General features: G+C 40.7%; 7 protein-coding genes across 15 annotated transcripts; 6 read left to right on the plus strand and 1 right to left on the minus strand.

Moving 5' to 3' along the window:
• The first annotated feature begins 3,434 nt into the window (after positions 1–3,434).
• LOC130191196 (interferon alpha/beta receptor 1-like) lies at positions 3,435–14,456 on the plus strand. Its single transcript, XM_056410847.1, has 8 exons — positions 3,435–3,946; positions 4,399–4,496; positions 4,645–4,765; positions 7,216–7,379; positions 9,544–9,707; positions 10,882–11,038; positions 11,236–11,363; positions 13,494–14,456. Exons 2-8 carry the CDS (start codon positions 4,445–4,447, stop codon positions 14,271–14,273), a joined length of 1,566 nt encoding a protein of 521 aa, XP_056266822.1. The 5' UTR covers positions 3,435–3,946; positions 4,399–4,444; the 3' UTR covers positions 14,274–14,456.
• A 34-nt stretch (positions 14,457–14,490) lies between these two features.
• On the plus strand, positions 14,491–33,105 carry LOC130191197 (interferon alpha/beta receptor 2-like). 5 transcript variants are annotated; one of them, XM_056410848.1, is made up of 8 exons: positions 14,491–14,575; positions 16,671–16,820; positions 20,527–20,656; positions 21,449–21,624; positions 22,401–22,549; positions 23,028–23,226; positions 23,589–23,701; positions 31,602–33,105. In XM_056410848.1, exons 2-8 carry the CDS (start codon positions 16,772–16,774, stop codon positions 32,229–32,231), a joined length of 1,446 nt encoding a protein of 481 aa, XP_056266823.1. In that variant the 5' UTR covers positions 14,491–14,575; positions 16,671–16,771; the 3' UTR covers positions 32,232–33,105. The 5 variants fall into 5 exon arrangements, with proteins under 5 accessions (XP_056266823.1, XP_056266826.1, XP_056266827.1 ...); XM_056410851.1 differs by having other exon boundaries at positions 23,028–23,190; XM_056410852.1 differs by lacking the exon at positions 31,602–33,105 and adding an exon at positions 25,754–29,084.
• Positions 33,106–33,384: 279 nt separating this feature from the next.
• On the plus strand, positions 33,385–44,984 carry LOC130191195 (interferon alpha/beta receptor 2-like). Of its 2 annotated transcripts, none has more exons than XM_056410845.1 (7): positions 33,385–33,466; positions 33,772–33,907; positions 34,855–35,030; positions 35,192–35,343; positions 38,968–39,130; positions 43,216–43,352; positions 44,142–44,984. In XM_056410845.1, the coding sequence occupies exons 1-7, from the start codon at positions 33,418–33,420 to the stop codon at positions 44,289–44,291; spliced, it is 963 nt and encodes a 320-aa protein (XP_056266820.1). In that variant the 5' UTR covers positions 33,385–33,417; the 3' UTR covers positions 44,292–44,984. The 2 variants fall into 2 exon arrangements, with proteins under 2 accessions (XP_056266820.1, XP_056266821.1); XM_056410846.1 differs by having other exon boundaries at positions 43,216–43,337.
• Positions 44,985–47,971: 2,987 nt separating this feature from the next.
• On the minus strand, positions 47,972–64,114 carry ubxn4 (UBX domain protein 4). 2 transcript variants are annotated; one of them, XM_056410844.1, is made up of 13 exons: positions 63,920–64,114; positions 63,163–63,265; positions 61,109–61,137; positions 59,829–59,947; positions 59,351–59,492; positions 57,345–57,462; positions 56,842–56,896; positions 53,898–54,059; positions 52,961–53,076; positions 52,349–52,451; positions 51,650–51,781; positions 51,022–51,236; positions 47,972–48,670 (listed from the first exon to the last, which is right to left on the minus strand). In XM_056410844.1, exons 1-13 carry the CDS (start codon positions 63,999–64,001, stop codon positions 48,532–48,534), a joined length of 1,515 nt encoding a protein of 504 aa, XP_056266819.1. In that variant the 5' UTR covers positions 64,002–64,114; the 3' UTR covers positions 47,972–48,531. The 2 variants fall into 2 exon arrangements, with proteins under 2 accessions (XP_056266819.1, XP_056266818.1); XM_056410843.1 differs by having other exon boundaries at positions 53,898–54,062.
• Positions 64,115–64,737: 623 nt separating this feature from the next.
• LOC130191217 (interleukin-10 receptor subunit beta-like) lies at positions 64,738–79,694 on the plus strand. Its single transcript, XM_056410879.1, is given in 8 exon segments — positions 64,738–65,176; positions 65,594–65,717; positions 67,283–67,461; positions 68,070–68,224; positions 69,693–69,843; positions 76,541–76,686; positions 76,916–77,013; positions 77,015–79,694. Coding segments are annotated over 8 exon segments (1,047 nt in total). The 5' UTR covers positions 64,738–65,118; the 3' UTR covers positions 77,151–79,694.
• A 12,861-nt stretch (positions 79,695–92,555) lies between these two features.
• il10rb (interleukin 10 receptor, beta) lies at positions 92,556–111,351 on the plus strand. Its single transcript, XM_056410855.1, is given in 15 exon segments — positions 92,556–92,879; positions 94,122–94,242; positions 94,931–95,058; positions 95,061–95,123; positions 96,740–96,790; positions 96,793–96,899; positions 97,129–97,160; positions 98,920–99,047; positions 100,293–100,413; positions 101,102–101,295; positions 102,924–103,084; positions 106,226–106,379; positions 107,933–108,081; positions 109,934–110,106; positions 110,233–111,351. Coding segments are annotated over 15 exon segments (2,124 nt in total). The 5' UTR covers positions 92,556–92,560; the 3' UTR covers positions 110,456–111,351.
• Positions 111,352–131,529: 20,178 nt separating this feature from the next.
• On the plus strand, positions 131,530–144,080 carry ifngr2 (interferon gamma receptor 2). 3 transcript variants are annotated; one of them, XM_056410856.1, is made up of 7 exons: positions 131,530–131,744; positions 132,386–132,500; positions 132,770–132,939; positions 134,694–134,839; positions 138,334–138,478; positions 139,361–139,506; positions 140,948–144,080. In XM_056410856.1, the coding sequence occupies exons 1-7, from the start codon at positions 131,699–131,701 to the stop codon at positions 141,200–141,202; spliced, it is 1,023 nt and encodes a 340-aa protein (XP_056266831.1). In that variant the 5' UTR covers positions 131,530–131,698; the 3' UTR covers positions 141,203–144,080. The 3 variants fall into 3 exon arrangements, with proteins under 3 accessions (XP_056266831.1, XP_056266832.1, XP_056266833.1); XM_056410857.1 differs by having other exon boundaries at positions 131,530–131,738; XM_056410858.1 differs by having other exon boundaries at positions 131,531–131,744; positions 140,860–141,052.
• Positions 144,081–144,179: the final 99 nt, after the last annotated feature.

The raw sequence follows: 144,179 nt of genomic DNA on the forward strand, positions 1-144,179 counted from the left end.
GACAGGATTTTGGGTGGCAATACCAGATAAAGGAGTAGGGATCAACAGGAGAACATCGGATAGGCTAGGGGTCTACACAGTGGAGATGGTGGCAGTGCTAGTGGCGTTACGATGGGTGGAAAAGGCAAAACAAGACAAGGTAATAATATGCTCCGATGCAGCTTCAGTCCTAGCAAGCCTCAGATCTTTTCATTCATGCAGTCGTCAAGACATACTCTACGAGGTCCTTCAGTCGGCCACACGCGTAACCAACCAGGGAGGTCAGGTGAAATTCATGTGGGTTCCAGCATGGGGTGAGTGGGAATGAGAGGGCAGACAAGTTGGCAAAGAGGGCTTTAAAGAAAGGAGACATAGAAATGAGAATTAGCATCAGTAAGACGGAGGTCAAGAGTATTATCTAAGAAAACGTCAACCAAATGTGGCAAAATAGGTGGGACAGAGAGAAGAAAGGGAGACATTTGTATCTTATTCACAGGAGTGTTAAGGCAACCAGGGTGGGAAGTTGGAACAGGAGAGAGGAAATAGTGCTGACAAGGCTACGGTTGGCCATACTGCACTCAACATGACACTGAAAATGATAGGGAAACACCAGACAGGGCTGTGTGAAGGATGTGGTGAAGAGGAGTCGGTGGAGCATGTGGTGGTTAATTGTAAGACGCATGAGACTCATAGAGAGGTTATGAGGAAGAAACTGGGGGAATTGGGGGTGTGTGAGTGTACACTGAAGGGAATACTGAGCATGGGGGGGGGAGCACAGATTAGAGTACTGTTCACGTTCTTAAAGGACACAGGGGTTTATTATAGGGTATAGTTGAAATGTAGGGATGAGGGTTACATTTATTTATTTTTTATTTTTTATTTTTTTTATTTTTTTTATTTGATATATATATATATATATATTTCATTTATTTATTTATTTGGGGGGGGGGGGGTTGTTGGTTTTGTTTGTTTTGGGGGTAAGGCGTCAACTGACAGAATAGTACTCCAGAGGGTGGCGGTAATGCACCAATTATATGGATGCCAACCGCCGTTAAAAAAGAAGAAGAAGAAGAAGACTGACGTCGCCCCAGGAAATGATGACATATGTTACATTATGGTAAAACAATTAAGTGGATATGGGCTGAATAAATTGTTAACATTGTATAATAAAGTGTGGGAGGAAGGTAGCATACCAGCAAGGTGGAAGGAGGCTGTGATTGTCCCAATAAGGAAGCCAGGGAAAGATGCCAGTAACCCATCAAATTATAGGCCAATTGCGCTAACGTCGAATATATGCAAGCTTATGGAACGGATGGTAAATGAGAGATCAATGTACTATGTAGAGAAACATCGGATACTAGTAGGGTGCCAGAGTGGATTTAGGAAAGGAAGGGGAACCTTGGATTCAATCCTATGTTTAGAAGATGAGGTAAAAAAGGCACAGGTTAACAAAGAAACTGTGGCAGCAGTGTTTTTTGATGTAGAAAAGGCGTATGATATGCTATGGAGGGAAGGGCTATTGATTAAAATGCATTCCATAGGAATTAGGGGGAAACTGTTTAATTGGTTTAGGGAATTTCTAGATAAAAGAACTATCCAGGTAAAAGTAGGGACTGAAAGGTCAAGAACATTTGAGGTAGAAAATGGGACACCACAAGGGAGTGTGGTCAGTCCTATTTTATTTTCCATTGCAATAAATGACATCTTTGGAAAAGTCTCACCAGATGTGGGAAGGTCACTATTTGCAGATGATGGGGCTCTATGGAAAAAAGGTAGAAACTTGGAACATATTGTTAAAAAACTGCAAGAAGGGATAAAACAAGTTGAAAGATGGGGGAAGAAATGGGGATTCAGATTTTCAGCAGAAAAAACGAAAGTAATGCTCTTTACAAGACGGAGAACCAGGGGAAACTGTCAGCTGAAGCTGTATGGGAGCAATTTAGAAATAGTGGAGACGTTTCGTTTCTTAGGAGTACACTTTGACAGCAGATTAACATGGAAGGACCACATTAAAAACGTTAGCGATAAGTGTAAAAAAGTAATTAATGTATTGAGATGTCTGGTATAGGGTTGGACTGGGGAGCAGAGGTTGCATCTCTACTGCACATGTACAAAGCTCTAATTAAATCCAGATTAGATTATGGTAGTGTAGCATATGGGTCAGCTTCAGAAACCTCACTTAAGCAGCTAGATGTTATCCAGGCCAGGGCCTTGAGAATCTGTATAGGGGCAGTAAGAACATCACCGGTGTGCGCCATCCAAGTAGAGACCGGAGAAATGCCACTGGGTCTTCGCAGAAAGAAACTGCTGGTTAATTATTGGGTAAATTTGAGAGGTCATGAGGGTAGTCATCCAACTAAAAAAGTACTGCAGGCATGTTGGGAAAGGCACAAAGTGCCAAAGACGAGTTTTGGCTGGATAGGAGAAGCAGCAGCAAGAAGCCTAGGAGTCTCTGAGATGGAGCTTATCCCTACTGTCATTTGGCCAATAACTCCTGTGTGGTTGCTGAAGGAACCAGAGGTAGACATGGAGTTGCTGCAGATTAAGGTAAAGCAAAAGAATCCTGATCTAGTGAGTGAGTTCTATGAGTACACAGTTGGAAAATACGTAGAGCATGTGCAGGTTTTCACTGATGGATCTAAAGATCCAGTTGCAGGCAGTACAGGGTCTGCTGTTTCAGTCCCGAGCAAAATTATGAAATATACAAACGCACTTCGGATTTTCTGGCTGTGTATTCAGTTGAATTGTACGCAATTGTCTTGGCATTAGAGTGGATTGAGAAACAAAGACCAGGCAAAGTCCTTGTGTGCAGTGACTCCATGTCGGCACTCGCCAGTCTGAAGTCGGGTCTGTCCAAAACGCGACAAGATCTACTGTTTAAAATATTGACAATGCACTCAAGAGCAGTGGAGCAAGGCATTGAAGTAGTATTTTTATGGGTGCCGGCCCATGTAGGTATCAGAGGGAATGAGAAAGTGGACAAACTAGCCAAACAAGCACTAAAGGAAAACAGAGTACAAGTAGATGTTAAGTTATCTAAAGCAGAGGGAAAGGGCATCATCAAGGAAAATATCAACAGGGTGTGGCAACGTCAATGGGACCAGGAGACGAGGGGGAGACACTTGTACTCAATCCAGAGTAAAGTGAGCGGGGTAAAAGTCAGGGGAGGAAATAGGAGGGAAGAAGTCACAATGGCAAGATTGAGGATTGGGCACAGCTATTTATGCAGCACATTATTTGTGATGGGGAAACACCCAACTGGACTTTGTGAGCGCTGCCAGGCACCAGAAACTGTACAACATGTTGTCACCACATGCAATAAATACAGGTCAGAAAGGAAGGTCATGTTGGAAGAAATGGAGACTAGGGATGAAGGGAAGAGAGCTAGGAAGTATATTGGAGTGGGGGTCTAGTGGTCTGGGAAGAGGGTGTTTCATGCAATTTTTGCGAGCAACAGAACTGATGGGGAAAGTATAGTAGCTGGGAACCGGAAGATGGCAGTAGTGCAACTAAAAGGATGCAAGCTGCCGTAAAACACCACAGAAGAAGAAGAAGAAGACTGACGTCACTAACATGCGCCTGTCGTCGCGTCATACTACGTGGCTTCGTGAAAGTGGAATCGGAGGCTGTCGCGGTTGTCTTTCCCTAACACCTCATAGATTCTCTGGATCGTCGTTCCTTAAACCCGTGACGTTTCCATAGAGGTTAAAATGTTAGGAGGTAATTATTTGGACTATTCCACCGCAGCCTGGACCTCAAACGATGGAGGAACATAATGGCCACGCCCATTCCGGAAACGGGACATCTGTGCCAACTTAAACCTTCGGTGGAGCGTCTAATGCGACATCTCTGCTCGACAGCATCCCTGCTACTGTGTTGCCAGCGGAGGGGAAACACCGAAGACTGAGAATGAGCGTCTCGCTTTTGCTTCTCGGACATTGAAAGGACTCACAAGCGGTGTCGGTTGGTAAGTCACTGAACAGTCGGTATCATGACTAAGGCTTCTTTTTCTGGGTTTTTTTTGCGTTAACTAGCTAGCTGTGAACTAACAGTCAGCGACGAGCTAGTCTCTGTACGATACTTTAAATCAGTTTAATTATCGTGGATTAATACACCTGTCAGTCAGAGCAGGTCAACTCGATTAGAACAAGGACGTGACGTTAGGTCGATAAGGACATTAACACGTTATCATTCATATGAACCTGTTGTATTTGAAACTGTTGTTTTTGACTCCCAAGGTGTGAGCTTTGACATACGGTTCATGTTGTGGCTTAAACCGAGGGTAAAGTCTGTTAAAGTTAATGCAAGATTAGACGATCATTTCAACAGGGGCAGACAGAGAAGTGTATGTATTATTTCAATAAGATAAACGTAGCACAGTATATGTGTGAGTGACTACTGTTGTGTGTATTTCAACAGTCTGATCAGCATCAGCAGACACGACCCGCTGCTGCACCACGATGACATGATGAAGGTGTTGCCTCTTGTGCTTTATGTCACATTACTTCTGGATTCCGGTGAGTAAACCAAGTGACATTTTTACAGCAACATCTCTTGAGAACCTGGCATTGTCCCAGACACGCCCTCCTTAGTGCCCTGCTGACAGGTGTGTCTCTGCACCTTGCTCCTTCATCTGACTCCTCACACGTGGACCTGCTCACACAGAGCTCAACGCCCTGCCTGCTCCGGTCAATGCTAGTGTCCACTCGGTCAACTTCCACCATGTCCTGCACTGGGATCCTGGCCATGGCACCCCAGCAGGAACCCAGTACAAGATCAGCTGGAGGTAATGTCCCCTCTTGTTTCCTACTAAACATGGCCCTGATGCCACTCCTCTCTCTGGGAAGGAGAACGCATCCTATCGGTCTGTATTCTGCACTCAAAGTTGGCGAGGAAGTTGGTCACATTCTAATTGTTCTGCTTTTTCTGTTATTCGGGCCAAGTGTTTGTACAGTTGTTTGTGTATAAAGTGTGGCTTCTTTTTTTATTTAAACCTATCCTATCTTTATTATCAATTTCAGAAATGATTATTAAGGCAAAAATAAAATATATAAATATTCTAATGAAATAACAAATATATATATACACACACACAATGAATAAACATAACAAACAGTTGAAAGATGGGGGAAATGGCAACGTACTATCAAGCTCCCTATACATTGTCAGATTACCTGTGTATGTTCAGTACATAATAGTTCTCCATATTATTGGAAACGCTGTGCCATAATAGCTTTAATTTTTGTAAAATAGTCGGAATCCTTCTTTAATCCATTAACGGGCTACAGCCTGGATTTGTTGCTTTAAAGAGGCAAAAGTGAATTAATTGGATTATTTACTTAAAACGTACAAACGCCTTGTTGAGGTATCATTTAAAGTGAAGTAGGTAGCATGTTGTTGTTGTTATTGTTATAGTATTACACAATTACAAAGAAACTTAAGGTTTTTATATTTCTTTTTTTAAATTTCTAACAAGGGGTTATTTTTTTCCCAATATTGACAATAGCGTCCCAGTATATTCTCCATCTACTAATCTGTTTAATAAATGCTATATTGTGGTCCAACTGAGAAAGGGACATCCAGTTTTGCTGCGCGTGTTACTACGTCTGATCTTTACGTGTCTTCTTTTCAAATCATTCAGTATTGGGTGTGGCATCGAAACACATTGTCCAGTCTTTAAATCCCATCCTACCTTCAACAAGCTAAACCAGCTAAAACAAGTTTTTAGTATTCTTTTGAATCCCTTTCATGTTTGTTTCATATTTGGGAACGTGTACACGTCCACACTAATAACACAACATAAATTATTTGTTTAGGTGACAGCTCCCTGTAGTCTCAATATAGGAGTTGTGATGAAAGGAAAACAATCGGTTGTTTTTTTATTATTGTAACTAGCCCTGATGACAACACCCACCCCTTTATTTTCTCATGTCTTTTATTATTTTAACACAATCCTCCACCGAGTCAGTGCTAGCTCCATCCACAGACTCTAATCAGTCCAGAACATATCAGCCAGATTCCTAACTCCAGTCCAAAACAAAAATAATCCTCACTTGGCTTTCTTTCTGCCACCAGAGCATCTTGTTCTTCCTCATTCCCAAACCTCTCGGCCCCTCAGATCCACCGCAGCCAGCTTTCTCTCCACCCACATGTCAAACATTTGCATTATCAGGTCCAGAGCCTTCTACTGGCACCTTTTTTAAAGAAAATATCCATCGACGGATACCATGTCTTATGCCGTACTCATGGGGCAGCTGCTGTCCTCTTGATGATGTGCCTTCACTGTCGAGACAACAGGAAGTGAAAGGAAAGAGAGCTGGGTACCGACATGCATAACGGTTCTTGTTAAACTGGAGGATGTTGTGGTTAATGGTTAGAACTTTAAACCCCGGGCCTTTGTGGAAACACAGTGGAGAGTTACAGGTTGCCACTTTCTGCATATTCAAAGTGTACCATTTCATTTGGTTGTGTTTTAAATATGTTGGGTCTGTTTAATTCGGCCAAATAAAAAGCGAGTGCTTTTTATTTTTTATCTTGCAGTACACAAGATAATGGATCATGTTTGATGTTAACTTCATACTTATTTGTGTTATGTATGCTGATAGAGCTGTGCAACTGATATTACATAAATGTTGTATATATTTTATATTCATATGGAAAATAGCTTGTATTGATGAAAATATATTTAAAAACTAAATCTGAATAATAAATATATTTGATCAGTGTGAATATGTTCTGATGAAGCGGCCTTATCAGTTTTGAGGAGCCTTTCTGGACAACGGTGATCATGTGTTGTGGCTTCTTTAATGGCTGCTGGGTCACGCTGGCTTTGTTTCCGTCCCCAAGCCGTCTGTGTGGTGAGTGCAGCTGGGACCACACTGATAGTTTTTAGGGAACTGATCATTCAACCGCTCTTATAAAGTTATTGTGCTGAATTGCTGATATTCAACAACTAATGTGGGTGCTATTTTAAACAAGACTCCAACCTATGCTTGGTATTTAGAGGCCTATGCCTTTCTTTTTTCTTTTCTTTTTTTACAGAAATGCATTGTATCAATATGATATGCCAGAGGGTATATCATAAGGGCCAGTATCAGCCAATAATCAAACTTTAACAAGTATGTGATATTGTGATTCCCCTTAAGCAGCTACAGATAAACAAAAATAATTATCCTGCCATAATGAGAGCACTGAAAGCATAAAAAAACTGTTTGCGCTCTGTTTTTCTTTGTGCAGGGTAACCGGGCACAGAAAGAAACATCCATCGTACTCCAATATGACGTCATTGAAGCTGAACATTCCAGACAACACAATGACGTATATCCTGATTGTCCAGGCGTCATACAACAAGACTCTGTCTCAAGAATCCAACAGAGTCCACTTCTACCCTTTGGCACAGAGTACGTCAACATGCTGCTTGTTGCCTTGGACCAATGACATATGACATTATGATTTGTCGCTTATTGATTCTATTAGGGAGGTAGATTAGAGCAATTTTGCCATTTTCCTAAATTGACTTTTATTAGCAGCTTGAGCTAAACTGAAATGATCAGACAAGAAATGGGTTTATCCATGTTTAAAAAAAAGTACTGACAATTTGCAAAAAGGCTTTTAGTCTTGGCTGACCTACCACATGAATCTTGTTGTTCATGATGCATGTGACTTAAACGAAGAGACGAAAAGTATCAAAAGACGAAAACATCCATCCATCATGGTAGAAAATCTTCATATGAGTTTAGATGACGTAATCTTGCTGCACCATCTCCTGCAATGGTGGTAGTGGTTCTAGACTGGATTACTGCAACTCCTTATTACCAGGCTGCTCTAATAAGACTCTTAGGTCAACTCCTTATTATCAGGCTGCTCTAATAAGTCTCTTAGGTCCCTCCAGTTGATCCAGAATGCTGCAGCTCGTGTTCTCACGAAAACTAAGAAAAGAGATCACATCACTCCTGCACTAGCTGCTCTGCACTGGCTCCCTGGAAAATCTAGAATCACTTTTAAAATTCTTCTCTTAACCTACAAAGCCTTGATTAGTGATGCTCCATCATGTCTTAAGGAGCTTGTAGTACCATATTGCCCCCCTAGAGAGCTGCCTCACTAAATGCGGGGCTACCTGTGGTTCCTATAGTCTTAAAGAGTAGGATGGGAGCCAGAGCCTTCAGTTATCAAGCTCCTCTTTTATGAACCAGCTTCACCTTCAGTCCTGGAGGCAGACACAGTCACCTCATGTAGACTGAAGACTTTCCTCTTGATGGTCTTATAGTGAGACCTGAATCAGGTTCACCTGGTCCAGACCTAGAGATGCTGCTATAGGCTGATAGGCTGCTGGGGGACGCTTAGGATACACTGAGCACCTCTCTCCTCTTCTCTCTCTCTACTGATGGATGCATTTTCATCTCTCCTTTGCACATTACTAACTCTGCTTTCTCTCCGGAGTCCTTGTGACTTCAAGTCTCTATTCATTGAATGTGTTTTAACTCTAATCTGTCCTTTTGTACACCTGACATCTATTGCACCTGTCCATCCTGGAGAGGGATCCTCCTCTGTTGCTCTCCTGAAGGGTTTTTACCTTTTTTACCCGTGAAAGGGTTGTTTGGGAGTTTTTCCTGATCCGATGTGAGGTTCTGGGACAGGGATATCTATATATATATATGATATAATATTCCTTTATTTGTCCCACAGTGGGGACATTTCAAAATATGTACAGATTAAATTAGTAATTTATGAGAATGGGCTATACAAAATAAACTGAATTGAAACATATGCTATGAGATGGGTTGTTATGGTAGGTGTAGATCCCCTGTGTTATTTAATGCCCTCAGTTTTTCATAATATGTCTTAATACTTTGGTTTATAAAAAAACTCAAACTAATCATATTTCCATTAACCTCAAGTGTCCTTTGTGTTTCTTTATAATTAGTACATGTTGGCATGCTAATCTAAGATGATGAACATGATAAATATTACGTTGACATCGTCGGCATGTTAGCATGCAGACAATATACAAGAACATCTGAAAAGGAAATGCACGCTCAGAGTTAATAGCAACTCTATAGGTCGGTCGGTCGGTTGGTTGATCGGTCGGTTGGTTGATCGGTCCCCCACCCATTGGAGGCCACAGTTTTTGCACTAGGAGGCTGAAATTTGCCAAGAAGGTCGAGTGTTAAATGTATTTTTGTGTGATAAAGTCGATACAAAAATGAACCTGTAGATAAGCTATTGTAGGTAAATACATTGATTTATTTCCTGTGCTGGAAACTTTCCCGAGGTTATAAAATATACGATGATTTCCTAAATGGGAAATGATGTCATTATCAAAATGCAAGCATAACATGCAAGGACTAAATGAGCAGCTGACTCAAATTTAATACAGATGTGTTCCCGTTTTCTAGAGCGTTGGTGAAAATATTGTCTAAGTGATATTAAAAAACAATGAAAATGAGAGTGCAGCAGAGTGAACCAAAAACATGGCAAACACCTGGGATGTACAAGTTCAGATTTAATTCACACCTTTTTTTTGCCACTAATTTAAAAAAAGAATGCTTTCCTTTTTCTCACCAGCCATAATAGGTCCTCCGAAAGTCTCTTTGGTCGGATGCGGCAACTGCATCCACGTCAACATCTCACTGCCTGAAGCTGACCGCAGCTCGGGAATCAAAGATATCAAGAGCTTCTACCCCGGTTCTCAGTTCAGTGTCTATTGGAAGAAACTTAACGGAGCAGTGGTAAGACAAACAACCAACTACTGTGTATGATGACTCGCACTTACTTTAATTCCTCTAAACATGTAATATAGACACAACCAGTTAACCTCCTCCGGATAGGGAGTCTCGTTGGTTGTGTTAAACCTGAGCAGACAGTCGTAGTAGAATGACAGCAAATTGGATATTATCCACTCCTGGATGAACTTCTAAATTTGATTCACTTCATTATTCTATCCTATTTTGTTTATTGTTTTTTATCGTTTTACTTGTCAGTATATTTGCTGCCCTGAATACTGCACATATGATCTGAACCCTGACCCTCACAAGACTGTTTTCTCAGCTCACCTTTTGACTTCTTAAAGCAGAAAAAAACAGTTTTAATTAAACACTTCCACATTTATTGTCCCAGTAAACCATGTCAGAGCATAAACAAGTGGTGAACGGATTGTATTGTATGGCGCTTTTCTCATTTTCTGACCACTCAAAGCGCTTTAACACTACATGACATCATTCACCCATTCACACCCATTCATGCACTGATGGGAGGAGCTACCACGTAAGGTGCTCTGGTCCAACAGGACTATCTAACATTCATGCACCACAAGAACAGCCTGCAGGTGTCAACATGGGCGAGCGGGAGCCCGGGATGGAACCGCCCATTCTTTGATTGAAGGACTTAGAAAATGTCCTTTCTTTCGCCAAAGTGCACTTATATTAGCTCCTCTCCAGACGGGACCAAGACCCGATAAAGAGTCTGTGGGAGACCAGAACTCTCCATACATAGAGTCCTGGCACAGCTCACCAAAATGGAATGCAGCCATCCCTGATGTTGGCCTATTCATAGCACCTGAGCTCTTACTGCTTGTTTTCTTTTGTTTGCCCTGAAAAGGAACAGTTGTATTCCTAATGTATATCCAAGTCACTTATTCCTCTGGCCTTTCAGGTTTAACTACGATCATTTCGGCTTCCAGAGGACTTCTGCCTCAAACAAAAACAACTAGAACTAAAACTCCAATCTCCTCTTTGGCGTGGCCATGGTGCCACTCTGTACGTTACTGATTACGTAGAATTCTCTGTGCGTTTGGGAAAAGTAAGAACTTTACTTCACCTGGTAGTTGGCTGTACGGAGTGCTGGGGTCACGGAGCAGGATCAAATGGAAATCATTTAACTTATTCCACCATATTTTACCTGCAGGAGTCCGCCATAACACCAAACAAGGCATATACTGTGAGAAACCTACAGATTGGCACGGAGTACTGTGTCCAGGTGCACACAAAGATTAATGTCAACCAAAACGCTCGGCCATCCGCTTGGACTTGCACATTCACCAGCAGTGTGGAACCAAGCAGAGGTGAGCTGAACTGTCATGTCTGTATTTTAAAATGGAGAGGTGCGGTTAAGTACCGCAAGCCAGTGCTGTTCTGGTGATTTTATTTTTGCCAAAATTCTTATCATACATTACAAGTAAGCATGTTTGGGGCTGTTGCTTTCATCATGGTCCAGCGAAGTAAATGGCCAGAGCAAGGCACTAACACTGTGTGTCTGCAGACCCTGTGTTTTTAGGTGCAGTTGCTGCTCTTCTGATGGTTCTTGGTGCCCTGATGACCGCTGTGTTTTGCCTCTGCTACACTGGATTCATTTGTAAAGGGAAGGCAACTCTGCCCAGAGTCCTCAATGTAAGAAACATGAGTATCTGTGTCCGTCTGTCTTCATTTACTTTTCGAACGGATTTACAATTCAAAATGTAAAACTATTCCTTGAAACATTCTAAGATCTGAGATTCTCTCTACGGCTCTCAACATGTTCACAGGAAGCCAGAGGCTCTGAGCTAACATGTTTATCATTTTCGTCATAACCGCTGCATGAGAGCAGTGCAGAGCTGCAGCCGTGAGCTAGCCACTAGGGAAGGATCTTGTGCACTAAAAGCATGTCGACAAAGTAAGGAGAGGCTCGGGTAATGACACCCACAGGGAGTCGGGTCCTCTTAATCCTCTATCAGCCTGTGATGGCCTTCAGCTGATATAAAAACACTAGGGCTGTCAATCGATTTTAAAAAATTAACTAATTAATCGCACATTTTGAAATTGCGATTAATTAATCGCAATTAAAAGTTAAAAGTTCATTCTTTTTAAAGACCAAACTTCACACAGAGCTGTGTTTCAAAGAGGCTCCTACCTATAAAGTGCCAGCGAGGTATTTAATATTGTGGATGATAAATTGTTTCTTCAGTGAAACATCAGATTAGTAAAAAAAAAGAAGTACATTGAGACCCATTGGTCCTGTCATCTTTAACACTGAACAGCAGCAGAACCAGTGGCCTTGATAACTGACTGACATTCAAATATGTCACGTTAACCCTCTGGAGGCTGGGGGCATTTTATACATTTTACAAACAAACAAAAAATTCACATTTTAAAGGCGTTTGCATAATGACACATACCCACGTGTTCTACATCAAACATTCCAGAACAATCTCAGCTCTATTCAATGAGGCTCAGTTGTCCTGGTGACGTGTTCTCTGCTCTCTGACTGACAGGCTGCTATAGAGCCTCACCCGTGAGGTGGGAGTTCCTTTGTGATTTACTAAGTGTTCATTGGTTGTTTTTTTCCCAAAATGTTGACCGACAAACGGATTGACCAATCACGTTGAAGGTTTCGTGTGACGAGTTCTTTCCGTGCCGCGTCACCCGACACGTCGCCCCTTGGTTCCTCTGTGTATCAGAGGGGGAGACGGGAGGAAGGAGGAGCAGGAGGAAACCCGACTGATTCATCCACGAGTTTAAACTGATTTCTGCTTCTTATTTTCGCTGAAAAATAATTGTTTTAAAAACGGAAACAGTGTTAAACCGTACTGCCGCGGTTTGACACTCGGTTTGAGTGTAAAAACTTCAACGAACACCGGAAGTAAACAAAGTTGCGTTAATTGCGTTAAAATATTTTTGTGCGTTAACGCGGCCAAATTAATCGCATAGATTAACGCGTTAACGCTGACAGCCCTAAAAAACACACAAGCTCTCCCTTAAGCTAGTGTTTGGTTTGTCCGGCTTCTGTAGAAGGATAAAGATGTAACATAGCATACTCTGAGGACGAGGACCCTATCTAGATATGAAGGGCTCCTTCTAAACTAACAAAACAACCTTCTTTTTCTTAGTGTCAGAATAAAAACATAACTACGACTATTATAATCCATTTCTGCCAACAGATCCCCCTTATTTTCTATAAGTTGGTTTCCTGTAGCTCATGGCTCCCGTAACCACAAGGTACCGGTTGGATCCCCGCTCTCCCCATAGTTCATGTTGAAGTGTCCTTGAGCAAGGCACTGAACCCCCAGTGGCTCCCCGGTCTTCACTGCAGCCCACTGCTCCTTAATGACTGAGGATGGGTCCATGCAGAGAAGAAGTTACCCACAGGGATCAATAGTGTACATTAATATTATTATTCTCACTCGTCCTTCCTCTTTAACTGTACTCTGAAGTCAGTGTGCTTCAAACAACGTCAGTGTTGGATTGTCAAACATCTGTTGGGCTGTGTCCACGAATTTCTGTAATTTTCGGAAACCAAAGATCGTTCATGCATTGACACCTGGTAGCAGCTTCATGTTGGTGGAGCACTCACTGCTGTTTGGGAGGTATTGTAGCTTCAATTTAGCCTTCAAATTTCACAGTGAACATATGCTGCCATCAGATAACCTCCAGTGCCTTCATTTGATTTAGTTTATGTATTTAACAGGGCTGGTGCATCTTTGAGTTGATCACTGTCGTGACCCCCCACTTCTCCTACCCCCTCTACTTCTTTGTTCCCTCTAGGAGGTTCTGAGCCAAGGCTTCACCCTAACACCAGAGAGGACGATCCCTGACGAGATCTCCATCGTTGCAGAGATGGAGAAACGGAAGAGGCACCACAATCCACCAGTTCCTCAAACTGCCACCAGGGGCACTGACTCGTATGATGAGGAGGAGGAGGAGGAAGAAGAAGAGGAGGAGGAAGGGGAGGAGGAAGGGGAACAAGTCTACATGGACGGAGGCGCAGAGCTTTTCTCGGAGGAAATTTCCTGCCAGGACTCTGTTGATGTGTCCGGGAACAGCAAGGTGTCTGCGTCGGGGGTCTTCGGGAGACGTGGGGGGCTCGAGGCTCAAAATGAGGCCAAAGCTGAAGGAACAGAGGGTTCAGTCCCAGATAAGGTGAAGGAGGATAAGAATGAGGAGGTGGTGGGTAAGAGCTCAGGCAATATCAATCTGTTCTCAGTCACCCTCGCAGCACCGGCTGTATGTGAGGAAGAGGGAGGAGAGCAGAATAGAAGAGAAGCTCTCTCAGACCTTGTGAAACGGTCCGATCTGGAGCCGCTACTGCCCACTAAGTCCAAACGGACTCTGAACGGCACGGACTCGCTCGCGGAGTCCAATGATCGGACAGCTGTGGCATTAATGTCAGCTGCACAAGAATACTTTACTGAGGGTGGCTATGAAGCCAAACATATCACCACTTTGTCTGGCTGTCTCAGTTCCTCTGATGGAGAAATGCAGGAGGAGGAAGAAGAAGAAGAAGAGGAGGAGGAGGAATTTTCTGGATATATGGGACACAGGTGATATGTTTCTGTGACAGATCACACTCATACACATAGAACACATTCTGTGTTCTTTGTGTATGAGTATCATTAATGTATACCTTCCATGCAAGTACATTCCTACTTAATTGAGAACAAAATATTTAAATGTAGCACTGCCTTCAGTTCAGTTTTGTTTTTTTACCAGTAAACAAAATGAGACTGCCATGTGTTTCGTCTTCTGTACATGCTGGCCAGTGAGCAGTGACATGGAGGACTTAAACGATATCTTTCGCTGGCTTCGCGTTCCACACACCTCTTGTTAAAAGTTGCAGATGGGTGGAGGTAATGTTATTGATTTTAAACTGGCCTATGTAACCAGACTTTCATATTTAACATTACTGGAAGACAAGATGATTGGATTTTTAAATAAAACACAAATATTTAGATTTTTTTACTTATTGTTAGGTGAACAAAATGCAAACTGCCTTTTAATTTCATCTTGTTTGAATATACAACCTGTAGATCTAACCTGAGAGTTAATATTAACTAACATTACATTTGCACTTCATGCTACTGCACGTGTTAACGAGTCCTGACATCGACTATCAGAAGAGGTGAGAAGGCACAAAGTCTCCGGGACCAAGTAGACTTAGTAATGTGCAGGAAGAGACGTACAGCACTGTCAGTTGGACTTCTGCTGTAGAATCTTTTGACAATCGGTGTATTTAAGTTATGAGGTTGTGGTCTGGCAGAAGAGGATTCTGTGGGAAGACCTCCAAATGCTCAATGTCAACGCCACATGAAGAACAAGGTGGTGGGTGTGGCCAAAGCTGTGAGTGGGTTTCTGTACTCAGACAGAAGAGAGTCCAACAATGAGATGAATGCAGCACTAAGGCAATCATTATCAACAACCACATGAAGATTAAAATCTCCTACAAAAATAACTCAGTTTTAAGGACTAAACTTGATATAAACTGATATAAACTCTGAATATGGACCTGGTGGCCGGTACAGAATCCCACATAGAATTGGCTGTAGTGGTTTCCAGGTTGGATGAAAGACTAAGAACACGGCTTTCAAATTAGTTGTAGTTTAATTTAGGTTTAGGATTCATTAATAGTCAAAGATGGCTGTTACTCCACCTCCTCTGCCGGTGCCTCGAGGAATGAGTATTAATATGATTTGGAGGAGTCGATTCATTTAGGCTGACATATTATTTATCAGGCCAGGTTTCAGTAAAACAACACAAATCAATGTGGTTATCTGATATTGAATAATGCAGCTTTAGATTCAGTTTATTTTAGGTGACAGAGATCTAATATTTAGGAGTCCACATTCATTTCTCCTGTTGTGTTGCACTGCTGAACTAGTGGCGTTAACCTTTAGAGGCTACGGTTATTTTGTACGACTCCTCTTCTGCTTACTTTTGATTTAATTAATTTAAGTGGCCGTGGCACAGACAGTCTCTACTCTACTTACTTAGCTACTTGTCTGTAAGGAGTAAAAACTAAATAACTGCTTTCAGGATTATAGAAACAAAACAATGACACTACTCGCTTCCCACCTTCTATTTCTACTAGATCACATGATTTCTTCTAATCAACTCCGTCAGATGTTGCATTCAAATCAATCGGACAGATTTAGACTAGCCAGTATATGCAGGCAACGTGAAAAACCCTAAAGTGCGAAAATACAATTGCATTAATGTTCTCTGTTACCCCAAATGAGAGAAACAGGAGAATGTGTTGTGTCTGGAGTAGCTAGTCAGTCTGCCAGAAGCAAACATCGAAACGACAAAAAAAATCCCGATTTATCGGAAGTTCTTTGAAGGCACCAAGAGCTGACATCTGTTACGCCGATCGACCGCACGAGGTTTGTATACAGAGGAGAAATTGATCGATACACATGGTCACAAATCTCAGCACAGGTTCCTGTAATTGTAAACATAACTTTGAATGTCAGGAACAGTTTGTAGCTTTGTTGACCTCTTTTCTTAAAGCCTGGACTCGCTAGTTAGTGGACATGCTAGTCCGTTAGCTAGCGAGCGGTAGATGCGTTCAGGGCGAGACGGAAGACTTCTTTATTGTTGGGCCTTTTGGATAGCGGTATCTGTCTTTCGAACTTGGGCGTTGTTGAGGTATCTAAAAGCCACACATGCAAAGTGAAAGTGTTTTGAAACTCCCTCACTAGTCAGTGGTTACATTGTGAAAGGTAACGGGGATGACAGAAAGAAGTAGCTCAACATCGAGATACAGTGAGAATATCCGTCAGACACGGTGTCAGTGTCAAATACCTCCGGAATGTCCAGTTAAATTCTAAACCCACATTTACCATACTACATTTAACATTGCTTTTGTCTTAACCGAGTTATACGTTATGTTCTCACTTTGTATGACATACATAGGGAGCAGAAATGACTTAATATTTGTTCTGACAGATTGGTGGTTTTAATATGAAAAGCGAAAGCAGCAGCCGAGGCGATGGATTGAGGGTCGGATGGAGGTGAAGCAGAGATGAAGCAGAGATGGTGTGGCTGTCATGACTGCTCTCGTTTGGATGCTTGCATGGTTTTCTCATGTTCTGTCAGGTGAGCATTCAGTTTATTTGGTATAGTCCAGAATCACAAATAAAAAATTTCAGCGGGCTTTACAATCTGTACACATACGTCATCCCTCAGATCAGTAACAACTACCAAGAAATAGAAAGAAAAAAACTTTCAGGGGGAAAAAAAGTAAGAACCCTTCAGGAGAGCAACAGAGGAGGACCCCTTCTCACAGAAGAATAGAGGTCATGTGACCAGATGAACAGAGTTACAGTGAATATGACAGAAATTCATAGTAGTAGGCATGGACCATGATCCAGATATCCATGTAAACAGAAGGAGGAAGAGAGGAGACAGGGCCAAGGAGCATGGCAAAGGAGGCAGGGCCAATGTGGGGAGGCAAGGGTCAGGGCCCAGGACCAGCTCCAGACACAGCCACGACCAATGGACCCTGTGAGGAGAGAAGGCACAAAGGCGGCGGGGAAGAAATTAGAGTTAGTAATGTGCATAGAAGCGACTTCATCTATAAGGGAGAGAAGAGGAGAGAGGTGCTCAGTCCCCCAGCAGCCTATCGGCCTATAGCAGCATCTCTAGGTCTGGACCAGGTGAACTTGGTTCAGGTCTAACTATAAGACCATCAAGAGGAAAGTCTTCAGTCTACATGAGGTGACTGTCAGTGCGTTTACATGATGGTATAATTCAAATCTTGCTTTAGTCGGACTATGCTATCTTTTGGGGGATCTGCTGTTATCCCAATATACATGGCAGTGAGTAATTCGAATCATTGGCCGAAAGCATGTCATATCCGATACGATCAGGGTTTTTCCTGGGTCAAAATGGGTCTTCGGTGCTCCCCAAAAAAAAATATGTGTGCGCTGTGCGCGCACGGTCTGTGTTACCGTTTCACCGTAATTAGCAGACATCTATGTATTTTTTTTTTTCCCCCATAAATTATGGAAGCAATGCTTGAGGAAATCATTTTGCTAAAATAGATAGGCTAATAGATTGACAATTAGAGATGCACCGATCAGGTTTTTTGGTGCCGATCACTGAAATCAGTATCTGCCGATCCGATAATACCGATCACGGTGTTGATTGAAGCATTCTATTTATTGTGTAGCATTATTGCCTAGGACTATGAGGAAATACATATATAAAGCACCTCAAACATGAAAGAAATTACAGATTTCTTTAAACTTTTAGGACTTTTACTTTGAAAAATTTCCAAATTGATACATTAAAATTGTTTGATTGCTATTGTAGGGGATTTCAGATATGTATGGAACACATCTGCATTATTCATTTCCTGGAACTCTTGGGGAGATCTATATACAGGACTTTTCTTAACATACAAAAGTCTGACTTATTTTTATAAACTCTTCCTTGGTACAGTAAACATGTTTTAATGTTAGCATAATTTAAGCTAAATCTCAGAAACGATCTCTAAAGATACAAAATCAGTTCATTGTTTACTTTTATATGTTCGTGTATGATTTGTCGACATCTTATTTTGACAAACGGATGTTGTTTCACGTGGTTCTTTCCGCTAACTTTGCAAAACCGGATGTTGTCACATAAATCCTTCCGCTAACGTTATCAAACCCTCGCGCGCTCCAGATCGAATGCGTTTACCGTCAACATCAGTCTATAGGGGCTCAGACATGTGAGAGTCGGCTGAGTCGACCCAGAGATTCAACTCGGGGGACGGGGACGCCGCTCGGTGGTGAGGATCCCCTCCTGGACCTTTCACTCTGACGGCCCTCGCCGGGCGCATCGTCTCCGTTGCGGTGCGCGGCGATTGAAACGTCTCTGATAGTTTTTCTCGCAGATGTTATGTCATCTGATCGGCCAAGGTTGATACGCCGTTTTGAGAGCGCCGGAAAAAAACGATAATGGGAATATTGGCCGATATGGATCGGCGCCGATCAGATCGGTGCATCCCTATATAGTCCAGGTGTATTCGTGCACGTCGGGCTGTTGAGTGACCAGCAGCTGGCCGCTCTGTCCATTCACCTCACAGCTGCGTATTGACCAGACAAGAAGACACGCTTATTAACTCGATTACTATTGATCAAAACAGAACGAGGGTTCGGCTGTAGCCGACTTGAAACATACTATTGAGAACATATTCGCTGACATGCACGTGATGAACACATTATTATTTTTTTTTTTCCATCGCTGACTTTTTTTGCCTTAGGCGCTCGGGATTTGTCATAGGCGCTCGGGAAAACGGCGTAGGCGCGCGCCCAAATGTTCTCTATGCAGGAAAAACCCTGGATACGATAGGTGGCGCTGTTTTCATTACAACTCGTGGTGATACAGCCATTTCCGCTTGACCTCTTCACCACCACCAACAACAACATTTCGAGAAAGATGGCGAACAGAGAGCGAGGTGAAGCTACATCCCTCTACTATTCTTCCATGGTGTTAATAGGAGTACAGCGAATGCAAATGGCGCTATTGGCTGAGTTGATAACGGAGAGAAGACGCCGTCGCCGAAGGTACACGGAGAATTTAATTTATCGTCTCTTTCGACTTCCGGGTCACGACATGGGAGGGAGGGAGGGAGGGAGGAGGGCGGCGGGATCTCGAGCATGCACAAAGACGCAAATTTCAGTTCCGAATCGAATTCAGAGTTACATGCCGCGAGAGTCGAATTATCAACTGGATCGGACCGAGCTATCCAGGGGTGTTAATCGCACCGAAGTCGGACCGCACATAGTCCGACTAAGGTGTTTACATGAAACGGATAATTCGATTTCAGTCCGACTAAGCCAATAATTCGACTGCATGTAAACGCACTGTGTGTCTGCCTCCAGGACTGAAGGTGAAGCTGGTTCCATAAAAGAGGAGGAGCCTGATACCTGAAGGCTCTGGCTCCTCCTACTTTTTAAGACTAGGAACCACAAATAGCCCCACATTTAGTGAGGCAGCTCTCTAGTGGGGCAATGTGGTAAATTAGTTTCTTAAGATATCATCACCAATTCAGGCTTTACAGTCTAGAATCAAGCTTGCACAATGGCTGCATTTCCTCTGAAAACAAAACATTTAGCTTTTGTCGAGATTATACTTTTGTTTCAGAAATTCATGAATAAAATAATGTAAGCTAAAAAGCTGAATCTGTTGATATTTGAGTGATTTAAAATAGATAAAACACAATAACTTCTTCTCTGCATGGACCCATCCTTAGTCATTAAGGAGCAGTGGGCTGCAGTGAAGACTGGGGAGCCACTGGGGGTTCAGTGCCTTGCTCAAGGACACTTCAACATTATCTATAAGGAGAGAGGGGATCCAACTGATACCTTGTGGTTACGGGATGACGCCTCTCCCCATGAGCTACAGCCGACCCCAAGCCCTATTCTATAACAGAATACTACTTCAGCTTTGCACTCCAATAACACAACAACATGCACTGAACAGCACCAGAGATATCATCATTTTGGATTCCATGGAATCCTCTTTTTCGTCATAAGCCCTATATTACCCATAATACACTGTAGGCGCATATCGGCGTGTCAGATGTTCTGCAGCGCCCTCCAGAGCCACAAAAGGCTTCTACATGGTTTTCAGATGTGCAGCAGGGCTCCTCAGGACCTGCAGACAGACTTTGATTGGGTGGTTCTCCTTTCAATAGTAACCAATCTCAGAATGACAGTGTGGCCTTGAGGCAAACGCTCGAAGAACAAGTGCAACTAAGGTGCATATCAAATTAAAATACGTCTACTTCATGTTCTGTTTGTTTGTATTTCAGCTATGAGTGAACTCCCACAGCCGTTCAATGCTACCCTGAACTCCAGACATTTCATTCACATGCTGAAGTGGGAGCCTGGACCAGGGACCCCCACAGGAGCCTCCTACCATGTCACCGTGACCACGGACACGTGGGTTTCATCTTTGTTTGTATTCATATATTGTGTGTATTCTAACGGTGTTCCAAGGAATCTATAGAATCAGTCAGTTTCCACCTTTTCTATGCAGGCACTTAACATTTGGGTTACAACCGAAAATGTATGTCAGATGCTTGTTTGCATTTGTACGGGGACAAAGATGTTTGGGAAAGTTCTCTTGGGGAAGTGTACTAAGTTGTAGTTTTATGTCTGTTTATACCACCTGAAAGCACCGAAACACATCACAATCAGCAACTCCACGGCAGGCTGTTGGTCTATAACTAGCTAATTACTAGCGTAGCGTTTTCCCTCGCTTTCTTCCTGAAGGACCCCTGAGCTGACCTAAGTGCCTGTATGAGCTTTACTCATCCTAACCAGCATTAACCTTTCACACAATTGCAGATACACACATACCAGGAGAATAAATGAAACAATTAACAATCAATAAAAATAAGAAATACATGAAAATATTGGAGGGTCAATGTCCAGTTCGTGATATTGTGTCCATTATTAATGAGGGCCCCACATCATACAAACAATATGAAAGGGATCCAATATTGGACACATGTTACGGCTCCCAGAGATTCTTCAACATGTGTTTCATAATAAATCATTTAAATATGAGGGCAGTGGTATGCCTTCAAAGGGAAAATGAAAGTGCTGACGGGTTTCTAATGCAGTCTGATAGCATTAACAAAGGCTCCAATCAAACTTCAACTCAGATAAACACATGCCGTGTAGCGCTTTGACCCACGTGTGCTTCTTCCCTTTCTCTCCGTCCTGTAGGGGAACTGCCTGGCTGCCAGTGGTTGGCTGTGAGGATGTCCAGCACCCACTGGTCTGCAACCTCACAGAAGCCTTCTCTGACCCCAAACGGGTCTACTTTACCCAGATTGAAGAACTGCTGGAAGCTCAGCACTCACAGATAGTCATGCTCTCAGGATTTAAACCCATCCAAGACAGTAAGTGGCACAGTGTTGAAACTAGAATATGTAGAATGAAAGGGACAGATAATGGAGATGATGCCTAGAGATATTATATTCTCTTTCTTTTCCATTGTAGCAGAGAATGGCTTCTTGAGTTGTTTCTTTATTTTGATACACGGTTTGCGCTTTCCTAAACAACACCTTGTCCTTTATTACATTCCTGGTTTCATTTTCCCTTGGACGTCTCTCCCTGAATGAAGACAGAGCAACAATCTGATGATTAAACTGTTATTTTTAATCTATTTCAGATGTTTTTGTGTTTGCAATGAATTGTTTGACAACAGAAATTCGACCAAGTTATGCTAAGAACAAAAAAACAGGAAGTAAGCACTGCTTGTTTATTGAACACCGTTTTACTGATTCTGGGAAAGGAACTCTGTAAAGAGATTGTAAACAATGGTCATTCCGATAACACTAACAGACTACAGTATCTAATGCATTACATATATAATGTATTACGAGTTCTATTGCTGATAATGTGACGCAAAACCTGCTTTAGTACTGACGGGTTCTCTGTGAAGTTTTTCACTTCAAGTTCTGAGAGATTTCTATTGAACCCACAATGAGTGCAATGGAGGACTGTTTATGGTACCTGTATTCATGGGCATCCAAGTTGCACTTCAATAAAATGCTGTGTGTTTCTTTTTAAATGTTTAATGTCGTTTTCAGTGACCTATTTATTCATCATGCAATGGCAATTGGAGTTAATTTAACAAAAGTGTTCTTGTTGTCCCTGTGTCTGTGTCCAACAGCTCAACTGGACCTGCCGCTGCTCACTGTGACACCATGTGGAGAAGATTTGTGTGTGGACCTGCAGCCCCCCATGGAGCACCTTGGGGAGATCTACGATTCTCTGAACTACAAACTGAGGATTAAGAGCAGCAATGCAGACACACCACAGGTACTGTACACACAGTGTGAGAAATGTGTCCATACAGGATATGATCTAACACGTTTGAGCAGATACTGAGTTGATACTGGTGCAGATGGGACCCAGAAAGACCAGTTTGAGGAACACATGTATGGCTTTTAAAAGACTGATCCAGTATAAGAAAAAATAAAGTCAATCTTCTAAGTGAAGAGCCCCAAATCGTCTAAATTGCATGCTTTGAAACATAAGGGGAAATCTCTGGCACTATTGTGATATCTGTGGGTGCTTTAACAATGTCCTTTTTAATTTCAACTAATTAGGTATGAAAGCTGGATGCTTTCCGTTATCCACATGTTTACTCATTCTCCGATGAAATGTCTGTGTTCATTGGAAGTGTGACATGAAAAGATCAGTTTATGTTTGCTTGAGAGTTTGTGTAAAGCCCTGTGTTGCATACCTTACCACAGCTTCCTGTGTTTGAATCCTGTGCATGGTCTCTCTTATGCAGTCGTTTCAGAACACCAAGTCTCTGAGAAGACAGGTTCTAAAGAACATGGCCTCTGGCCGACGGTACTGCGTGTCAGTCTGCTTCTCACCTGGCCGGGTGGTCTCGAGGGAGTCCAACTACAGCCAGCCTGTGTGTGCGTCCATCCCGGGCCACGACGCTGCAGGTACAGGTCACTGTGTCCGTGGCCATGTTTCCAAAGGTGTGTGTGTGTGTGTGTGTGTGTGTGTGTGTGTGTGTGTGTGTGTGTGTGTGTGTGTGTGTGTGTGTGTGTGTGTGTGTGTGTGTGTGTGTGTGTGTGTGTGTGTGTGTGTGTGTGTGTGTGTGTGTGTGTGTGTGTGTGTGTGTGTGTGTGTGTGTGTGTGTGTGTGTGTGTGTGTGTGTGTGTGTGTGTGTGTGTGTGTGTGTGTGTGTGTGTGTGTGTGTGTGTGTGTGTGTGTGTGTGTGTGTGTGTGTGTGTGCGTGCGTGCGCCACAGTCCACCTACGGGTATAAATAAAGTAACCTGACCCCTTTCAAGTCCCCGTGGGTTTAATCTGCACCTGTCGCCTTCTCTTCTCTGCAGACTCCTGGATATCAGCCACCTTGTGTTTGTTGGTGATGTGTGGTGTGGTGGCTGGGGCCCTGCTGGTCTATACTGGTTTCATCTATCTGAGGAGGCCCCTGCCATGGGTCCTGGTAAGTAAAGTATGTGTTAAAATCAGTAGTTGTTGCAGCAGCACTAATGGTTGCCGTTCTTGGAAGGTGGCTGACTGCCCCCTTTAACTGGATAAGTACTTTCATGTGTTTATTAATGCTTCATTTAAAATGAGGAAAATAATTGTAATAAATAATCAGGCATGAAAATCCCTCACCTTTGGGCGAAATTTGCCATTTTGAAACCAAAATAGGTGACTTACGTGAATCATGTAGATCCGAAGAGTTTTTGTTTGGGGGGGGGGGGTCAATTGGCCGGCCGGCCGGCGTTTATGAGATTGGAGTGGGACACGGAGAAAATGTGGAGTGGTGCTCTTCGCAATAAAACATCTTTGATGGGACGTGTCGAGTCTCGGCCAATCAGCGTCAAGCTGTCTTCAGCGTTTGGTGGTTACGGTTAGCTTGAATGTTTTGAGTCTTTGGCTTTAAAAATTAAAATAAAAAAAGATGCCAGAAGTGAAATGTTTCAGTTCTTTGTCTCCAATGCAGACAGTCTGTAAAGTTCTGTAACTCTACAGCTGCTCATCCTGATGAACTCTGTATCATCTGGTCAGATACAGACTAACGGCCTCATAGTGTATAATCAATGCTATGATGGCACCATGTAGTTTCATTAATATCTTGCTGTAGGCTAATACTAATATTACTGACATTTAAGTGTTGAAAAAGTTGGTAAAAAGTGAACCATACAGATATTTTATTTATTACTATTATAGATAAATATACCAGTATCGTATTTATGGTATACTGTTTTTTTGGGTTTGTATCAGTAGCATGATATTTATGGCAGGTATGATATAGAAGATCGTGACAACCAGGTCGAGGCAGAACAGACTCGAGGAACAGACTCATGGCTCAGCAGAGCACAAGACTTGAAGACTTGTTCACGCCCAAATAAAAGGAAGTTGGTTCATGAATGACCATATTATATACAATGACTATTTATTACTCTTATTATAGGGCCCGATCACTGACTTGGTGTCAGAATGGAGTACCTATAGATTATCTCATACAACGTCGATGTTCGTGGAAGTCACCAGCCCCCCCCGTGCACCTATCCTCACCTTTTTCACCCCTGACCCGTTTTCATGCCTGAATAATACTCCAAGTGAGCTCAGGTCTGAAAAAGCAGTCGCTTTAAAGAAGTCCTTTTGGGCCTCTGCATTTGTCATTACGTTAAAAAGGATACTGGAGAAACTTGTACTCCTTTATTGATTCAATTCAATTTCTTTTATATTGCCCAAAATCACAAATTTGCCTCAGAGGGCTTTTTCTGATCTAAATGTGAATCATGACCTTAAATGGAAAGTCCTTAAAATGAAACACCACTCGCTTGAAAATAAATAGAAAATAAATAGAAAGTGCAAGGAACCTTCTTTTATCAAAGCTCGGGTTTTCAGCGTCTGTAACTTAACAGCCAAATGATGCGTCACTTTAAATGTTGCCACCTCAAGGAATTGTGAAGCGGCCTTATCTCCTTTCCTTTCATAAAGGGAGGTTCAGTGTTTCCTATGCTAAAGAAGGAAGAGTTGAAGCTCCTCTCCTTTGCATTCAGAGAACTGGAACAGCACTTGTGATGGCGGCCACTAAGCAACAAGGAACAATCGACCTGTTGTACCAATCTGGTTTTAGCCTTCGTCGAGGAGCCTAGTTCCGTGAGATTTTGAGGTAGCTAGTTAGGGCACTTCAAATTCCGCAAAGAAAAGGTCACAGATGTCATGTTGTTAACCTTACATTTAGGTTGAAAGTAAAATCAGCATATTTGCAAGTCACAATTTTTGGAGACTATACTCGACACACAAATAATGCTTGTGGAAAGTGAAATATTTGTAGATTGTGTTATACAAACTATTTAGGTAACTATCAAAGCCTTTTAAAAATGATGAGTTGTTTTACTACAATTGTAGTAATATAAATTAACTCAGCATGACCATATTTGTATTCATATTAGGGCTGTGAAACGATTAAAAATTTTAATCAGGTTAATCACAGGTTTCTGTGGATTAAGTGTGCAAGTGACCTTTTTTCATCCAGATGTGCGCGCACACGCCGGCATCGGAGCTCTGCGGCGCGCGAGACGGAGATCGGAGTAGTGTTAACGCGACACTAGAGACAGAATGACATGCTGCTGGTTAGAGACGACCAACAACAGACGGATTGGAGCTCATTCTGCGCATGCGTTAAAAAAAAAAAAATTTAATCCTGTAATTTAATCATAACGCGTTATTTTTCACAGCACTAATTAATATGCTTTTATTTATGGTTTGACCTTTTCTGCGTAAAGTAACAGGAAAGAACTGCAAACAAAAACATTCTTGAGCCAAAGACTTTCTGCACTTTGCTCCACTGGTGTGGTGTAAGGAGAAAAGACACAAAGGCCGAGCGCTGCAGGTAAACAACAGGGTGGCAGATGTACTGAGAAGGTTACACACATGTTAGAGGGGCGAGTTAAAATATATAATGAAGAAGGGAAATACATATAGTATTTGAGTACTCGTTATACATGTTTTTTTTGTTCTTATTTACTTTGTGGTCACTGCTGTCATGATTCACTGTAGCTGATTGTTTGGGTTTATGGTGAGATGAGCTGATCAAAGACAGCGTGGCAACACCGAGCTGAGGGTCGGACACATTCGATATATTTGCTGCTGCTGGTAAATAATAAGCACACATTTTGATGGAGGATGATTGTAGCCTGAACCATCCTGTGCTTTAATCAATACAAAATAAACATCGTCATTTCATTCATTTAGGTGATGCCATTCCATGGAAAAGAATCATGAGAGACATCTTTTGATTAATTAGGAGTCAAATCCTTCTGCCTTTAAGGCAACATTTAAACTATAGCTGCTGGATTGTAATTCATAGTGTTCTTTTTAGGTTTTACTTTTGCATTGATTGATATTTGCATCTTGAACTACTGTTAATGATACACCTGTATTGTATGAGAGATGACTTCAGGTGTCCAACACCTTCACCATCGTCTTCTTCCTAAAAACAAATGGATCCAGTTTTCATGTCAATATGTTAAGTTATGTAACATTTCTGTCATGATGGAAATACTTGCCCAGGACTGTTAATCATTCTATCGCTGACGAAGTCTGATTATGTGATTATTTCAGAAATATATTGAAAAACCAAACCAACATTTTGAGTGAAAATTCGGTGAAAATGACGGTCCTGTTGACACTTTCTAAAGATAAATCATTATTCAATTGATCGTCAACAATATCTTTTGAAACCTTCAATTCATATCAGTCAATGGTTTTGTTTTATCACAGCATGCTGGGATGTAGTAGTTGCTTACGGTTAACCTTTTATTTGTGGTGCTTCTCTCATGGGGGGGGGGGGGTTCAACATGCATTGAGATGCCGTTACATGTTTCACTATTAATGATTAAAGTCCACCAGAGTGACAGCGAGACATCGGGTGGTTTCCCCTCACACAGGACTTGTTTGAGCAAGCAGTAAATTAAATGTGAAAGTAGGAGAGGGGAGGTGAAACTATCGGTTGCTCTCCAACACGCTGCGTTTCCACAGAACCGTGGTGCACTTTGCTCCACTGGTGTGGTGTAAGGAGAAAAGACACAAAGGCCGAGCGCTGCAGGTAAACAACAGGCTGGCAGATGAACTGAGAAGGTAACACGCGTCACATGTTAGAGGGCCAACAGGATCACTCAATCAACATTTTAACTCATGGTCATTTATTGAATAAGATGGCAAGTATTCCGTTTCCATTTTTTTGTATTTCAGCTGTGCTGTCGTGTTTCATTCATAACTGAATTGAGACAAAATAAGCTCCTGGAAGACATAATCTGGCTCAGGGAACTTTAAGTAAGCCTATTAAAACATATCACAATGGAAAGATAGAGCAGCAGTTTTACAACTGTCCAAAGTGTGTTCAACTCTTGCTCTGTGATATTATTGACAGTTTGAATGTTGACATTGTTATTCTTTGAAGTTGTTATATGTTAGTCGTACTGTATCATCCTCATATACGAATTAACACTGATACAAATACATACACAGTCACCTATGCATACATACGGTACAAAGACATAATAACACTTATTACTGGTGCTATTTTTTATCGATATATTACATCATCTGAATAAACAATCTGATTTATATATTTGTATTCATTTTTTCATTAGTCTATGGAATAATTGGTATAATACTCCTTTTCTTAAAGTACTACCTTTTCTTAAAGTATTGAGTAGGCTGCACGGTGGTGTAGTGGCTAGCACTGTGGCCTCACAGCAAGAGGGCCGTGGGCTCAATTCCCGGTCGGGTCGGTTCTTCTGTGTGGAGGCAGCATGTTCTCCCCGTGGCAGCGTGGGTTCCCTCCGGGTTCTCCGGCTTCCTCCCACAGTCCAAAGACATGCAGTCAGGTTCATTGATCTCTAAATTGCCCGTAGGTGTGAATGTGAGCATGAATGGTTGTCTGCCCTGAGATGGACTGGCGGCCTGTCCAGGGTGGACCTGCCTTCGCCCTGTCAGCTGGGATTGGCTCCAGCGCCCCGCGACCCTAATGAGGATGAGCAGTTCCTAGAGGGGACCATGGTGTTGAATGTATTCCTCCGGGCCACGTGGTCATTCAATTTATTTTGTACAGCCCAATATCACAAATCACTAATCTGCCTCTGTACAAAGGACATCCCTGACATTTGATATCACATCGGATCAGGAAAAACTCCCAATAACAAAAAACAAAAACCCTTTCAAGGTGAAAAAAGTGAAGAGGCTTTCAGGAGAGCAACAGAGGAGGATCCCTCTCTAGGATGGACAGACGAATAGATGTCATGTGACCAGAAGGGAAGGAATCATTACAGTGTCACATAAACATGCAATGAATATGAAAGAAATGTATGAATAATTCGGAGCAGGCATAGACCATGATGCAGATTTCCACAATCCATGAAACAGAAAGAGATAGAGAGAGGGGGGGGGGGGGGGCACCAGGCAGGAGGCATAGCAAAAGAGGTGGGGCCAGAGAGGTCGGCCTTTGAGGCAGGAGGCACAAAGAAGGAGGCCAGGTCTAGAGGCTGGATGCAGGAAGCAGGGGCAAGGACCCAGACAGGTCCAATGAGACGTGAAGTCACAAGGACTCCGGAGAGAAAGCAGAGTTAGTAATGTGCAAAGGAGAGATGAAAATGCATCCATCAGTAGAGAGAGAAGAGGAGAGAGGTGCTCAGTCAGTGCGTTTACATGATGGTATAATTCTAATCTTGCTTTAGTCGGACTATGCTCCAGGGATTTTCCTGGGTCAAAATGGGTCTTCGGTGCTCCCCAAATTTTTTTCCGTGTTCGTGCACGTCGGGCTGTTGCGCGCGCCGGCATCGAAGCTTTGCGGTGATGCGCGCACACATCCGCGCACCCGGTCAACAACTCTTCTCGGCTCGCGCGCGCCTGAGCTCCGATGCCGGCGCGCGCCACGCTCAGCTGTGATGCGCGCACAGGTGAGCACGCCTCAGTGTTAAAGCTAGGGGAAACACTGAACTCGATTAATATAGATCAAAACAGAACGAGGGTTCGGCTGTAGCCTACTTGAAACATACTCGCTGACATGCACGTGATGAACACAGTTTTTGTTGTTTTTTTCCATCGCAGACTTTTTTTTGCCTTAGGCGCTCGGGATTTGTCGTAGGCGCGCGCCCAAATGTTCTCTATGCAGGAAAAACCCTGTGCTCTCTTTTGGGGGATATGCTGTTTTCCCAATATACATGGCAGTGAGTAATTCGAATCATTGGCTGAAAACATGTCATATCCGATACGATAGGTGGCGCTGTTTTCATGACAACTCGTGGTGATACAGCCATTTCCGCTTGACCTCTTCACCACCACCAACAACAACATTTCGAGAAAGATGGCGAACAGAGGCGGTGACTACATCCCTCTACTATTCTTCCATGGTGTTAATAGGAGTACAGCGAATGCAAATGGCGCTATTGGCTGAGTTGATAACGGAGAGAAGACGCCGTCGCCGAAGGTACAAGGAGAATTTAATTTATCGTCTCTTTCGACTTCCTGGTCACGACATTTCGAGAAAGATGGCGAACAGAGAGCAAGGTTAAGCATAAATTCTGTCTGCTCTTCGGTCCAGAAATATGTGGTGGCTCTTGTGTTCTCCATAGCGTTGTTTGTTTGTTTTCTGCCGGCCAGGCTCCAGTGACAACTTATCGTCTCTTTCGACTTCCGGGTCACGACATGGGAGGGAGGGGGGAGGAGGGCGGCGGGATCTCAAGCATGCGCAAAGACGCAAAGTCCAGTTCCTAATCCAATTCACCGTTACATGCCGCGATAGTCGAATTATCAACCGGATCGGATCGAGTTATCCAGGGGTGTTAATCGGATCGTAGTCGGACCGCACATAGTCGAACAAAGGTGTTTACATGAAACGGATCATTCGATTTCAGTCCGACTAAGACAGTTATTCGAATGCATGTAAACACGCTCAGTGTATCCTAAGCGTCCCCCAGCAGCCTATCAGCCTATAGCAGCATCTCTAGGTCTAGACCAGGTGAACTTGGTTCAGGTCTAACTATAAAACCATCAAGAGGAAAGTCTTCAGTCTACATGAGGTGACTGTGTCTGCCTCCAGGACTGAAGGTGAAGCTGGTTCATAAAAGAGGAGGAGCTTGATACCTGAAGGCTCTGGCTCCCATTCTACTTTTTAAGACTAGGAACTACAAGTAGCCCCACATTTAGTGATGCAGCTCTCTAGTGGGGCAATATGGTACTACAAGCTCCTTAAGATATGATGGTGCATCACCAATCAAGGCTTTGTAGGTTAAGAGAAGAACTTTAAAAGTGATTCTTGATTTTACTGGGAGCCAGTGCAGAGCAGCTAGTGCAGGAGTGATGTGATCTCTTTTCTTAGTTTTAGTGAGAACACGAGCTGCAGCATTCTGGATCAACTGGAGGGACCTAAGAGATTTATTAGAGCAGCCTGATAATAAGGAGTTGACTTTTAAGAGACTTATTAGAGCAGCCTGATAATAAGGAGTTGACTGAAGAGACTTATTAGAGAAGCCTGAGTTGCAGTAATCCAGTCTCGAAGTAACGAACGCGTGAACCCATTTTTTTGTGCCGGATTTTTTTTTCATCTTCAAAGATGAAAAAATGCACCTCTGAGATACTTCATTGTAGTTTTACTGTACACAAATCAGTTCAGTAAGAGCAGAGGTTCTATTCCAGGATGTGCTACTGTTCAGCATTGTAGGCCAAACCAGTGAAAGAATCTAGTCCAACAGGCCCATATTAGCCATTTTTGTATTTGGGGCTAACAAATGTTAGTTTTAATCTTAACAACATTTTGAACATAGTTGGCCTGCTCTCGCCTGTGACAAGTGTGCATGTTATTGTTCTCCCAGTTGCTGGATGGGTTGTCCCCGGGTTGTCCGGCCTCCTCCTCCAGTCCAAAGATATGCAGCTCAGGTTATGTCAACCAGCGACAGTCCAGGGGAACCGGCCTTGGCACAATGTTTCAGGCCCCCATGACCCAGAACAGGATAAGCGGTTAAAGATGGATTTTTGATTAACAGATTGTAGAACAGATTACTAATGTATTAATCAAATTGTGTGCAGCCTTTTAACAGTAAGTCTTTTACTTTCCATAAATCCCATTATTAAGGCTATAAAGAAGGAAAATGTATCACATCTTACCAGAGCAAATTATCATTATCATATGACTTTCATCAAATGTCTCTGACTCTTTTTCTGACTAACTGTCAGAAGATTTCCATTGTATGGAAAGACCAGAGAGGGGATCCATCTGTTGGATACCTGCATTTTAAAAACAAGCTGGTTGGCCTGCTGTTGATTTAACTCGTTGGTATTAACATTCTCTCTCTCTCTCTTTATGTTTTCTCTCCTTGTCTCAGACATCCATCCATCACTTGGAGGACATTCGAGTCATTCCTTCCTGCAGCTCGTCTCTGTCATCTTCTCTCTTGAATGTTGGACCAACTCTGCCATCTTCAGGTGAAAAGAAAAGCAACCCGACATCCGATGAGAGCGATGGGGAGAGTGTAACCGAGAGCACTGGTGGGAGGAGAGGAGGAGGTTATGAAATGCCATTGGGCAATAATCTCCTCTCTTCCTCCTCTTCATCATCTTTATCAGCTCTTTTATCCGCGGAGCCTGAACCCTTGATTTCAAGAGCCACACATTGTAATGCTGGACTGGACAGAGCACAGAGCACACACACCGCCCCCCCTGCCGAGTCATTACCGGTACCAGACACTGAAGGGCCAATCCCACCACATGAGGAGGGGAGGAAGCTGGTGAAAGGAGGGGGCAACCAGAATGTGGACCTCCACACAATAACCTTTGGCAGGCTTGAAGAGGAGGAGGAGGAATCACATTTTGACTTGGAGTCTTCCTTTCCTTCAGAGGCCTCACGAACTAGAGACTCCAAAGAAGATGTTATTGAAACTGTTTCCTGCAATGTAGAGGAGGAAGAGGAAGAGGAGGAACACTTTGGATATATGGGGCGTCCATGTGCAATCTAATTGTAGAAATCTTTCCAGCTTTAAGTTACAGTAAGTGTTATTGTATTAACATTTTTAGAATGTGTCAAAAAGCAGTGTTAGTCCAGAACCCTAACCCCGCCTCCTGGTCCTGCCTCAGGATCAGTCCAGAACCCTAACACAAGTTGAACCTGTGGGATATTAACAGTTATTTTTTACAAAAAAATAAGTTTTTTTCTTCAAACATCGTCCTTCAATGTGAACTGAAAATGACATTTGTCTTTAAAAAAGGTCCACTTGATGAATCCAGTATTGTTTTTTTATGTCTTTGTTAAAGAATTTCCTTTCTTCAGCTCTGCTGAATGAAAACGTTTGCTGCTCAATCAAAATATGTTTTTCAATAATTATTTTGTGTTTTTGTAAATAATAGAAAAAATAGCAGAATAACTAAAGGATTTGTAAAATGTGGAGTAAGTAGTGTTTTGTAGATTTATATACTCTTAAGTTGTTTCTTGACTGATCGTCAGCACAATTTATTCTGAAACTCGAGTTATTCAACATGGTTTTCAGGATGATAGTAAGAATTATTATCTACCATTACATTTTTTATATCCTGTTTTTTTACCAGGTGAGCAATTACACATTATCTCCTGTATATGGTTACATACATGCTCATCCATTTTTATCTTTGCCATATTTTCCTTATTTGTCATGTTCAACTATTGCAATTATTTGAAGTTACACATTGTATCAGGATATTCATATATAATAAATGTGTTATTGCAAGTTAAAATATGCAACTAATTACCACTTTAATCATTGTGTTATGCTCACTGTAAAATGTTGCCATTTATATAACTTGGTGTTGGGCTTTTCTAAAGTACATTTTGCATTTAATAAAGATACATTCTAAATAGCAAGCCCATGTTTGGTTTGTATGATAGCAGTACAAGTACACATTCTTCCAGCTGACTTTGTATGGACACTAAATATAACACAACAACAACAATAACTTAAACACAGATCAGAAACAAGTTAAATTCTGGTATCCACCAGTTTCCTTCTCAGCTGTGAAGGTTTCTGTTCACTGCAGGGTGGGTTGCACAGGGAGGGACTTCTTTGGAAATAGAAACTCAGCTGTGCACATGCTGACTGTTGGTTACCCTCCCCCTCCCACCCGGCCGCTGTGCTCCGACCCAAACAGAGCGTGTGCGCGACAGGAGAGTCCATGGAAACAACGGGACCAGGGTTGCTGCTTCTCCTGCATCTACACCTGGGTAAATGACTTGTGGGTTGACATGCTTGACTGCGTGATATGAATTGTTGTTGGACTTTGTGTTCTCCAGAGCTTTATCTGTGCTGTATGTGTGTGTCATTGTGTTGTACCTTTGGACTGAGATGTGTAGTGGTGTTAATGAATGTGTTATAACAGTAAGTGCATTGTTATTCTGTTCAACTTTGTAGCAGCTCCCACTGAGATGCAGAACCAGGACATGGTTCTGTGTGTGACTGTACACGGATCCATGTTGGATACAGAGTTCTACATAATCATCTAAACACTGTTCTCCTGTCTCCTGTGCAGTGGTGTGTGTTTCCCTCCCAGCACCTTCCAACGTCTCCATCTCCTCCTTCAACATGGAGCACACACTCCGCTTCCGGCCCGGCCTCGGGACCCCCCCCAACACCTGCTTCACTGTTCAGACCCTGCTCCGCCTCAGGTATCCACTGACAGGTGTCAGACAGCTTGGATAGATTTGTGACTCCCTGTTTTCCCTTTCCATCTACTGAGACACACATATCTCCTCACAATCACCATGGCAACAGTCTGCCTCACAATGCTTTACTCATTGTGTTTGTCATTTCATGAAAGGTGTGTAATAGATGATTGTTATTAACATGAACAACAAACCACTGAGCTAGAGATCAGTGCTTGAAACATTAATATTGCGTGCAATGATTTGGTTGGTGCTAATTACTGCAACATAAATACGTTGTTCACGAATACAACTGCAGCTCTTAAAGGAAATGCAGTTTAGTCTGCATTTCCTGTCATTTAGACTGACATAGATATCCATATTGTAGAGTTTAAAAACTCTTATAACACTATATAATACATTTTCCTTATATAAACTAAATTCATTTTGATGAGGATTTTTTTTTAAAGAATGTACGAACCCTTTCATGGCAGTCCATCCAACCCCTGTTGAGAGACTTCACAGGGTGAGGGACCATGTTGACCTGTTGGTGGCCCTGCACGAGAGTCAGGGATTACTAAATTGGTACAGTTAACCCTATGGGGGCCACATGTCTGTACAAAATGTCCCCGTCCAACCAGCAGCTGATCAAATAGGACTGAACAACAGTTGACATCCAATCAGCTTTCATATCGATCACAGTCTATCATGTAATGATCATGAAGCTCACCTCATGCCCGCTCTGCAGAGTAAGTTTCATTTTAGTTTCCGAGGCACTTTTCAGACCCTGTAAGCCGAGTACTTGAAGCAATATGATAACATGTGTGAGTTCCAGTGTGTTGTATCTCTCCCAGCTGTATGTTCGACATGTTGTTCGCTCACTCCCCCTCTCTGCATTCACCATTCACCCTCCTTTTTTAAGGATCGTCACACTTTTTCTCCCTCCCTCTGTATTTTCTTTCTCTTTGGAGAAAGAAAACATGGAGACCGGTGGCTGCTTGTTTGAAACTGGCAGCCGGACACACGTGTGACCTAACCAGAGCCTTCAAGGACCCGTTGAATCACTACCAAGCCCGCGTCCAGGCCTTCACTCCCACCCAGACATCCAACTGGACATCGTCTGGGCCGTTCCGGCCGCTGTCAGACAGTGAGGCACACACCTCCATATTTAAGATGTTAAAAATGTACACACACCTTTTCAAGCAAACATCTCCAGTTGTTCTGAGTGCAAGGTCAGTCTTCCATGGCAGACATATAATCAGAACATATAAACATGGAATATGCAGTGTACTGGTATTTCTCTCCCAGCGGTGTTGGGCCCTCCTGATGTGTCCGTGTCTGGCTGTGGGAACTGTCTGCTGCTGCAGCTCCGAGCTCCTCCAGCCAGCCGCCTCCAGCCGCTCACACTGTGGTACAGGAGAGTCGTCCTCCATGTGCGCCGGTCCAGGGACGGTGTGCAGGTACGTGTCAGACTTGAAGCTGCATTCAACACTATGTTTTTATTCATAAACAATGAATTAATTGTTGAGGAATTGTTATTTTATACAAATATTAGTTTTAAATAAACAATTGTACGAGGTCACCAGTTTGATACAGCTTTGATAGCTCGGCCAGCTAGCACCCCAGTTGGCTAACTTCCTGTCTGACCTTGACCCGAGGCATGCAAGCTTCCTGTTTGACCTTGACCCTAAGCCTGCTAGCTTCATGTCTGACGTTAAATAACGGCTGGATAGTGGCATGTTTGAAATAGGAGGGTACACTTCCTGTGGACAAGGAATAATTAAAAATCATTATTATAGGACGACCAATAATTGTCCGAATTTTCTGAAATAGAGAAAATGTTATAATATCCAGAGAGCGTGACGATGGTTTTGATTTATTTATTAAGTCCCTCAGCTCTTGTAGGCTGAAAAGAGTCCAGAACACTAGGAGATTGTGAGGAGCTACAGTGAAATAGGGAAGGAACTTATTACACTCATCAGCAGAAAAGCAAGGTAATATAGACTGGTGGTGAAACAATGCTGTTAATTGTCTCAAACTACATCTTTGGATTTCTCTGCCAGGAAGAAATTAAGTTTGCAAAGTACACAGTTCTAGCTTCCTTTACTACACGATTAAAAGAAACTCTTTCAGGTATGTGTGATGCACTTCCAGCCCTGTGTCTTTCCATCGCAGCTCCGTCCTCAAGGAGTAGACAGTCTGTCATCCAAGGACAAGTATTGTTTGCAGTCCGAGTCCTTTTCTTAAAGGTGCCACTTTGTCCAGCGTTCATTAAAGACTGCCCTCAAAAGTCAAAAGTGTGACCAGGAGAGAACAATAGGCAAGTGACATCGCCAGAAGCGACACATGCGAGCAAGGGAGGTCGACAAAATGGTGTCAGCAGTCGCATGAGGCTACTTAACCCAAACGGGTGTCAGGGGGTCATCGGCAACTCGGTGACACTTATAGCTGGCCGCGCTTTCGCCATTTTGGGGCTTTTTTCATTCGTAGTGCGACCAGAGCGAGGCCCTGATTTTTTTGTTTTTGGTTGGTCCCCAAATAAATATCAAGAGAAATCTCAGTAATCAGTTCTCAACTTGCAGAAGTTCCGATACTGTATGTATTTTGTGAAGTCTAAAAAAGATGTAGATGTTTCCATCATATTTTGGGTTATTTGGGAGTTTTCCCTGATCCGATGTGAGGTCAAAGGTCAGGGATGTCTGTGTACAGATTGTAAAGCACTCTGAGACTAATTTGTAATCTGTGAAATTGGGCTGTACAAAAAAACTGAATTGAAAATCATTTTTTTTCATTTATCACATTTCGTCATAATCCCTCTTAAGTACAGCAGAGTTGACGTAATGTGTTCCCCTTCCCATTGATCATCCCAGCATCGTTCCCCTCATAAGATACAAGAGTATTCTTGGGCAACTGTGGCTTAGTGGTGAGCAGGGTCCTTCAGTCAGAGGGTCGGCGGTTCGATCCCGGCTCCGCGATCCCATGTCCACCAAGTTAAAAACTCTTCTCCTTCGTTGCTCCAGTTAAGATATACTTCAACTGTTTTAGTTTAAAGCTTAAGGTGTCCAGAAACCGAATATTATGTAAACGTCTCTTCCTTCAATTACTTCTCTCTCTCTCTCTCCCCTCCTCTCCTCCCCTCCCTGCTGCCTTTGTTAGTTGATGGTTCTCCCCTGTTTACGAGTGTGTCTCATCCCTTGCTGCAGGGTGGAAAGGGCTTTTCATTGCATTTCAGCATCAGAACCATTTATTACCTTCGCATTGAAAATGCGGAAGGTAATGTTTTGATCGCCGTGTATTTGTATGCGTGTGTGCGTGCGTGTTAGTCGCATAAGTCAAAAAGTATTAAACCGAATCGCATGAAATTTGGTGGGATGATTGGTTATTATCCGGGGACCATTTGATTCGATTTTGGGATCGATCGGGTCAAGGTCAAGGTCATGAAAAGGTCAAAATCTTATTTTTACCATAGCGCGGTCAATTTCTATCCAATTGGTATGCAACTAATGCCAACATGTTCATAATTCAATGCCCAATCTTGTGATATGCGAAGGTATGCGCTCTACCGAGTGCCCGTTCTAGTTGCCAAGTGTGTTGGACATACAGTACACGGAATTGGTCTTGGCGTGTGGTGCATAACATTGGACAACTAGAATGGGCACTCGGTAGAGCGCATACCTTCGCATATCACAAGATTGGGCATTGAATTATGAACATTTTGGCATTAGTTGCATGCCAATTGGATATAAATTGATCGCGCTATGGTAAAAAGAAGATTTTGACCTTTTCATGACCTTGACCTTTGACCCGATCGATCCCAAAGTCTAATCAAATGGTCCCCGGATAATAACCAATCATCCCACCAAATTTCATGCGATTCAAGAAGATATTGACCTTTTTCATTACCTTGACCTTGACCTTTGACCCGATCAATCCCAAAATCTAATCAAATGGTCCCCGGATAATAACCAATCATCCCACCAAATTTCATGCGATTCGGTTTACAACTTTTTTTGTTACACGAATAACACGCATACAAATAAATAAATAAATACACGGCGATCAAAACATAACCTTCCGCATTTTCAATGCGAAGGTAATAAGACAATAAGACAATGATCACAGTGCAGGAAATAAGAATTTGTTCAATTTGAAATAACATTTCCCTTTTTTTCTTTCCGCTACAATGTCCGTGGGCAAGAAACGTAACCCCGAAAATGTCTCCTGTACCTGTGTCTACGGCGTGTGAATGTTAGATAGTCCTGAAGGACATGTGGAACCTAAGCTCCTCCCATCAGGGTGTGAATGGGTGAATGATGTCATGTAGTATTAAAACGCGTTGAGTGGTCAGAAGACGAGAACAGATCTCTACACGTTCAGGTCGAGTCGTGAGACCTCATCGTGGAGGAGTCCGTGGTTCTGCGGTGTCGAGGACACGCCCGTCAGCGGGCAGTCGCCCATATCGTCAACATCGTAACACAACCAGACAGACAAATAAAGTTGTTCAAAACAAAATGTGTTGGCACATAATGTCATGTCTTTTAATATTTGGTTTATTCATTTAATCTGAAACATGTCATCACCACTGTTAAAGTAGCATTGACTTATTGCACTTGAATACATACATTATGTTACTAAAGTACAGTACTTTCATATGTTTTGAGAACTTTCATGATTGTTGAAGTAATTGTACATAACTTATTCATATTCCCATTTTATGCTACTTTATACTTATTTATATTTAACTCTTCAGACCACCACATTTATTCAACAGCTATAGTTAGTTAACATGTAGTAAGCCCCGCCTCGACCAACTAACACATTCATTAAATTGTCAAGTACAGACATATTTGGGTCAAAATAATATGTTTAAACACACCTTTGACCTATAAACCATCACAAGTGTTTTGCTGGTTGTACAAAAAGATTTAAGATAACACAATTAAAATAATTTAAAACTGCAAAGGATTAACGTATTAGTGAATTTTAAAAAGAGGAAAAGTACAGTTGATTATTAAAGTTCAAAACAATACCATATATTCTATGTATATGCCCTTCATCCCCTGGTTTGTTGTATTGTGTTGCAGTTCAATCTGAGTCAGCCGTACCAAGAGGAGAACACGATCTCCTACCTGCAGTCAGGTGTGGAGTACTGTGTGAGCGTCTCCGTGACGACACTCTTCAACTCCAACTGCGTGTCCAGTGAACCTCGCTGTGCCTTCACCAGCCCTCCTCGGTCCAGGAGCTCACGTAGGTCTTGCTGTACACATATCTATAGTTCATCTGGTCACATGACATCTATAGTTCATCTGGTCACATGACATCTATAGTTCATCTGGTCACATGACATCTATAGTTCATCTGGTCACATGACATCTATAGTTCATCTGGTCACATGACATCTATAGTTCATCTGGTCACATGACATCTATAGTTCATCTGGTCACATGACATCTATAGTTCATCTGGTCACATGACATCTATAGTTCATCTGGTCACATGACATCTATTGTTCATCTGGTCACATGACATCTATCGTTCACCTGGTCACATGACATCTATCGTTCACCTGGTCACATGACATATATAGTTCATCTGGTCACATGACATCTAGTGTTCATCTGGTCACATGACATCTATAGTTCATCTGGTCACATGACATCTATTGTTCATCTTGTCACATGACATCTATCGTTCACCTGGTCACATGACATATATAGTTCATCTGGTCACATGACATCTATTGTTCATCTGGTCACATGACATCTATAGTTCACCTGGTCACATGACATCTATTGATCATCTGGTCACATGACATCTATTGTTCATCTGGTCACATGACATCTATTGTTCATCTGGTCACATGACATCTATTGTTCATCTGGTCACATGACATCTATTGTTCATCTGGTCACATGACATCTATTGTTCATCTGGTCACATGACATCTATTGTTCATCTGGTCACATGACATCTATTGTTCATCTGGTCACATGACATCTATAGTTCATCTGGTCACATGACATCTATAGTTCATCTGGTCACATGACATCTATTGTTCATCTGGTCACATGACATCTATTGTTCATCTGGTCACATGACATCTATTGTTCATCTGGTCACATGACATCTATTGTTCATCTGGTCACATGACATCTATAGTTCATCTGGTCACATGACATCTATTGTTCATCTGGTCACATGACATCTATTGTTCATCTGGTCACATGACATCTATTGTTCATCTGGTCACATGACATCTATTGTTCATCTGGTCACATGACATCTATTGTTCATCTGGTCACATGACATCTATTGTTCATCTGGTCACATGACATCTATTGTTCATCTGGTCACATGACATCTATTGTTCATCTGGTCACATGACATCTATTGTTCATCTGGTCACATGACATCTATTGTTCATCTGGTCACATGACATCTATTGTTCATCTGGTCACATGACATCTATTGTTCATCTGGTCACATGACATCTATTGTTCATCTGGTCACATGACATCTATTGTTCATCTGGTCACATGACATTGATTGTTCATCTGGTCACATGACATCTATTGTTCATCTGGTCACATGACATCTATTGTTCATCTGGTCACATGACATCTATTGTTCATCTGGTCACATGACATCTATTGTTCATCTGGTCACATGACATCTATTGTTCATCTGGTCACATGACATCTATTGTTCATCTGGTCACATGACATCTATTGTTCATCTGGTCACATGACATCTATTGTTCATCTGGTCACATGACATCTATTGTTCATCTGGTCACATGACATCTATTGTTCATCTGGTCACATGACATCTATTGTTCATCTGGTCACATGACATCTATTGTTCATCTGGTCACATGACATCTATTGTTCATCTGGTCACATGACATCTATTGTTCATCTGGTCACATGACATCTATTGTTCATCTGGTCACATGACATCTATTGTTCATCTGGTCACATGACATCTATTGTTCATCTGGTCACATGACATCTATTGTTCATCTGGTCACATGACATCTATTGTTCATCTGGTCACATGACATCTATTGTTCATCTGGTCACATGACATCTATTGTTCATCTGGTCACATGACATCTATTGTTCATCTGGTCACATGACATCTATTGTTCATCTGGTCACATGACATCTATTGTTCATCTGGTCACATGACATCTATTGTTCATCTGGTCACATGACATCTAGTGTTCATCTGGTCACATGACATCTATTGTTCATCTGGTCACATGACATCTAGTGTTCATCTGGTCACATGACATCTAGTGTTCATCTGGTCACATGACATCTATTGTTCATCTGGTCACATGACATCTATTGTTCATCTGGTCACATGACATCTATTGTTCATCTGGTCACATGACATCTATTGTTCATCTGGTCACATGACACCTATTGTTCATCTGGTCACATGACATCTATTGTTCATCTGGTCACATGACATCTATTGTTCATCTGGTCACATGGCATCTATTCTTCTCTCCATCCTGGAGAGGGGTCCTCCTATGTTGCTCTCCTGAAGGGTTCTTATCTTTTTTCCCCCTGAAAGGGTTTTTTCTGTTTTTCCAGATCCGATGTGAGGTCAAAGGTCAGGGATGTCGTATGTGTACAGATTGTAAATCCCTCTGAGGGGAGTTTGTAATTTTTGATTTTGGTTCAATACAAAATGAACTCAATTGAATTGAATTGTAATCCTCCCAATAAGAGCATGTGCACTCTTCTCTCCTCTTTTGTGCAACTTGAATCTGTTATTTGGGGGTGAGAGGCGAATTATGAACGTAATTTTTTCACAAACTTTTTTCAAGTCAAGACTGTTTAATACGAAAGTGTAATGGCAGTTTAAGTTGATGTACTCACGTCTGAATAAGAATGCAGCCTCTCACTACCGCAACAACACAATCTTTTTTTGTACGGATTGTTGTTACGAGGACATGTTCACGTTACGCATGTAGTTCTTTTTAATTGTTTCATACCTGATAATGCAATTTCAACAAGACCCTTTTATGTTGGTCCTAAAGGTCAAAACACAAGGACACTTCACAACAAGTTACAATATAAAGTGGGAAAAGTGCAAATTTCATTCAACTAAATGCAACAGGAGAAATGGATAAAAGGGCTCTCTGCTGAATTATTATTCCTTTGTAGTCCAATATTGGCATATTATATTCTGAGACAATTTGGCTTTTTACTTGTGCAATCTGAGATTTCCATGTCAGTTTCTCTGTCTACGAGCCAAAAATGTGAACCAGAAATCTTTTTTCTAAACATTCTATGTTGTTCCCCCTCCAAAATGAGGCACATTTATGTTGGCTATTAATCTCTAGCACTTAGCATCCCTGCGTGGGAGGGGTTTAAAAAATACATATTTCATTCCTTCAAAGGCCAAAATTGCTTGAAGGTGGCAAGAAACACTTCCTTGGACGACTTGAACCCGATGCAGACGCTTTGAAAACTCTCCGGAACATCCAGTTGGGCGGTTTGATTATTAAAGGGTGTTCTCTCTTATCCACTATATGTCATTTACAGGAGATTATATGGTACATTTATATGGGCTCAACATGTGGGCCAATGTCCAGCCAAAGACAGAAGTTGTCCCAAATTGCAGTGAAATGTTTCCATATCAGTTTATTTAAACGTTTTACTTTCAATCAATTTAGAGAAATGGATCCTTTTCATATTCAAAGAGGGGCTTCTGAATATGAAATGCCTAAAAGGTAAGCTCCCAAGAAACAGACTCAAAGGGTAATATTGAGGCCTTATTCCCTTATATTTTGGTCTTTTTTGGCCAATGTAGAAATGACCATAACATCTCAAACAGTCCCAGACACCGTACGGTGACCATTGACTCATTCCATGTTTTTGGCCTAATTTCCATGTTGCCCATTGAAAGATGTGCCAAAGCTCCCATTTGGCAATGGGGAGTTATTACAAGTTAATGACATGTTTATGTCGCCCCCGAGAGGATTTTGGACTCCATCACATTCGATCCTCCTTCCGGCCCAACAGGCGGAACGGAAAAACATTTCCATGGTGTCAGAGTTCTGCCGTGTCCCTCACAAAGCCCGGAGGAACTGACTGCCATAAGGCCGGCATTCCCTCAACTAGGAGATGTCTCTCCGTCTTTCTCTTTATTTCACAATAATACATTTAGAATACAAGTACTGGATTCTCAAATGAATCTGCATAATTTGTTTATTAGCCTAATTTAATTTCCAGTATTTCCACAAGTAATTAGATTGTTGACATTATACGTGCATTCCAGACTCTGACACGTGTTGCTGTGCTCCTGTTTCTCAGTGCATGTGGTCTTCAGCCTGCTGGGCGCCTTCTGTCTCCTGGCGTTCCTCCTCATTGGACTGGGTGTCTGCGCCGGTTGGTTGAGCATCACTTTACGAAGACGACCGCTACAGAGAGCTCTGGTAACCGATCCAGATGTGTGTGCAGCTGTTCATCTTCACCTTCAAAGGACACTTTAAACTACTGACTTAAGTGATTCATAGATTAATCAGTTAGTCAATCAACACAATATTATGTAATGCTGATTTTAATAGTCCATTGTTTAAGTCGTTCGTCATGCACCGTGCATGCCGTGGCTCTGTGAGGCTCGACTCGGCCACAGCGGTGCGTTGAGCTCCTCTTCCTCCTGAGGGGAACATGAATGTATGGAGCTCATTCCATCGTCACACAAACAACACACATGTTAATGTGTCCTTAATGTGTCCTTGGGAAAGACACCTAACCCCACAATGCTGTGTCTCCGGTGTCTGATGGACAGGTGGTGCATGGTAGCTCCTCCCATCAGGGTGTGAATGGGTGAATGATGTCATGTAGTGTTAAAGCGCGTTGAGGGTCAGAAGACTAGAACAGATCTCTACAAGTACAGGTCCATTTACCATTTGAGATGTGTCCTCAGTAGGGACCAGTGGAAGTCACAGAGTAGAGATAGACTATCACATTGTTGGTTTAACTCTCTTATGTTTTGGCTGACTAAGAAAAACACTCCACAATTTATTTTACTTTTACTCTGTAAATGTACAAAAGTACACTGAATCAGGTTATTTGCAAGGACTTCTATCCAGATTTCGAAGAAGATTATTTTGTAGGTACACCTTAACCCACCACTCAAGGACGTGCATGTGCACAATTGTTATTTTTGTTGTTCTGTTTTAAGTGTATGAGTATTGTCATCACCATGTAAACAGGACTGTCTCTCTTTTCTCCAGTCATACGTCCTTCTCCAATGTCGGAATCATGGAAGTGCACCCATCGTCGTCTCAGATGAGATCTCAGCCTTACAGCAGCATCCAGAGGGCTCAGCTGACTGCCTGCTGCATCCAGAGGGCTCTGCTGACTGCCTGCTGACTGCCTGCTGAGCTGCTCTGAGACAAGAAGCCCCAACGTTTGAAGTGGAAGTGTTTTGGGCGACCGGACATGGGCTAAAGACCAGAAGAGCTAGGTTAGGTGGTCACTGGTTTTGAGAAAAGGCAGAAGTTGAGGGTAACGTTTATGGTTTACTATCAGAGTGAGATGTTTTTGTAAATGGTTATAATTCTGTTTCTATGCCATTATTTAGAATGTGACTCTTCTCCTGACTTTCTAAATGTGTTTGATGAAGTTTCTAATCTTTTTTATAATCCAGAGAATAACTGTGTCAAATGAGGCGGAACAGACATGTACAGTAAACTAAGAATACCGTAAATGCATGAGACTTGAACTGAGCAACCAAGTGATTTAGGAGTAACCATAAAACATCAGCATGGTTCTTCACACATTAGTTTGAGTATTGAGTATATCATTGTTTGCACTTAGGGTATGTTGTATTACACTCAATCTATTCTACTATATTTACTTAATTGCTGCCATCCATCCTGTTGTCCTCTTTTTATATAGATATTATACTTACTGAAGATCTGATGGTGGTGATGCCATTCTGTACGATAGTGCACCAGCATATATTGAGATTTAAAAAACATCTGTTGAATAAAGCATGATAAAAAAAAGTGACTTATTCTCTACCAGAACTTGTTTACAAGCTATTTAAAAATAAATGACCAAATGACATTCCACCACATAATGTGTTGAAATGACTGTTTTTCTACTAACCTCACAAAGTGTTTTGTTGTCTAAACCTTAGCTACGTACTTAATTTAAGGCCAACCTTGAGGTTTTTCTTAAACCTCCCGTTAAATTGTTTCTGCGGTGCCGACGCGTACTTCATACACATGACATGTCAGAAGGTGCTGTTAATGGAGCAGTGTGTTGGATATGGAGGGTGCAGATTGCATCCAGATGAATCCCCCTCCACTCAGCCCTCCCTTTCCAAGAGGAAGTTGGAGAACTACTCAGGTAAAGTCAAAATGTGAGAGGCTCTGACTAGAACCTTTGTTTAGATAGTTAATTAATATATATATATATATAGTTTTTCATGCACACATTTCTTATCATTAAATACAAATTTGACCCAAATCCACATCAGATTCACAGATACCATTGTGATGCAGACTTGGTTGTTGCTCACAGATGACCTGCAACTTCTTGCTGCTAAACTCAGACAGAACTGAAGTTATTTTACTCTGAACACCTCAGAGATCAATGATCTGGTGATGTGGTTTCCGTAGATGGTATTGACCATGGAGGTAGATTTGTGTCTTTATTACGCAAAAAAACAAAACTTTGCTCGCTTTTTGGGTTTGCAGCAACAAATTCTAGTTTCACAAGCAAAACTAACATTTAATTTACTTACAAACAAGAAATTTGCTCTCAGAACCTTTTTTTGTTTGTTTTAAAGACACAAATCTACCTCCATAATTGCCCTGGCATCCAACACCACTGTAAGGAATCTGTTACCTCTGATCGGGACTTGCCCTTCAACTTCATGTGAAACAAATCTCAAGGACTGCATTCTTTCATCTACGTAACAGTTTTAAAAATCAGACACATCTCGTGTCTAAAAGATGCAGAAAAACTACTTAATGAGTTTGTTACTTCGAAACTGGATTACTGCAACTCCTTATTATCAGGCTGCTCTAATAAGTCTCTTAAGTCAACAAATTTGCTCTCAGAACCTTTTTTTGTTTGTTTTAAAGACACAAATCTACCTCCATAATTGCCCTGGCATCCAACACCACTGTAAGGAATCTGTTACCTCTGATCGGGACTTGCCCTTCAACTTCATGTGAAACAAATCTCAAGGACTGCATTCTTTCATCTACGTAACAGTTTTAAAAATCAGACACATCTCGTGTCTAAAAGATGCAGAAAAACTACTTAATGAGTTTGTTACTTCTAAACTGGATTACTGCAACTCCTTATTATCAGGCTGCTCTAATAAGTCTCTTAAGTCAACTCCTTATTATCAGGCTGCTCTAATAAGTCTCTTAGGTCCCTCCAGTTGATCCAGAATGCTGCAGCTCGTGTTCTCACTAAAACTAAGAAAAGAGATCACATCACTCCTGCACTAGCTGCTCTGCACTGTCTCCCCGTAAAATCTAGAATCACTTTTAAAATTATTCTCTTAACCTACAAAGCCTTGATTGGTGATGCACCATCATATCTTAAGGAGCTTGTAGTACCATATTGCCCCACTAGAGAGCTGCGCTCACTAAATGCGGGACTACTTGTAGTTCCTAGTCTTAAAAAGTAGGACGGGAGCCAGACGGCGTTTCTCAATATGCATACTTGTGCGGACTTTCCTCTACTTGTGTCCTCGTGACTCGTGAAACGTCATCAGTCTCAGCCCGAGTGCATGTTCCAATTCAAAGTTCGCTTCTCGCAAAGCACGGTCAAAATGCCCGGATGTGACTTGATCCTCCCACTTTCCGGAGGATGCATCAGAGGAGATTTGTGCGTACTCTGGCCAACATATATCCCAGAATGCATTTCACCAGCAACCGGAAACAGTAGCGGAGGAGAAAATAAACTACTGACAGTTGACTTTTTATAAATACTACTGTTGTTGAGTCACGGAATGTAATTTTAGGATGTTTTGTTTATTTGACTGTAAAACATTTTTTACAGTGAATAATTTGAGTGATGATGTGGTGACGTCATCAAGTCAGCTGCTGTTCCAATCGCAGAAAGACCGCCCTCCCGTTCTCCGGAGTCTGGACTCCAAGACCAGACTACCAAGTCCAGACTCCAAAAGAAGACAAGTCTGTACTCGTGTACTTTGAATTGAGAAACGCCGAGTCTTTAGTTATCAAGCACCTCTTTATGGAACCAGCTTCCACCTTCAGTCCGGGGATGAAGCTTTCAGTGTGCTCACAGAAGAACTGCTTCTAACTAAATGTTAATCAGTGTTTAATTACCTGCAACTTTCATTTGAAAGAAAACATATTTATATATTCTCCAGAAAAGTTTGATAAACTACAGAATTTCTACTTTCATGTTCTTTTCGTGAATAACTGTCGTAATGTCTGATGTCTAATCTCAAGCTGCCATTTCCCCCTTGAAACACATTTATGTGTAGCAAACACTCGACTGGATATTGTGAAAGATTTGCGATTGCGGCGGATCAGCTTTTAGTCAGCTGGAGTGACTTGATGTAATTTGTGTCAGCACATTATCATCACTGTGCTAATATTAATAAAGCAGTTATCACTTTACGAAATACAGTTATCATCAGTCAGAGCAGCAGTGAGTTCTCCCTCTAGCCTGTTTTAAAACCTGCAACGAGTATAAACACTGTTGTGTCCTGCTAAGAGCCACAGGACATATTTCTACCAGCAGAATCCATTTAGATTCATTATTTATATTTATTAAAATTCTGATTGTGAAGTCATTATGTCATAAACCTGAATATGAACCAATCAGAACCAATGCTCAGAAAGTTTGAGCCTGTATTGTGAGCATGATCCACGATCAGAGCTCCGATCGGTTAGTGGGCACTGCCGTTGTACGAGTTGATCTTCATCACCATCTGCAGTAACCATGGTGATCTACCAGGTAAGAAGTGAACAACTGGCAACGGGTGAAACTCTGAGTTAACTCTGTAATGACTCCTAACCCCAAAACTCACTTCCTGGTACGAGGAACAAACAAGACACATTAAAGGCGCTTTTTGAAAAACAGACTGCTTTATTTTTCACTGTTGGATGAGGAGAACTACATCCATCGTCAACACACATGACACATGAGTGCCTTGGCTCCAACCGCAACAGATGCATAGTCCTCAACCAGCAGCTGCAAGCTGGATTTCATACATCGAAAACAAAAATGTCTTCGTCCCACTGTTTGGTAATAATCTGCGTGGGTCACTGGCAATTAGCCAGCCAATCACTTTTCAAAAGTTAAACGTTTCCAAAACAAAGTGACTCTCAACATAATGTGAGGCTAGGCTCAGATTTCAACATCTTCAGGTCAGGAGAACTGGTCCTTCATTTTAACGCTTCTGATCGACTGACTGAGTTGTCTAGCCTGAGCTCGGTTTGGAGACACTATCATATCATAATCTACACAAAAACACGCAGCTTAAGCCCAAAAGAGGTTCTGTTGATGGATGGATGGACCCATGCAGGCGAGGTGCAGGGCTAGGCCTAGAGATGCTAAGGAGAAGAGAACACACTGACCAGTGTGCACTGGTCACACTGGACTAATCACACTGCAGTGTCTGCGCTACATCTGCTGGGTGGAGTTCCCGTTCCAGGTGTTGTTTTCATCTTCGCTGTCCTCCTGAGTCCGGAGCTGGCAGATCTTTCCATCCTTCTTGAAGTCCTTGCTCTGCTTCTCCACAGTGTCCTTGTTGACACTTTCTCTGATAGTAGGACACAGTGAGTGAACACCACGATACAGACCAACGGACTCGGTCACATCAAAGAGTCAAACAGCAGCAAGAGGGAATCCTCCCACACTGAGCGGCTGACTTGAGTTCAGATTGGATCTCTTCCCAAAAGATTACGTCTTTATATATTAGTCAATATTTTGTCAAGAACAAATGTGAACAAAAACTATGATGAAATAGATTGGTCAACAAAAGGAACAGAGCGTACATCCATGTGCTTCGAGACTGCTATGGTTCAGATTTCACCCGTCTGAAGTCAGCAACTACAGACCGGTCTCTCTTCTTCCTTTTCTTTCCAAAACTCTGGAGCGAGTTATCTTTAACCAAGTGTCCTCCTATCTCCACAGCAACAACCTTCTTGACCCTCACCAGTCTGAATTCAAGGCCACTCAACAGAGACTGCCCTCCTTGCTGTCTCTGAGCAGCTTCACACTGCTAGAGCAGCCTCTCTCTCCTCTGTCCATAAACTTCTAGATCTTTCTGCTGCATTTGACACAGTGAACTTCTGAAGTTCTGGGACAGGGATGTCTATATGTACAGATTGTAAAGCACTCTGAGGCAAATTTTTAATTTGTGAAAATGGGCTATACAAATAAACTGAATTGAACCACCAGATCCTTATCTCCTCCCTTCAGGATCTAGGCATCTCAGGCACTGCACTCTCCCTTTTCTCATCCTACCTCAATGACTGCATTTACCAGGTAACTTGGAGAGGATCTGTGTTTGAACCTTTCCCTCTCACTACTGGGGTTCCTCAAAGCTCCGTCCTGGGTCCCCTCCTCTGCTCACTGTACCCTAATTATCTCTGCCCCTGACTGCCAGGAACCTCGGGGTGACTTTAACAGTCAACTCTCCCTGATGGCCAATATTACTGCGACAACACGTTCCTGTAGGTACATGCTGCACAACATCAGGAGAAAACATCCTCATCTTACTCAGAATGCAGCACAGGTTCTGGTCCAGGCTCTGGTCATTTCACGATTAGACAACCGGAGCTCCCTCCTGGCAGCCTTACATCCAGGACAAGGTCTAACCTAACACCCAGGACAAGGTCTAACCTTACACCCAGGACAAGGTCTAACCTAACACCCAGGACAAGGTCTAACCTTACACCCAGGACAAGGTCTAACCTAACACCCAGGACAAGGTCTAACCTAACACCCAGGACAAGGTCTAACCTTACACCCAGGACAAGGTCTAACCTGACACCCAGGACAAGGTCTAAACTTACACCCAGGACAAGGTCTAACCAGACACCCAGGACAAGGTCTAACCTTACACCCAGGACAAGGTCTAACCTAACACCCAGGACAAGGTCTAACCTTACACCCAGGACAAGGTCTAACCTGACACCCAGGACAAGGTCTAACCTGACACCCAGGACAAGGTCTAACCTTACACCCAGGACAAGGTCTAACCTGACACCCAGGACAAGGTCTAACCTTACACCCAGGACAAGGTCTAACCTGACACCCAGGACAAGGTCTAACCTGACACCCAGGACAAGGTCTAACCTGACACCCAGGACAAGGTCTAACCTGACACCCAGGACAAGGTCTAACCTTACACCCAGGACAAGGTCTAACCTTACACCCAGGACAAGGTCTAACCTGACACCCAGGACAAGGTCTAACCTTACATCCAGGATATGTCTAACCTTACACCCAGGACAAGGTCTAACCTTACATCCAGGATATGTCTAACCTTACACCCAGGACAAGGTCTAACCTTACATCCCAGCCTGTTCACTCCGCTTGGCATCTACCAATCGACTTGTGACTCAATCTCTTCGAGCTAATCACTTGACTAAATCAAGACTGTTTGTGCTTCAGTGGCACTTGAATGGCACTTACTTATGGTATTACTTATGGTTTTACTTATGGTATTACTGATGGTATTTCTTTAGTTTGGCTTTCTTGAAAAAATGGTACTTTCTTGAATCTTGTTGTTCCGAGTTAGTACTCTTGGTTGAAGGCACTTATTGTTATGGACAAAAGCCTCAGCTAAATGACATGTACTGTAATGTAATTGCAGGCAGTGCGTCTGTCAGTTAGATATCTGCCACTTCTCGTCACAATCAGAATTTTCTAGCTCCTCAATTCAGTCATTTTGTTGCCACTTATTGTTGACGCTCATGTGGTGGACAACATTTTACATCACATTTAAAAGACATTATATTATTATACATTACAGAGGAATTTCAAACAGATTGGGTTTGGATCCGAGTCTGTGTATCAGTGGGGCCTGATGGACACAAACTGGTGAACCGTAACTCCCAAATGTTCCCATAATGCAGACTACATGTACTTGGATCTGAAATGTACCTCTTTGCTTTGTCGGAGGCCGATGCCAAGTTGGTGTAGGAGCCGGATGGCTGGCCGGAGCCTCTGGATGCTGCTCCAGGGGGAGGCGTGGTAGCAAACAGGAAGGAGCTGAGGAATCTCCACACAGCAAGCAAAGGGTAGAGGAGTGTGCCCAGGACAGCCCAGATACCACCATCAGAGGACTGGACCACTGTGTTGGTGGGCCTGCTTGACTGCTAGAAGGAAGAGCATCCAAATATTGTCGATAAGGAATGGTTCAACATATGCTAACCTCATCCAGACTCCAGCACTGCACTTAAGGCACCAATATGGGACTGAACATCATTTGTCAACATGTTGAAGTATTTCTTCAAGTGCCAATGTTGAAGAACGTCCAAGTATAGCATGCCGGCCTACAGCCTCACTCTGTTCTTCACCATCTTGATTTCCTGCCAGCTACATAGATGTCTAATCTGTTTTATTTACTTTAATGTCTTTTAGGTAATTAAGTGGAAGACACATATTTTCCCGTTATTTACAGACGACGAGATTAAGTTAGGAGCACTGCACTAATAATCTCCAATCCCCTTTGGTGATAAATAGATGACCATTGCCTGTGGTTCTGGAAGGGGAACTCTGGCCTACTCACTGGCAGAAGCACGATGGAAGCACTTGGAGCCAGTTCCAGCTCCAGCAGAGTCTTGTCCAAGTCTTCACTGGTGAACTCCCGCCGAGGGAACATGGTCGCCAGGGAGAAGTTCCCGTAGCGCTTTCCCACTTCCTGTGACAGAACCAGCACAAAACCTTACACAGACGACGTAACCGTCTGATGTGGAAACACTGGTTCACAGAGATTCTTCAACACCAGGGACCTGTATCACTATTATTATGCTGTCATGGGCTTGATGAAGGTTCTTTGGCTCACTGTTAACCTTGGTTCATCGCCATGGTAACCTAGGACTACTGACTCACCAGAGATTCATTATTAGATTTTTCTGGAACTTAGGAGCTGTATGTGTCTATGTGCTCGTGTACTAGTACTCCTGTGAGATGTCAACAGACGTTTATGTGCCGTTATAACAGTAATATTACATTTTCAGCTATAGACTTTTATGTCAGATACTTTGAAACTGTAGACTCCAGTTCTGTGTCTAAGTATTTATTTTAGAATAAGTGTGAGGAAGGCAATGTGTGTAAATATCAAAGAATATCCGAATGGTACACCTCAACAATGTACCCCACTAAACAGCTGTGCACTACTGATTTAAACTGCGAAACATAAAAAAAACACGTGACAATCAAACATTCCAACGAGCAGAAGCACAGCACGAACATATTGTGGTCAGACCTGAACAGCAAAGTGACGCGCCTCCTGCAGTCTGCTCTGTGAGGGGAACTGGTTGGAGAAGGAGGAGCCGTCTGGGAGGCGGAACTGTATCCTCGCCATGGTACTGATAAAACACACATAAATTTTTTTGTATTACTGTTTATTATTTATATCACTTGTTTTTAAATTGTTTACTGGACCAGACCAAGGGAAGCAATTATATTTTGTTGCATTTTAATTATTGTCTGGTTCGTGATAAACAGCTTTCAGCTCTTCAATTGATCATTTGAAAGTTTCACAACTCAAACTTAACTTCTTTTAGCACCTCTATTTCAGACGCCTTTTCAGCTTCTTTCACTTTTTAAATTTTGACCGCACTTCAACAGTTTCAATATTTATTTAGTTTTTCAAATGTCTCATCTGCTCATTTTTAGCAATGAATGCAATTTCTTCCGAAAATTTAGCATTATATATGTCAAAATGTCTTTTGTGGAAAAGGAATAAACATATTTGGTTTAAATGTTGATATATGCATTGATAATGGTTTGGGCTACAAAACAAATGAATAGACGTCCTGCAGTGCTGGCAGCTACAACATGTACAGTTTATGTATGAATGACTTGTCTCCTTTACCTCCTCTCCCGGACCACTGCCTCCCTCCGATCCTTGTAGTCTGCCTGTCTGGCCTGCTTGGCAGTCTTCTCCTCCTCCTGGGTTTTGGAATAACGTGCTGCTCTGTCAGCTCGGTCCTGCAGGACAGAAGGACAAAGCTTAAATCTATACAATATGTCTGCATTGCTTAAACAGAATGCTTCAAATTAAGGCTGGTAATCTCATGTTATTTTATTCAGGCATTCTTGCCTTGGGAGAACTTAAAATCACAGGAATACTTTGAGTATCATCCAAATCTTATCTAATAATACCAGCGTTTTATAACAGACTGGGATTGGGCCTTAGTTTGCAGTTGCAATTAGGACGTCACCACCATCGATTGCCATTTAGGAAAATTCACAGTTTCTCGGTATTCCCAATTATGAACAGTAATTCTTTCTAATAGGCCTTTAGCAAATTACATAAAAGTTTATCATCATCACATATTTCCTTTGATTTGCATAAAACACAATTCAAATTATTAGTAAAATAAATGACTGCAATTTTTGATGTCTTGTAAACTGCCGAGAGCAAGTTAGGAAGTTTAACAGATAATAATTCATCTTTAGCATTTAATCATGTTGCTGGGAAACACAAATTTTACATGATTATATTTGACTTTTTTCATACTAAGATGGTGGAATTACTCCGTGGTTCACGTGACTCGGGTCATTTTATATCCAAAATGCTCCCACTGCTGACTTATGCACTTTATGGCAGATATACGGTTACAGTGTTGGTTTCCTGTAAATATTTACAGTAACGGTCTAGATGAGTGGCAACATTCTCTCTAACACACAAACCATCACCCAGGAGAGTGTGTTTGTGAATGAGAGCCACAAGAGAAGCGAAAGCTTTTTCACTTCCACATGTTATCCTGCCAGCTGGGATGTGAACTTGAGGAGACAGACAAGCTTACCAAGGCAATCTGCCGTTTGACCCGGTCCCTGGCAGCCTTCTCCTCGGCCTTCTCCCTGTTCCTTTCATCCAGGAGTCGCTTGGTTCTCTCCACTTCTCGTTGCTTCTTCAAGTCTTGCACATCCTTCCCCATCTTCCGCTGCTCTACCTCCGCCTTGATCTCCTTCTGAATCACAGGCAACACACATGTAGGTCAGGGGCCCTGTTGGAATCCACTGGCACAACGTCTGTAAACTAACTGCCTTTGTAAAAACAATTAAACACTATGTACGTCTTTGTATTTAACATACCTGCAAACTCATGAGGGGTGAAAAAGGTGACAACGGGGGGGGGGGGGGGGGGTGCAGGTGATTTTTTTTTTTTTTTTTTCACCACACCACATCCACGTTGTTTGAAGCCTCAAAGATTTTAGAACCACAACTACAGTCATTTTATTGTTCTGACCACAAATCTAAATAATGATAATAAACAGTTTAAGAACAAAAGGTTCTCCGCTCTGACTCAGCCCTATAATGATAGTAATAACAAATATACATTGTCATTATATATAATATGGTTAAAGTCATTCATGAACCAACTTCCTTTTTTTGCCTGAACAGTCCTCATGGACTTCTCCCTGAATCTGTTCTGTCTCTACCTGTTTGTCACGATACTCATATTATAACTTCTATACATATTACATACCTGCCATAAATATCATGATACCCGATACCAGAATTCAATACACCATACAAACAATATGGTACCATAATTACGAGACTGGTATATTTATCTATAATAGTAATAAATAAAACATCTGTATGGTTCACTTTTTACCAACTTTTTCAACACTTAACAAATGACAGTAACAGGGCTCTCAAGTTTTGAAGACAGGCAAGCGTGAGATTTCCATCAGCACCCGATACAGCTGACCGTTGCGCGCGCCGGCATTGAGCCGAAAAGAGTTGTTGACGGGGGGGGCGCTAGTGACTATTTCTACTCCGAGAAAAGTTGTTGACGGGGGGGGAGAAGTTCTCCTCTCCCAAATTGAGTTGGTTCCATAATGGACTGAACCAACTCTATTATTTGGGAGGGGTGAACTTCCTCTCATGGTACAACCCATGCAGATTGCTGCGGTGTCAGAATGCGGAACGTGTGTAGCCCACTTTAAGAAAAGATGGACTAACCTGACAAATGTCAACAAATAAAATTCTCGACCGGCCCAGAAGTGAAGCGGCCCACCGGGAACTCTCCCGATTCTCCCGATTACCCACCCCGGGCCTGCATGTTGGTGTGTAAATAGGATCAATACAGAAAATTACAGGGTGGCGGGCGGAGATTTCAGGGGGGCGGGGCGCCACCCTGTTATAATGGTTGGGGAAACACTGTATGTATATGTATATATATATTAGGGCTGTGAAACGATTACAAATTTTAATCGGATTAATCACAGGTTTTTGTGGATTAATCATGATTAATCACATATTACCGATATTCTCGGTATATTTTGTGAGAACATAGAGATTTATGACAAAAGACGGATATATACATTTATACATTCTTCTATACAATGGTGCTGCAACTCAGCAGTTATTTAGCAGTTTTCTTCCATATGGAACATTAATACATCTTCATCCTAAACAGAATGTTTAACCCTCCTGTTACCTTTCGGGTCAATTTGACCCCATTCAATGTTTAATGTCGGTGTTCTTTGGGGTCAATTTGACCCCAGGCTGTTTTTCACTGTGTCAAACATATCAGAAATATCAACTTTTTTATTTATTTAAAGGGCTATTTAGGTAGTCAACAAACAAACATAAAGGACCTCACACTTAAACTTGGGAAGCAATATTAATTCTAATAATTTTCTGGAGGTTTTAATTGCTGGGGTCAAATTGACCCCGAGGGTAAAATATGTTAGTAAATGTAAAGGTAACAGGAGGGTTAAACAGAGCATTTTTCTCTTGTTTGTCAACCATTAACTCCACCATGATACAATCTAAAGGCGGACAGATTGACAAGTGACTTTTTTTTTGCTCGGTCCCGATGCGCGCGCACGGAGCTCTGTGGCGCGCGAGACGGAGATCGTTAAGTGTTCACGCAACGCGTAGAGACAGAAATGACATGCTGCTGTGGAGATATGATCAACAACAGACGTTTAGTTTAATAAAAGAACAAAGACGTGCTATAGAGAACATGTCAGGGGGAGGGCCAATCTCTTTAATGTCATGCGATCTACCAACACTACGCCGCGATCGACTGGCAGGTCGCGATCGACGTGTTGAGACCCCTGATCTACAGGAAGTAAAAGTCGTAACAAGGTTTCCATAGGTGAACCTGCGGAAGGATCATTACCGATGAACAGACCGTCTGCATGAGAGCGGACAGAGTTCCGATTGAAGTGGTGTATTGGAAGCTCATTTTGCAAGTGACTTTTTTTTCGTCCCGACGACCAACAACAGACGGATTGGAAGCTCATTCTGCGAATGCGTTAAATGCGCTAAAAAAAAATAACTAGTTAAACCTGTAATTGGATTAACTGAGTTAACGCGTTATTTTTCACAGCACTAATATATATATATATATAGAGATAGAGAGATAGATATGCTGGTCGGTTCACAACGACAATTTAGAGTCGAATCAACTCAAGACCCAGATATCAAGAGACAAGTGACTGTTATACATGTTCATTAACAGGAGCAGTAAAGCTCAGATATATGTTGACCATGTGCCTCAGTGATGATGTAATGGACACAGGCTGCAGTACTTCGCTGGTGATTACACTGAGCTTCCCTCAGAGCTGTTGTTTTCACCGTCGCTGGTCGACAGCAACATTAAGCAAGAGGAGTTCAGGGCCCACCATACATCCAGCTTAACACTGCAGATGGAGGGTTTTGGGGGGAATCTAATCATGTGGCTGGTCAGTAACAAACTATTGAGTGCCCAAAACATGCTTGTCTCCTTACCTCTTCTTCACCTTTCTTCTTTTGTTCTTGTCTTCCCTCCAGTTTCTTAGTTAACCTGAATATAATTGATAACCTTTAGAATGATAATTATAACAATGACATGCTACTGCCGTCCTCACGTTGAGTGATTTCTGTTTTAATTCATCACAACTTTCGGAGTTAAAATATTCTGGACTGAACCTTTAGGTTGATTGGATGTTTAAACTTTGGGTTATGTGCGATTGATTGATGTTGAATGTTAATAAGATGGAGTTACTTACTTTAATATGAGTAAAGTCATGAGAGTTATAAAGGCTTACTGATAGATAGCCTTACTAGCTGTACTGAAATTCAGTATCCCGGCAAATTAGCTACTACTAAGACAGAAATGCTGGCAACTGAAAATGAGACAGCATGCTTACCGGAGCCCATCATCAGACCCTTGTTGTGTGTATTGTGTCATCTATATTGTGCCAACACATCAACAAAAAGCAGATTTTCTGTCTAGAATGTTGAGTGCTTACCTTTCCACCTTAGCATCCAGCTTATCTTCACTCTGAGAGGCATGATCTGAAGATGCATCCTCTGCAGGAGTCACTGTGGATCGAAGACTGCCATCATCTACTGGACTGGAGAGGCAATCTACGTGGACATAACCGAGTTAACTCTGCTTATCGACGCATTGTTAGCACAAAGCAAACAAAGTATATCCATCCTTCATCGACTTACATATCCAAAGGTCTCTCACAATGATAAGATTCATTGTTAGAAATTAAAACATTTTAATTGTATTTTTCTGTTCTTTTTATGCCACACATTGGTGCTGTTGCATTTGGCTTTGCAACTAGGCCTTAATTCCATGTTGTCCATATTGCATTTCAATTTCAACAGCTCATTGAAATGATGCAGTTGTGGCAAGGGAGAGGCAATTCATTATTTGCTCTTCCACCACGCTCAGGGTGAAAAGGAATCTCCCAGAAGCTAGACTGCTATATATCTATGGTGAGGTGGGCAAAACATTTTACTTGTGTAGCCGAGCTACACAAGTAAAACTAGAATGGGCACTCGGTAGAGCGCATACCTTCGCATATCACAAGATTGGGCATTGAATTATGAACATTTTGGCATTAGTTGCATGCCAATTGGATACAAATTGACCGTGCTATGGCAAAAAGAAGATTTTGACCTTTTCATGACCTTGACCCGATTGATCCCAAAATCTAATCAAATGCTCCCCGGATAATAACCAATCATCCCACCAAATGTCATGCGATTCAAGAAGATTTTGACCTATTCATGACCTTGACCTTTGACCCGATCGATCCCAAAATCTAATCAAATGGTCCCCGGATAATAACCAATAATCCCACCAAATTTCATACGATTCGGTTTAACACTTTTTGTGTTATGCGAGTAACACGCATACAAATAAATAAATAAATGGTGATCAAAACATAACCTTCCGCATTTTCAATGCGAAGGTAATAATCAGACTTGGGCACAACAGTTCTAAAGATCCCTAAAGAAATCCAAACAAACGGACCAAGTGGACCCAAGAAAAGAACACCGGCACAATGTCAGTAATATGACAGCTGGCTAATGCTAACGTCAGCTAGCGTTATCTGTTTGTTTGCCAGTAATATTTTGATAGAGATGCTACCCAATAAAGCTTTGTTTATACACATGGCTCTGTGGCACGAGCTAAGAGCAGACACAAAGGCGTTTCTACTCCGTTTATAGTCTATGAAATGCCAGAGGGTGTAAAAAATAAATGTGAAGCAGCAAGACGACAACGAGCGTACCATCGAAATGCCATAAACCAACCTCCAGAATGTTGAAGAATTATAATTAACTGTAAACTCATATTTATGGCCTACTTTAATGCCTTCGTACAAGCCCAGTAGAGAGAGAAGTCACAGAATAAATGCATTATAATGAACCAAAAGTTGAATATCCTCAAGACCTCCAGTTGCTAAAGCATATGTGAACAAATAGGCCTTCATCTTCACACATGTGAATAGTGCTTTTATTAGTGAATATTTATGACAATCACATCTGAAAAGTACCGTGCATCACTTAAACAAATCTAAAAGAACTATCTGTGCCGCTGTGTTCACAACATAAAAGCATCATATAGCACCTGTGTCAATTTGAAAGGGAAACATGTGAGCATATGAGACTGATCGGCAGGTCACCCATCATGGGCTGACAACAAGCTGGTTTGGACCATCTCTTATCCATACTGAGAGACTCTTTAAAATGTGCACTAGTATCATATTCAAACCATCTCATCTCTTGAACTTCTATGAAGGCTTGCTCTAAACACCTATAAATACTTTTGCATAAGGATGAATGATTACTGGACACTGAGGAAGGCATAGCCCAATTATCTGTGTCTTTTACTCCCCCATGCTGAAAATTAAAACTGATTAAAGTAGTCAATTGCAAAATTAAGAAAAGTACCAAAAAGTAAATGTGGTGCAGAAAACAACTTTTCAAACTTACAAAACGTGATCCAGGCCACTCTCACCTTCTGCTGTTTGTGTTATTGTTGCAGGTTCTGTGGCTGAGGCTCCAGCTGGGACTGGAGCTGTGCTATCAAGTGGCGTGTTCTCCACAGGACCACTTGCCTCTGGTAGAACTTTCTCATCTCCAATCTGTTGAGCATGCATCTGTCAGAAAAACAAGGAGAAAGATCATTACTAGAATAGAACCACGTAGATTCAGGAGCTTTCGTGGCAGTGTAGGAGGGTCGGCCTTATATCTAGGGGTTGGACATATCTTAATTCAACTATGGCAAAGTCATAGTTTGGGCACCATGAATGTCTGTATATAATTTCATGGTGATCCAATAAACAAAAAAAATTAAAAGAATACTGCGATATTTCCAACCAACATTGACATCCCCAGAACTGCCAGCAAGTGCTCTTCAAAAACATGTGAAATGTGTGAAAGAAAAAGAAAAAACTACCTGCAAATCACACAGTTTACAACCTTTGTTGCCATACCTGCTTAACTTTGTTGATTCTTTTCATCAGTTCTTCAGCAGACACACTGCCAGCAATGACCTCCAGGGGAATCCCATTCTCCCCAATAAAGAAGCTAGAGGGTACGCACACAACTGGATCTTCACATGGGGAGGGGGGGGGGGGTTAAGGAACAAGCTGGATGACATTTAGTTGTGTTTACATAATCAGTATACATTGCACTCTTTACTGCTCATATACCATTCCACCAGTCGAAAAAAAAAAACTGAAAGTAGTGACAATAAATGTCAATTTATGAGATGAAATGTCTGACTCAAAGTACGAAATTAAGTCTGGGAAATTAATCAAACAGAAAAAATGTTTTAATGTATACTTAAAGGTGAAATGTATAGTGTGTGTAACTGCACAATATAATAATTTCAACTTCAATGGCTGAAATGATAGACTGACTGCTGGCAGTGTTTATTTTTACTCTGTATATTTAGTATTTAGTATTAGTATTGTTATATTGTGTTTTATATTTATTTTCTATTAATGCTCTGATGTGCACCGCTGCTGTGATTTTTGAAATTTCCCCACTGTGGGACTAATAATGGAATATCAAATCAAATCAAATATAGATATGGTGAGGTGGGCAAAACATTTTGTAACTTAGCTACACAAGTAAGAGAATCAAACTTGGGCACAATGGCCTCTGAATATCCTTAAAGAAATCCAAACAAAAGGACCAACTGGACCCAAGAAAAGAACACCGGCATGATCAGTATGTCAGTAATATGACAGCTGGCTAACGTCAACGTCAGCTAGCGTTATGCGTTTGTTTGCCAGGTGATATTTCTGACTTTACCCCGACTGTGATAGAGATACCCAAACAAGTATCATGTCAGCTCGGGATATCTCTATTATCACATCTACTCGGGACATCTATCTACATTATGTAGACTTTTGCCAGAAAAGACGATATTGTTAATGGTTGAGGCATTGTATCTATTGGATTCAATTCAGTTTATTTTGTGTAGTCCAAAATCACAAATTTGTCTCAAGAGTGCTTTCCAATCTGTACACATACGATGAATCTAGTTTTATGCATTATCTGATAAAAGTGAGGTTCATAGTCTAAAACATGCAAAGGCAGCGCCCTGAATCTTATAAGACAGTAGTCACGCCAGTGAAGAGTATCTATTGGTCCACTGAATGTAATGGAACTATCAACTTTCCTCTGAGATAAGTCAGTAAAAGTAGCTCCACAATAATTCATCCCAAGAAGACAGTGTAAATACTGAGGACAACAAAAAAGATACAGATCTGAGAGAACTGCACACATGGCTCGCTGTGGAAAAAATGTTGGAGCATCATACATTGGATCTTAATACAGATTAAAACATTCATAAACTAGAATGGGTACTCGGTAGAGCGCATACCTTCGCATATCACAAGATTGGGCATTGAATTATGAACATTTTGGCATTAGTTGCATGCCAATTGGACAAAAATGTATCGTGCTATGGTAAAAAAAGAGTTTGACCTTTCCATGACCTTGACCTTTGACCCGATTGATCCCAAAATCTAATCAAATGGTCCCCGGATAATAACCAATCATCCCACCAAATTCCATGTGATTCAAGAAGATTTGACCTGTTCATGACCTTTGACCTTGACCTTTGACCCGATTGATCCCAAAATCTAATCAACTGGTCCCCGGATAATAAACAATCATCCCACCAAATTTCACGCGATTCGGTTCAATACTTTTTGAGTTCTGCGAAAGATTTTGACCTGTTCATGACCTTTGACCTTGACCTTTGACCCAATCGATCCCAGAATCTAATCAACTGGTCCCCGGATAATAAACAATCATCCCACCAAATTGCATGCGATTCGGTTCAATACTTTGAGTTTTGCGAATAACACGCATACAAATAAATAAATAAATAAATACACGGCGATCAAAACATAACCTTCCGGCATTTTCAATGCGAAGGTAATAAGTTTCTCTGGTGGCTTTACAGACTCTATCTCTCTCTCATTTTCTCTGGCTCCATCTATTAGAAAACCTGTGTGAATTAAGCCACCTGGGAGAACCTCCTCCACCTCAGTGACCCTGTCCATGGAGCAGCTGCTGAAGCCATCACCGTCCGCCGTTTTGTTTTCCTCACTTACTATTAGTCTGTATATTTAGCAGACTGTTTGCCTGATGACATTAGCATAATGTGCTGTGTATTTATGAATCCCACTGCTATGCTTGGCAAGACTCATCCTCTGCAGCATTCACATTCAAATCCAATTCAATTCAGTTTATTTTGTATAGCACATTCTCACAAATTACAAATTTTCCTCAGAGGGCTTTACAATCTCTACATATAGACATGCTAAGATTGGTCAGGCGTCCATGCTGTTATGCAGCTAAGTGGGCTTGGTTTAGATGCTGTTCTGTGTGTGTTGCTGCTCTAGTGCAACATTGTGTAGCTTTGTTTTGTTAGCACCAGTTAGAGTGATGAAAAGACTTTGCAGCTAGGACTGGTCCATATGGAGAAAATAAAATTTAACAGTATATTTTAGCAAATAGCTTGATATCTTCATTAAATATTGTAGGGTTGACTATTGGTGCGTTCACAACATGTTGAAAGCTAATGAAGTTTGTATTAATGTAACATTTCTTCTTCTTAAAGACAACTTATATTGCGTAAAATGGCACTCAAGATGTCCCATTTAAGTTAACCCTCCTGTTACCTTCAAATGTACTAACATCTTTTACCCTTACGGTCAATTTGACCACAGCCATTAAAACCTCCAGAAAATGATTAGAATTAATATTGTTTCCCAAGTTTAAGTGTGAGGTACTTTGTTTGTTTGTTGACCACCTAAACAGCCCTTTAAATAAATAAAAAAGTTTATATTTCTTATATGTTTTACACAGTGAAAAACAACCTGGGGTCAAATTGACCACAAAGACCACCGATGTGTACAAGTTGTGTACAGAACATTGAAAACATATCATCACGTGAATTTGATGTTTTCCCAGTTGTCCCCAATAAATTAGGAAAAATCGTGAAATATGAAGCAAAAAAAATGTCAATCATTTTTTTAGAGACGTTAAACATTAAATGGGGTCAAATTGACCCCAAAGGTAATAGGAGGGTTAATCTAACAACTTTCGAGACCAATCATTTTTAAATTGAAGGCCACGCAAACCCCTGAATTATGTACACTAGCAACTCATAAAACAATGCTTATTGCAAACTACTCAAAGAATCTTCCCCAGACAAATCGATTGTTCAGGTTTCAGGAACATAAAGCTGCTTATGGGACAATGATGAGTATATTTTGAATACAGTAAAATCCAGTACTTGTGTACCTCTTGGCATCGACGTTGATAGCCACATAACAGTTCTTTGCTTCCTCGGACACTTTGTCATCCTCCCAGCTGGAGATCAGCTGTGCGGACTGTTCATCTTTCCCTGAGAACAGACAGCAGTGAGTTCAGTTACAGCTCCCGACACATTCATTTCCAGTCGTGTTAGAAGTCTCGATACTTCATGAAAAGCTGCGATGTTGAAAGAGCTAACCAACTGACGTCACTGCTAATGACGATGCCTATGATTAAATAATGAACCACTTACTCGTGGTGACGTTTTACTTCACCTGGCGAGGATAAGATGGTTTACTTGAACGTTACTAGTCCAACCAGCTCTCTCCGATCCTAATCTAACCAAAGTCACACCAACAATCTATTTGTACAAACATTTAGCTCGACTACGGACATCAACTGGCCCGTGCTGTGTCTCGCGTCACCTTAATCTGGTTCGGCTCTTCTGGAGAGTGTTAGACATTCATTTACCATAACGCTGTCTTTCCATAGGCCAGTAACCACTACAAGCGAATGTAAAACGTTAATGTTAGCAGCTGACTCATTGTCTAGGTTACTGTTTCTGTCCTCTTGTGCCAGCCTACTCAAACATGCATAGCGACACGTATTACTCCTTTGGCAGCTAACTAGCTGCTAAGGTTTAGTACGACGGCAACAACCACAGCTAGCTGGCTAGCACACTAGCACGAGAGCTGCTGTATCACTCGTTATCTATGGAGGCTAGCTAGCTAACCGACGCACCTACCTGTAATGACAACCACAAAGACTGAGCCCCGCTGCTTAGCTAAGTTAATGGCATCAGGAATTGAGCCCTCAAACCAAAGCATCTTTACTGTCTGTATTTTCTGTCTCTGGTTCGGTGACACAATGATTCACCGAAACGACATAAATTTATGAAGCGAGGTCAGTCTGTCAGCTTCTACATCCGAGCCTGATCGTCCAGCAGTGCGCTGAGTAGCGGGCAGGAGTGAGTACGACAGGTCAGGAACAAACACACGTCATGTCTCAGACTAAATGCAGGCCTATGTTTCTATTTACTTCAACACACGCATACAATGATACAATGAAAGTAGACGACATTTTGGGGGGGAATTTAGCACTTTTGCAGCAAAATAACATGTTCATCAATCAGATGAATACATTAAAAGGAAAAAGAAGAAGGGCATGATAGCGTGATCAGCAATTTACTTTAGCATACATGTCCCTTGGTTTGCTAGGTAGCGTAGTTCTTCTCATAATGTAAATAAAGTGTACATATAAACATTAACATATACATCAGGGCTCTCAAGTCTCACGCATTGAGCGTGAGACTCACGCAATTCGGTCTCATCTCACGCACTCCCGCCACACATCGAATTCCTCACGCTGAAAAAACCTCTCGGCTATTTAATGCTTGAATGCAGGGGTGCTCAATACGCCGATCGGCAAAAAATAGTCACTAGCATCCCCCCCCCCCCCCCCCCCGTCAACAACTTTTCTCGGAGTAGAAATAGTCACTAGCACCCCCCCCCCCCGTCAACAACTCTTTTCGGCTCGATGCCGGCGCGGGCAACGGTCAGCTGTATCGGGTGCTGATGGAAATCTCACGCTTGCCTGTCTTCAAAACTTGAGAGCCCTGATACATATATATATATAAATATGTATATAAATGTACACATTTTAAAAACTTAATTGAATTAATTAAATTGAAACAAACTCCACGCGTATAAATACAGGAGCCCAACACAACGTGGGCTACGAGAGTCCCAGCGTGTTCGATGCTGTTTGTTTGCAGCGGGCACCGACAGCCTGAATCCTTCACAGCTGCCGATTCTGAGAAGGAGGGAGTTTCGTTTCCGCGGAATTCCCCTGCTTTGTTTCAGCGAGGTTACCATGCAGGAAGTAGGGCGACAACACGCTGCGCAGCGGGACGCCTCATGAACTGACAGGAGCCTTGCGATTAACATGGCAGCCGCCGTTTGTGCCTTCATCTTGACGTTTACCACAATACTCGGACCCTCAGGTAATCTGGCGTTGTCACCCGGTGGGTAATCATTAAACTGAGAGTCTATAGAGCGGATTATTATGACTGTAACTAATTTAGCTGGAGACGGACCACTACGTCACATCACGGAGCTGTGTTGAAAAGCAGTCCCCGGCCTGCAGTAGGAATTGTGTTATTATTGAATGTTTTGTAATTAGGGCTTTTTATTGCATCACCACTTTTCACTGTGTACACTTCTTTCTGTGTTTGAAGAGAAGATGCGAGTGAAACAGGTTCATTGTGGCACCATGACAACAACACCTTTATTTAATATGTATATGGATTTAATCAGTTATAAAAGTGCAGTGGCTCTGATGACACCCTCAAAAATCAAAATGTTACTTGAGTTGAGTGATTATACTAGCTTTGTGTCCCTTTTATATTTGGACTGTGCAGTGGTATCGGGAGTCCTCAGTACACCTACAAATGTCCGCTTGACCTCCAATAACATGAATCTGATGCTAACCTGGGACTCAACTGATCGTCCAGCCAGCAGCCAAGTCTACACAACTCAGTTCAAGTGAGTCAGCAATAAAACCCTTTCTGGTTTTGCAAACATGTTCTCCTCGTCAGTCTGTTTGTGTTGCACAGCTATCGAAGACTATTTAGGTGGAATCATAAGATGTCTTGAAAATGTCAATACAAATCTAAATGCCCATCACAATTTCTCAGAGCTGACACAACTATAGGAAAAATCAAGTTTAGGTCGATTCCACTCTTCTGACACACACACAGTAGCTATAAGCCAGTGAAATGTTATTTTGCATGTGAATAGATTATATCTGATCCATCATTCATGCCATTTTGTTTCTCTGAAGTGTTGTGATCAAGCCAAAGACATTTCTTACCTGACATGCTGATTGATTGCCAATTCATTGGATATCAGCAAGTTCATCTTAATTATTAAAGAGTGGTTGTATTTGTAAAGTAGTGTAAGAGGTTGCTGGATTGATAATTTGTTGACTATATTTTGGTTTGCGGCACTGTCCCTGTGTCGTCCAGTCCATTTCGAATCATCCTTGGGCTAGACACTTAAACCAAAGTTGATGGGCAGGTGGCAGCTTGCAGCTTGCATCGTAGCCTCCGCATCAGTGTGTGAACAGACGAGTAATGATATATAGTGTTAAACCGCTTTAAGTTGGTGGAAACTATAAAAGAGATGTGAATGCAGTTAACATTTTACTGACAAAATGTGAGGCAAATAAGCAGCCCATTCCCCTCTACCACTGAACACAGAAACGTCCCTCTTATCAACAGTAATATACGTGGTGTTGTACAGAAATATCTTCTCTTCTGGGAAATAGGACTATCATCACACTGACCACACACACACACACATTACTCTGTAGAGTAGGCAGAATCTGAGAACTATGAGCTCAGTGTTCTTCATTTACCTGTGTAGTGCAACCTGGCTAACATCAGTGACTCAGTGATATCTGCATTGTATTTGTTCATTTTAATGTACGGTTAGTGTTAAATTACAAATCTTCCATTTCTGTCAAATGTGATTTCATTTGTCTCAGAATTGTATATTAATTTTGGTGTTGAGTTCCAGCATCTTTTCTAATTTACAGTGAATGGCCTAGAAGGTCAAAGTTGCACTAATAGTTCAAATGACTATGGATAATGTGTAAGGTGACTCTTATCCTGCTCTACCCAGCTTGGGTTTTCCAAGACAGTAAAAAGGAAAACAGATCTAAGTAGTGAGAAAATGGGAACCACATTCTCACCAACCCGTTTTCCAGCCAGATCTGGCAGCTGTTTTTAATTATTATTATTTTAAGCAGTACATTCCATTTAGCTGATAATTTTATCCAAATCGACTTACATCATGTTACATTCATACACCGTAGACACAGCTACAGGGAGCACTTCAGGGTTAAGTGTCTTGCTCAAGGACACATCGACTAGTGCGGGGATTGAACCATTGCTCACATGGTAGTCATAGCCATTATTAAGGTGATAATATGTATTTATGAAATGGTAATGGCCTGGGCCCTTTTTCTATGTTGTCTTTACAAACACACCGACAAATAAAATCCACATGGGCAAATCCATAATACCAGAACTGTATTTTATCCACAGATCCTCAGTCTCAGATTACAAAGTGGGCTGTGTGAACATCTCCAACCTTGAATGTGACTTGAGCCAACTCAACGTCTCTATATTTGAGTACGGAAAGTATACAGGCAGAGTGCGGTCACAGTCGGGGACAGAGAGCTCCACCTGGGAGGAAAGTAACCAAATAACCTTGGACAAAGATAGTGAGTAAAATGTGTTCTAAGACTTGTCACTCTCAACAGCATAATGTCATTTTTCAGCATTTACTCTTTGTAAATCAAAAGGTGTCAGTTGAACCGTCGCTTTTCCGTCTCCCCACTGCTACTTCAACCAGCTCTCAGAGCTGCCAGGGATGCCACACTGCCACTAACTGCACTCCCAAAAGGAATATTATCACATTGTGGAAAATTGCAAAAAAGCGGTTTCTGAGCATAGCAGACAGCAGACACATGTGTGTTGCAAACAGATTCAGCCGTGAAAACATAAAGACAGAAGCTAAAGCCTACAGAGCACAGTGTAAAGGTAAATTACCACATCACCTCAACTAAAACAAAGAAAATGATTTTGGAACTGCAGTTGGAGTGTAAAATGGAAACAGAGCAGAATCCGTTTCACACTGGTGGTGTGAACTGAAAGATGTAGAGCTGAAAGCACCTTTGTTATGAGGGATAACTAAATAATGAATTTATTGTCACTCTTATCATTGTCTCAGTAAAAAAATGATCATGTCTTTACTGAAGACATGACAGAAGTGTTTTATTTATATACTTTTTGCATAAACTGTATCAACTGTGCTCTCTTTCTTCCTCAGCCATTATCGGTTCTCCCATTGTCTCTCTCTCCTCCAATGGGGCTGCTATCGAGGTCACCATTAAAGATCCGGTGTTCACAATCTCTGCACTCAGAAAAGTTTACCACTCTGTCAACTATAACATCACCTACTGGGAGGATGGCTGGAGGGAGAAGGTGGGACTACTTGGTTTGATTAAGTGTTGTTCATATCAGTGGTTCTCATGTAATTATGGTTACTGTGTTGGATACTGGGAAGAGCAAGCCCTAATTAACCATAGAGTTTGGGGATCGAATTCTTATTTAGTCATACAGTGCATTTCTGGAGATAGATATACATTATGTCCTAAACATTCAATTGAGACCTCAAAATCAAACTCAATTTATGTACACATATATAACAACCACTCCACGTCCTCTTCCAGTGTTGCTATCTTTTCTAAACATCTATATCCGGGCCTGTCAATAAAACCTTGCTGTGAAGTCAACTTTCCCCGCTGAATAAATGTTTAGATTTATATCCCAACAATAGCGCTTTGATGTCATCACATTTTGGGAGATGGCTTCTAATATTTAGATGTCCCTCAAATATTCCGCTATGTTTGACTTTGGAGTCCCATATGACTTTTGCGTTATTGAAGATAATTGGGTTTGGACAGCTTTTGATGGTATTGACCACCAGAGAAGGACGTCATCTTCAGTTAGTGGCTGTAGCCACTCAAATCCACCCAGTGCAAAGCCCAGTGCTGGGGGGCTGATCTTATAGAGCTGTCATATTTCCCATAAAGCAAGCATTGCACCCTCAGTTTAATGCACTATTAGTTGAAATTTGATTGACAAAATATATATCATTCGTCTTCATGCACCGTCATCTTGGTGTGAAATAGTCTCTTTAGACTTCATTATTTTATAAGCATCCATAATTTTAAAAAACTGATCAAGGATTATTAGGACACTGAATGTTTCTTTCCTATTCCTGAATACTATGAATTCATTAGTTAATTTACTGCAATTTCCCCACTCTGGGACTAATAAAGGAATATCTAATCTAATGCAATCTGCTGCATGCATCTTTTATGTGACATTTCTTGTGTTGTTTTTACCTTTTAATTAAAAAAAATTATACGTTTTCAAAAGTGGGGGTTAGTGGAGTAACCATTTTAATAAAAATCACTCGTGTACTCATGTTCAGCAGGTGATTCCCATCTCAGTTTAGCATGATGTAATTGAAAGGCCGTCTTTGAATACTATTGCACTAATGATCATTTTATTTGTGGTCTATATAAGCATTTAAACAGTTAATTATTTGCTGCTTTTTTTTTCTAGCTAATGTTTTTGATGAAATCTCGACAATACAGTGACTGCAGGACGAATGTTTATTTTACCACAATATAATACTGTAACAATATTGTCATTTCTTCAGTTAATAATTATGTTTGCCATGTCCTGCATGTCACTGTACTGTGATTTAATTTTGTTAAATTCAGTTTTGTCCTACCAATTTAAAACCAAAAGCCAGTCAGATGCTAATGTGGCGAAAGATAATATTGCAACCAGATTATCTGTGACCAGTTCTGTTTCTTATTCTGTGGTGTCATTTAGCTCCTCCAGACTAGACAATTGACCACTTCTGTTATTCCTATAGGCCAGAAGCAACAGCAACATACAGCAAAACCGACTGGTTCTTAATGACCTGGACCCCTGGACCAAGTACTGCGTCCAAGTCCAAATCATCACAGAGAGGAACCCCAACCTCAGCAAACCCAGTGCAGCGGTTTGTGAGAGCACCACAACCGGTATGTTTCTTTTGCTAGATTTGTATCAATTTATTTATTTGTAAAAGCACAGTGGGTAGCCTGCTATACATCTTTGAATTCACCTGTGACTTACACCACCACCTGAAAGGATTTGATAACAATAAAAGACTGACATGAAGACGTTTTAATCCGTGCAGAGGCAGAATAAAAAAAGATAAACTGGATAGATTAGACTTTGCCTCTTATAACCAATTAGTGAATTTGGGTTGAAGACCAGTTGAGCTGCTGCATTCTGGATGCACTGCAGAGTTTCGGATGGCCTTAACAAGGGGGCACCATCAAGGGGGCATGTGGGCGGGCGGGCGGAGGTTACCAATGAAAGAACTTGATTAGGAGACAGGGGGTGAAAGAGAAAAGCTAAGGGGATGAAGAAGAAGTTGATGGAAGTGTAGTGATAGAAGATGGATTAGTAAAGGAGGAGCGTATGTCGTCCATCTTGTTTGTAAAGTAGTGGACGAAATGGCTCGGTAGAAGGGTGGAAGGAGAAGTGGGACAGGGGGGATCAAGGAGGTTGGAAAATATAGAAGAGTTTTTGGGGGTTAGAGAAAGAAGATTGAATTTTGGTTAGTTAGAAAGGGCTTTTGGCTGCAGAGATGGAGGCAGAGAAGGAGGAGAGAAGAGATTGATAGACGAGCAGGTCGTCTGCATGTATAGATTTTCTCCATTTTATTTCTGACTGTCGCAAGGTGGCTCTCTCGTCTCACTGAGCAGACAACTACGAGCCGGAGAGGACTTGCAAACCAGTCGTGTCTTAAGAGGAAAGAGAGAATCAAGAAATGGAGACAGAGAGAATAGGGTCTGTGGCAGAGTTAGGATGCTGAGTGGGAAGGAGTCAGTTGAAGGGAGGGGCAGATAGAACAGAGGAGGCCAGGGAGGAGGGACAGAGGGAGTGAATGTTGCGATGGACAGGTGAAAAGTCTGTTGCTGTGGGCGGGTTGTCCGTTCCAGAGAGTGAAGCCGTTTCTCAATTCCAAGTACACTGAGTACAGACTTGTGTTCTTTTGGAGTCTGAACTTTGGAGTTTGGGCTTTGGAGACTCCGAAGGACGGGAGGACGGGAGGACGGACTTTCTGCGATTGGAACAGCAGCTTACTTGATGACGTCACCACATTAGCTGTTCTTGATCCTGAGTTTACTCAAATTATTCACTGTAAATTATTTTTTAGTCAAACAAAATATGACAACCCTGCTTTTTGGATTATCCTTTAAATATAATAATTTTATTTTTAGTTGTATGTGTGGATATAATATATATATATATATATTTACACTTAAAAATAAAATAATCATACACATATAATTGTAAATATAGTGTGTAAAAAATAAAAACATATATATATTAGGGCTGTCAATCGATTAAAAAAAAGTAACTAATTAATCGCACATTTTGAAATTCATTAATCGCGATTAAAAGTTTTTTTTCCTTTTTAAAGACAAAACTTCACACAGAGCTGTGTTTTCAAAGAGGCTCCTACCTATAAAGTGCCAGCGAGGTATTTAATATTGTGGATGATAAATTGTTTCTTCAGTGAAACATCCAGATTAGTAAAAAAAAAGAAGTATATTGAGACCCCATTGGTCCTGTCATCTTTAACATTGAACAGCAGCAGAACCAGTGGCCTTGGTAACTGACTGACATTCACATATGTCACGTTAACCCTCTGGAGGCTGGGGGCATGTTCTCCATTTTACAAAAAAATGTAAATTCACCTTTTAAAGGCGTTTTAATGTGACACATACCCATGTGTTATACATCAAACATTCCAGAACAATCTCAGCTCTCTATATATTGAGGCACATTGTCCTCGCGCCGTGTTCTCTGTCTTCTCTGACTGACAGGTTGCTAATGAGCCCCACTTGTGTGGTGGGAGGTCCTTTGTGATTTACTGAGTGTTCATTGGTTGTTTTTTTTGCAAAATGTTGACAGACACATGATTGACAAATCACGTTGAAGGTCTCGTGTGACGAGTTATTTCCGCGCCGCGTCACCCGACACGTCACCCCTCCGTTCCTCTGTGTATCAGAGGGGGAGACGGGAGGAAGGAGGAGCAGGAGGAGACCCGACAGATTCATCGAGTTTAAACTGATTTCTGCTCCTTATTTTCGCGGAGAAATAATTTATTAAATAACGGAAACCGTGTTAAACCGTACTCCCGCGGTTTGACTCAGAGGAGTGTAAAAACTTCAAGGCACACCGGAAGTAAACAAAGTTGCGTTAATTGCGGTAAAATATTTTAGTGCGTTAACGCGGCCAAATTAATCGCATAGATTAACGCGTTAACGCTGACAGCCCTAATATATATATATAGTCTTTATACACTACCGTTCAAAAGTTTGGGGTCACTTAGAAATGTCTTTATTTTTCAAAGAAAAGCACTGTTTTTTCAATAAAGATAACATTAATCAAAAATACACACTATACATTGTTAATGTGGTAAATGACTATTCTAGGTGGAAACGTCTGGTTTCTAATGAAATATCTCCATAGGTGTATAGAGGCCCATTTCCATCAACTATCACTCCAGTGTTCTAATGGTACATTGTGTTTGCTAATCGCCTTAGAAGACTAATATCTGATTAGAAAACCCTTGTGCAATTATGTTAGCACAGCTGAAAACAGTTATGCTGGTGATATAAACTATACAACTGGCCTTCCTTTGAGCTTGAAGTTTGAAGAACAAAATTAATACTTCAAATATTAATCATTATTTCTAACCTTGTCAATGTCTTGACTATATTTTCTATTCAATTTTCAATTCATTTGATAAATAAAAGTGAGTTTTCATGGAAGACACGGAATTGTCTGGATGACCCCAAACTTTTGAACGGTAGTGTATATATTGTTTATAAATATATAGTTTATAAATATGTGTAATTATATATTTATAATAAATATGTTATATATACATATATTTGTATATAAATATATATTTATGTATATATATACATTTGTGTATATATATATGGTTATAATACAGAAGTAATTGTAAACAATTTGGTCAAAAGTAAAAAGACACCGCTATAGTTCAACGTTAAAATTTAATTAAAATATTGAGTTATGAATTTTAACCCTCAGTCAAACTGATTTAATGTTATCTGTGAATACATAATAAACTCTTTGTGCTCGCTAGATCCTCCAAAACCCAATTATTATATCTCATGTTTAACCGCAACGGAGACATCAGAGCCAGCGGAGCATTTAAAAAGGTCTTGCCGAGATCAGGCTGCTCTATATATATATATATTATTATAATATATATATTATATAGAGATCAGGCTGCTCTCGGCGGCCACACGCCCGGCGCTGCGGAGCAGAACCTCAAATTTACGGCGCAGATCTTTATTAGGCTGAATCATAACAAACCGAATACCGATTTTATTTTTAAACTACTAACTTCTCACCTGAAAACATCCTAAAATGACATTCCGTGACTCAACAACAGTAGTATTTATAAAAAGTCAACTGTCAGTAGTTTATTTTCTCCTCTGCTACTGTTTCCGGTTGCTGGTGAAATGCATTCTGTGGGATATCGGCTGGCCAGAGTACGCACAAGTCTCCTCTGATGCATCCTCCGGAAAGTGGGAGGAGTTACAGTGAGGTTAGATGTAGAGCACTTTCTGGTGAAAATATAGTTGTGTATATATATATAGGTATATTTTTAAACACTATATATATATGTTTTTATTTTGTACACAATACATATAAAATTATATGTGTATGATTATTTTATTTTGAAGTGTGTGTATATATATATATATCCACACACAACTCAAAATGAAATCATAATATTTAAAGGATAGTGAAAAACGGCAGGGTTGTCAAATTGTGTTTGATTGTAAAAAATACTTTAGTGAATAATTGGAGTAAACTCATGAGCAAGAACAGCTGATGTGGTGATGTCATCAAGAAAGCTGCTGTTCCAATCGCAGAAAGACCGTCCTCCCTCCCCCCGTTCTTTGGATTCTGGACTCTCAAGACCAAAAGAACACAAGTCTGTACTTCGTGTATTTGGAATTGATAAACGGCTTAACTAATGAGCTAATTAGCTCGCTGGGGTTTTGCCGTAGCTCGTGCGGTTGACTGTGCATGTGTGGTGACCCGTGTCTCGGACTGACTGTTCTGTGTGTCAGCCAAGTGGCAAATGCCGTCGGGGGGATTTTCTTTTTTCTTTTTTATGCCGATCGACCTATTGGGCACCCCTGAACTACACAGTTTAACGTTAACTAACAGTGTGAAAACAAGTTTTACTTATCCGCTGATATTCTTAAATATGTGATCTGGACATCAACATTTATGCTTTTATCGTCGCCGATCTCTGATACGTTACGTTGTAAACAACCAAACCGTTTTTAAATTGACATGCGTTCAGGATCTGTTTAGTGAAAATGAACAAACGAATACTCACACACAACCACACGCCAATGGCATATTTGTTGAAGTTGATGTACGTGCATGATTCTTGCAATTGTGGGGTTGTACCCACATGGTTTGGACTTATTGTAAGTCACTTTGGACAAAAGCACCATCCAAATTAAAGTTAGTTAGGGAACTTTAAACTTGTTATAAAACAGTTTCAATTCCATTGTGATCCTCTATAGAACTCTCTAAGTAAACCAGACCATCAGGGGAAGATGGTCTATTTCTAGAGAGATATTCTCAATGCTTGTCCGACCTTGTTGCCACCGGGTTGGAATCTGGTGAAATCAGATAAAATCATGCAGGTTCAACAGAACCTCTTCAGCTCAGACCAGCCCACCAACTCTGGAGGGAAGGGAGGCATGGTTGAACCAGACCCTGTGAAGGTATGAGAAGGAGTTTATGGTGGATGAATGGCTCAAGCTCGGGGCTCATAATTAGGAGAATTGGGTTCAAGTCCCATTAGAAGTCTCTCTTGCACTTTATTGACTCACTATTTTATTAGTTTTACTATATATATTTTCACCTGCAATTTGGTTAGGTTGAGGCAAAAAACATACTTAAATAAAGTTTAGGAAAAATGTACTAACCGCTCCTTAACACAACACACTCTTGAGTAGTAAATGTTCAGCGAGCGTCCACAATACATTCCTACTCTCACAGGCGGTTGTTCCTTTCTCTCTGTCTTCCGGCTACCAGAGCGTCAGCCTGTTACTGCTTAAAAAGATGAAGCATATATAGCAACAGGTTACAGCTGTACCAATTAATCTGGCACTGTTTCCCTGAACCACTCCCACAAATCTCTAGCTGAGCACAGACCATGCCCACGACAACATATGCATAGCCCACCGTAGGCTACAAATACACATACAGTATCTAATGTGTATTTGGTGAGGTGCAAATAGCATTGCTGGCTACAGACACCTGTGCGATTGTCTCTGCTTTGCCGTATATATACACCACAGGGACATATTCTTCCCAGCTGCTAATAGTATTGTTGGCTTCTGACACCGATACAGTAAAATTGGCAGTGTCAATTTAACACTTAAAGAGTCCATTTTAACACTCAGCCAGTGAACATACCGTATATAACCTTATCTTTAGAGTGTTAAAGCAACTCAGTGTTAACATTTCAGAGTACACACAACTCTGGGAAGAGTTATTATTTTACTACACTGAGAAGTATTAATTTGGATTAACACTAGTACGAGTGTCAAATGTAAATATCACCACAAGTGTTATTTATATCTGAAACTTATCAGTATAGAATAGTAACTCTTGCATTAAATCTGAAATGTTATATATGTTCAGTGTTCCAGTACATTTCATTTAGCTGACATTTTTAATCAAAGCGACTTCCGATCATGTCACATACACCGTAGACACAGCTACCGGGAGCAATTCAGGGTTAAGTGTCTTGCTCAAGGAAAAATTGACTCGGGCGGGGATTGAACCATCAACCTAATGATTGAAAGACAGACCTGCTAACCTGTGACCCACAAAGGCTCTTTAATGCTCTGTAGATAGGGACAATATGTTTACTGGCTTACTGTTAATGTACTCTTTAATTGTTGAATTGACAGTGCCAATTTTAATATGTAGCTTTTGACTCGGTCCCGTTAGCCGTCTGCAATTCGGTATTTCAAGACACAAAAACAGCTCGAGTGTTGGTTGAACTCAGTATAGAGTTATTCTAAAATGTTACTTCTGCTGAAATATCAACATTTTATATAAAAAAGTGATTTAGAGAAATTCTTTCCAGTATTAAAATGTCACGTGATGAAAATCAATTTAAAAAGGAGAAGGAGGGAGGCGGAGCTTTCCAGAGTACAATAATAATAATATATTAGATTTATATAGTGCTTTATAGAAATCTCAAAGACGCCAGTACACTGGGTGTTTTACTTGGAATGACTCTGACAGAGTCAATTCACTTTAACACTGTATATTTTACATCACCATGTTTAACTATGAATATTTACACCAACACTGGGGCTATTTACTCTTGCTATTGTAATTGAAAGGGTCAATATACTTTGACACTGAATTTTTAACATTGGGAAATTTACTGTTTTAGGTGAGAGTATCATATGCCTAAATAAAAATAAAGAATGCAAATATAGGACAAGACATTCACCAATTGGAACTTGTTGAATTTTGCAGTGACTGATTCAAATCAAAATGATCCATGGCACAACAAGTTCATTAAAAGTGGAAACTAATACTAATTACTTCTACTGTTCTTGCTCTGTGTTGCAGAAGAAGAGGTTCCATGGGTGGCAGCTGTTGGGACGTTTTGCATCGTGGCAATGGCAGTGGCTCTGGTAGTAGTTGCAGTGGTGTATCGGAAACATATGTCTCACTTTCTCTGTCCAAAAGATGCACTACCTCAGCACTTAAAAGAGGTGTGTATATTGATGTGTCTGCATGGCATTGTTTGTATTCACCTTCAAACCCTGTTGACTCTTGGTGCATGTGGCAAGTAACAAAACATGATCACCTTGCATGTTAAATTGAAAAATCTGAAAACTAATAGTATTCTTGCAGAATGTTTCTTGAAGTGTTTTCCCTTCATTTGTCTTTCTTAGCCAGGTATTTAACACAAACTTGAGTCGCTTCCTTTTTGCCCCTTAGTACCTGCTGGCACCCCCCATCTCGTCCATGTACCTAGCCATGCGTAACTCTCATCCACCTGACGAGATTTACCATCAGGTCAGCATCATCGCAGACGCCAGGCCAACCACTGGAGGCAGCAAGGAGAACCTGCAGCAAACAGCCTGACGCCACAGAGAGCTCGAGAGAAAGACTGAAAAGCACAGGCGCAATGAAGAAGAGACAATCTACAGGCTGCAGTCCGTTGGGACTGTGAAGAGACTATTAGCAGGGATGACACTGTGAAACGGGGAATAATTGGTTCTTGCTTTACATCAGAGATTAAATAATTCCCCGGAGCAGGAGTTACTGTGAGGTGATTAGACATCAGAGCCTCAGAGAGGTGTAGATTATGGATTCATTTCCTTAACCGAGTGTAATGTCGTAATATTGATCGCAGTATTACAACATACTGTACTTTACAGAAGGAGCGTGGTGTGACACATTGGAGCTAAATACTAAAGTATTTACACTGTCATTGTGCTATAAAAGCCACTATCAATCCTGTATGATTCTAAATTATCAAAGAATGGATGTGGACTTAAAACACAGCATAATCTGCCATTCAATGGTCCTCTCATATCATAAAGCATACATAGTTTTAATTATAAAATAACATTTACTTCACTTGGTGTGTGTGTGTGACCATGCTTGCTGCTGCAACCAACTTGTTCTGCCTGCAACTTTTATCTCAACATGAACACAGACAACTATCTCAAGAGAAAGGAAGGAATGTTCTTTCCCTTCCTATCTTTTTCCTCTCACCCAGGACACCGACCTGTCCATTTTTTTATCCTCGTTGCTCTGTTTCTTGTTAAAAATGTGTATCTATGTTGTGTAATTGTCAAATTAATTTATGTCTGATCAGATGATCTTCAGTGATTTATATCAAACCGTGTTGCTGCTGAAATATTGAAGAATGAAATAGTAAGTAACTAAGTAATAGTAAGAACTACTATTAATTCTCTAAAATAATGTTTAATTAATACAGTTGTTAGGATACGAGTGGTTTACTGATCCCGCCATACACTGCACACCCTTTCTCAAAAAGATAAAGCAAGAGGACGTCAGAGCAAGTCCTGTCCTCCTGCAGGCTCGATGGTGCACTTTGAGCTAAGACTCTTAGACTGAAAGGACATCCAGCCAACTTGAGAAGCAAGAAAATGAAGAAGGGCCTCCTTTACCTGGACCTCTAACATAATTGAATTGAAACCTGCTCACCAGATCTCTTCCTCTTCTCTTGCCTTGTGTTCCTAGCTCATCGACTATGGCCATCATGTGCCGTCTTAATGTGCCATGCAATCCTACGAGGCACCAATGTTTGTTCCAGCAACTATAGAGAAAAGAAACTGGCAAAAATGGAATAATGACCGCTGCAGCTATGAGATGATTCAGCATCTCGCTGAGAAAGAGGGAGAGATGGAGACGAGGATACCACAAATGCTCGTCATTAAAAAACATAGCGGGTAAAGTAGGTAGATAATTACAGGCCCGTTGCTTTGGCAGCATCCTGTCAAAAGTGCTAGAAAGAATCATGTTGGACAGATTAAATGAGTGTATTCACTCCTCGGATAACCAGTTTGGCTTCAAAGCCAAACATGGCACTGACTTGTGTATATATGCCTTAAAGGAAATGGTTAACAAATATAGAGGTCAAAACTCATCCATTCTCATGTGTTGTATTAATGCCTCTAAAGCTTTTGACCGTGTTAATCATGGAAAGCTGTTTGTAAAATTTAGTCAAAGAGGTGTCCCCAAACATATTGTGACAGTTCTGGCTTACTGGTATCAGGCACGTGCACAGATAGACCCCTCGTGGTGCTCAAGCACCTGCCCTTATGCCCTGGATGAGAAAAGTGCCCCTTCTTGGAGCCCTTTTTTTTCCATTCACCAGCATTTAAGAATTAAAGTTACTCTCTCCGTCATCAACTCCCGTCAAATGTGTGTTGATATCCGACAGGGAATTTATTTGAGTGCTTGTGAGAATATCACCCGACATGCTCCGCGGCAATCATCATTGTGCCTCTTTGTTTTATGTGTTATGTATCTCTTTGTTTCGTCTGTTCCAGTCTTACATGATCAATCTTGTAGAAAACGGACAACACGGCTCAGCTAAAATAGTTTTAATTTACAGTAATGTAACAACTCAAGTGATTCAAACTATAGTTTCTCGTCTTCATCACTCTCAAAAACACATTTTCGCTGCTTCTGAATTTCCTCTTGGCTGTTGATGTCTATCAATATCGCTCATTTTGAAAATGTGTGGGGTTGTGTGATGTATGCAAAAGCAAACATTCTCTCACGCAGGTTTAGTGTGTGTACGGATGGCGTGAAGATGTCTCTGTTTAGAGCATAGTGTACACCTCTCGACACTGCATACGTGTGGTCTGATTACAAAAAAGCTTACAGAGAATTCAAGCAGCTCATAATGATGCCATGAAAATATTACTGAAGAGACCGAAATGGAGTAGTGCTAGTGAAATGTTTGTGGCTCCAAGAGTTAATACTTTCCAAGTCGATCAAAGAAATCGTTTGTATAAATTTATCTGCCGGTGATGACTCCGAAAATGAAATAATCATGTTTTTTTCAACCATAAAGTTTCGTTCTATTACCAGTCCCAGCTGTGGAGACATTGGTACAGCTGTCTATTTATAAAGCATTCATAGTTCGATGTATTTTACTTGTGATTTTGTATGTACTATTTAATGTTTTGTATCTGGACCTTGAGTCTGAAATTAAAGTGTGATTGATTGATTGATATTCCTTGTTTAATTTATATTCCAATTGTGTTAATAAAGTAATATTTTGAACCGTGTTGTTCATGTCGTCTGCATGCAACAATACTTTCAGAACACGGACAAAATATCTAAGATGCGCTTTTTTTGTAGTCCATGTCCTGAACATTGTAGTTTCATTGCTGCAGACTGACGTCACTAACATCCGCCTGCCGTCGCATCATAACGATGTGTTTGTGATCGTGGGGTTGTATTCTCAACATCGCGGTTGTTTTTTCCTAACTCATGAATTTTCCTTCCCATCTTTCCTTGACCTCTTGACGTTTGACACAGAGGTTAAGAAGTGGCCAGGGTGAGACGTTAGGAGGTACTTTGTTGACTATTTGACCGCAACCCGAGTTATGAATGCATGTGAACAACTGCCAGGACCTCGAGGAATATAGCCATGTCTCCTGCTTTCTACGGATGCATTCTCTTTTGGTTTCTCCAAACCAACGCTGGTAAGTTAATCATGCCAACGTGTGTTGTTGTAAATGTTATTCTGCCAGTAACGCGTGTTACGTTAGTTTTTTATTCGTCCATTGACTGTCGTTGTTATAGCGTTAGCTAGTGCTTGATGTGAACGTAGCTAAGCTAGGTGACGCTTAACGTTAGCGTTAGCTACCCATTTACAGTCTAGTTAGTGTCAGTTAACTAACTAGCAAACATCCCACCGACATGGGACACAATTCCGTTACATTACAAAGGAAAGCCTCCCTTGATAGAGTTAACGCTAGGATGGTGGTGTAGCCTGTTGCCTCTCAAGCAGTTGCATATATATATATATATATATATATATATATATATATGCGCGCGCAACTGCTACACGGTAATACGTTTGCAAACTCAGAAAGTGTATGTTTGCTAACATTTAAGCTAAGCTACACCAACTACAATGTCTGCGAACAACAAACATGTTAAAAACATGGCGGTGCAAGGGTGAAGTTCTGTATTGTCTGATGTGCTCAGAGAAAGTGAAAGTAGCTAGCGTTACCTCTGTACAAGTACATTCTCAGTGTAACATTTATCAGGTTTAAATAGTCAGACTTAACATTTAATAGTTTCGAAAATATGAGCAAGAAGAATAATACCCAGAATTCAGCCTGATGCAACATTGATGACTAAGCTGCACAGGAATCGTTCACATGTTCATTTACATTGAGCGAGGCAACACAATGTTATCCCTCTGACAATATATTTGTCAATTTGGGTTGTCAGTTCAACACAATAACAGGCGGTATCCAATTCGGAAAAGTAAAGCCAATTTCCATTCTAATTGCTGGGGGTGGCATTGGGTCAGTCCTTTAAGATTGGCAGGTCGTCCTTTAAGATTGGCAGTCTATTTACCATTCATCTACCGGTCATTGTCATCTCAATTGCTCGTCAAGACTCCTAATATGGCACTAAGACATAGAGCAATCAATTTGCCTTATGAAAATAATGTACATTATAAAGTTAAATGCATCAATATGGTGCACTTTACAGAGTAAGAGGCTAGATCTTTGAAGAACATTGGGTTCTTTGTAACAATTGTGTGCTCTTGTTTTAGCAGAGATGGAAGTTAACTAAGTACATTTATTCAAGTACTGTTCTTGCGTAACACTTTGAGGTCCTTATACTTTACGAAAGTATTTCCATTTTATGGAACTCTGTCCTTCTAATCTACTACATCTCAGAGGATAATATTGTACTTTTACTTTCACTACATTTACTTGAAAATGTTAATTAATATTTTGGCTACTTTTCAGATTTTTAATACAAAATATAAATCACAGAAGTAACTATTGATAAGTATTATATAACCCTATTTTTTTAGTTTAGTTAGTAGATGATAACTCACTGCTCTACTAGCTTACCAGCAATCATCTGATCTTCACCAGCCACTGAGGTCATCACTTATTAGTTTCTGCCAAGCTTTGAGTTTAGTATTTTTTAAAAATCATTAAACGCATTACTCTATTTTCTAGCAGGTGCACATGAAGCAGAATTTGGCCTTCTTGCTGCAAGGATGTGAGAGCCATGATTAGGGATGGGTATCGTTTGGGTTTTTTCCGATACCGGTGCTAAACCGGTACTTTTAAAACGATACCGGTGCCTAAACGGTGCCTGAACCGATACTTTTTTTTTTAAACGCACAATGAGGACATTAAAAACCTCTTTGGCCATATTCCCTGAAGAAGCCGTTATCATGGAGCACGACACCAACGGATATCAGACTGTTAACATACACAATATATGTTCTCCATTATATGATGTGATATGTATTGTCATGTGCAGACTTTATAGGGTTAAACTTGTCACTGTGTTGATGGGCAAAGAGAACAACCAATCAGAGGTACTGAAGATGACACGTGACAAATAAAGTTGTGCTTCTGACAGCAAGAGTTACACTGAAACAAAGTGATGCCCCCGGTCTTTATTCCTCCGTCATTATATTCCCGGTAACACCGGGTATACAGCCGGGACCGCTACACATCAGACTGTCACGCTCGTAGCTCGTAGCTAGCGCTAGCTACGAGCTAGCTTAAACATGGTTATAATGGCAAATTTATTATTTATTGTGCTACTTTTATGAATGCAAGACTTGCAATCAACGTTACGGTACTAATCTGAGTTACGGCTGCTCGTCATCATCGGTCTCCACATGTTCAGGGGGACCGGTGACTGTCTCCCCATCGCCCAGCCTGACGCTGGTGTGCTCCACACGGGCTCACAGTCACACACGGCCACGCCTCCGCTGTCAGAGTTAAATATGAGAGGCTCGTAACCTGCTGACAGGGCGGAGTCACCTGAGAAGTTCACAACAATAGTTTTTTTCAATTTCAATCGGCTCAGGCACCGGAAAGAAGCACCGAAATGTGCGTTGCGTTTCGGTCCCGGTAATACCGGTTGTATTGGAACCGGTACCACATTGGCACCGGTTTCCGGTACCCAACCCTAGCCATGATAAGACCTTAAGTGTTCTATGTAGATTAGTATGATGTGTATTTAATTAAGTCTACTACCGTTAAACGCTCATTCATTTTATAAGTGTAAACTGTTAATCTATTGCAGCAAGAAAAGAATATCTGACAAATAAAAGGCTTGTTTTGGATCTGGCTCCATTTCCCCTTTTCAGTATCCCCTAATAGAGCCGTCACTCACCCAAGGCTTTTTTTCTTCTTTTTAAGTAAGCTTGAATATCTGGCTGAGCCCTACCTGTCCTGATAAGAACTATGTTTGTGTGTTTTCAACAGGGGATTGGCAGTTGGCTAAAAAGAGCCAGTCTTACTTTTTCTACCCTCCCTGGACTTATCAGATGCACAAAGTTGAATAGACAAATGCCTTCAGACCGAATAACATACAGCTTTTATGATACTATGTTTGAAACAAAAGAAAATACAGGCACATTCTGGTCACAGTATGTACCTAAGCCCATGTCAGTGTTTCCCCTACCATTCTACCAAGGTGGCGGCCCGCCCCCCCGAAATCTCCGCCCGCCACCTTGTAATTTTCTCTATAGCGCCAGATTACAGCAGAAGTAGTTTACGGTCCTTTTCTTAAAGACGTATTTGTTCTTTTATTAAACTAAACGTCTGTTATTGATCGTCTCTTCACACCAGCATGTCATTTCTGTCTCTACGTGTCGCGTTAACACTTCTCGGCTCTCCGTCTCGCGTGCCGCAGAGCTCCAATGCCCGCGTATCGGTGCTCGGCCCCGATGCGCGCACACAGGTGAGCACACTCCGACTAGAACCCCCCCCGCCGTCGACGCCGCTCGCCGTGGGTCCCTTTCCTGTCTCGGGGGGGGCATCGTGGAGGATTTGAGTTTAGGGCACCAACATGGCTAGCAGCGGCACTAGTCCCCGCCCCCCTGAAGCTGTAAACCTAGGGGAAACACTGCATGTTATTAAGGAATGTTTTGCCTTCTGCTGCATGATGAGTGAATATGTGATCAAAGCGTCTCCCGACATATCCTACTCCATTGTATCCTTGTGACAGTCTTTGTTTGTGAGACTGTAAGAGGGCAGATTTATTGATCTCTTTGTGTAAAATAGCACTTACTGTCTTTGCATTGTTGCCACTTATTGATACTGCAGCATACGCATCTCCAGTGCGTAGGTATTTACATCTTTGTGCACCTCTTCCGCTATGTTTGGACGATAATTATACGTGTTTTTGTTTTTCAATATCGTCAGTAGGAGAATCATAATTCTGAGTGAAATATATATTCATCATGGCTGAAGTGAAGGGTATTGGTTATTGACCACAATTGCAGGATCATTTGTTTGTCACAGGTATGAATACAGTCGAACACTTAATAGCGTTCATGTTAGGTCAGCACTAAAAGGATCCACCTTCATCTCAAAACTCTTATTGCTCGATCAGATATGTCCTGTTTATGTTATTCAGGGTCAGCACTGGCTCTATCATGCGGGGGACCGAAACAACTTTCATCTATTTATTTTATTTACAGTTTTTCCCCTTTTGAATCTGCATATGTTATTGCATTGCTTGAGGTTACAAAAGGCCTTCAGAACAGGCGGTCAAACTTGAACACAGGTGCCTTGAAGAGCCACACAATTCTTCATAGTGATTCTGTCTTTGATTTGTTCCTCTTTGATGAGGTCAGTGTTATGTGACTGGGATTTCCAGATTAACTTAATCTTTTTATGGCTCAGGCAAACATACAATTCTTCCCGTCTACTTTGTTCTCCTTTTTGGTTTTCTAATATATGTATGTGTGTGTTTCTTTAATCTTTCTGTCTTTATCTGTTTCTTATTGCTGTAACTGTATTTTGTCAGTATATAAATATAATTGTTGTTGCCATATTCTACTTTTTTTTAAATTATTGTCTGCTGGGTCGATACATTGATCCCAATAACAAGTGTGTGTCTATTTAAAGTCTGATGTCTTCCTCTGTGCCATAAAAGCTCCATTTGTTGTCCCAATGAGCCACACTGCTCCGTATGTGTACCTTGCACTGTCCTGCTGCCAAAACTCATTTGATCACATCACATGTGTTAAACACACACACAAAACAAACCTTCTTATCTTGGGCTATTTTCTGTTGTTTGAGCATTTGCATTTGCAACAGAACCAGCTGTTAAAAAAAAAAAAGAATATTATACTTTTCTTTCTTTTCTTTTCTTAATAATAAATGATTTTAAAGAGTACAATAATCGTGCAAAATAATAATCTGCAGATTAATTGATATATCATATATTAAAATATGATTTATTGTATTTATTTATTAACATATAATATAACATATATAAGTAATAATATAGACTGTCTTCATGTGTTTTCTCTTGTGGTTTCAGGCAGGAAACCACGAGACTTGACCATGATCAATGACCATGATTACACACTACACCAATTACACACTGAGCTGGTTTGGGATCGCTTCAATCAGCTGTCAACTTCCACACACATCATCACTCACTATCCATCACTGTACAACTCTATTTACTGTCAACTATTATTCTGGATACATTGGATTAGTTAGCTTAGTAGTATTAAAGCAAAATGACTTTTTTAAAAAACAGAAATTCTCAAGTGGTAATGGCTCAAGGTCAGTATGTTGATAAGTCATAAAAAAAAAAAAATAACAAACTCTCTAACACATAAACTAACAAACTAATGCTCCATACAATAAACCAATGTATGTTCTCTGACATTTTATCCATTTTACAGTTTTGTTTTTTTAAATGACCAGCTAACTGATCCGCTGATCCCTCAAAATATAATCCTCTCTCTCTTGAATTGATGATGTGAGCGCTGCATTGAGCTCTAGGGTGTCTGATGGTATCTAAATGAAATAGAGCACACGACACGAAACAACTTGTCAAATACTGACAAATGGATAAATGATCATTGAAAGCTAGTCAAGCTGCTATGCTTGGGTATAACCTGATAACTACATATGATATGGATGATGACAGATGAAGATTCTTTTAGATAGATTACATGGTAAGTTACAGTAGGGAGTTAGGATCCCAGGCTAACTCAAACTGTTTCAGATTTTTTAAACTTTGTGATTTTGTTTTTTGTATTTTTGTTCAGTTACAATGATTATGTTTTTCTTTTTCTTGTTTCTCTTTCTCCAAAAGTTAAAATAAAATTCAATTAAAGGTGTGGTTTGTCGCGGGTCGTGGAGGAGTAGGTCATGTGACCTTACACAGTTCAATCAACAGTTCAATCTGGCAGCTCTGGGCAGCGAGCCAAGACGCGCAAAATTTCAGCTGGGTGACTGAAGGGGTGCTGCCTGATAAAGATGTGAAAGATAGATAAGAGAGAAGGGGCAGGAGGTGGGGGCAGGAGACTGGGATCAGAGAGAAACTAAGTTCCTAGCTGTTCAGGCCTTGAGAAGACTGCACTTGTTTCACAGGCTCACTTTACCTGAAACCATCCATAACAATCTCAATCTGAACTGATCAATCAAAATGCAACCACAGATGATTTAAATAGAGTTTGATGCACAAAGAGGAGAGGTTAGTTGTTGTTGCCTATTGTTTGTTCTGAACCATCAAGAAGTTACAATCATGTGAATTGCATCTATCATCAACATTGATCTCAACATGAAAGAGCAAGTCTGCCATCTATCTAACTAAGAATTCTAATTGACAGCAAGATCAATTTTGACATTCACCACAAATGACCACAACAATTTTATTCACTATAACCTACTTAAACCATTTAAAAACATACATTTTAGCCTTTTCATTTATTCTCCCTAACTCAGGCTCTTTCTGCTGGAAAAGGTCACTGTTAAGGTTGTCAAAGTCCATAATTCCATTGTCATAGGTGACACAGACTTTCAAGAGCAATTTAGCAGGAGGAATATCAGGAAGATCGGACACCACCTTAGGAGACCCACTGTCTCGACCCCATCTCCTCTTAGCCACTGCTTAAAAGTACCCGTGAGCTGGCAGCGGCAATGTGATCACCAGTCTTAAGAGTTAGGCATTTTTATTGTCTCATGAAGATTTAAGATTGTCTCATTATGGCGGCGGCTCGGCCCTCAATTCTAAAACAAGCAGCTAACAGAAAAACAGCTCACTACAACAGAATGAGAATGCTCTGTCTTTGAGACAACTATAAAAGAAGTCACTGAAACTAAAAAAGCTAAAAAAAACACAACATATAATAAATCAATAAAACTATACTCAAATAGCTATAGTTTTATTTTGTTAGCCGCACTTTAAAATTCAAAACTATCAAAAAACAAAGAAACTAGAATAAAACTAAATAAAAAATGGACTAAAAAAATGTTATAAAAAATTAGAGGTAATTTGAAATGATTGAAAGACTTTATACTTGTTTTATTTTTTATTTCCGTTTTATTTTTTGCTCATTTATGATTTTTAAATTCATAGACTATTCATTTTTCCCAGCTATGTATTAAACTCCCACACTAGTTTAATCAAAACTTTACACACTCTCCACTCAACACTGGTGTTTGTCCCTGTCACTGTTCAAGTGTGGTGTCATTGTATATGAATTCATAAACAATGTTTTATAAACACCTTAACACTTGTATAAACACTGGTGGACCTTTACCCCAAACCTTTTTGGCTGACTCACAACTACAATTATAAATTGATTAAGTGTGTAAACTAATGGTTTTGTGTTCATCAATGTGTTAATTTGTGTTTAAAATAATGCAAAAAATTGTCCTAAAGAATGTAACTCACTGTTGAATGTTACTTCTTAAGTTTGTGTCATTAGAGTGTATAAAACTTGTTATTTATTATTATTATTCATGTATGTAATGTTATTTAACTTTATATTCAAATTAATAAATTAAAATATCCTGCTATTATCTTTGCTAAATCTCTCCAATCTAGCTCTTTGGGTCCTCAACCCTAGTGATTTCCTACTGTGAATGACTGCTCTTGTCATCTGATCTCATCCATGAACCAAAACCAGGAAAACTCATCAGGAAAATCATCGATACCTCTTTATTACGCATTGATCCCAATAACGAAAGTCTGATGTCTATTTAAGTCTGATAGATCTTCCTCTGTGCCATAAACTCCATTGTTGTCACCAATGAGTACACTGCTCCGTAATGTTACCTTGAGCACTCCTGCTGAAACACTCATTTGATCACCACATGTGTGTAACAAACAATGAAGCCCAACACTTATCACTTATATTTCTAGTGTTTGAGCAGCATTTGCACCACAAGCAATAGACCCAACTGTTAAAAAAAAATACGAGAATATTATGCTTTCTTTTTCCTATATGATAATAGATTAAGTACGTTTGGGTAAAATAATAATCTGCAGATTAATTGATAAGGAATTATTTATAGCCATAATATCTGTTATTAAATATGATTTATTATTTTGTTCATATAATATAATTGTAATAATATAGACTGTCTTCATGTGTTTTCTGTGTTTTGTTTCAGTCGAATGAACTGAAACCACCAGAGAACTTGACCATGATCACCATGAACACCAGTACACTGAGCTGGGATTGGGACCAGAGTTCATCAGCTGTCCAACTTCACCCCCTATTATGTGGCGTATCGTCACTTACTGTCCGTGATTTACCTGTTACTATCGGTCCAAACTATTATTCTGGATACTGGATTAGCTTGATATAACCAAGATGACATGAGTCAAAACAAACAGGAATTTGAGTAAGTGTGGCTCAAGGAGGGCAATGTTGACCAGTCAGCCTGCAAATAAAAATATGTCAAAACTCCAGACATCTCTAACACTAATGCTCCCATCACAATAAACAATGTATGTTGTTTGGACATTTATCCATTTTACAGTTTGGTTTCTTTTAAATGAGCCTCACACAGACTGATCCATCGCTTTCTGAAAATATAATCCTCTGTGGGTGATGAGATGAGCTTTCTCAGCTGTCCCTGATGAGGAAGGTGCTATGAGGTCTAAATGGAATTCGAACTAACATTGACAAACAACATCAAATACTGACAAAGAAATAGAAGGACCAAATATGAATCAGCTTAGCTTGACTTTTCATGCTAAAGGTATTGGTAGTAACGATGGAACTACAATATGGATGATGACAGATGAGATGTCTTTACATACAGAGTCTTTTAAGTTAAAATCCCAGGCTATCCCAGGCTAACTCAAACTGTTTCAATTTCTTAAACTAACTTGTTTTGTTTTGTTCCACTATGTTCAGTTACAATGATTATTGCCTTACATTTGTTGTTCTCTTTCTCCAGGAAGTTTAGCTAAAAAAGTCAATTAAAAAATTCCGGTGTGGAGCACGCGTGTGAGGACGTCGAGTGGTCATGTGACCCAGTTCAATCAATCTGTGCTACCTGGGCAGCCTCATTAGATGGTGAAATCTGGCGATCAATAGGCATTCTCTGACTGGGTGCCAGAAGATTCTGCCCTGATAAAGATAGTGAAGGTGGGGTGAGTCGGGCGGGAGACTTGGGATCAGAAGAGAGAATAAGTTCAGCTAACTGTTCAGCAGCTGTAAGCCTTGCGCGAGAAAAGACTTGTTCCTAGCACATCTAACACCTGGAAACCATCACGTAACAATCCTGACCAGTCAACTGTGTGCAACCACAAACCACAAAGAGATTTGATAGAGCTGTGAGCAATGTTAGGAAAGGTACCTGTTGTTCTGAACCATCAAAACCACAGTTTAGGTGAAGTTACAATCCCATGTGAATTGCCTCTGTCTCCAACATGAAAAGGCTTAGGTTAAACTAAGTCTGCCGACATTCAAATTTCTAAGAACCACAATTGACAGCAAGATGAATTTGACCTGTGAAAACTGAAAACATCTCAAACTGGATTTATTCATAAACTACATTTCAAACACATGATATTGCCATTTATTTAGCGTTGCCCGCTAACTCAGGCTCTTTCTGCTGGAAAGGTCACTGTTAAGGTTGTCAAGAGATCCATCAATTCCATTGTCATGAGTAACACACAGACTTTCAAAACAATTTATGGAGGAATATATCGGCGAGAAGGGTCCGAACCACCAATCTTCTGATTGTGTGATGACCCACTCTCTCTTAGCCACTTACAGATTGAGTACCGTGAGCCTGTGACAATGTGAGTAACTTCTCACCAGATTTAAAGAGATTACTGAAAATGTGATGTCAAAACATTTATTGTCTCAGCAGGGCGGCGGCTATGTGACGGCTCACAAACAACTGATACTTCAAAAGAAAACACTGAAAATATTTCCTTTACAGCAGAGATGAGAAACTGAAACTAAAAAAGAGCAGGGCAATCTGAGTCCTAACTGAAACTAAAAAAGACTAGCTATACACAGTTTCCAATAAAACTATACTCAAATAGCTATAGTTTATTTTGTTACAAGTACCTTAAGCTCAGATCTTTAATTCACCAAAAATATAAGGACAGCATTGAAACTAGACAAAGACTAAATAAAAGATAGTGAAAAAATGAAGACTTACATTTTTTAGTTTTTTATAATATTATTGGTGATGATTGAGACTTAATAGTATTTTATTGTGTTTTCCACGTGCCTCATAGATGATGGATAAACATTTTCAGTAAAGAACTATTCATTTTGTATATATAGCTTGAGTTAAACCCAAAGCTTAAACAACTGTCTCCCACTCAATACTAATTCAATGACTACCTCAAGTACTGTGTCATTGTGTTGAAACAGGAAATATGTTATGTATTCATTCTAAAACATTTTATAAACATGGGTCTGGTGGACATAACAATTGGTATCTGACTGGCTGAAACAATACTAAAGGAGCCTTTTGATTAGGGTCACCAACTAATATGGTTTTGCTCATCAATGTGCTAGCGTTGTTTTCTTGATCCAATAATTTTGTCTATACTATGTCCGAAAATAGTAAAGAAAAGGCCTTCTTCTCACTAATACCCTTCATGTCTCATAAGTTTGTTATTAATTCAAACCTTCATGTAATCTTGTTATATTACTATTCAATGTTCAAATTAAGGCCCTAATTTGTATTTATATCCATCTGCTGCTAGCTGCTTTGGGTCACTCTTCCGTTACTGGGAACGCCTCCCCAGACACACAGGTAGGAAATGCATCTCTGGATTTTACTAGGCCCATGCATACTATATTGTTTTGTAATTATTATACTAACATGAAGAATATGAATCACAATTGTGTTTGAGCAGCCTTTAAATAAAATAGCTGATCTCTTTAATATCAATTGATACTCTCATACAGTTAGAACGATCTACAAAGACTTGTCACACCTGGAGAAAATACCCACAATGTTCCCACTTCCCTTTTCTCTTCAGTCCCTCAAGACACTTGATTAAACTTCTGAGACTGCAGCAGCCATATCATTTAGTGGTACACCCACAATCGGCCCTAGCAGAGCACCTGGTTTCTGTGTTTTGGTTCTGCATGTTCAGCAGAGTGTCGTTTCCTGTCTGTGCTAGAAGACAGGTATAATCTTGCCTGAGAGCACGTGTTCTTTTATGGTGCCATGATGTCCTGCCAGCTGCTGTCATTTATAGCAGCCAGTAAATAAGTGTTAATAACTGGTTTGACGAGGAAGACACAGGTTACTAGAGTACATCCTAAAATAATCTAGAGTTGACGCACAATTGCAGAGTTTATCCAAACACTTGGATGAAGGCCACACCATGCACAAAGGGTTACAAAAAAACCCCAATATGAACAGCCTAGAGCAGGGGTCGGCAACCTTCCCTATCCAAACAGCCATTTTGCCCTATTTTCCAGCAAACCCTATAGTTTGTCTGAAATTATGGAACCAGAATTATTTACAGCATGATCAATTTTCACAAAAACACTTAGACTTAGAAAACAACATTTACATTAAAAGTAAAATAATAATACTTAAATACCTAAAATAATAACCTAATCTACTATAATTTCCTTTCCGATTATTGCTGCCTTAAGTTTCCTTTTGAAATCACATGTATTTCTTGTTAGTCACATATGAGGGGAGCACATTCCAGTATGCAATGGCTCTTTACATTACTGATTTCTTTAGTGCATTAGTTCTTGGTAGAGGAAAAGTAAAGTGACCATTTAGTGCATGTCTGGTATTATAAGCATGTCTCTCAGTTGCAGGTGATAGCTGTAAAGACAGACTGACAGGTTTCTGTGAGGAATACACATTATTTAAAAACAGAATAAGGCTACATGCCAGTCTTTCATCCACCCTCATCCATGACAGCCTGGCATGCATATCATCCACACTACTCCTCACTGAGCAGTGAAGTGCTAGTCTTGCCGCTCTGTTCTGAGCAAGTTGAAGCTTACGAGATCTTGCTTTGATGCTCTAGACCAGATAACAGGACAGTAGTCCAGATTCGACAGAACTAGAGATTGTATAACTAGTCTAATTGTCGATTAGTTAGCAGATGAGCACTTCTTCCAATGGCATAGATACTATTAATCATTCTTACCACTGTTATTAATATGAGTGGACCATGATAGCGTTTCATCAATGGTGACACCCAACAGTTTTACTTCTTTAACCTGTTCTATAGTAGCACCCTTTAAAGAGAGGCTTAATTTATCATCTGTCCTGAGAGCATATTTCGATCCTATTATCATGTATTTAGTTTTTAAGACATTCAACTTCAGCTTATTTTCCATGATCCATTCAGAAACCAGCTTTAACTCTAGTTGAAGCACCTCATTAACATGTTCAATGCTCTCTGACGATACATACATAGTCGTGTCATCCGCATAAATCCCCATTGCTGCATTTTTTAATACATATGGCATGTCATTTACAAAAATAGAATAGAGTAGCGGGCCATGTCATGCATACCATCCTAGATGCTGTTTTAATAATGGTGTGGAAATGCTCATCCTTCACCAGTATATGAGTCAGTTAAGCATGATTTAATATTTCTGAGGAATATATGATAATTATGTGGTTGAATGACATCTGTGCTTTAATTTCCACCAAATCCAGAGACATCCCATCACAGATCCACATGTTGGGTTTGACTGTAGTGTGCTCGTTCACAAATACAAGAAACCAAGTAGCCTCCCTAAAGTTCTCACCTCTCCCATCTGTCCATCAGGCCTTAAGAAATCAGACGGTGAGTAGCAAAGCCAACATAGTGATTTTGCCAAACCTGAAGGCCTGGACTTGGTACTGTGTGAGCATCCAGTCACGCTATGACTTCTACAACAAGAAGAGCAGCTTCACCTCACCCCACTGCATGCAGACCGAAGGTAACTGCCTGTTGCTGGGAATATTCTATATATTGGTGGGCTGAAGTACATTGATCTGTACCGAGTAGGAACGTCCACACTTTTTGTTTTTCAATATCGTCAGTAGGAGAATCATAATTCTGAGTGAAATATATATTCATCATGGCTGAAGTGAAGGGTATTGGTTATTGACCACAATTGCAGGATCATTTGTTTGTCACAGGTATGAATACAGTCGAACACTTAATAGCGTTCATGTTAGGTCAGCACTAAAAGGATCCACCTTCATCTCAAAACTCTTATTGCTCGATCAGATATGTCCTGTTTATGTTATTCAGGGTCAGCACTGGCTCTATCATGCGGGGGACCGAAACAACTTTCATCTATTTATTTTATTTACAGTTTTTCCCCTTTTGAATCTGCATATGTTATTGCATTGCTTGAGGTTACAAAAGGCCTTCAGAACAGGCGGTCAAACTTGAACACAGGTGCCTTGAAGAGCCACACAATTCTTCATAGTGATTCTGTCTTTGATTTGTTCCTCTTTGATGAGGTCAGTGTTATGTGACTGATTCCAGATTAACTTAATCTTTTTATGGCTCAGGCAAACATACAATTCTTCCCGTCTACTTTGTTCTCCTTTTTGGTTTTCTAATATATGTATGTGTGTGTTTCTTTAATCTTTCTGTCTTTATCTGTTTCTTATTGCTGTAACTGTATTTTGTCAGTATATAAATATAATTGTTGTTGCCATATTCTACTTTTTTTTTAATTATTGTCTGCTGGGTCGATACATTGATCCCAATAACAAGTGCAGTGTCTATTTAAGTCTGATGAATCTTCCTCTGTGCCATAAAGCTCCATTGTTGTCACCAATGAGCCACACTGCTCCGTAATGTTACCTTGAGCACTGTCCTGCTGCAGAAAACACTCATTTGATCACCACATGTGTATTAACCCAACAAACAATGAAGCCCAACACTTATCTTGGGCTATTTTCTAGTGTTTGAGCAGCATTTGCTACAAGCAATAGAACCAGCTGTTAAAAAAAAATACTGAGAATATTATGCTTTTCTTTTTTCCTATATGATAATAGATTAAGTACATTTGGGTAAAATAATAATCTGCAGATTAATTGATAAGGAATTGTTATTTATAGCCATAATATCTGTTATTAAAATATGATTTATTGTATTTTGTTATAACATATAATTGTAATAATATAGACTGTCTTCATGTGTTTTCTCCACTTGTTTGTTTCAGTCGGAGCAGAGCTGAAACCACCAGAGAACTTGACCATGATCACCATGAACACCAATTACACACTGAGCTGGGATTGGGACCAGAGTTCATCAGCTGTCAACTTCACCACACAATATGTGGCGTAAGTATCACTCACTATCCGTGATTTACCTGTACAACTCTAGTCAAACTATTATTCTGGATACACATTTAGCTTAGTATAACCAAGATGACAGCTTTCAAAACAAACAGGGAATTTGAAGTAAGTGTGGCTCAAAGGAGGGCAATGTTGACCAGTCAGCCTGCAAATAAAAATATGTCAAACTCTCAGACACATCTCTAAACACTAATGCTCCCATCACAATAAACCAATGTATGTTTCGCTGACATTTATCCATTTTACAGTTTGGTTTTCTTTGAAATGAGCCTCACACAGACTGATCCATCGCTTTCTGAAAATATAATCCTCTCTGGAGTTGATGCATTGAGCTTCTCAGCTGTCCCTGATGAGAGGTGCTATGAGGTCTAAATGGAATTCGAACTAACGACAGCAAACAACTTGTCAAATACTGACGAAATGAGACCAAATGTAGATCATTGCCAGCAGCTTTTCATGCTAAAGGTATTGAGCGTAACGACATAACTGCAATATGGATGATGACAGATGAGATGTCTTTTTACACATGCAGAGTCTTTTACCAAGTAAGAAGTTAGGATCCCAGGCTAACTCAAACTGTTTCAGATTTCTTAAACTAACTGATTTTTGTTTTTGTACCACTATGTTCAGTTACAATGATTATTGCCTTACATTTGTTGTTTCTCTTTCTCAGGAAGTTCAAGCTAAAAAAGTCAATTAAAAAAATTCCGGTGTGGAGCACTGCGTGTCGGGGGACGTCGAGTAGGTCATGTGACCTTACACAGTTCAATCTGTACTACCTGGGCAGCTACGTACTTCGCGTGAAGCCAACGTCAATGGGCATTTCTCTGACTGGGTGCAGAAGGAATTCTGCCCTGATAAAGATGGTAAGAGAAGGAGTAGGTGAGTCGAGGCAGGAGACTGGGATCAGAGAGAGAATAAGTTCCGCTAACTGTTCAGGCAGCTACTTAAGCCTTGCGGGAAAGACTTGTTTCACACAAGCACATCTTAACACCTGAAACCATCCATAACAATCTGACAGTCAACTGCACAAAAGAGTGTGCAACCACAAAGAGATTTTGATAGAGCTGTGAGCAATGTTAGGAAAGGTACCTGTTGTTCTGAACCATCAAAACCACAGTTTAGAGTGAAGTTACAATCATGTGAATTGCATCTATCTCCAACATGAAGAGCAGGTTAAACTAAAGTCTGCCCGACATTCAAATTTTCTAAGAACCACAATTGACAGCAAGATGTAATTTGACCACATATTGCTGTGAAAACATCTCAAACTGGATTTATTCACTAAAACCTACATTTAAACACATGATAGCATTTATTTAAACGTTGCCCGCTAACTCAGGCTCTTTCTGCTGGAAAAGGTCACTGTTAAGGTTGTCAAAGTCCATCCAATTCCATTGTCATGAGTGACACAGACTTTCAAGAGCAATTTAGCAGGAGGAATATATCGGCGAAGGATCGAACCACCAATCTTCTGATTGTGTGATGACCCACTCTCTCTTAGCCACTTACCCGTTGAGTACCCATTGAGCACAAACGGCAATGTGAGTAACTTCCTCACCAGATTTAAGGGTGCTAAATGTGATATTAAGAGCATTTTTATTGTCTCAGCATGGCGACGGCTATGGCGACGGCTCACAGCTAACAATGCTAAAAGAGAAAACACTGAAAACAGCTCACTACAACAGAATGAGAATGCTCTGTCTTTGAGAGCAGGGCAATCTGAGTCTAACTGAAACTAAAAGACTAAAACGACAACAGTTTCAATAAAACTATACTCAAATAGCTATAGTTTTATTTTGTTAAGAGTACACTTTAAAGCCTAGATCTTTAATTCACCAAAATCAAGGACATTTGAAACTAGACAAAGACTAAGTAAAAAATGAGTGAAAAATGAAGACTTACATTTTTAGTTAAAATCGAATGTTATTGGTCGTGATTGAGACTTGTGTAGTATTTTTTTATTATTGTTTTCCCACGTGCCTCATAGATGATGGATAAACATTTTCAGTAAAAGACTATTCCATTTTATGTATAGCTTGGGTCCAAACCCAAAGCTTCGCTTTAAGCACTCTCCCACTCAATACTGGTCCAATGACTACCTCAAGTGCTGTGTCATTGTGTTGAGCAGAATATGTTATGTATTCATTCTAAAAACATTTATAAACATGGGTCTGGTGGACCTTAACAACCCTTATCTGACTGGCTGAAACAATACTAGGGAGCCTTTTTGATTAGGGTCGCAACTAACTATGGTTTTGCTCATCAATGTGTTGCGTTGTTTTCTTGATCAATAATTTTGTCTATAAAATGTCCGAAAATAGTAAAAGAATGTGCAGCACAACTTCTCACTGTCCATTTGAGGTCTTCATAAGTTTTGTTATTAATTAGTACCCTTCATGTAAATCTTGTTATATTACTATTCAAATGTTTACAAATTAAAGGCCCCTAATTTATCCATTTATATCTCTGCTCCTGCTAGCTGCTTTGGGTCCTCCAACCAAAGTGGCTCTTTCTCCTGCTGGAAGTGACCTGAAATTGTCATCTCTGATCCTCTGACCAGCACCAACAACTCCATGAAGGAAAATCATCCCGATCTTTATTACCGCACCCGTTACTGGGAACGCCTCCCAGACACACAGGTAGGAAATGCATCTCTGGATTTTACTAGGCCCATGCATACTATATTGTTTTGTAATTATTATACTAACATGAAGAATATGAATCACAATTGTGTTTGAGCAGCCTTTAAATAAAATAGCTGATCTCTTTAATATCAATTGATACTCTCATACAGTTAGAACGATCTACAAAGACTTGTCACACCTGGAGAAAATACCCACAATGTTCCCACTTCCCTTTTCTCTTCAGTCCTCAAGACACTTGATTAAACTTCTGAGACTGCAGCAGCCATATCATTTAGTGGTACACCCACAATCGGCCCTAGCAGAGCACCTGGTTTCTGTGTTTTGGTTCTGCATGTTCAGCAGAGTGTCGTTTCCTGTCTGTGCTAGAAGACAGGTATAATCTTGCCTGAGAGAGCACGTGTTCTTTTATGGTGCCATGATGTCCTGCCAGCTGCTGTCATTTATAGCAGCCAGTAAATAAGTGTTAATAACTGGTTTGACGAGGAAGACACAGGTTACTAGAGTACATCCTAAAATAATCTAGAGTTGACGCACAATTGCAGAGTTTATCCAAACACTTGGATGAAGGCCACACCATGCACAAAGGGTTACAAAAAAACCCCAATATGAACAGCCTAGAGCAGGGGTCGGCAACCTTCCCTATCCAAACAGCCATTTTGCCCTATTTTCCAGCAAACCCTATAGTTTGTCTGAAATTATGGAACCAGAATTATTTACAGCATGATCAATTTTCACAAAAACACTTAGACTTAGAAAACAACATTTACATTAAAAGTAAAATAATAATACTTAAATACCTAAAATAATAACCTAATCTACTATAATTTCCTTTCCGATTATTGCTGCCTTAAGTTTCCTTTTGAAATCACATGTATTTCTTGTTAGTCACATATGAGGGGAGCACATTCCAGTATGCAATGGCTCTTTACATTACTGATTTCTTTAGTGCATTAGTTCTTGGTAGAGGAAAAGTAAAGTGACCATTTAGTGCATGTCTGGTATTATAAGCATGTCTCTCAGTTGCAGGTGATAGCTGTAAAGACAGACTGACAGGTTTCTGTGAGGAATACACATTATTTAAAAACAGAATAAGGCTACATGCCAGTCTTTCATCCACCCTCATCCATGACAGCCTGGCATGCATATCATCCACACTACTCCTCACTGAGCAGTGAAGTGCTAGTCTTGCCGCTCTGTTCTGAGCAAGTTGAAGCTTACCGAGATCTTGCTTTGATGCTCTAGACCAGATAACAGGACAGTAGTCCAGATTCGACAGAACTAGAGATTGTATAACTAGTCTAATTGTCGTATTAGTTAGCAGATGAGCACTTCTTCGAATGGCATAGATACTATTAATCATTCTTACCACTGTTATTAATATGAGTGGACCATGATAGCGTTTCATCAATGGTGACACCCAACAGTTTTACTTCTTTAACCTGTTCTATAGTAGCACCCTTTAAAGAGAGGCTTAATTTATCATCTGTCCTGAGAGCATATTTCGATCCTATTATCATGTATTTAGTTTTTAAGACATTCAACTTCAGCTTATTTTCCATGATCCATTCAGAAACCAGCTTTAACTCTAGTTGAAGCACCTCATTAACATGTTCAATGCTCTCTGACGATACATACATAGTCGTGTCATCCGCATAAATCCCCATTGCTGCATTTTTAATACATATGGCATGTCATTTACAAAAATAGAATAGAGTAGCGGGCCATGTCATGCATACCATCCTAGATGCTGTTTTAATAATGGTGGAAATGCTCATCCTTCACCAGTATATGAGTCAGTTAAGCTTAATTTAATATTTCTGAGGAATATATGATAATTATGTGGTTGAATGACATCTGTGCTTTAATTTCCACCAAATCCAGAGACATCCCATCACAGATCCACATGTTGGGTTTGACTGTAGTGTGCTCGTTCACAAATACAAGAAACCAAGTAGCCTCCTAAAGTTCTCACCTCCCATCTGTCCATCAGGCCTTAAGAAATCAGACGGAGTAGCAAAGCCAACATAGTGATTTTGCCAAACCTGAAGGCCTGGACTTGGTACTGTGTGAGCATCCAGTCACGCTATGACTTCTACAACAAGAAGAGCAGCTTCACCTCACCCCACTGCATGCAGACCGAAGGTAACTGCCTGTTGCTGGGAATATTCTATATATTGGTGGGCTGAAGTACATTGATCTGTACCGAGTAGGAACGTCCACACTTTTTGTTTTTCAATATCGTCAGTAGGAGAATCATAATTCTGAGTGAAATATATATTCATCATGGCTGAAGTGAAGGGTATTGGTTATTGACCACAATTGCAGGATCATTTGTTTGTCACAGGTATGAATACAGTCGAACACTTAATAGCGTTCATGTTAGGTCAGCACTAAAAGGATCCACCTTCATCTCAAAACTCTTATTGCTCGATCAGATATGTCCTGTTTATGTTATTCAGGGTCAGCACTGGCTCTATCATGCGGGGGACCGAAACAACTTTCATCTATTTATTTTATTTACAGTTTTTCCCCTTTTGAATCTGCATATGTTATTGCATTGCTTGAGGTTACAAAAGGCCTTCAGAACAGGCGGTCAAACTTGAACACAGGTGCCTTGAAGAGCCACACAATTCTTCATAGTGATTCTGTCTTTGATTTGTTCCTCTTTGATGAGGTCAGTGTTATGTGACTGGGATTTCCAGATTAACTTAATCTTTTTATGGCTCAGGCAAACATACAATTCTTCCCGTCTACTTTGTTCTCCTTTTTGGTTTTCTAATATATGTATGTGTGTGTTTCTTTAATCTTTCTGTCTTTATCTGTTTCTTATTGCTGTAACTGTATTTTGTCAGTATATAAATATAATTGTTGTTGCCATATTCTACTTTTTTTTAAATTATTGTCTGCTGGGTCGATACATTGATCCCAATAACAAGTGCAGTGTCTATTTAAGTCTGATGAATCTTCCTCTGTGCCATAAAGCTCCATTGTTGTCACCAATGAGCCACACTGCTCCGTAATGTTACCTTGAGCACTGTCCTGCTGCAGAAAACACTCATTTGATCACCACATGTGTATTAACCCAACAAACAATGAAGCCCAACACTTATCTTGGGCTATTTTCTAGTGTTTGAGCAGCATTTGCTACAAGCAATAGAACCAGCTGTTAAAAAAAAATACTGAGAATATTATGCTTTTCTTTTTTCCTATATGATAATAGATTAAGTACATTTGGGTAAAATAATAATCTGCAGATTAATTGATAAGGAATTGTTATTTATAGCCATAATATCTGTTATTAAAATATGATTTATTGTATTTTGTTATAACATATAATTGTAATAATATAGACTGTCTTCATGTGTTTTCTCCACTTGTTTGTTTCAGTCGGAGCAGAGCTGAAACCACCAGAGAACTTGACCATGATCACCATGAACACCAATTACACACTGAGCTGGGATTGGGACCAGAGTTCATCAGCTGTCAACTTCACCACACAATATGTGGCGTAAGTATCACTCACTATCCGTGATTTACCTGTACAACTCTAGTCAAACTATTATTCTGGATACACATTTAGCTTAGTATAACCAAGATGACAGCTTTCAAAACAAACAGGGAATTTGAAGTAAGTGTGGCTCAAAGGAGGGCAATGTTGACCAGTCAGCCTGCAAATAAAAATATGTCAAACTCTCAGACACATCTCTAAACACTAATGCTCCCATCACAATAAACCAATGTATGTTTCTCTGACATTTATCCATTTTACAGTTTGGTTTTCTTTGAAATGAGCCTCACACAGACTGATCCATCGCTTTCTGAAAATATAATCCTCTCTGGAGTTGATGCATTGAGCTTCTCAGCTGTCCCTGATGAGAGGTGCTATGAGGTCTAAATGGAATTCGAACTAACGACAGCAAACAACTTGTCAAATACTGACGAAATGAGACCAAATGTAGATCATTGCCAGCAGCTTTTCATGCTAAAGGTATTGAGCGTAACGACATAACTGCAATATGGATGATGACAGATGAGATGTCTTTTTACACATGCAGAGTCTTTTACCAAGTAAGAAGTTAGGATCCCAGGCTAACTCAAACTGTTTCAGATTTCTTAAACTAACTGATTTTTGTTTTTGTACCACTATGTTCAGTTACAATGATTATTGCCTTACATTTGTTGTTTCTCTTTCTCAGGAAGTTCAAGCTAAAAAAGTCAATTAAAAAAATTCCGGTGTGGAGCACTGCGTGTCGGGGGACGTCGAGTAGGTCATGTGACCTTACACAGTTCAATCTGTACTACCTGGGCAGCTACGTACTTCGCGTAGAAGCCAACGTCAATGGGCATTTCTCTGACTGGGTGCAGAAGGAATTCTGCCCTGATAAAGATGGTAAGAGAGAAGGAGTAGGTGAGTCGAGGGCAGGAGACTGGGATCAGAGAGAGAATAAGTTCCGCTAACTGTTCAGGCAGCTACTTAAGCCTTGCGGGAAAGACTTGTTTCACACAAGCACATCTTAACACCTGAAACCATCCATAACAATCTGACAGTCAACTGCACAAAAGAGTGTGCAACCACAAAGAGATTTTGATAGAGCTGTGAGCAATGTTAGGAAAGGTACCTGTTGTTCTGAACCATCAAAACCACAGTTTAGAGTGAAGTTACAATCATGTGAATTGCATCTATCTCCAACATGAAGAGCAGGTTAAACTAAAGTCTGCCCGACATTCAAATTTTCTAAGAACCACAATTGACAGCAAGATGTAATTTGACCACATATTGCTGTGAAAACATCTCAAACTGGATTTATTCACTAAAACCTACATTTAAACACATGATAGCATTTATTTAAACGTTGCCCGCCTAACTCAGGCTCTTTCTGCTGGAAAAGGTCACTGTTAAGGTTGTCAAAGTCCATCCAATTCCATTGTCATGAGTGACACAGACTTTCAAGAGCAATTTAGCAGGAGGAATATATCGACGAGAAGGGATCGAACCACCAATCTTCTGATTGTGTGATGACCCACTCTCTCTTAGCCACTTACCCGTTGAGTACCCATTGAGCACAAACGGCAATGTGAGTAACTTCCTCACCAGATTTAAGGGTGCTAAATGTGATATTAAGAGCATTTTTATTGTCTCAGCATGGCGACGGCTATGGCGACGGCTCACAGCTAACAATGCTAAAAGAGAAAACACTGAAAACAGCTCACTACAACAGAATGAGAATGCTCTGTCTTTGAGAGCAGGGCAATCTGAGTCTAACTGAAACTAAAAAAGACTAAAACGACAACAGTTTCAATAAAACTATACTCAAATAGCTATAGTTTTATTTTGTTAAGAGTACACTTTAAAGCCTAGATCTTTAATTCACCAAAATCAAGGACATTTGAAACTAGACAAAGACTAAATAAAAAATGAGTGAAAAAATGAAGACTTACATTTTTAGTTAAAATCGAATGTTATTGGTCGTGATTGAGACTTGTGTAGTATTTTTTTATTATTGTTTTCCCACGTGCCTCATAGATGATGGATAAACATTTTCAGTAAAAGACTATTCCATTTTATGTATAGCTTGGGTCCAAACCCAAAGCTTCGCTTTAAGCACTCTCCCACTCAATACTGGTCCAATGACTACCTCAGAAGTGCTGTGTCATTGTGTTGAGCAGAATATGTTATGTATTCATTCTAAAAACATTTATAAACATGGGTCTGGTGGACCTTAACAACCCTTATCTGACTGGCTGAAACAATACTAGGGAGCCTTTTTGATTAGGGTCGCAACTAACTATGGTTTTGCTCATCAATGTGTTGCGTTGTTTTCTTGATCAATAATTTTGTCTATAAAATGTCCGAAAATAGTAAAAGAATGTGCAGCACAACTTCTCACTGTCCATTTGAGGTCTTCATAAGTTTTGTTATTAATTAGTACCCTTCATGTAAATCTTGTTATATTACTATTCAAATGTTTACAAATTAAAGGCCCCTAATTTATCCATTTATATCTCTGCTCCTGCTAGCTGCTTTGGGTCCTCCAACCAAAGTGGCTCTTTCTCCTGCTGGAAGTGACCTGGAAATTGTCATCTCTGATCCTCTGACCAGCACCAACAACTCCATGAAGGAAAATCATCCCGATCTTTATTACCGCACCCGTTACTGGGAACGCTCCCCAGACACACAGGTAGGAAATGCATCTCTGGATTTTACTAGGCCCATGCATACTATATTGTTTTGTAATTATTATACTAACATGAAGAATATGAATCACAATTGTGTTTGAGCAGCCTTTAAATAAAATAGCTGATCTCTTTAATATCAATTGATACTCTCATACAGTTAGAACGATCTACAAAGACTTGTCACACCTGGAGAAAATACCCACAATGTTCCCACTTCCCTTTTCTCTTCAGTCCCTCAAGACACTTGATTAAACTTCTGAGACTGCAGCAGCCATATCATTTAGTGGTACACCCACAATCGGCCCTAGCAGAGCACCTGGTTTCTGTGTTTTGGTTCTGCATGTTCAGCAGAGTGTCGTTTCCTGTCTGTGCTAGAAGACAGGTATAATCTTGCCTGAGAGAGCACGTGTTCTTTTATGGTGCCATGATGTCCTGCCAGCTGCTGTCATTTATAGCAGCCAGTAAATAAGTGTTAATAACTGGTTTGACGAGGAAGACACAGGTTACTAGAGTACATCCTAAAATAATCTAGAGTTGACGCACAATTGCAGAGTTTATCCAAACACTTGGATGAAGGCCACACCATGCACAAAGGGTTACAAAAAAAACCCAATATGAACAGCCTAGAGCAGGGGTCGGCAACCTTCCCTATCCAAACAGCCATTTTGCCCTATTTTCCAGCAAACCCTATAGTTTGTCTGAAATTATGGAACCAGAATTATTTATTTATTTAATAATATACCTGTTATAACAATCTGCTAAAAAAAACAAAGTCATGTGCCTACATTGAGGTCCATTAATCACACGACTATGCAGGTCTTGATCCCTCCCCTCATATTTGTGGCTCATGGGTAGAGTGCTCATCATGTAACCACAAGGCAGCAGGTTCGATACCTGAGTAGGACGGGTATCGAACCTGTCCTTGCATCGCTTGTCAAGGTGCCCTGAACCCCCAGTTGCTCCCCGGGCGCTACACAGCTGCCCACTGCACCTAGAATGCTAAGGATGGTTTAAATGCAATAACTTATTATTGAAACAAAGATAATAGAATATATATATTCAGATTTGTGACTGCTTTTTTGCATATTTATATGATTGTGTCATTTAACCGAGTTACTCATTTATTCTTGTGTGCAAAACAACAAAATATAGCAAGTTTGCCAATCTCCCAGCTCGATGTGTGCAAGTGGCGATGGGCAGCTTCCCTCACTCTAGCGCTACTGTTCATCAGTATGTGTACACGTTTCCTAACTCATAAAAGGTGCATGCACGTGATCCGAGTGCACCAAGTGAGCGGAGAAGCATCCTCGCAAAAGAGGTATTCCTGATCCGCATGCACAGATGCAGACCTGCTAGCATCGGGCTTTACAGACACAGATATTTTAATGAGGATCAAGGAGAAAACCAAAGTCCTGGTGACCTACTCTCAGTGCATCTTGCCTTCTCTGCATAGCTCACAGGGTTTTGATAGTCTCTAGTATAAGCCTTGATCTGTAGATAATGTCATTCAAAGTACAAGGCATTAATCTCAGCAAACTTCCATCAATGTAAAAAGATCTGTCCGCTCAGACATTTGTGGTCACACTAATGCACCACAGCTATAAAGTGACTAATGGACATCTGAATACACATGAATCACTTTGTGTTAAGAGGCTAGACCATGAAAGCCATTATAGCGGTGTCAATATATTGTTTAGGGTTTGAAATACAGAGTGGTAAAGTTTAATACATTCACCGTTTATTGATTTAATGTTTAGTTTAGTTTATTAAGGATCCCCATTAGTCTACACCGTAGTGGAGACTATTCTTCCTGGGGTCCAGGCAAAAAACATTACAAAACAATACAAATACATAAAATGCAGTACAGCATGATCAATTTTCACAAAAACACTTAGACTTAGAAAACAACATTTACATTAAAAGTAAAATAATAATACTTAAATACCTAAAATAATAACCTAATCTACTATAATTTCCTTTCCGATTATTGCTGCCTTAAGTTTCCTTTTGAAATCACATGTATTTCTTGTTAGTCACATATGAGGGGAGCACATTCCAGTATGCAATGGCTCTTTACATTACTGATTTCTTTAGTGCATTAGTTCTTGGTAGAGGAAAAGTAAAGTGACCATTTAGTGCATGTCTGGTATTATAAGCATGTCTCTCAGTTGCAGGTGATAGCTGTAAAGACAGACTGACAGGTTTCTGTGAGGAATACACATTATTTAAAAACAGAATAAGGCTACATGCCAGTCTTTCATCCACCCTCATCCATGACAGCCTGGCATGCATATCATCCACACTACTCCTCACTGAGCAGTGAAGTGCTAGTCTTGCCGCTCTGTTCTGAGCAAGTTGAAGCTTACCGAGATCTTGCTTTGATGCTCTAGACCAGATAACAGGACAGTAGTCCAGATTCGACAGAACTAGAGATTGTATAACTAGTCTAATTGTCGTATTAGTTAGCAGATGAGCACTTCTTGAATGGCATAGATACTATTAATCATTCTTACCACTGTTATTAATATGAGTGGACCATGATAGCGTTTCATCAATGGTGACACCCAACAGTTTTACTTCTTTAACCTGTTCTATAGTAGCACCCTTTAAAGAGAGGCTTACTTTATCATCTGTCCTGAGAGCATATTTCGATCCTATTATCATGTATTTAGTTTTTAAGACATTCAACTTCAGCTTATTTTCCATGATCCATTCAGAAACCAGCTTTAACTCTAGTTGAAGCACCTCATTAACATGTTCAATGCTCTCTGACGATACATACATAGTCGTGTCATCCGCATAAATCCCCATTGCTGCATTTTTTAATACATATGGCATGTCATTTACAAAAATAGAATAGAGTAGCGGGCCATGTCATGCATACCATCCTAGATGCTGTTTTAATAATGGTGTGGAAATGCTCATCCTTCACCAGTATATGAGTCAGTTAAGCTTAATTTAATATTTCTGAGGAATATATGATAATTATGTGGTTGAATGACATCTGTGCTTTAATTTCCACCAAATCCAGAGACATCCCATCACAGATCCACATGTTGGGTTTGACTGTAGTGTGCTCGTTCACAAATACAAGAAACCAAGTAGCCTCCCTAAAGTTCTCACCTCTCCCATCTGTCCATCAGGCCTTAAGAAATCAGACGGTGAGTAGCAAAGCCAACATAGTGATTTTGCCAAACCTGAAGGCCTGGACTTGGTACTGTGTGAGCATCCAGTCACGCTATGACTTCTACAACAAGAAGAGCAGCTTCACCTCACCCCACTGCATGCAGACCGAAGGTAACTGCCTGTTGCTGGGAATATTCTATATATTGGTGGGCTGAAGTACATTGATCTGTACCGAGTAGGAACGTCCACACTTACAAAGGCAGGGTATTAACTAATTATTGTAATGTATCAACTGTGAGTGGGCCATTATGTGTTTAAGTCATTCCTCAAATTAAGGTTGTCCAAATTAGGGACGTCACAAGAGTCTATGCCAAAATTGTGATAATGTGACAACCACATCTGTACCAGGAATCAGAGCTCGAGACTAATGTCTTCCTTAACCCTTGTGTTGCCTTAGGGTCATTTTGACCCGAATCAATATTACACCCTCCCCCCGCTTTAGGATTAATTGACCCCATTCAATGTTTAATGTCGGTGTTCTTTCGGTAGTCAACAAACAAACAAAAAGTGCCTCACACTTAAACTTGGAAAACAATATTAATTCTAATAATTTTCTGGAGATTTTAATTGCTGGCGTCAAATTGAACCCAAAGGGTAAAATATGTTAGTAAATATAAAGGTAACAGGAGGGTGAAACATTGAATCGGGTCAAAATGACCCAAAGGCGGGGGGAGGGTGTAATATTGATTTGGGTCAAAATGACCCTAAGGCAACACAAGGGTTAATAACATTCAATTTTATATAGCGCTTTTCTAAACGGGACGAAATTAAATTCAGATAATTTTGTATAGCCCAATATCACAAATTTGCCTCAAAGGGCTTTACAATCTGTACACATATGACATCCCTGACCTTTAACCTAACATCGGATCAGGAAAAACTCCCAATAAATAGAAAACTCTTTCACGTGGGAAAAAAAGAGAAGAAACCTTCAGGAGAGAAACAGAGGAGGATCCCTCTCCAGGATGGACAGAAGGTGCATGTTATATGTACCCGTAGGTAGACTAGGTTCACAGTGGAGAGTGAGGCATTCATCTCGACAACACATTACAATCAACACACACAAAAAAGAAGACAGATGGCTGCGGCCGCAGACTGAGGGCTCATTGCACTACAGGCTCGAGATCTCCTATGACGACACTAAATAAAACCAGATAACAAAGCATCTTATCCAGGAAGTAGGGATGGGTATCGTTGGGTCCTAATCGATGGGCATCTAGAACAGAATATTTCACGTAGACCTTGCTCCAGTCCCGCTCAAAGGCTGCAACAAGAATGGGATGATTCCTGATCCGATGTGAGGTCCTCGGACAGGAATGTCGTATGTGTGCAGATTGTAAAGCCCTCTGAGGCACATTTTAGATGTTGGTCTATACAAAATAAACTGAATTGAATTAACTGTTAGTCTAGACCACTCAACATGTTGAGACTCGGTGCAGAATGCCGTTAGGGACGCCTTGAGGTCTGTTTGCTAACTCTCCTAATCTGAACTATGTTTTATCATAACAAAGGTATCTGGTTTGGGATTATAATAAATAGCTTATGGTGGGTATAATACAACACTGCAGAGGAAACTGTAATACATTAATTTCTTATTGTTTGTATTTACTGATGCAACTGTACTCGAATACGATATAATCTATGTACGTGTGTCACTTTGACAGGTGCCACTCCGTGGTGGCAAATTTTCGGGTACTTCCTTTTGTCTTTGGTGATCTGCTTCCTGGTCATGCTACTCTCAATCTACTTCTTCTTTTGGTGCTATAAAACTCTGAAGGCAACATGGTTCCCGGCGGTCCAGCTGCCCTTCCAGGTAGGCAGCTTCAGTCATTACAGCTTTGGCTATATGCAGATGGTTTGTTGACCTTTTTTATATTTAAAAAGATGGTTTTGTTGTTATTAATAATTATGTATATATATATTATAATTATTATTAGTAATAACAATATTCTATATACATATATATATCATCGTTATTATTATTAGTAATAACAATATCCTATATACATACAGGACTGTCTCAGAAAATTAGAATATTGTGATAAAGTTCTTTATTTTCTGTAATGCAATTAAAAAAACAAATGTCATGCATTCTGGATTCATTACAAATCAACTGAAATATTGCAAGCCTTTTATTCTTTTAATATTGCTGATTATGGCTTACAGCTTAAGAAAACTCTAAAATCCTATCTCATAAAATTTTAATATTTCCTCAGACCAAGTAAAAAAAAGATTTATAACAGCTGAGTGTTTGTCAAGGCTCAGGAAACCCTTGCAGGTGTTTCGAGTTAATTAGACAATTCAAGTGATTTGTTTAATACCCTACTAGTATACTTTTTCATGATATTCTAATATTTAGAGATAGGATATTTGAGTTTTCTTAAGCTGTAAACCATAATCAGCAATATTAAAAGAATAAAAGGCTTGCAATATTTCAGTTGATTTGTAATGAATCCAGAATGCATGACATTTTTGTTTTTTTAATTGCATTGCAGAAAATAAAGAACTTCATCACAATATTCTAATTTTCTGAGACAGTCCTGTACATATCATCGTTATTTTTTAATATATATATATTAAAAATAACGATGATTGTGAAAAAACTAGGGCTGTCAGCGTTAACGCGTTAATCTATGCGATTAATTTGGCCGCGTTAACGCACTAAAATATGTAAACGCAAATTATTCGTATTATTTATTTTTTTTAAACCGCGGCAGTACGGTTTGACACTGTTTCCGTTTTTAAAACAATTATTTCTCCGCGAAAATAAGGAGCAGAAATCAGTTTAAACTCGTGGATGAATCAGTTGGGTTTCCTCCTGCTCCTCCTTCCTCCCGTCTCCCCCTGATACACAGAGGGTGACGCTGCGCGGAAAGAACTCGTCACACGAAACCTTCAATGTGATTGGTCAATCCGTTTGTCTGTCAACATTTCGGGGAAAAACAACCAATGAACACTCAGTAAATCACAAAGGACCTCCCACCTCACAGGTTAGGCTCATTTAGCAGCCTGTCAGTCAGAGAACCAGAGAACACAACGCGAGGACAATGAGCCTTATTTCAGAGCTGAGATTGTTCTGGAATGTTTGATGTATAACACGTGGGGGTGTGTCACATGCAAAAGACTTTAAACGGTGAATTTAATTTATTTTGTAAAATGTATAAAATGCCCCCAGCCTCCAGAGGGTTAACGTGACATATTTGAATGTCAGTCAGTTACCAAGGCCACTGGTTCTGCTGCTGTTCAATGTTAAAGATGACAGGACCAATGAGTCTCAATATACTTCTTTTTTTTTTACTAATCTGATGTTTCACTGAAGAAACAATTTATCATCCACGATATTAAATACCTCGCTGGCACTGTATATGTAGGAGCCTCTTTGAAAACACAGCTCTGTGTGAAGTTTTGTCTTTAAAAAGAAGGAAACTACTTTTAATCGCGATTAATTAAACGCAATTTCAAAATGTGCGATTAATTAGTTTTTTTAAATCGATTGACAGCCCTAGAAAAAACATATCTAGCCTATAAATATAGCTCCTGACTATCTACACTTGAAAGCAAATGTTTTGCATTTCAGCGTTAGACTTTTTAGAATTTATGAATTTATTTACATTCCACCAGAGCAAGATCTCATGTAAATCTCTCTTCTTTGCTCCTCCCGCCAGTATTTTTGTGACTCCACTGGGTCTCACTTTCCTCGCCTCCTCACCCAGGATTCAGACTCAGAGATGTTGTGTGATGAGGTCACTGTGTGTCCAAAGTCCCCAGTCCTGAAAATCCACATTCCTCCCCCTGAGGCCCTGCCGGTGCCCCCATCAGGCCTGGAGCCTGACAGCAGGTCGGTTAATGGCCAGTGCTACAAAAGCTCATGTTTTACATTCATGTTCACAAAGCAGAAGTGCATTTATTAGGAAATAGAAAATAAAATAAGAAATAAGTGAATGAATAAATGTCCCGTCTCCAGTTGCAGACGCAGTCGTCAGGACAGCAGTGGCAGTGCAGACTCTGGAGTGTACTCCACGGGGGGCAGCCATTCCTCCACGGAGGGCAGCCATTCCTCCACGGGGGCCAAAGTCTCTGGGCAGGGCCCCTTTGACTTGGAGCAGGTGAAGATGCAGGACGTGGCTCCAGGGCTCAAGACTCAACTTGTGAATGCAGACGAGGGCATTGTAGACATGTGTGTCTGAAGGCACAACACATGTGTTGAGAAGAGCATGAAGAAAGGGTGATATTAAGGAAGACAGAGGTCTGTGGTCAAATGTGCAGTGTGCCTTTTCTTCAGCTGTTGCCTTGCAAGTAGGACATCCTTATGTTGAGCCCTGGAGACTTAATCGGCACTCCAATTATGAACGTGTCCGCTCCGTGCAGCCCAGTAGAGGCCAGACAATGTTCAGTCACAGTAAGCACTCTACAGATACTTGTAACAATTCCACTGGAACCGGTTACACAGATTTTTTTTCACGAGTCTATTAACTGGAGGGAAACATTCTCACAATGACAATGCTGCTTTTTCATATTTAGCCTCCACTTACAAAATATTAGAAACATTTGTAGAATACTGAGTTATGATGAATCGCCAGTTGAGGGTTTGACCTACTGACATGATTATATTGTTCTGTTGTTAAACATGTTGAGAAATGTCTGTATTGACAGTTTCTTTTAAATATGCTAATTTGACCGAAACAACGATAGCTGTTGTCAAAATACAGCTAGTCCTACTTTTTTCCCATCCCGTTAAATACTTATATTTATAATAAGTGTTTTGTTTTATTGTGCAAACGGAAGAAATAGGAACTTATTTCTATTCTTTGCTTTTTCTATTTGTCATCTAATCAGCTCAGAAATGCAATCAGATTTTTAAACCCGCATACAACTGTATTGATATAATATAATCCATTTTATTTTTTTCTGTGCATATGTTGTGGGTTTTTCTAATAGAAGCCTGTATTTAAATACTTTATTATTGTACCATTTCTGATTCTGATTGAATCCTGGTACCCTAAATAATCTATATATTGTTGTTTTTTGTTCCAATGATATTTAAATACTGTCAAATATATTTTGACACTATTCTGTATGCTGAGCAGGTAGTTTCTAATTGTACAGAAACTTGATCCAGTTTCACTTTGACTCCAATGTCCAGTCAAGTCAAGTCTTTTATTGTCAGATACACAGAATGACACAGGGTCAGACTGGGCACTGAAATTCTTAGGACAAGGCACCACACAACAACTATCATAGCCGAACATAATATAACATGACATACACACTGTACAAGAACTCTGAACATAATACTAACATATAATACACATAATAACTAAACTACAGACAAATGGGAGTAGCAGGTAGTGAAAGCAGGTAGTGCAATAGAAAGTGTAAGTGTAAGTACAAGGCTGAAAGTGACAGTGTATGTAAAGTGACGAGTGTAAAGTGTCGAGTGCAAAAGTGTCGATCGTGTGTCAGTGTCCATTGAGCAGCCTGATGGCTCTCGGGAAGAAACTGTTCTCCAGTCTCTGTGTGCGAGACCGGATGCTACGGTACCGCCTTCCAGAAGGCAGCGGGGTGAACAGGCTGAAGGCTGGATGATGGCAGTCCTTTAGGATCCTGCCAGTCTTCCTGAGGCATCGTGTACGGTATGTGTCCTGCAGGGCTGGGAGCTCCCTACCGATGATGAACTCCGCAGTCCTGACCACACTACGTAGGGCCTTGTGGTCCTTGGCTGTGCAGCTCCCATACCACACTGTGATGCACCCAGTCAGGATGCTTTCTATTGTGCATCTGTAGAAATTGGTGAGGATGACTGAATCCATGCCAAACTTCTTCAGTCTCCTCAGGAAGAAGAGGCGCCGGGCCGCTTTGACCACCTTGTCTGTGTGAGCAGACCAGGTGAGGTCGTTGCTGATGTTGACCCCGAGGAACCTGAAGCAGCTGACCATCTCCACTGCAGAACGGTAGATATGCAGGGTGCGTGCTCCTCCACCTGCCGTCTCCAAAAGTCCACAATCATCTCCTTTGTCTTGCTGATGTTGAGAGAGAGGCTATTATCCTGACACCATGTAGTCAGGGTAGCAACCTCCTCTCTGTAGGCTGACTCATCATTGCCAGTGATGAGGCCCACAATGGTTGTGTCATCAGCAAACTTGACAATGAGGTTGGAGCTGTGCGTAGCTACACAGTCATGTGTGAACAAGGAGAACAGGAGGGGGCTGAGCACACAGCCCTGGGGGGTGCCTGTGTTGGTGATGACTGTAGATGAAGTGCGGTCACCAATTCTCACCACCTGTGGCCTCCCCGTCAGGAAGTCGAAGACCCATTTGCATAGGGAGGTGCTTAGTCCCAGGTCCACGAGCTTCGAGACGAGTCTGGAGGGGATGATGGTATTGAATGCTGAACTGTAGTCAATGAACAGCATTCTCACATATGTATTCCCTTTGTCCAGGTGGGTGAGGGCGGTGTGCGTGGTCAGGGCTATGGCATCGTCTGTAGACCGGTTGGACCGGTATGCAAACTGCATCGGGTCCAGGGTGGGAGGCAGCAAGGAGCAGATTAATGATTTGACCAGCCGCTCAAAGCACTTCATGATCATTGCTTCAACATCTTGCCCAGACATCACTGTTGTAACTTCAAATGTAATAGAAGCAATGTACTGGGGACTCGAGTGGTCTCTCATCCACCAACTATTGCATCTAAAGCACCCATGTTAATGGCCAATCATGAATAAATCATCCCCAATACCAAACGTGGTGTTAAAATGAGAGACTTTCCTGCATGGGAGTTCTCTAACGCAGTGATTTTCAACCAGTGTGCTGTGAGAGATCGCCAGGTGTGACATGGGAAAATGTCCAATTTCACTTAATTGGTCCAAAAAATATATTATTTAGTTGTCACAAATAATTTGCCATTGGTGAGTGTGTGAGGCTGTAATATAGTGGCTGTCCTAGTAATTATATACTTTTCTGGGCCAGTAGATGCGGAAGGTAGCGCAGTAATTACTTTAACATTTAAGATGGTAGAATTAAATGATACACTGGAGATGATGCGGTGAAGAACGGCGATAGAGAAATATTTCAAATGAAAAATGCAGACTGAACTAACTTTTTGTAATTGTTTTGTTGTTGGTGTGCCCGGGATTTTTTTATTGTAAAAAATGTGCAAAAAAGTTTGAAAAGAAATGCTCTAGCACACACACACACACACATACACATGTAGTCAGATGTCTTTCCTGTTACCTTGGACTTATCACTGGTCTCAGTCACCACTGCACTGTACTTTCATTTACACTAGCAAGTAATCTATTCTAGGCCATTGATGCTTGCATTTGAAAAACACGACAGCTTTGTATCTTTCCAGAATAGGCATGTCTATTACTGCAGTCACCTATTGACTACCAGGTGCTAAAATTGTGTCTTTTTGGCAAACACTCGTCTTTTTTGTGGAAGAGACTCTTTTTACAAAGACGTTATCCACGGAACAAGGGAATATTAATTAAACGAATATCTTTCATTGAGTCGCTAGAGATCTTATGCTCTTAACTAAATCATGGCTAGATGCAAATAGCGATGCCACTCTTATTGAGGCCTTTCCACCAGACTACATCTCCCATCAGTCGGAGAAACGGGCACAAACAGGGGCCGGAATCGACAATTTACTCAATATTTCACTTGCATAATTACGGACCTGTGCAAGTTCTCATCTTTTAAATATGTTGCCCAGCAGTACTCATTTTAACAATGTATAGGCCACAAAAACAGATATCCTTAATTCTTTCAGAATTCAGATGGCTACTCTTATTATCCGTACATACAATACACTTTTTATTTTTTTATAATTTTTTATTTTTCGTTTTTGGATAGTATCTTAATTTATAAAGTATACATCAGCACAGGTGTAGTATTCAATATATACCATCCAGTCTTTCAAATGAAATAACATTGAACATTTTTGGGAGAGTGTACAATACAAACGGAGAAATACATCAGACAAGGGGGAGACAAGGGAGGGAGAGGGATAGAGGTCGGAGAGGTTTCCTAAACTAGAGCAGCGTTGCAGGGTCATTCTTTTATTATCTCCACAGGATCTGTCCGTATTGGATTTGCATATTTCACCCACTTGTCCCAGAGTTGAATAAACATACTTCTCTGAAGGTGATCCTTTCCATAGCATAGATGTCATTTACTATGTCTATCCACTCCTGAATCGTGGGGGGCTCAGGAAGCAGCCAGTGTCTGGTGAGCGCTTTTTTACAAGTGGTTATTAAAATGCCAAACAAGTATTTATCTTGTCGCCCTGTTTGAAAATCAAATGTTCCTAAGAATAAAGTTGCAAATTCCAGGGGCAAGTCAGTGTTAAGTATGATTTCCAATATTTGATGAAAATCTGCCCAGAAAGGCCTTATGACAGGGCACTCCCAAAATATGTGCCAGTCATTTGCTTCTTGAGCCCCCCACCGTCTCCAACATGTGGCATCCCCTCCCGCGAAGCGTGCCTTCTGCTTCGGTGTAATAAAGAAACGAATAACACACTTCCATGCAAATTCCCGCCATATATGAGAGTTGGTACATTTCCATTGGAATTTACACACATCTAACCAGTATTCGTTTGTTATTGAGAGGTTGCCATCTCTTTCCCATTTTTCCTTTACATATACTGCAGTGTGGGATTTTTTTGTCATAAGGCCCTTGTAGGATTTAGAGATATACCTCTGTTTGATTCGTTTTGGTAGGCACCGAGAAATATTCTTAGTATTGGTTCATCAAGGTCTATTGTATTTCTAATGTTATGTTCGAAATGGATGCGTATCTGGAGATATCTATAAAAATCAGATTTTTCAAGACGATATTTTTCCCTTAGGTGTTCAAAGTCCTTTAGTTGTCCTTTATCTGTCAAAGAATAGTATGTCGTTATACCTTTTGGGATCCAAGATTTAAATCTATGATCCATTTCATTTGGTTTGAACCCCGGGTCATAGGCACACCATTGAAGTATTTGTAGTTTATGATCTAGTTTATATTCTCTTTTTATCATGTTCCAGATTTTTAAATTGAATTTGATCCATGGGTTTTGTAAATTGTCTAAGTTTTCCCAGGTTTTTGTGTGCTAATACTGCTTGAATTGGGGGGTCATTCATAATAGAGAGTTCAATATCTTTCCATCTGGCGCAATGTCTGATTTTCCCAGCTGCTCCTGAACGCATCATCTCACTCTTCCGGTAAGCTTTGGTTGCCAGCTCAACAGCGAGCATGACTTCTTCTTCTCTCCCTCCCGCTCCCTCTTGCTCAGTGTGTCTCATGTATAGTTATCCCCCTGCCTCCCTTAATGATAACGATACATGCAACAAGTGTAGTTTATTTGCTAGGTTGGAGGCAGGTCTAAGTGGGTTAGATGCACGGCTCCGCGCTATCGAAGCTCAGACAGCTATGCTAGTTAGCCCGCCCTCCCGTAGTCGGCGCGGAGCTACAGTCAGCTGTTAGCTGTGCCCGGCGGTAACCGTGCAGCCGGATGGTTGGGTAACTGTTCGCAGGAGTCGTAAGTCTACACAGAAGCCCGCTGTGCACCAACCACTTCACGTTTCGAACCAGTTTTCCCTGCTCAGCGACACACCCGCTGAGGAACACCCTGGTATATCGGAGCTCTATAGTCAGGAACGTGAAAATAGCGGCCACGGACCAGAGTCGGAGTCTTGTTTGAAGCTGCTGGCTAAGATAAAGGGAGATATAGTCAGATAATAATACGCGCGGTGGGGTAATGCCGCCGCCCGCCGGAACTCACTAAAATTAATGTGGAATCGGTGTGTGCTTATGCCAAGACGTTGTCGGACACCGTAATTTTCTCTGGCCCTCTCCCAAATTTGCAGACAGACGAATTGTATAGCCGAATGTCGCCTTTCAACCGCTGGCTGTCGAGGTGGTGCCCAGCGAATAATGTGGCTACGAGACAACTGGAAGACTTTCTGGGGAAAACCTGATCTGATGAGGAGACGGCATTCATCCCACGTTGGACGGAGCGCGGCCTCATTTCTGAATATGACCAAGTTGATCACCGGACTTAATCTATGACAACCCAGGGTTCAGATCAGGAACCGGGAGCAGAGTTGTAGTTTAACACCCTTCTCTGCTCTTCCATTCGAGCAGTTACCCACCCTTGACTTTAGAGTAGAGACTGTGTCTGTCCCACGGCCACTTCAATTAAATAAATCAAAAGTAAGCAGAAGAGGAGTCGTACACAATAACCTTATACAAGTTAACACAATTATTTCAGCAGTGCAACAAAATAGGTCTCCTAAATATTCGATCTCTGTCATCTAAAGCTGTGTTACTGAATGATTTAATATCAGATAATCACATTGATTTATGTTGCCTAACTGAAACCTGGCTGAGCCATGAAGAATATGTCTGCCTGAATGAATCGACTCCTCCAAGTCATATTAATACTCACATTCCTCGAGGCACCGGTCGAGGAGGTGGAGTAGCAGCCATCTTTGAATCGAGCCTATTAATTAATCCTCAACCAAAATTACACTACACCTCATTTGAAAGCCTTGTTCTTAGTCTTTCACATCCAACCTGGAAAACACTACAGCCAATTCGATTTGTGATTCTGTACGGGCCACCAGGTCCATATTCAGAGTTTATATCTGAATTCTCAGAATTTATATCAAGTTTGGTTCTTAAAACCGATAAAGTTATTATTGTTGGAGATTTTAATATCCATGTGGATGTTGATAATGATTGCCTTAGTGCTGCATTCATCTCCTTGTTGGACTCGATTGGCTTCTGTCAGAGAGTACAGAAACCCACTCACAGCTTTGGCCACACGCTTGATCTTGTTCTTACTTATGGCGTTGACATTGAGCATTTGAACGCCTTCCCCCACAATCCTCTTCTGTCAGACCACAACCTCATAACTTTTGAATTTATACTACCGGAGTGTACTGTTAGTCAAAAGTTTTACACTAGATGTCTAACTGATAGTGCTGTAGCTAAATTAAAAGAGCGATTCCTTCTGTATTTGATTCGATACCGATACTCAATATAACAGAGGACTCCTGGTCTAACTTTAGTCCGTCCCAGATTGATCATCTTGTTGACAGTGCCATAGGCTCTCTGAGAATGACACTGGACTCGATAGCCCTCTGAAGAAGAAGACAGTGAGGAAGAGGAGGTTTGCTCCTGGTATAACCCTCAGACCCGCAAACTGAAGCAATGTCACGAAGCTTGAACGCATATGGCGTCAACTAATCTCGAAGAATCCCGCTTAGTTTGGCGAGATAGTCTTAAAACATATAAGAAGGCCCTCCGTAATGCCAGAGCAGCCTATTACTCATCAATAATAGAAAAAAATAAAAACAACCCCAGGTTTCTCTTCAGCACTGTAGCCAGGCTGACAGAGTCACAGCTCTGTGGAGCCGAGCATTCCTATAAACCTTAGTGGTAATGACTTTATGAACTTTAATGAAAAGATTTTAACTATTAGGGACAAGATTAATAATCTCTTGCCCATAACCAGTGCCAATCTGTCCTCAAGTGGAATGGCCTTGGAAACCGCTGTATGCCCTGGTGTATATTTGGAGGATTTTCTCCTATCAACCGTGACCAATTATTTTCAACGGTTTCTACTTGAACAATCTACCTGTCTCTTGGACCCCATCCCGTGAGGCTGGCTTAAACGCGTTTTTTTTTTATAAACTCTCTATTAGATATTATCAATGTGTCTCTGCTAACAGGCCACGACCACACACCCTTCAAGGTGGCTGTTATTAAACCTCTCCTGAAGAAGCCCACTCTGGATCCAGAGGTATTGGCTAACTACAGACCGATCTCTAACCTCCTTCCTCTCCAAGATCCTTGAGAAAGTGGTCGCAAATCAGTTGTGCTTTTTTTACATCATAATAGTTTATTTGAGAAATTTCAATCAGGATTTAGAAAACACCACAGCACCGAGACGCCCTGTCGGAAAATTACAAATGACCTCTTAATGGCAGCAGATAAAGGACTCCTCTCTGTCCTGGTCTTGTTAGACCTTAGTGCTGCATTCGACACCATTGACCATGACATCCTGTTACAGAGACTGGAGCAGTCGATTGGCATTCCAGGCACGGCACTAATTTGGTTTAAATCCTATTTATCAGATCGATCTCAGTTTGTATTTGTAAACTATGACGCCGATAACCACCAACGTTAATCACGGAGTTCCACAAGGTTCTGTGCTTGGCCCAACTTTATTTACCTTATACATGCTTCCTTTGGGCAATATTATCAGGTGAAACTCCATAAACTTTCATTGTTATGCAGATGACACTCAACTATATTTATCGATAAAACCAGAGGAGAGCAACCAACTCTGTAAAATTCAAGCATGTCTTAAAGACATAAAAACATGGATGACCTGCAATGATGTTAAACTCAGACAAAACCGAGTAATTTTAATCGCCTGAGCACCTCAGAGATCAATTATCTGGTGATGTGGATTCTGTAGACGGCATGCCCTGGCATCCAACACCACTGTAAAGAATCTTGGCGTTATCTTTGATCGACTTGTCCTTTAACTCCCGTAAAAGCAAATCTCAAGGACTGCATTCTTTCATCTACGTAATATTTCAAAATCAGGCACATCTTGTCTCAAAAGATGCAGAAAAATTGGTTCACGCGTCACATTCGAGACTGGATTACTGCAACTCCTTATTAGCAGGCTGCTCTAATAAATCTCTTAGGTCCCTCAGTTGATCCAGAATGCTGCAGCTCGTGTTCTCACTAAAAAAGAAAAAGAGATCACATCACTCCTGCACTAGCTGCTCTGCACTGGCTCCCAGTAAAATCAAGAATCACTTTTAAAATTCTTCTCTTAACCTACAAAGCCTTGATTGGTGATGCTCCATCATATCTTAAGGAGCTTGTCGTACCATATTGCCCCACTAGAGAGCCGCCACACTAAAGGGACTACTTGTAGTTCCTAGAGTCTTAAAAGTAGAATGGGAGCCAGAGCCTTTGGTTATCAAGTCCTCTTTTGGAACCAGCTTCCAATTTCAGTCGGGAGGCGGGAGGCAGCACAGTCACCCTCAAGTTTAGACTTAAGACCTTCCTCTTTGACAGAGCTTATAGTTAGGGCTGAATCAGGTTTGCCCTGGTCCAGCCCCTTGATATGCTGCTATAGGCTTATAGCTGCCGGGGACTTAGGATGCACTGAGTACCTATCTCCTCTTTTTCTCTCCTTAAGGATGAATTTTCATCTCTCAATCACACGTTACTAACTCTGCTTTCTCCCGGAAGTCCTTTGACTTTTACGTCATGGGGTCATCGGACCCTATGAGGCAGCATAGATATCTATCTGCCTGATGGATCGTCTGGGTCGTGAATTCCTGCTCATGACTACGCCACTGTCCTGTTGAGACTCCGCCACTCCTCCCCACCGCCATCTGCCTGATGGATCGTGGAGGTCTCCATCGTGGAATATGCCTACTATGAACTATTCATACACTCTGTCATATTCATTGAATGTATTTTAACTCTAAATCTGTCCTTCTGTACACATTACATCTATTGCATCTGTCCATCCTAGGAGAGGGATCCTCCTCTGTTGCTCTCCTCCAGGTTTCTTCCCTTTTCTTCCCCTGGAGTTTTTTGGGGAGTTTCCTGGTCCGATGTGAGGTTTTGGGGCAGGGATGTCTATGTGTACAGATTAGCACAACTCGAGACAAATTTGTAATTTGTGAAATTGGGCTATACAAATAAACTGAATTGAATTGAATAAGATGGGGTACACATGTTAATTAAGGGTTTAATCTGAACAGCATAGAAGTAATTTTTAAAGTTGGGGAGAGGCATTCCTCCTTCTTCTTTTGGAAGTTGTAGAGTTTAAAATGTAATCCTTGGTTTTTTTCCCTTGCCAGATAAATCTGGAAATGATTTAATCCAATTCAGAGAATTGTTTCGGGGGAATTTCTAAAGGGAGTGCTTGAAATAGGAACAGATATCGTGGGAGAATGTTCATTTTTACAGTCAATTCTATGGGTTAATCCGAGGTAAGAAATAGAGTTCCATCGATATGTATCTTCTTTAATTTTTGTTGAGTGTAGTTTATCTCTGCCAATTTTGATATATCTCTTGGTAGGTGTATTCCTAGGTATTTCAAGGACTTCTGGTCCCAGTTAAGGTGGAATTTATCTTTAATGTGTTTAGGGGGTGTACAATTAAAGGTCAAGATTTGTGTTTTTTGTAGGTTTAATTTATATCCTGTATATCTACCAAAAGTTTTTAACAGGTTCATTAATTCAAGAAGGGAGTTAGAGGGGGTAGTTAAGTAAATCAGCATATCGTCAGCATATAGGCCCACTTTGTGGTCTGATCCATTTAAACAAATGCCTTTAATGCTTTCTGTCTGTCTTATCCATTGCGCCAGAGGCTCTATATAGAGGGCAAAAAGCAGTGGAGAGAGTGGGCATCCCTGTCTTGTTCCACGCTCTAATATAATGGTGTCCGAGAGATGTCCATTTATTTTAATCCAGGCCAAGGGTTTAGTATATAGTGTACGAATGCCTTTAATGAAAGTGTCGTGCATGCCAAGTCGTTCAAGGACTTTATATAGGAAAGGCCAGCTCACTGAATCAAAGGCCTTCTCAGCATCCAGACTGACTAGGTAGGCTTCAAGATTGTTCTGTTGGATGTGGTTTAGGATGTGCAGCGATCGCCTGATGTTATCGTGGGTTTGTCTTTGTGAGATAAAGCCAGTCTGGTCATTATGTATAATTTGGGGGAGGGTCTGTTCCAGTCTTTTGGCCAGGATGGCTGTATATAATTTGTAGTCAGCATTCAACACTGAAATTGGTCTATAAGATCCTCATTCTAGTTGATCTTTTCCTTCTTTGTGAATAACAGAGATCACTGCCTCGCTCCAAGATGGGGGCATCTTGGCATCATATAGGGTTATATTGCAGGCCCTAAGGAGGTTTGATATTAACTCAAATCGAAATGTCTTGTACCACTCCGAAGGGAAGCCATCCGGACCAGGTGATTTATTGGTTTTATGTCTGGAGATGGCGCTGTTTAGTTCCGTCTGCTGTTAATATCTGATTTTGTTCTTCTGATAGTTCAGGGAGATTGAAATTGAAATGAGATTTAAAATATTTTATATGAAGATTTTAACGTTCATATTAACAGATGTGACGAAGGCTATGGATTATTTGAAGCCACTTGAAAACCTTGAATTTATACAACATTTTTCCTGATCCGATGTGAGGTCCTGGGACAGGGATGTCGTGTGTGTACGATTGTAAAGCCCTTTGAGTGCTTTACAATCTGTACACATAGACATCCCTGCCCCAAAACCTCACATCGGATCAGGAAAAACTCCCAAATAACCCTTCAGGGGTAAAAAAGGGAAGAAACCTTCAGGAGAGCAACAGAGGAGGATCCCTCTCCAGGATGGACAGATGCAATAGATGTAATGTGTACAGAAGGACAGATTTAGAGTTAAAATACATTCAATGAATATGACAGTGTATGAATAGTTCATAGTCGGCATATTCCATGATGGAGACCTCCACGATCCATCAGGTAGATGGAGGTAGAGAGGAGGAGTGGGCGGAGTCTCAACAGTAGGTGGAGTCTCAACAGGGCAGTGGCATAGTTGCTAGCAGGAATTCCACGACCCAGACCTCGATGATCCATCAGGCAGATAGGATCTATGCCGTCTCATAGGGTCCGACGACCCTATGAGACGTGAAGTCAAAAGGACTCCGGGGAGAAAGCAGAGTTAATAATGTGTGATGGAGAGATGAAAATGCATCCCTAAGGAGAGAAAAAAAAGAGGAGATAGGTACTCAGTGCATCCTAAAACGTCCCCCGGCAGCTATAAGCCTATAGCAGCATATCCAGGGGCTGGACCAGGGCAAACCTGATTCAGCCCTAACTATAAGCTCTGTCAAAGAGGAAAGTCTTAAGTCTACTCTTAAATGAGGTGACTGTGTCTGCCTCCCAGACTGAAATTGGAAGCTGGTTCCATAAAAGAGGAGCTTGATAACTGAAGGCTCTGGCTCCCATTCTACTTTTTAAGACTAGGAACGACAACTAGTCCCGCATTTAGTGAGTGCAGCTCTCTAGTGGGGCAATATGGTAATACAAGCTCCTTAAGATATGATGGTGCATCACCAATCAAGGCTTTGTACGTTAAGAGAAGAATTTTAAAAGTGATTCTTGATTTTACGGGGAGCCAGTGCAGAGCAGCTAGTGCAGGAGTGATGTGATCTATTTTCTTAGTTTTAGTGAGAATACGAGCTGCAGCATTCTGGATCAACTGGAGGGACCTAAGAGACTTATTAGAGCAGCCTGATAATAAGGAGTTGACTTAAGAGACTTATTAGAGCAGCCTGCTAATAAGGAGTTGCAGTAATCTAGTCTCGAAGTAACGAATGCGTCAACCAATTTTTCTGCATCTTTTTGAGACATGATGTGCCTTTTTTTGAAAATATTACGTAGATGAAAGAATGCAGTCCTTGAGATTTGCTTTACGTGGGAGTTAAAGGACAAGTCCCGATCAAAGATAACGCCAAGATTCTTCACAGTGGTGTTGGATGCTAGAGCAATGCCGTCTACAGAAACCACATCACCAGATAATTGATCTCTGAGGTGCTCAGGGCCGATTAAAATTACTTCGGTTTTGTCTGAGTTTAACATCAAGAAGTTGCAGGTCATCCATGTTTTTATGTCTTTAACCCTTGTGTTGCCTTCGGGTCAATTTGACCCGATTCAATGTTTAACCCTCCTGTTACCTTTATATTTACTAACATATTTTACCCTTGAGGTCAATATGACCCCAGCTATTAAAATCTCCAGAAAATTATTCGAATTAATATTGTTTTCCAAGCTTAAGTGTGAGGTACTTTATGTTTGTTTGTTGACTCCCGAAAGAACACCGACATTAAACATTGAATCGGGTCAAAATGACCCGAAGGCAACACAAGGGTTAAGACATGCTTGAATTTTACCGAGTTAGTTGCTCTCCTCTGGTTTTATCGATAGATATAGACAGTTGAGTATCATCTGCATAACAATGAAAGTTTATGGAGTGTTTCCTGATAATATTGCCCACAGGAAGCATGTATAAGGTAAATAAAATTGGTCCAAGCCCAGAACCTTGTGGAACTCCGTGACTAACGTTGGTGGTTATCGAGGCGTCATCGTTTACAAATACAAACTGAGATCGATCTAGCCAGGAAGAGAATGAGGTTGGGGGCACATCTACAGGACGAAGATGGACGAAGCTGCACTCAATTCAGTTCGCTTGCAGTCCGGCATCTGGGTGGATGATGCCATCTTCTACCTCATTTAAGAGTAGACTTAAGACTTTCCTCCTCTTTGACAGAGCTTATAGTTAGGGCTGAATCAGGTTTGCCCTGGTCCAGCCCCTTGATATGCTGCTATAGGCTTATAGCTGCCGGGGGACGTTTTAGGATGCACTGAGCACCTATCTCCTCTTTTCTCTCCTTAGGGATTCATTTTCATCTCTCAATCACACGTTACTAACTCTGCTTTCTCCCCGGAGTCCTTGTGACTTCACGTCTCATGGGGTCATCGGACCCTATGAGACGACATAGATCCTATCTGCCTGATGGATCATCGAGGTCTGGGTCGTGGAATTCCTGCTACTGACTACGCCACTATCCTGTTGAGACTCTGCCCACTGTTGAGACTCCGCCCACTCCTCCTCCCCACCGCCATCTGCCTGATGGATCGTGGAGGTCTCCATCGTGGAATATGCCTACTATGAACTATTCATACACTCTGTCATATTCATTGAATGTATTTTAACTCTAAATCTGTCATTCTGTACACATTACATCTATTCCACCTGTCCATCCTGGAGAGGTATCCTCCTCTGTTGCTCTCCTGAAGGTTTCTTCCCTTTTTCTTTTTTTCCCCCTGAAGGGTTATTTGGGAGTTTTTCCTGGTCCGATGCGAGGTTTTGGGGCAGGGATGTCTATGTGTACAGATTGTAAAGCACTCCGAGACAAATTTGTGAAATTGGGCTATACAAATAAACTGAATTGAAATTGAATTGAATCTTCTACCAACTTCATAGATGCCTTTCTCTCCTGGAAAAGGCTGGAAGCACTGTGAGAGTCATGTTTTTTTGGCTTCTCCAGTGCTTTAATTAACACCATTCAGCCTTTGCTTCTGAGGGACAAGCTGGAGCAGACCGGGCTTGACCACCACCTCGCTGCATGGATCCTGGACTGTCACAAACCGTCCACAGTATGTGCGTACACGGGAGTGCTCGTCAGACCAGGGGCATTTATCAATAAGCGTTCTTGTGTGTACTTGTGGAGTACATTTTACAATTCAAAGTTCGCTTCTCGCAAAGCAAGGTCAAAATACCCGGATGTAATTTGATCCTCCCACTTTCCGGAGGATGCATCAGGTGAGACTTGTGTACTCTGGTCAGCCGATATCCCAGAATGAATTTCGAACCAGCAACCGGAAACAATGTCCTAGGAGAAAATAAACAACTGACAGTTGACTTTTTCTAAATACTACTGTTGAGTCACGGAATTTTAGAATGTTTTCAGGCGAGAAGTTAGTAGTGTAAAAATCAAATCTGTGGTCTGTTTGTTATGATTCAGCCTTATAAAAGCTGAGACTCCGCCACAAGCTGAGCTGAGACTCCGCCACTTCTCCTCTCTACCTCTATCTGCCTGATGGATCATCACGTTCAGGATCGTGGAATATGTCTACTACCAACTCTGCCATTGCCCTATTGAGACTCCGCCCACTCCTCTCTACCTCCATCTGCCTGATGGATCGTGGAGGTCTATGAAGCGATTAATATTTCTGTGTTCTTTGGCTCATATCTCCGTGAAACTTTGGTGCAGAAGGATTCTGTAAAGATATTTAGAATCTGTTTGAAGTCCTCGTGCTTTCTAACATCTTTTTTTTTAGTATAGTACGAAGCTATATGTCGCTAGCTCCGGAAACGTTCTGAGTGGGCCGACACCTGACACAATTATGATTATGATATTTTTATTTTTTATTTCAGTTTGTGTTGTGTTGAAATGACTCACTGATACTTGTAACCCAAGTTGTCTTCTTTAATTTGATGTACAACATCAATATATTTGCTCATGTTTATTATAATGTTATAGACAGTTTAAAACACAATATCAAAATGCACCCAATTGGGTGCGTTGGGGCTAAAGAGGTTGCTCCGCTGGCTCTGATGTCTCCGCAGCGGTTAAACATGAGATATAATAATTTGGTTTTGGAGGATCTAACGAGCACAACTAGTTCATTATTTATTCACAGGTAACGTTGAATCAGTTTGACTGAGGGTTAAGATTCATAACTTAATGTCAATTAAACTTTAACGTTGAACTATAGCTGTCTTTTTACTTTTGACCGAATTGTTTGCAAATGTGTAATATAACTATATATATATGTTTGTATATATACACAAATGTACAGTATATACAAAAATATATATATACATAAAAATATACAATTATATGTGTATGATTATTTTATTTTGAATTGTGTGTATATAAATATATATATATATCCACACACATTTGAAAATGATATAATTCTATTTAACTGATAATGAAAAAAAGCAGGGTTGTCATATTTTGTTTGACTGTAAAAAATAATTTACAGTGAATAATTAGAGTAAACTCATGAGCAAGAACAGCTTCCAATCGCAGAAGGACCGTCCTCCCGTCCTTTGGAATCTGGACTTCCAAGTCCAAACTCCAAAAGAACATAAGTCTACTTGATAAATGGAATTGATATATGGTCAACGAGATTGTAAAATCTTATAAGTACCTGGGTGTTCACTTGAACAATAAACTGAACTGGACTGATCACACATAAAAATGGACACAGCAGACTCTTTCTGAGGAGGAGATTGTGGTAAGGGAGCACTTCTGAAGACTCCGTTTTATTTACTGTTGTTATATTGGATCTTACTATGTCTTTTGTGCACTTTACCCCTTTGCTGCTGTAATTCCTGTCAATGTCCCCACTGCGGGATGAATAAAGGATTATCTTATATTTTCTTTCATAATATTGACCAGAATTTCGTTGTATTTCAAAGTAAATAACATCGATAACAGTTGTATATAACATCAAATTCGTGAATGAACACACAGCTTTAATGGACTTTTACTGCAGAAATGTGAGATTGAACCATTAAGGTGTTGTGCTTCGACACTGCTTTAATTTCAGTCTGCCTCCAGATGTCGCTGTTCTTCTTCATAGTGAAGCCCCGTAGCTTCGAATAATTTTCGGTGCAAATAGGAAGAAAGCTCAAAGCTTCACAAGGCTTCATTCGCGCATCCCTACTTGGTGAAATAAAAACCTGGATGGCCTCCAACACTAACGACACATATGACAGTCATCATGTACCAAGGGCGGGCAGTGGGGCCAGCAGCAAAGATCCCCGCTCTATTGTATGAGGCATCTTTATACAGCCTGTTACTGATGTGGACCTCAACACAACCACAGTACAGGTAACTGTGCCCCTCCCATGATAACACATTTAACAGTGAGAAAGTTGTTTTCTCCCATAATTAACCTTTTAAATGAAAACAACATCCTGGAAAGTGTAATTCAGGTCCCAGAGCTAACCATAGGACATAGATGCACTCTCAAAGTTAGTCAGTGATCTGAGAGTTCACATTCATCTTTTATTGAAGAGTGAAATTATGACATCTTCAGAAACATGTGCTTCAGATATAAATCACATCAATCTTGCAACCATTCAGCAAACCATTACACCTCCTATTTAACACTTGGGAAAATGTTTCCTAAATTGTTTTAAAGTTGTTGAAATTGAATACTGCTGGATTTAAAATGTCAGCAAAGTTTTACAACCTGTGTTCAAGAATGAAGTTGTAGTTCCGATGCAGACACACGTGGGGTCGCTGTTTTGTCTGGTTCGTGAAGTCATGCAATGTTTGCTCTTTTACGTGAAAGCGGCAAAGAAGAAAACGAGGGGAAGTGACGTACTTCCTGTCCTACAAGAAACTATTCCCAAGCAAATAAATATATTTTGAAAGTGCGATAGTGTCGTGATCTATGAAGAAAAGAGTGCGGCCGTTATACAGTCTATGGTACATCAGATGGCTAGCAGATCAAACGCTGAAAAAGGGATCCCGAGCGTGCACTAACCTACATGCAGCAGGATAACGTAAACGCACATAGGGATACCCACATTCCTACGTGCGCCTCTTGTGTGACCTTTGACCTTATTACGTATGAGGTCACTTGGGAATCCCCATTCAAGGACGGTTGTATGAATCAGTTTAGGTGGGAAAAAAATACCATTACGGTAGACACGAGACATTCAGATGACACCTATCAATGGCAGACGCCGGATGCTGCCTTAAAGCCCCATTATGTAGTTGTTCCCTTTTAGCGCCCCCTTCAGTTTTTGAGGTATTTAACGTTTACTTCAGTGTCGTAAATACCCAGTTACGATAGATGCAGCCTCGCATACATTTGTATTGAGTTGGGATCATGTGTTATCCTGTATTATAATTATAATTATAATTATTATTTGTACGTGTCACGGGTTATAAAAGGTGACGAGGGGGAGGTGACGCAAGTTTTTTTTTGTTTGGAGCGCGCTGACAGGCGGCGGTCTTGTGAGCGGACTCAGAAGGCAGCAATCCGGCAACTGTTTCTATTTTGGATTTATACCAACGGGCGGGATCACTAATACGAAGACTGCGCAGGAACACTGTGAACTGGGCCCAGCACCTACCGGACTAGGGTGAAGTAGCACGGGGATTGAACGCGGCGCCTCGTCACGTTTCCGCCTGGTCGGTCAGCTGTTTGCCGGCTTTTGAGGGGAGGGGGGGGGGGTTTGTGCGCGTGCAGTCATTACCTTCGCATTGAAAATGCCGGAAGGTTATGTTTTGATCGCCGTGTATTTATTTATTTATTTATTTGTATGCGTGTTATTCGCAAATCTCAAAAAGTATTGAACCGAATCGCATGAAATTTGGTGGGATGATTGTTTATTATCCGGGGACCAGTTGATTAGATTTTGGGATCGATCGGGTCAAAGGTCATGAACAGGTCAAAATCTTTCGCAGAACTCAAAAAGTATTGAACCGAATCGCATGAAATTTGGTGGCATGATTGTTTATTATCCGGGGACCAGTTGACTAGATTTTGGGATCGATCGGGTCAAAGGTCAAAGGTCATGAACAGGTCAAAATCTTTCGCAGAACTCAAAAAGTATTGAACCGAATCGCATGAAATTTGGTGGGATGATTGTTTATTATCCGGGGACCAGTTGATTAGATTTTGGGATCGATCGGGTCAAAGGTCAAAGGTCATGAACAGGTCAAAATCTTTCGCAGAACTCAAAAAGTATTGAACCGAATCGCATGAAATTTGGTGGGATGATTGTTTATTATCCGGGGACCAGTTGACTAGATTTTGGGATCGATCGGGTCAAAGGTCAAGGTCAAAGGTCATGAACAGGTCAACATGTTCTTGAATCGCATGAAATTTGGTGGGATGATTGGTTATTATCCGGGGACCATTTGATTAGATTTTGGGATCAATCGGGTCAAAGGTCAAGGTCAAGGTCATGGAAAGGTCAAACTCTTTTTTTACCATAGCACGATACATTTTGTCCAATTGGCATGCAACTAATGCCAAAATGTTCATAATTCAATGCCCAATCTTGTGATATAGAATATACACTTTTATTAATCCCCAAGGGGAAATTAGTTCTCTGCATTTAACCCATCCTTAGTTATTAAGGAGCAGTGGGCTGCGGTGAAGCGCCCGGGAAGCAACTGGGGGTTCAGTGCCTTGCTCAAGGACACTTCGACTTGCAACTAATGGGGAGAGCGGGGATCGAACCCACAACCCTGCGGTTGCAGGACGGCCCTCTTACCCCACTGAGCTAAAGCCGCCCCCGAAGGTATGCGCTCTACCGAGTATGCGCTCGAGGTATGCGCTCTACCGAGGTATGCGCTCTACCGAGGTATGCATGAAATTTGGTGGGATGCTTGGTTATTATCCGGGGACCATTTGATTAGATTTTGGGATCGATCGGGTCAAAGGTCAAGGTCATGAAAAGGTTAAAATCTTCTTGAATCGCATGACATTTGGTGGGATGATTGGTTATTATCCGGGGACCATTTGATTAGATTTTGGGATCAATCGGGTCAAAGCTCAAGGTAAAGGTCATGAAAAGGTCAAAATCTTCTTTTTACCATAGCACGGTCAATTTTTATCCAATTGGCATGCAACTAATGCCAAAATGTTCCAAATTCAATGCCCAATCTTGTGATATGCGAACGTATGCGCTCTACCAAGTGCCCATTCTAGTTTTCATTGCGTTGCTTTTGTGTCATTGCTGTCATAATACGCAGGTGATACAACACATACATGTAACTAGAATGGGCACTCGGTAGAGCGCATACCTTCGCATATCACAAGATTGGGCATTGAATTATGAACATTTTGGCATTAGTTGCATGCCAATTGGACAAAAATGTATCGTGCTATGGTAAAAAAAGAGTTTGACCTTTCCATGACCTTGACCTTGACCGATTGATCCCAAATCTAATCAAATGGTCCCGATAATAACCAATCATCCCACCAAATTTCAGGCGATTCAAGAACATTTTGACCTGTTCATGACCTTTGACCTTGACCTTTGACCCGATCGATCCCAAAATCTAGTCAACTGGTCCCGGATAATAAACAATCATCCCACCAAATTTCATGCGATTCGTTCAATACTTTTGAGTTCTGCGAAGATTTTGACCTGTTCATGACCTTTGACCTTTGACCCGATCGATCCCAAAATCTAATCAACTGGTCCCGGATAATAAACAATGATCCCACCAAATTTCATGCGATTCGGTTCAATACTTTTTGAGTTCTGCGAAAGATTTTGACCTGTTCATGACCTTTGACCTTTGACCCGATCGATCCCAAAATCTAATCAACTGGTCCCCGGATAATAAACAATCATCCCACCAAATTTCATGCGATTCGGTTCAATACTTTTTGAGATTTGCGAATAACACGCATACAAATAAATAAATAAATAAATAAATACACGGCGATCAAAACATAACCTTCCGGCATTTTCAATGCGAAGGTAATAATAACTAAGACTAGAGTACGCTTTTTACAATTAATAACAGCATTGTAGAAAAGCGAGACAACAAACGGCAAAGACGTTGTTTAGAGACGTATTTGTAATACGTCAAATACAAACGTATATCTTTGGAGAAATAGGTTTCAGTCAAACGTTATTGCAAATTACGTTTTAGTTCTGGGGGAATGTAATTTTTGTGATACAGGGTTGTCTGACAACACACAGGTTGATAGGAAAAACGCTCCCTCCCAAGCAAAGTTCAGCCCTTTAACAGATGTCATCACAGATTTGCATCACGTCATCCTCACCTCGGATTGGCGCTAGACCGTCTAGGAGGAGAACAATCCTAAGAATTCCATAACCTCACCCCTTCTCACAGGACTGGGCCGTACAACGGTCTCTTCTATGTAACAATATCGATAACATACGTGTTGTTGTGTGAGGTGCTTATCTATACTTGAGAAGCAGACATCAGAATATTTCCCAGGGACTCTTCACATATTTCTGCTGCTATGTGTTATTGTTCTGAATTTGAGTAATCTGACATTAACATGAAAACATTCAATATTTCAGACTTATATTAACATTCACACTATGTATTTTTTTCATGGCCAATTATACTACAATTGTGACACGAAATGAATGATTAAGGTATTAGATTGACAATATCAATTTTGAAAGACAGCAATTTTTTTTATTTAAAGATAACCTCCCCAAAGATATAAATGATATAGTCAGTACCATCAAATATATAGGTAAATATCACAATCATGTAATCATGTTTACAATCATGTAAATGGAAAAATTAAGAATTATTTTTCTTCTTTACTGATATTAGTTAACACACACCAAATACAAATACTCTGTCCTACTTTAAGACCATTTCTGGGCTTTTGAACAAGAAAAGCTTATGTGTTTCCATCTGCTGCTCTGCTGTTGGACTCACTGCTGCTCTACATTTATTTACAAATATCTTTGAATATCTGGAATCAGCTTGATAAGAAAAACGTTACTATACATGTTCACCACATCCGGTGAACATGTATAGTAACGTTCTTCTTCTTCTTCTTCTTCTTCTTCTTCTTCTTCTTCTTCTTCTTCTTCTTCTTCGTCTTCTTAGCATTAGTATCTTTTATTTCACACGTAGTATTGGTAACGTTTCCTTTAAGGGGCGTTCTGGGAAGGGTGTGGTCAATCCCAGACTTTGAGGAAGTGTCACGCTCGCGTTAAAGTTGTCCAACAGATACAGTATGGCTGCTTTGAAGACAAGTGTGTTCGGGGACTCGGGTACCCTGTGAAATGACGCGGTCACGATGCTGTTCAATGTCCTGTGTACTCTAATCGCCGTCCATGGTAACGGTAACGTGAATTTATTAACGTAAACAGTTGGGCTTTCGTTTTTAACAATAGAACAACAACTGTGTTCTCGGTGTGAGGCAGCAGCCTCTGTGTGCGCATGTGCTAACCCAAGCTAACGCCCCTCGGGTTCCACTGTTAGTCCTCAACCGAGCGGTTCCACGTGAGTCTGGACGGAGCTGCGGAGAGAGAGCCCCTCAATGAGGAACTCCCGATTTGAAGCTTCCTTCATGTATACTGGAGCTAGCATTAATGCTCTTACGAGCCCTAATCGATTCATATAGAGCTACATCGTGGGGAAATGGAAAGCAAGTTGGGCTCACTTGCTTTCAGTAACATGTAACTCTTAGAGTAGTAGGCCTACTTTACTATTGTGAACGCTGTGCTTTCAGAGGAGGAGTACCGGTAAGTCATGACCACATTGGTGCTGACGCAACAGATGACGAATTCAGTGTATGTCAAATTGTCACTGAGTGCCTGAATTTAGATAGAAAAAACTTCCACCATAAATTGATTAATGAAAATTCCCCAGAATCCAAGTATTTGTTCTAAGACGAGCATATTGACCCAATCAACCATGGAAGGAGATGAAATATAGATGTGTACTCTAAAATATCATCTTCTCATCCGCTACTCTGTCACAGTACTGTCTGAGATACCACCAGCACCACCACGGAATGTCCATGTTGACAACTGGCTGCTGACATGGCTGCCCACCACCGAGGAGGAAGAGGTCACCTACACCGTTCAGTACAGCAGGTGAGTTCTGATGGTTGTTGTGCCTCTTGCAGTGTGTGAGTCTGCAACTTGAATTAGAATAATCTAAAAGGTTCTTCCGTTTCTGTCTTGTCTGGACACGTATCAAGCATTTCTTGAATTACACAATTCTTCTGCAGCAGTTATGTATGTGTGTGTGTGTGTGTAGGCTTCACAAACTGTATTTTAAAATCACACTAAGTTCAATTTTCATGTTTGAAATGTGTTATAAGCAGATTGACAATCATGAATCTTCTTTTCCTTGTCCTCAGCTTTGACAGTGATGTGTGGACTGATGTACCAGCCTGTGTCCATATATCTTTGAATTGCTGTAATGTTATTTCTACCAAAGTGGAGGGCGAGCTCGGCTGTGTTATGCTACGTGTGCAAGCGGAGAGACGTGGGCTGACCTCCACACCGGTCAAAGCCTGTAGCAGGCATGGTAAGAACCCATGACTCGTTATGGCAACAGGGCAGTGTGCAGAAGTGTAGCTGGTGCATTCTTCATACCAGATGCTCTAAATGCATGCTGGGATTGATGATTGCCTCTCATAATATCCTAACTGTAGCACAAAGCTAAACACACACATTAGGACTGTCATATTACCACCATGTTTTGTGAGTGGTCTTGACTGGTCTAATTCTCAGGATTCATAAATAAATGATTTTGGTCCCAGTCCTCTACAGTTTCTATCATGTAGCGATTGCGTGTGACACCCCCATGGTCAGTCTTTTGGAGGAGCACCACCATGAACATGGCACAGTCCTAAATGAGTTAATTAACTGGGGTAAGGCACCACACCAGTATGTAGCTGAACGTGTATTACCAAAGAGCTGAGCTTAGATTTTAGACATGATTTACCTCAACCCTAATCTGACCCACCACACGGTTTGTTACAAAGAAGCATCTCTGAAGCTTCATTGGAAACTGTATGTAAAAGGGATTGAATGAACCATCTGTGGCATTTAATGGTAAAAGGACCTGTACTGGTATCGATCCTTTCTAGTCTTCCGACGGTTACGACGTCAACAGGTTACGCTGGCGCATACGCGATCGCGACGTCACAGATGGTGCGCAGGGAAAGGGAAGGGCTTGCTGGGGATCATCAAGAGAGAGAGAGTTTTGCGTGTGAACTGCACAGTTTGAGGTTTTCGATGCTATCGTGGTCACTCACTTAAAACAAAAACAAAAAGAAGCACCACTTCACTCTCTCACTCTGTGAGTGAGGCAGGAGGTTCACATGTGTTTCACATGTGCTCTCTCAGTTCCGCGAAACAAACATGTTATGAGGAGACAGCTCAGCGACATTAAACATCAACATCATGATATACATGACCATATGTTATACAGGATCCATCCATGTACATTATATATCCACACATATTATTCTGCAAAGAGGAGGATTATAATGTTATTTATTTATTATTTTGGGAGTCATTTATTAATTCAATTAAAATTAGTAAGTTTGCTGATGAATAATTTCGGATGAAATTGGCCTATCTCAGTGACATTTGGAAAGCTGAATGAATTCAATAGAAGCAGCAGCTTCCTCAGCTGCAGACCAGATCAGGTTTCACTCAGAGGCTGGCGATGTAGGACAGGAGACTTGATTAAGGGAATATTTTGATTCCTTTGAGAATCTGAGTGAATGTGAACTAATACTGATGCAACTTGATGGCTCCGTAAAACTCTTTATTGACAAATATTTGAACTTTTTCTGTTTAGTTTTTCACAGGTTGCACTTTACTGGTATTATCTAGAAAAAATATCCAGTGCAAAACATGTTAATTGCAGCCACAATAAGCTATTTGCCAAATATTAGTTATTTTTTGCACAACTTTATTTACATTGTGTTTGTCTGATAGAGTAATCTGGCTTGATTAAAAGTGATAGCAATTTTCTTTATTCTATTATTTCAAAAAGAACAGATGGAAGACTCACACAAAGCCGTTATTTCAATACAAATTCAACGTGGACCATTTAGTTACAATTTTGTTGGGGTGGTGGGGCACGAACATTTTTCTTCCGCCAAAGTTGGGCGAGACAGAAAAAGTTTGAGAACCACTGTGCTAGATTGATTTGTTGTTTTTATGAGGTCTGAAATAGGAGATCTCACCGTTACCGTAATAACTGAGAACAGATGGTGTAGATGCTGATTATGATTGTTAACACTCATATCTGTTCTGCTCGCCCAGGTGACTCTTGTACTCCCGACTTCAGTCTGACTGCAGTACCAGGTTCCCTGACCGTTCATTTGAGCAGGAACCACAGTCTGGCTCTGGAACATGGAGAGCACCTCAAACACAGGGTTTATTATGGCAAGGAGGGAGAACCACGGCAGGTGAGAGGAACCGTGTCAGTTTAGCAAGATACACAGGCTGCTGCTTTCTGTTGCATGTGTTCTATAGGTTATTTAAAACTATGTTCACACAAAGCTAGTGCATGTTGGAAATGCTCTCTTGCACACTAAACACATTGCTAAATCTCTTCTTCCTGTCATTTTGGTGAGAAAAACAACACAACTGTTAATCACAGCCAACATGTGAGCGGCACTTGAAGTCTCAGCAGGTTAAACCTCTGTTTCAGTCCTCTCCTGTTCTCCATGACCACCTACACGTGTACTGTGTTCTCTAAACTCACTCATGTAGTTCTCATTCAAAGAGATTGTTATTCCTATTGACACATTGTCGTTTTGAGTGTCTCATGATTGCTACCTGTTTACTAGCCCCATACTTAATAATTGTGATGCTGTCTGACAACCTAAATATTACACATTAATGTGAACAGCTGTATCGACTGATGGGTAGTATTGTCAGGGAGTTGTCAACAATGCCAGCGTTGTGTGTCTAGAAGGCTAAATGTGGTTTAAAAACTAGCTTTGGGTGGAGCTTGCACACTTCTTAAAGTTGGGATAATTTTTACTTTTTGTACGTAGCTGCTAGAAACAAGTTATTTAGGTCAAAGTTAATTTCTCGGCTAGCTGCCAACACTGCTTTCCACATTTCTTGTTCTTCTTTAATTTATAATGTTAGAAAAACATTAATTTGACATTTGTCATTTTACACAATTCTTATTAATGCAATTTGATTGCACAATAAAGCAGAACAACTTATTGCAGATGGTTTGCTAAGTGTTTTACTGCCTGGCTTTTGCAGTGGTTTCCGTGACGTTACCTGTGATTATTTGTGTCTGAACATTAGAAACTGACCAGATAATTTAGATTAGTTGTCACCAACCTTTTGAAGCCCAAGATCCCCTGACCTCCCACTTCGTGACAGGAAAGATCTACCTCTTGAGGCGTTGAGAGGAAACGACTGTTCAGACTGGACTTACAACTTGAGCCTTGTTATTTAGCTTAATTGTAATTGAATGAAATGTGACCAAGAACACAGTAAATGACCTAATTTAAGTATATAAAAAGTAAATTATGTGTTAACCGCACACAATATGAACAAGAACAAACACATTTGCAATGAGCAGCTGGATGAACTACCAATATAACTTTTTTATTTATCAACTGAGTTACAACACAACACTGACAACCAGCCATCACACTCAAGTCAGTGTGATGGCTGTGACTGAACTCTGTCTGTGAGCTTGTAGTTGGGCTCATAAGCACTGACAGCCAGTCTGAGGCAGTCTGAGCTGTCTGTCAGTAATCTGGCTCCTGGATTTTGATTTGGTGATTTTCTCAACACCAATGACAAGATTTCCGGGACAAATTTGGTATGCATGAAAGTTTTCTCATCTGGGATTCGTTCTGAACTCAGACCGTTGGTGATTCTGTTCACATCAACTCTACAGACATCCTCAGATTTAAATAATTATAATAATAATAAATATGTGAATCACTATTTGTGACTCCTGCATTTGTGCTTTTTCAAATAATAGAATAAATACAATTGCAATAACTTTCAAGTAAAACAGATTGCTCCATCAGACAAGAAAAAAGCTCAATGTTGATCTTTTGTTTTGAAGCGCAACATCAGAAAAGCCGAACTCACGGAGGTAGAACCTGGCAAGTCGCCAAGAATCTCGGCCATCGCGCATGCTCAGGCGTAACCTGTTAATGCCGTAACGTAAACATTTACACGAAGGTACAGGCATTTCAACAATTATTTATAACTTGGTTTTATGTCTGTGTACTTTTGAACTTGTGTAATATGTGAATTTATCAATAAAGGTCTTTCTGCAGTAGACATCAGAATATTCTCTTCAGACACATATTTCAGCTGCTACGTGTTGTTATTCTGAACTTGAGAAATGTGACAATCACATAAGAACCTTACATATTTAAGATTTATATTAACAATATATAGATCTTTTTGTTCCAGACTGTGTGGTTTCTATAAGAATTCCAAGCTCTGGAATATCCACTTGTACACAAATGTATAATAATTAGCTAGTGGTTTTCCAATCAATTTAGAAATTTCTTTGGGTGGTGATTAGGTGTATGAATGTGTGTCAATGTTAGTTACTACTGATGTGAAGGTGGAACCTTACTCCTCCCATCAGTGTATGAATGATAGGGCTGCAACAATTAGTCGACGATTATGAAAAATCGTATCATAAAAACATTTAGAGGTATCGGTAATTTTGGCCCTCCGGCGTTTATGAGATATGAGTGAGACACGGAGAAAATGTTATGAGGTGATCTTCGCAGTAAAACACCTTTGTGTCGAGTCTTGGCCAATCAGCGTTACGATGTCTAAGCGTCTTCATGGGGGGGTTACCTTCAATGTGAGCCCACTACATCGACTGCTGTCGTGTTACACGGTGTATCCGTATCGTTTTTAACGTATGGATAACTTTTAACTATCGATACTTCATTAAAATAGCTCGTTCAGAGCGCATGCACGGTTCCGTGTCTGCACGCATTGACTGCAAGGGGGCGGGGCTAAGCGCTCAACAGGCAGGGCTCTCACAGCGAGCGGCGTCAAGTGCCGACCGTCTTTGGCTTTTTTTGTAAAAAAAGATGCCAGAAGTGAAATGTGTAAGTAATTTGTCTACATTTCAGACAGTGAAGGAAAGCCCACGGACATACAGAGACCCGTCTGCTAGACGTGTCTCAAAGCCACACAGACCAATTGAGTTTCACCTTAAACACACATCTGTAAAGTTATGTAACTCTACATTGCTCATACTGAGGGAACTATGTATTCATCTGGTCAGATACAGACAAAAGACCTACATAGCCGTGTATAATCGTAACTATGATGGCACCATGTAGTTTCATTAATATATTGCTGTAGGCTAATACTAATATTAATGCCATTTGTTAAGTGTTCAAAAAGCTGGTATAAAGAGAACCATACAGATGTTTGATTTATTACTATTATAGACTCATGGCTAAGTAGCGCAAACGAGTCCTTGAAGGACTTGTTCAGGTCAAAAACAGGAAGTTGGTTCATGAATGACTTTACCATATTACATATCATGAAAATATATATTATATTTATTATTATTAGGGCCCTAGCACTGACTTAGTCAGAGCGGAGGGCCTGTTGTTCTATAATAGGAGGACCTATTATTGTAAAATATAATTTTGTATTACTGTACGTGTTTTTGGCACAAGCTCTGTTTTTAATCAGATCAGTTAAGAATGTTGATCAGAACAATCAAAAGGCTGTAGTTATAAATAATAGAGGTTTCATCAAACGCTGTGGATGTGGTCGACAAAAAACAACAACTGTATAATGATCAAGGGTTTAACTTAACTGTTTTTATGAGATAATAATGAGATAGCGACTTCGGGTGTCTTGAGAAGCACTATATAAAATAAATGATTATTATTCTTATTATAATATATATTATTGTTATTCCACTCTTCAACAGGAGTATGAACATCTCCATGTGGCCTCAGTGACCATCAGTGAGCTGCTGGAAGGACAGCGCTACTGTACAGAGGTGCAGTACGTCTTCTATGATATGCCTGTCGGACTGGCCACCTGTACCCAGTGTGAGGTCATCCCTAAGTCGAGTAAGAACATGTTTGTAGTTGCTGTTGCTTATTTTGTTTCGCTTGTCTGATTGGCTGTCCTTCTAACAGCTAATGGTTTCATTTGTACAGTTTCATGGTTATGTAGTAGTGTTTGGCAGTGAACTCTTTAATAATTTAACATAAAAGCTTCCTTGACCACACAAGGAAGGAAGGAAGAGTTTAAACAATCTCTGCAGATGCTGTTGGGATATGGTTAGCTACCACACGGCCTTTAATCAAAAACAACTAAACACCCATACAAACCACTAGCAGCTCCTCTTCTTCTGTTTGGAATGCTTTAACCCTTGTGTTGCCTTAGGGTCATTTTGACCCAAATCAATATTACACCCTCCCCCCGCCTTCGGATTAATTTGACCCGATTCAATGTTTAATGTCGGTGTTCTTTCGGTAGTCAACAAACAAACATAAAGTGCCTCACACTTAAACTTGGAAAACAATATTAATTCTAATAATTTTCTGGAGGTTTTAATTGCTGGCGTCAAATTGAACCCAAAGGGTAAAATATGTTAGTAAATATAAAGGTAACAGGAGGGTGAAACATTGAATCGGGTCAAAATGACCCAAAGGCGAGGGGAGGGTGTAATATTGATTCGGGTCAAAATGACCCTAAGGCAACACAAGGGTTACATAATCACTTTCTCCACAATTTCAATTGTATTCATTATATTTATTTGGGGAGCCTAAAATCACAGTTTCTCCTTAGTAAAACTCCTTTAACAAGTAGAAAAAGGGAATAAACCTTCAGGAGAGCAACAGAGCAGAATCCCTCTATCAGGATGGACAGAAGCACAGATTTCATGTGTACAGAATGTAAGGCCTTCTAAGGAGAGAGTGTGTGTGTGTGTGTGTGTGTGTTCTTAGGAAAAGACTCTAAACAATCAGGGATAATAGCAGCTGTCGTGCTTGTCGTCGTCCTGCTTGTTCTGATACCTGTGCTGGCATACTTCATCATCTTCCAGCGTGGGACAATCAAACAGTGGCTGTCTCCATACCGCATCCCAGAAGACGTGAGCACCGCCGCCCACAAGCACATTCACCACACAGGCCCCTTCCATGAAGCCAGCGTACCACATAAACCAGGCTTATCACAGTTGTTCAGTTCATTCCCTTCCAAAAATCAATTTTAGCGTAGTTGCAGCTCAATTACTATGGCAACTTATGCTGGACAACTAACCTGGTCCATCAGGGTAAACCGGAGTTGTTGCTCAACAAGAGTTCCTGTAACTGACTGGACTGGAAAGTAATAATTTTACCTCAGACCTTCTGGAGTGATGTGGACAGGAGTATCCAGCAGGGAGCCGGCTGGCTCGTTGGCTAGCAGTCGCCAGCTAGTTGTGCAGGGAGTAGACAGTAGCGGTGGAGAGCAGGTAAGCAAGAAAAAAAACTATCGAAGACAAAGTGTTTGCAGAAGAATTAAAAACAGAAAAGAATGACTATTGAACTTAACTTAAATAAAATGTATGTAAATGAGGTAGAATCAAACAAAAAACGGTCCCAGACAGAGCGGCGTGAGACTCGCCATCGTACCCATTGCTATGGGAACTGATACAATGATAAATTATAATATGAAGACCAACATAAGTGTTTAAATATATGGGACGTTATCACTCATTATGCTTCTGCTACATAAGTCTTGATCTAAATTACACTTATGGATAATAATAATAAAGTTACATAAATAGTTAAGTGCAGTTGCAAAAACTTATGGTATCCAAATCCTCAATTTCTCCTGAGAGGAAACCAAGTTTTAAGATGTTTCATATAACAATGTTAAAACAAATATAGGTTTAATGTCTTTTTTCTTTTTGAAGGTATTCCAACGGACATAACTTTCATAGGATGTCTAGAGCTCTGATTACTGTCATCTGACTCCACCCAACTGTACAGACAGATTTCATTGTACTTATTGTATTGGCTGCTCGTTTCTTTTTCATCCAGCTAATGATTGTAGTTTTTTTTTTTGGAAGCCAATCAGTGTTACACATCATTTAAAGTGGTCTGCTTAAAAATAGTGTACACACTCAAATATGTTGACTATTTGAGCCTGACTCCAATTAGTCTGCAAACTTTAATTAATTTCTGCGGTTTATTCAAGTGAGGTTTTAGACTATAAGCCGCACTTTTATTTCCTGGCTTTATGGAACGGGGCCCTAGGTCACACAATATTTACACTGTGAATCAGACAGCACTGATTCGGTCAATGCAATACAGGATATGAACCTCCAACCTTCCAACAACTGTGCAGATGATGTATGCACAGCAACTTCCTTGTAGTTATTCAGTGTGCATAATACCTACAATATCCTCAAGCTAGCAGTTTTCTAAGAATAGTGTTGCCTGTTTTTTTTCCTCTCCTATAGTTCTTTCTTGAGCCATTTCCTAAGAATCTCCTTCCCATCTCCAGCCACACAGAGGAGCACTGCCATGTTATTTATTCTATTTCCCCAGAAGAGCTTAGAGAATGAAAGCAGCCACCCTCCACCTGCTTCTGCCACCGGACCAGACCTGAGGATTGATCTGTTGGGAGACCCACTCTGCACCTACTCTCCTGTATGTCTGGTCTGCTTCTCCCTGGAGCCAGATGTTCCGCTGACACCTAATTGCAGAGATGAGGGAGAGAAAAGGGAGAGCCACTCCTTCATCACTGGACTTAAAAAGATGTATGTGATCCCCACTCTCATTGGGTGTAATATAAGTAATTAGACTGAGGTCCAAAGTCAAGAAATATTTTTGGATTCACAGAAATGATTGCCAATGTGAGCAAAATGCCTCGTTTAAAAAAAATTCTGCACCATTTTAAATGAGCAAATAAGAATTTGTGTGAAACTTTGAAAAGTGACAGAAAAAAGAGCACTTTGCCATGTCGACCGACAGTCAACATAAATCAGCTTATTATACATAGTTAAACCCACATTCAGGGATCAGTGACACATGTTCGTCTACTTGTCAATAGTTTTTAGGATAGACATCACATGTCCTTTCTTTGAGTCAAGAGCTTTGCTGATTTCCTTAAAAGATCAGTAATAATGATTTTGTGTGCTACTTTAGCTCATTATAAAGCACATCACTTACATTTATATGCACTTTTAAATATCCTATGAGCTCACTACTGGGAATGGGGAATTTTACTGGATGGCCAGCGTTTCTGCGATTAGAGTGTGTAGCGGAAAGGGAAAGCAGAGGACAGCCCTTTCCCTCCCCCCACAGGAAAAGTAGGTGGAGCCTAAAAGGTTATAAATTAGCACACTTGTGAGCAGGAAAAGAGGGGGAAAAACAAACAAAACAGAAAAACAGCATGAAGATGAGAGAGAGGAGCGAGAGTGGCTAAAGAAGGAAGAAACAACGTTTTAAGCCGTTTCTCAATGAGCGTTCTTCTCTGTACCAATTCAAAGTTCGCTTCTCGCAAAGCACGGTCAAAATGCCCGGATGTGACTTGATCCTCCCACTTTCCGGAGGATGCATCAGAGGAGACTTGTGTGTACTCTGACCAGCCGATATCCCAGAATGCATTTCACACCAGCAACCGAAAACAATGCCCTAGGAGAAATTAAACAACTGGCCGATGACTTTTTCTAAATACTACTGTTGTTGAGTCACGTAATTTTAGAATGTTTTCAGGCGAGAAGTTAGTAGTTTAAAAATCAAATCTGTGATCGGTTTATTATGCTTCAGCCTAAGAAAAATATGCGCCGGAGATTTGAGGTTCTGCTCCACAGCGCCGGACGGTCAGCGAGAACAGCCTGATCTATATATATGCACTACCGTTCAAAAGTTTGGGATCACCCAGACAATTTCGTGTTTTCCATGAAAACTCACACTTTTATTTATCAAATGAGTTGCAAAATGTATAGAAAATATAGTCAAGACATTGACAAGGTTAGAAATAATGATTTGTATTTGAAGTATTAATTTTTTTCTTCAAACTTTGCTTTCGTCAAAGAATGCTCCTTTTGCAGCAATTACAGCATTGCAGACCTTTGGCATTCTAGCTGTTAATTTGTTGAGGTAATCTGTTGAAATTTCACCCCACGCTTCCTGAAGCACCTGCCACAAGTTGGATTGGCTTGATGGGCACTTCTTGCAGACCATATGGTCAAGCTGCTCCCACAACAGCTCAATGGGGTTGAGATCTGGTGACTGCTGGCCACTCCATTACAGACAGCATACCAGCTGCCTGCTTCTTCCCTAAATAGTTCTTGCACAATGTGGACGTGTGCTTTGGGTCATTGTCCTGTTGGAGGAGGAAATTGGCTCCAATCAAGCGCTGCCCACAGGGTATGGCATGGCGTTGCAAAATGGAGTGATAGCCTTCCTTATTTAAAAACCCTTTTACCTGGTACAAATCTCCCACTTTACCAGCACCAAAGCAGCCCCAGACCATCACATTACCTCCACCATGCTTGACAGATGGTGTCAGGCACTCTTCCAGCATCTTTTCACCTGTTCTGCATCTCACAAATGTTCTTCTGTGTGATCCAAACACCTCAAACTTGGATTCATCTGTCCGTAACACCTTTTTCCAATCTTCCTCTGTCCAATGCCTGTGTTCTTTTGCCCATACCAATCTTTTCTTTTTATTGGCCAGTCTCAGATATGGCTTTTTCTTTGCCACTCTGCCTAGAAGGCCAGCATCCCGGAGTCGCCTCTTCACTGTCGGCGTTGACACTGGCGTTTTGCGGGTACCATTTAAAGAAGCTGCCAGTTGAGGACCTGTGAGGCGTCTATTTCTCAAACTAGAGACTAATGTACTTGTCTTCTTGCTGAGTTGTGCACCGGGGCCTCCCACTTCTCTTTCTGCTCTGGTTAGAGCCCGTTTGTACTGTTCTCTGAAGGGAGTAGTACACACCGCTGTAGGAAATTTTCAGTTTCTTTGCAATTTCTCGCATGGAATAGCCTTCATTTCTAAGAACAAGAATAGACTGGCGAGTTTCACATGAAAGTTCTTTTTTTCTGGCCATTTTGAGAGTTATCGAACCCACAAATGTGATGCTCCAGATAATCAACTAGCTCAAAGGAAGGCCAGTTGTATAGCTTATATCTCCAGCATAACTGTTTTCAGCTGTGCTAACATAATTGCACAAGGGTTTTCTAATCATCCATTAGTCTTCTAAGGCGATTAGCAAACACAATGTACCATTAGAACACTGGAGTGATCGTTGATGGAAATGGGCCTCTATACACCTATGGAGATATTTCATTAGAAACCAGACGTTTCCACCTAGAATAGTCATTTACCACATTAACAATGTATAGAGTGTATTTCTGATTGATTTAATGTTATCTTCATTGAAAAAAAACAATGCTTTTCATTGAAAAATAAGGACATTTCTAAGTGATCCCAAACTTTTGAACGGTAGTGTATATATATATTTTATATCGAGAGAGCAGCCTGATCTCGGCAAGACTTTTTTAAATGCTCCGCTGGCTCTGATGTCTCCGTAGCGGTTAAACATGAGAAATAATAATTGGGTTATGGATGATCTAACGAGCACAGAGTTTATTTATTCACAGATAACTTTTAATCTGTTTGACTGAGGGTTAACATTTATAACTTAAGATGTCAATTACACTTTTAACTATAGTGGTGTCTTTTTTACTTTTGACTGAATTGTTTGCAATTACATATGTAATATAACTATATATACATATATATATACAGGACTGTCTCAGAAAATTAAAA

This window comes from Pseudoliparis swirei, unplaced genomic scaffold (assembly GCF_029220125.1).
Source record: "Pseudoliparis swirei isolate HS2019 ecotype Mariana Trench unplaced genomic scaffold, NWPU_hadal_v1 hadal_28, whole genome shotgun sequence".
Classification (NCBI taxonomy): Eukaryota; Metazoa; Chordata; class Actinopteri; order Perciformes; family Liparidae; genus Pseudoliparis; species Pseudoliparis swirei.

Excerpts from the sequence above, each read along its gene's own strand:
- LOC130191196 (XM_056410847.1), top strand. The coding sequence starts at position 4,445 with ATGATGAAGGTGTTGCCTCTTGTGCTTTATGTCACATTACTTCTGGAT. Across the intron at positions 9,708-10,881 it reads AGAAACTTAACGGAGCAGTG|GAGTCCGCCATAACACCAAA; the intron begins GTAAGACAAACA and ends TTTTACCTGCAG. Across the intron at positions 11,039-11,235 it reads CAGTGTGGAACCAAGCAGAG|ACCCTGTGTTTTTAGGTGCA; the intron begins GTGAGCTGAACT and ends GTGTGTCTGCAG.
- LOC130191197 (XM_056410848.1), top strand. The coding sequence starts at position 16,772 with ATGACTGCTCTCGTTTGGATGCTTGCATGGTTTTCTCATGTTCTGTCA. Across the intron at positions 21,625-22,400 it reads ATTTAAACCCATCCAAGACA|CTCAACTGGACCTGCCGCTG; the intron begins GTAAGTGGCACA and ends TGTGTCCAACAG. Across the intron at positions 23,227-23,588 it reads CCGTGGCCATGTTTCCAAAG|ACTCCTGGATATCAGCCACC; the intron begins GTGTGTGTGTGT and ends TCTTCTCTGCAG.
- LOC130191195 (XM_056410845.1), top strand. The coding sequence starts at position 33,418 with ATGGAAACAACGGGACCAGGGTTGCTGCTTCTCCTGCATCTACACCTG. Across the intron at positions 35,344-38,967 it reads GGTCCAGGGACGGTGTGCAG|TTCAATCTGAGTCAGCCGTA; the intron begins GTACGTGTCAGA and ends ATTGTGTTGCAG. Across the intron at positions 43,353-44,141 it reads CTCTGGTAACCGATCCAGAT|TCATACGTCCTTCTCCAATG; the intron begins GTGTGTGCAGCT and ends TCTTTTCTCCAG.
- ubxn4 (XM_056410843.1), bottom strand. The coding sequence starts at position 64,001 with ATGCTTTGGTTTGAGGGCTCAATTCCTGATGCCATTAACTTAGCTAAG. Across the intron at positions 53,077-53,897 it reads TCAAACGGCAGATTGCCTTG|GACCGAGCTGACAGAGCAGC; the intron begins GTAAGCTTGTCT and ends TCTGTCCTGCAG. Across the intron at positions 51,237-51,649 it reads CTTCCATCGTGCTTCTGCCA|CAGTCAAGCAGGCCCACCAA; the intron begins GTGAGTAGGCCA and ends TCTTCCTTCTAG.
- ifngr2 (XM_056410856.1), top strand. The coding sequence starts at position 131,699 with ATGCTGTTCAATGTCCTGTGTACTCTAATCGCCGTCCATGGTAACG. Across the intron at positions 131,745-132,385 it reads AATCGCCGTCCATGGTAACG|TACTGTCTGAGATACCACCA; the intron begins GTAACGTGAATT and ends ACTCTGTCACAG. Across the intron at positions 132,940-134,693 it reads CAAAGCCTGTAGCAGGCATG|GTGACTCTTGTACTCCCGAC; the intron begins GTAAGAACCCAT and ends CTGCTCGCCCAG.